The sequence below is a fragment of the Hydractinia symbiolongicarpus genome, chromosome 4, assembly GCF_029227915.1.
Source record: "Hydractinia symbiolongicarpus strain clone_291-10 chromosome 4, HSymV2.1, whole genome shotgun sequence".
NCBI classification, from domain to species: domain Eukaryota; kingdom Metazoa; phylum Cnidaria; class Hydrozoa; order Anthoathecata; family Hydractiniidae; genus Hydractinia; species Hydractinia symbiolongicarpus.
In genome coordinates, this window is record NC_079878.1 from 21,201,562 (window position 1) to 21,331,689 (window position 130,128).

General features: G+C 33.1%; 9 protein-coding genes across 18 annotated transcripts; 5 read left to right on the forward strand and 4 right to left on the reverse strand.

Moving 5' to 3' along the window:
* The first annotated feature begins 264 nt into the window (after positions 1-264).
* Positions 265-38,309, forward strand: LOC130641794 (phospholipid-transporting ATPase ABCA3-like). Of its 5 annotated transcripts, none has more exons than XM_057448751.1 (46): positions 265-796; positions 7,466-7,522; positions 11,308-11,443; positions 15,820-15,912; positions 16,025-16,098; positions 16,645-16,676; positions 17,012-17,122; positions 18,540-18,674; positions 18,804-18,957; positions 19,030-19,126; positions 19,387-19,497; positions 20,026-20,169; positions 20,541-20,635; positions 20,767-20,880; positions 21,029-21,229; positions 22,885-23,104; positions 23,248-23,338; positions 24,749-24,939; positions 25,054-25,172; positions 25,440-25,586; positions 25,739-25,828; positions 26,363-26,547; positions 26,720-26,822; positions 27,314-27,390; positions 27,801-28,084; positions 28,464-28,664; positions 28,821-28,912; positions 28,995-29,175; positions 29,616-29,741; positions 29,906-30,022; positions 30,316-30,486; positions 30,992-31,102; positions 31,528-31,622; positions 31,710-31,778; positions 31,866-32,004; positions 32,237-32,305; positions 32,604-32,696; positions 32,989-33,076; positions 33,402-33,535; positions 33,982-34,139; positions 34,902-34,968; positions 35,039-35,142; positions 35,949-36,127; positions 36,401-36,570; positions 36,914-37,039; positions 37,261-38,309. In XM_057448751.1, exons 4-46 carry the CDS (start codon positions 15,856-15,858, stop codon positions 37,339-37,341), a joined length of 5,403 nt encoding a protein of 1,800 aa, XP_057304734.1. In that variant the 5' UTR covers positions 265-796; positions 7,466-7,522; positions 11,308-11,443; positions 15,820-15,855; the 3' UTR covers positions 37,342-38,309. The 5 variants fall into 5 exon arrangements, with proteins under 5 accessions (XP_057304734.1, XP_057304736.1, XP_057304735.1 ...); XM_057448752.1 differs by lacking the exon at positions 265-796 and adding an exon at positions 6,826-6,963; XM_057448753.1 differs by lacking the exon at positions 11,308-11,443.
* Positions 38,310-40,309: 2,000 nt separating this feature from the next.
* Positions 40,310-41,661, forward strand: LOC130642316 (uncharacterized). The gene is made up of 3 exons (XM_057449404.1): positions 40,310-40,531; positions 40,605-40,973; positions 41,053-41,661. The coding sequence occupies exons 1-3, from the start codon at positions 40,310-40,312 to the stop codon at positions 41,659-41,661; spliced, it is 1,200 nt and encodes a 399-aa protein (XP_057305387.1).
* A 569-nt stretch (positions 41,662-42,230) lies between these two features.
* LOC130641799 (phospholipid-transporting ATPase ABCA3-like) lies at positions 42,231-77,635 on the forward strand. 3 transcript variants are annotated; one of them, XM_057448762.1, is made up of 45 exons: positions 42,231-42,942; positions 50,395-50,485; positions 50,782-50,898; positions 51,714-51,787; positions 52,238-52,269; positions 52,381-52,506; positions 53,431-53,565; positions 54,021-54,186; positions 54,911-55,010; positions 55,086-55,196; positions 55,269-55,412; positions 55,533-55,627; positions 55,710-55,823; positions 56,899-57,099; positions 57,213-57,429; positions 58,903-58,993; positions 59,277-59,467; positions 59,605-59,723; positions 59,859-60,005; positions 60,336-60,425; positions 60,498-60,682; positions 61,357-61,459; positions 62,041-62,120; positions 63,016-63,290; positions 63,367-63,573; positions 63,736-63,821; positions 64,026-64,200; positions 64,700-64,822; positions 65,436-65,552; positions 65,839-66,009; positions 66,861-66,971; positions 67,318-67,412; positions 67,533-67,601; positions 68,057-68,195; positions 68,666-68,734; positions 70,090-70,182; positions 70,438-70,525; positions 71,425-71,558; positions 72,106-72,263; positions 73,038-73,104; positions 73,176-73,279; positions 73,992-74,146; positions 74,375-74,547; positions 74,949-75,074; positions 75,894-77,635. In XM_057448762.1, exons 3-45 carry the CDS (start codon positions 50,842-50,844, stop codon positions 75,972-75,974), a joined length of 5,394 nt encoding a protein of 1,797 aa, XP_057304745.1. In that variant the 5' UTR covers positions 42,231-42,942; positions 50,395-50,485; positions 50,782-50,841; the 3' UTR covers positions 75,975-77,635. The 3 variants fall into 3 exon arrangements, with proteins under 3 accessions (XP_057304745.1, XP_057304748.1, XP_057304746.1); XM_057448765.1 differs by having other exon boundaries at positions 50,395-50,479; XM_057448763.1 differs by lacking the exons at positions 42,231-42,942; positions 50,395-50,485 and having other exon boundaries at positions 50,539-50,898.
* Positions 77,636-80,785: 3,150 nt separating this feature from the next.
* On the reverse strand, positions 80,786-98,954 carry LOC130641800 (pre-mRNA-splicing factor CWC22 homolog). The gene is made up of 27 exons (XM_057448766.1): positions 98,810-98,954; positions 91,992-92,049; positions 91,605-91,648; positions 91,096-91,514; positions 90,533-90,596; positions 90,284-90,347; positions 89,689-89,753; positions 87,875-87,968; positions 87,715-87,789; positions 87,265-87,318; positions 86,585-86,659; positions 86,454-86,514; positions 86,253-86,356; positions 85,726-85,828; positions 85,536-85,598; positions 85,276-85,374; positions 85,109-85,190; positions 84,939-84,999; positions 84,446-84,523; positions 84,098-84,157; positions 83,921-84,013; positions 83,370-83,416; positions 82,806-82,886; positions 82,194-82,295; positions 81,963-82,099; positions 81,492-81,558; positions 80,786-81,140 (listed from the first exon to the last, which is right to left on the reverse strand). The coding sequence occupies exons 1-27, from the start codon at positions 98,818-98,820 to the stop codon at positions 80,972-80,974; spliced, it is 2,430 nt and encodes an 809-aa protein (XP_057304749.1). The 5' UTR covers positions 98,821-98,954; the 3' UTR covers positions 80,786-80,971.
* Positions 98,955-99,832: 878 nt separating this feature from the next.
* LOC130641801 (pleckstrin homology domain-containing family A member 8-like) lies at positions 99,833-112,277 on the forward strand. 2 transcript variants are annotated; one of them, XM_057448768.1, is made up of 15 exons: positions 99,833-99,974; positions 105,316-105,432; positions 105,507-105,668; positions 105,913-106,028; positions 106,123-106,216; positions 106,645-106,679; positions 106,768-106,811; positions 106,880-106,944; positions 107,151-107,520; positions 108,201-108,286; positions 108,365-108,423; positions 109,086-109,216; positions 109,708-109,778; positions 110,017-110,078; positions 110,806-112,277. In XM_057448768.1, the coding sequence occupies exons 2-15, from the start codon at positions 105,381-105,383 to the stop codon at positions 110,995-110,997; spliced, it is 1,539 nt and encodes a 512-aa protein (XP_057304751.1). In that variant the 5' UTR covers positions 99,833-99,974; positions 105,316-105,380; the 3' UTR covers positions 110,998-112,277. The 2 variants fall into 2 exon arrangements, with proteins under 2 accessions (XP_057304751.1, XP_057304750.1); XM_057448767.1 differs by lacking the exon at positions 99,833-99,974 and adding an exon at positions 104,398-105,024.
* A 1,248-nt stretch (positions 112,278-113,525) lies between these two features.
* Positions 113,526-115,289, forward strand: LOC130641803 (uncharacterized). 3 transcript variants are annotated; one of them, XM_057448771.1, is made up of 2 exons: positions 113,526-113,637; positions 114,076-115,289. In XM_057448771.1, the coding sequence occupies exon 2, from the start codon at positions 114,109-114,111 to the stop codon at positions 115,003-115,005; it is 897 nt and encodes a 298-aa protein (XP_057304754.1). In that variant the 5' UTR covers positions 113,526-113,637; positions 114,076-114,108; the 3' UTR covers positions 115,006-115,289. The 3 variants fall into 3 exon arrangements, with proteins under 3 accessions (XP_057304754.1, XP_057304753.1, XP_057304755.1); XM_057448770.1 differs by lacking the exon at positions 113,526-113,637 and adding an exon at positions 113,654-113,803; XM_057448772.1 differs by lacking the exon at positions 113,526-113,637 and adding an exon at positions 113,658-113,798.
* On the reverse strand, positions 115,120-118,410 carry LOC130641805 (cancer-related nucleoside-triphosphatase homolog). The gene is made up of 5 exons (XM_057448773.1): positions 118,293-118,410; positions 117,573-117,738; positions 117,307-117,406; positions 116,128-116,316; positions 115,120-115,510 (listed from the first exon to the last, which is right to left on the reverse strand). The coding sequence occupies exons 1-5, from the start codon at positions 118,339-118,341 to the stop codon at positions 115,445-115,447; spliced, it is 570 nt and encodes a 189-aa protein (XP_057304756.1). The 5' UTR covers positions 118,342-118,410; the 3' UTR covers positions 115,120-115,444.
* Positions 118,411-121,678: 3,268 nt separating this feature from the next.
* Positions 121,679-122,890, reverse strand: LOC130641806 (uncharacterized). Its single transcript, XM_057448774.1, has 3 exons — positions 122,559-122,890; positions 122,399-122,470; positions 121,679-122,174 (listed from the first exon to the last, which is right to left on the reverse strand). Exons 1-3 carry the CDS (start codon positions 122,593-122,595, stop codon positions 121,777-121,779), a joined length of 507 nt encoding a protein of 168 aa, XP_057304757.1. The 5' UTR covers positions 122,596-122,890; the 3' UTR covers positions 121,679-121,776.
* Positions 122,637-124,880, reverse strand: LOC130641807 (uncharacterized). The gene is made up of 3 exons (XM_057448775.1): positions 123,168-124,880; positions 122,952-123,086; positions 122,637-122,774 (listed from the first exon to the last, which is right to left on the reverse strand). The coding sequence occupies exons 1-3, from the start codon at positions 123,414-123,416 to the stop codon at positions 122,667-122,669; spliced, it is 492 nt and encodes a 163-aa protein (XP_057304758.1). The 5' UTR covers positions 123,417-124,880; the 3' UTR covers positions 122,637-122,666.
* Positions 124,881-130,128: the final 5,248 nt, after the last annotated feature.

Genomic DNA, 130,128 nt, shown 5'->3' on the forward strand with positions numbered 1-130,128 from the left:
ATCAATAAAGTTAAATCACAAGTCACTTGGTCTGCAAGATTATTTAAAGCTCTTCATGTAGACCATAACGAAAACAAATTTGTTGTTCTTTTGCATGGGTTTTCCCAGGTCATAGTTAACCTCGGCACAAAAAAACACAGGAGAACTACGTTGAATGTTAAATCAAAAATATCTTACCTGCGTTTAAAAAAGTTCCCTGTTACTTTTTTTGCGAAAATGGCAGGTATCGTTGATCTACGTCGATCTTAGTTGCAGCAGGCGAACGAGACAGTTGTTTCGATTTCGAAGAAATTCGCATTGCATTATGGTTTACGAAAATAATTAAATATAGCAAGTGCAACCAAGATCAACAACTTTAATGACCAAAAACAGCTTTTAAATTAATTTCTTGATTAAAGATTTTTATGCTGCATTTTTATTCGACACAATTAAACTGCAAAGTTATTAAAAAACAGAATTTTTTTCTTTTTCAATACCACGGTCGCGTATTCTTCATTGAGGCTCAAAAAGGAGAACAATCTTTCACCTCCGGCGACTGTGACTTTCGTTTTGGCAAATAAATCTTTTCTGGATATTCAAGTAAAAATTTTGTTGCATTTAAACGAAACGAAAAAACGAAAACAAACGAAAACGTAATATTCTCAGTGCATATACCAGCTAACTATAGCTACACTCTGACTGTGGATAAGTAGCCAATATTAGTAAAGCTATAGAGTATATACGCGCACATGACTGACGTCGGTCGTCCATTACAGGCGTGAAGCTACAACTTTAAAAGTTAACATAAGTAACATAAGTAAGTAACATCCTAAAAGGCAAGAAAAAATCGACCACAAACAAGTAAATATATAGCAAAAGTAAACAAATTTGTATCATTTAGATAAGTTAGATATGCTCTCCTTCTTGCCCATTTATAAATAGATAATGATGATTTCATAGATGCTAGCTAGCTAAAGTTTGGTGTATAAAGTATGCTGCATCTGTTTTTTCTAATAATTTTTTCTTTGAGTTTAAACACATTTGACCAATCGAAAGCTGATTCCAACTAGCGCTGATTGCGACACTATGTGAATCTTATTGTACTATTAACCTATTTTGCGTATGCCACCTTCATTCAAATTGAATATATAAACTATGACTTTAATTTATTTGTTCTATGTAACATTTTTTTACCGGATCTCTTAGTTATTTTAAATGAAATAATGCTTGTTTCACTTGCAAGTGCAACTATGCAGACTTGTTTCATATGTGTCTCATTAGCGTTTGCCTCTGCACCAGTGAAGGATCGCATGGCTAGGTAAGGGGCTGTGTTGATGATATCTTCGGATACATAATTCTTTATCGAGGTCAGGAGACGGTGGATTAGCTAGGATGTACAGGTTGACTTTGGATATGTTTTCGTTAGTTAATTTTTTCACAATAAAACGAAATTGATTATTAGACGCCGTAGTTTAGTGGTTATAACTCTCGCACTCTGTGCGGGAGATCAGATGTTTGATTCCCCCTGGTGGGGATTCAATATAGTAAGTAAATGAGTAAATGTTACCATAGCAGGCTTTTTCAGGAGAGGCGTGCCATTGCACGCGCACGCCTTGGCACACAACTAAATCGTTTCAGGTGTGTTATTAATCGCACACCTGAAAAGTAAATACTGAGTTTTGAAAATCAACCTATAAAATCAATTTTGTAGCGTGCGATGGAAGCCCTCGAAATAATGTTTGGAGACTCGTCACGCAAAATGTCCACCACATTTCTAGTTCGGTCGGACATGTTTGTAGCTCATTTTGAACTTTTGTCGGACACTTTTAAATCTCATAATTATTGAATAGTCCTGGTCCTTTTAATCCACGAGCAAGCCTATCTATAGCCAACCTGACTATCCTAGCTAATTCACCGACTCCTGACTTAGTTAAAAGAACTACGTAGACATAAATCTTTTTTGCCTGGCCCCTTCATCATTGGTAATCAGGTTTTACACAAGAAATCCAGCCATGCGGCTCTTAACTAATGTGGAGGTGAACGCTGACAGAGCAGGGATAAAGCAAGTCTGCAAAACTGCACTTACAGGCGGAACAGACATTTTATCATGGATTTAATTGTAATCTTCATTTGACAAAAAAATTGAAAACCATAGCAGGTCCGAATTTAATTGAGTTTTTTCCTTATGCCGCAAGTGTTATTTTTATTCAAACAAGTTTAAAATGAAACCCAAACGAAGTATATTTTTGCCTATTTGCTTGTGATGACCTGAAAAATAAACACTAAATTTCTGAAAATGACAATAATGTCATGCATACTATTTCGGACATGTAGAAAAGGAAGTAAGATTGAGAGTGTCGCTATATGTAGATGCTCGATCATCGTGTTTGGGGTTACGATTCAAAACGTCCCCTACTTTTTTACCGTAAAATGAATGCTCAACTAAGATTGACCTTGGAGCACGTATCGAACGTGTAACATCCTTTGCACGTGCGTTTCACATTGCACGTGTTGCTTTCTTTACACGTGCGAATCATCGCACACCTACTCAAATATTCCTGAAAAAGCCTGAGACTTGTTTCCATTACAATGTTGTACATGAAATGAAGATGTAGATTCTGTTTAATTGCTGTAGTTCCCAATAAAAACACAAACTTGGAGTAGAAAATTTATTTCAATTTTGTAAGAATAAACTGAGGATAATTTGGCGGAATCGGGTGAGGATGCTAGGCTGAAGAGAAGATATTGTCTCAAGCTCACGTGCGTGTTCCCAATAAATTTGCTCTTCTCCACATCTACATCTGGAGCTCTTCTCCTAGTAGTGTTCGCTCTTATCCACTACATCCGGAGCTCTTCTCCTAGTAGTGTTTTCTGGCTTAACTAATCTCTCAATCACATCCGGAGCTCCTCTCCTGTGATTCCATTTCCTCTATCATACCTCACAAGAACCTACTCTTTATGAGCTCTAGCTTCCTTTGCATTTCACACCTGTTATTAACCTCTTGGTGCACCACCTTTGACTGTCAGCGCCGCATCCCCCTGCTGTTATTTTCCCAGTCATCTGTACTGCTCGCGTGGTGCACCGTCGTTCATCTCCTCGCACCTGTACTTAATTCACCATACTCTTCCAGGGGTACACGCACATCTCTACACTTTGTGGCTGCCCAGGGCAGCCCAGCACCCCAACCAGTTAAATTTAACACATTGACATAATTGAGTAAAGTTGCCAATTGCTTCCACTACTGGACTAAAACCTTGTTGGTTTTAGTCCAGTAGTGGAAGCAATGCCTATAGTGCTCTGCCTATTGTGTGGAACTTGAAATCTGAGAAAGAAGCTTTTGACAAATAGTTAAAGAGATGTTAGGATTTTTTATAATGTCATCAACCCGTCTCTGAGTTATTTAGCCTCAAAGTCATTGACATCACCAGCATCGAACAAAAGTGAACATGTCCACTTTGGGTGTTACAGACTTGGCAGATTACTATCAGAAATTAAGGATTAATTTTCAAAATTTTAAGAATATGTTTGAAGAATGATACTTATGCACTAGAAGCTCAAATTGTTGAAGTCATCAATGCATAACTGAAAACAAAATTAATCTTGATTTGAGAATTGTATATAAGATATAGTAATTATATACAGTAATTTTCTAATGATATACGTTAAAAAATGTGTTCAAACACTGACGTGTTATTCAAAATAAAAAGTCAAGGTTTGTTTTTACCTCTTATCATAAATACTCCAATATTTTAAAACATTACCAACAAACACACCCTACAATTCTTTGGCCTTTGTGACATCAATTATGCAACCATAGTGAATTTAAATGTTAAAGAAAAAGCATGGGCATGAAGTTGCTGTACTAAACATCATCATCATCATCATTCTCGGCTTAACGTCCGTTTTCCATGCTAGCATGGGTTGGACGGGGTATATTAATGACCCTCTTCCAATCTGATCTAGACTGTGTTAGATCTAAACTCAACTTCCTCTCTATCAAGTCTGTCCTTATAACCTCCTGCCAAGTCTTTCTCGGTCTGCCTCTGGGCTTTGCCCCAGGAACTATCAAGTCTCTACACTTTCTTACCCAATTATCCTCCTCCATTCTTTCCAAGTGCCCCAGCCAATTCAATCTTCTTATCTGGATAACATCTTTAATTCTACGGAGACTTAGCCTGCTTCTTAGCTCATCTGAACTCTTTCTGTCTCTCAGACTGGCATTACACATCCACCTAACCATTCTCATATCATTCCTTTCTAAACGGTCAAGATCTTCCTGCCTCACTGCCCATGTCTCACTACCGTACAACATAACACTTCTTACACAGGCCTCATACAACCTACCTTTTACCTCAATTGACAGGACTCTGCTAGTCAATAAAGGAAGTAACTCTCTAAACTTTTTCCAAGCAGAACCTATCCTGCAAGTAACACTTCTTCCAACACCCCCTTCACTGCCCAACATATCACCTAAGTAACAGAAGTTCTTAACTATCTCTAACGAGCCACTGTTGTACATCATTAAAGCTGGAAATACTTCATTCTCTATAATCTCACCTTTGCAACGCTTGCATACAAACTGTATGCCAGCTCTTAACCTTCCACTAATACTACTGCACTTCTTATGTACCCAATGCTTGCAAGTCTGACAAAAAATTGAGTTACTACCAACCCCTTTCCTGCAAACTCCACAAGGCCAATTTCCAACTACAAGGTCACACTTGGCTGCAATGCTACTTATCATGACTTTAGACTTTGCCGTGTTTACCTTCAGCCCTTTCTCTTCTAGTCCTTTCTTCCACTTCTCAAACTTTTCAACTAATTCTTCCATCGACTCTGCTATGAGAACCAAATCATCTGCATACAATAACTCCCATGGACAACCTGTTCTGAACTCCATCGACAGCGCTTCTAAGACTAGAATAAACAACAAAGGACTAAGTACAGAACCCTGATGTACACCAACATTCACACTAAATTCATCACTAAGTGAATCGTTAATCCTGACACGACTTCTAGCATTGCTGTACATAGACTGAACCATCGTAACTAGCCACTCATCCACACCTAATTTTCTCATAGCCCACCAAATAACTTTACGTGGCACTCTATCAAAAGCTTTCTCTAAATCTACAAAGGCAAAATAGAGATTCTTTCTCTTTTCTAAATACTTTTCCTGAAGCTGTCTGAGTAAAAATATTGCATCTGGAGTGCCACGCCCTGGAACAAAACCAAATTGCATCTTATCTATATCAATTCTTTCTCTAAGTAACTTATCAATCACTCTTTCAATAACTTTCATTACTTGATCAACCAACTTTAAACCTCTATAGTTACCCCTTTCTAATGCATCACCCTTGCCCTTGAAACAATTCACTATTACACTCGACTGCCACTCACTCGGAATAGCACCATCCTTTATAATCTGGTTAGCAAGACTTGTAATAAGCTCAACTCCAATATATCCAGATGCTTTTACCATCTCTGCAACAATACCTGATACTCCTGCAGCCTTGCCAATCTTCAATTTCCTAATAGCCTCCACTACCCATTCTGTCTTGATCTGCATAGCTGGCCCTTCTACGACATCATCATCAGACAAATTATCCTCGTCCCAATCAAACTCAGTGTTAAGCAACCTCTGATAATGATTCTTCCAAGCTACCCTTTTCTCCTCCTCTGTGCTAGCCAAAACACCTTCATCATTACGTATACACTTCTCACCTACAATATCTTGATTAGTCTTCTTCATTTGCTTTGCTATCTTGAATACCTCATTGCGCTGGTCTTCCCTTCTTAACACATCTGCAAATCTGTTTCTCTCTGCTTCTGATTTTGCCTTATACACTGCTGTACGAGCGCGACGCTTAGCTTCTAAGTAAATATTTTTACTACCACCTGACTTCCACTCTTTCCAAAGTTTCCTCTTTTCCTTTATACACTGGTCAACCTCATTATTCCACCACCAGGTCTGTCTATGGCTAGCTGGTCCTTTCGTCCACCCACAGGTATCATCAGAAGCTTCTAGAAGACAATTCTTCAAAGTAGTCCAAGTACTTTCAACATTGTCACTATCACATTGACTATTGTAGGCTAACTGCTGAACTTTTGCACTAAATTGTCTTGCTACAATCTCTTCCTTCAGCTTCCAGACTTTTCGACGGGGCCTGTACTTTCCCTTGGCTTCTTTGACACTCTTCAAGATAATATCACAAACCAGCAACTTATGCTGGGAAACACACTCTTCCCCCGATATAACTTTCACGTCCTTCACCACTTTCTTGTCTGACTTTCTAACCAAAAAGTAATCTATCTGTGTCTTACAACCACCTGACTCATATGTTATCAGCCTACTCTGTCTCTTACTGAATGATGTGTTGCAAACCACCATGTCCATTGCCATTCCAAACTCCAGCAATCTCTCCCCTTCCTTATTTCTGCTCCCAAATCCATAGCCTCCATGCACACCTCTATAACCTTCAGATGACTTCCCAACATGACCATTAAAGTCGCCGCCCACCATGACAAGTTCAGTGTCTCCAAACTTTGATGTGACTGCTATTAACTCATCATAAAACTTATCTTTATCTTCCTCACTGAGTCCACACTGTGGAGCATAAACTGACAGAAAAGTGACAATCCTATTACCTATCAAAAACTTTATCACTATAATACGACTATTAACACGCATAATATCTATTACTTTTTCTACCCACTTCTCCGCAACGAATATGCCAACTCCTCCATATCCATCACTATTACCAATCCAAAAAAGCTTATACCTTGCCCTCCTACCTTCCACAAATCTCACTGAAGCTCCTCTCCACCTAACTTCCTGAACACAACACATATCAACAGATCTACGTTCTGTAAAAAACAGATTTTTCCAGAATATAAGAAAAAAATTGTTTTAGTCATTTCAGAAGGACAAGATTCATACCAACTGCATTTGCATCATTTACAAACAAAATAAAGTTTTCTGGGTAAGCTTGTATAAGCCCTATATGTTTACTTACAAAATCTGATTGCGTACTGACATATAGGGTTGTCAGCAAAAAATTAAGAGTCATTTTAGCAAAAAAAATTATGTTAATCAACTCACCTTTAAAATATCTACACATTGATAAAGTTTGAATGCACATCTCTTAACATGTACGAAATTACTGATGACAGAAAATGTCAAAAATTACTATTCCTTAAATATGACATTGTAAATACAGTATAATTAAATGTGACAGTTTTTGAATGTGAATATCTTAAAACGAAAAGAGCTTTTCAAAAAATTTAAAAAGGCTTGTTAGCCAACCTTTTAAACTCTATAATATAAGGCCAGTCTTTTTATACTGCAAGTTCCGTTTAACCAAATCTTGATTACAACTAAAATTTGATCAAAATCTCCTGGAATATGAGATGTCATTTAAATTACCATAAAAACCATGACAAATTTATAAGATATATTTTTTTTGGAATTCAATTTGTTTTTAGGTGTGGTTTTGATCTATGTGTTACAGATGTTAGAGAATCTACATTGCTTTAAAATGGGTAAGTGCTTACAAACTTTTATTGACAGTTTGATTATATTTATTTACGAAAACAAAAACACTTGGATATGTACTTACAGTTATGATTTGGTTCAAACTAAAAATGTTATGTTTGTTATGTAATGTTACTGTTCTATATCAATCAGATGAAAACTGTGTAAAAAAAGTAAAAACATAATTTTATTACTTTATACAACTTTAGGTTTAAAGAAATAAGTATTATGGAAAACAACTTTCGTGGTATCTCATGATAACTTATAATAACTTATCTATATAATAATACGCTAGGTGTGTCTGTCTGTGTGTCTGTGACAGGCAAAGTGGATGTGTTCGTTTTTCTTTGATGTAGCCGAAAAATGCATGTCTTATTTGTTAAATTTTATGACGTTACAGCGTGACGTCAATAACACTACTTTAACGTCAATATCAAAACTTTTGGGTTTTGACAGGATATTGCTGATGTCAGCAAAATGTTTAAACCCTTATATCTCATTAACCGCTCATCAAAAGCACATGATCATATACATTTTCTTGATCAGCAGTTTAAGCTCTACACAATAGAGGCAACGTGGAAACAAGGTTCTAATTTTTTTGTGGATGGATTGCTGACGTCATCAAAATTCAAATGACGCTTCCTTTTTATTTTTATCATGCCTCAGTGGATTTTTCCACGGGCTTTATCGACTAGTAATAAATAATTCATATACCAGTTGAAAAGGCCTTTGGAAAAATCTACTTATTCTGGTGATGTTTAGCAAATACCCATATAATAGCAGAAGCAATTTTTTAGGAATGTGTTTAGCTGTCACTTTTATTGTGTGATCAAAAAATTATATAGATGATATGTTTGCTTTTGATAAATAGTTGCAGAGATTTTGAGGTTTTAAAGGTTTCTGATGATGTTATAAACCTGTCAGTTCAGAATCAGATAAGTTGGCCTGACTAGGGCAAAGTGGATGCATTTATTGTTGTACTCAATAATCAACCATGTAATGTAATGCCAAAGATGGTTAATCCTTAACGATAATGATAATGGTGATGGTAATGTAATAGAGTGATAGAGACACGGAAATGATTTTAATGAGGATGGTGATAGTGATGGCATCGTTGTTGGTGAGGATGGTTATAGTGAAGTTGATCATGGTGATGGGGTGATGGTGGTGACAGCAATGGTGATACTGATGGTAAAAATGAAAATCGTACTGGTAATGTAATGAGGTTAAGGGTGATGGTGATGACTATGGCAGTGGCAATGGTATAGGTCATTGTTGCAAAAAATTGTTGATTGATTTCGTTTTTGGACGAATAAAACTTTATTTATTGAGTTGCAAGCATAGTTGGCAGAGGGATCAGAACCCGCTTCTCCCCCCACTATTTTTAAAACATCCCTCCTTAGGAACCCCACCCTTCTTATTTTAAGAGTTACCTGTGAACGGATCTTTTTCTTAGTTATGGCATTAGTGGTACATCTAAACCTAAAAGATATAATAAACACAATGACAATCTTGTCACTGCATTCTCTCTCAATAAAACAAAATCATAAAATATTTTCAACAAAAGAAACTGCAAAAAGCAGAAACACAATGTAAGAATGTTTTTAAAGACAATGTCGTCAAACATTTGAAAGTGTCATTTGGCATACTGTTATATTTGTTCTAATTAGCCAAAACTCAACAGTACTTCAACTGTTCTCTACCAGATAGTATACGAAGCAATTTTTCAGCTGAAGCAGTGCCTTTCGTAAGGCAGTCAGCAATCTGATCATTTGGTTTCGTAAGAATGAGTTCCCTGATTTCTCCTTTTTCGACCATCTCACAAAGTGCACAAATATCAATATACAATCGTTTATCTTCTATGGCGTTGGTATTTTTAACTGCTTCGACAAGCGATTTTTTGTCTGATATACAAATAATAGGTATATCAACTGAAAAAATCTCTTAAATTAGGGATCTATAAACATAGCACCCGTGGCGCTTTTAACTGCACGTTTTAACTTTGAGATTTCCAAATAAGTGGGGCAATTTTGATTTCACCATGAAGTAGCAGAACAAAACCACTTTGTGAGCCACCATTAATTAAATTTCCATGTGATGCATCACTGAAAAGTATGAGCGATGATACTTTAACATCTCCAGTGATTGAAATAACAATCTTTACTACAGTTTGCTGCAGATGTTTGAGCTGCTTGTTATCTCTACGAGTGTCAGCAACTGTTCCATGTTATATGCGAGTGCTTTAATCACAGGCAACATGAGCAGCATCAGGTCTAGTTTGTTTTGCTGCCCATTGAATTTGACTAACTAAGGCTTCATTTTTGTAGACCTAATATTGATAAAATTAATTGGTGGAAAGTTACTAATGTAATTATGTTGATTCATAATTACTGCACCACGCTCTTGTTCAATTTCTAATGCCAATAGGTTAAACGACTTGGAGTTCTCTTTACTAAGTGAGAATGTTTTATCTAAATGTGCAATGACAGTGTCATGAAACAAATCACTTCCAACGAAGAAGCAATCGTCAACATGACAGCAAATTGTACCTTCAGGTGAAGTTTCTTTTCTCCAGAGAATTAATGCATTGTTATAAATGCTTCTTGTACGTAGCTCCAACTTTATTGAATCTGTTGGATTATGTCTCATACCAAGCGCAAGAAGTGTCACACAAACCATAAACAAGTGTTTTTAGTTTCCACAACTTGTCTGTGTTAGCTTCTGGTGGCGGAAGAAGATGTACAGCTCTATCAATCTTGGCACCTTGAGAAACGCAGCTTTAACATCAAGAGTGTTAATTCTCCATCCATGGGTTGCACCAATATCACACTCAAGACGAAAGTTCTTCTTATTTACAGTTGAGGAGTCGGTTTGTTTACCAAGTGTCCTTATCAAAACCTTAAGCCACTAATTGTGCTTTAATTTCTGTTTTACAATCATGTCTTTTCTCAGTTATCACCCAACGTGTTGTGATTATGTCTTGCCCTTTGTCTTCAACTTCATAAACATTGTAATCACGCCATTTATTTAGTTATTTATGTTGAGCTTCACTAACATCACATGATGTTTCTACAATATATACTGACTCTGTGTTTACCTTTTCCAAAATGATTTCAAAGTCAATTGATTTCATTGCTTTGGTTTTAACATCTTTGAGGTTCAACCAATTCTTATATGTCCCAACTCCAAATTTTCCTACTTTACCAGCACAACTAACAACTATAAATTCAGAGAGTTTATTAGTATCAGGATCAATAAACCTAACTTTGTCCCTGATTTTTCAAAAGGTCACTGTCAATGACTGTTCATTGCAAGGTGTTCACCAACTTCTTGCTCAATGCTTGATTTATGTGTTGTTTCAACCTGAGCATGGGAAGTAACAGGGGTCTCATTTGTATTTATGGCATGATCACTAGGCATGTCATCAAGTACAACTTCTGATGATGTGTTGATATCAAAATCGTTTACGCTTTCGAGCAACCCATTCGCTACACTGTTTGGAATCTCATCAACCCAAATCTTCTTTTTCGGTTGTAGTTTTCTTCACCTGAGTGCTTTCATTTGTGCTTTCCTGCCAACTATGGTGCCCCTTTACTGATTGCAACTGACAAGTACTTACTCAAACATAAGTTCCTCTACGTTTAACAAGGACCTGCTTTTCATCAATGCCAAGGACTACACCAGGTCCTCTCCACTTTTTTTCTCCATGTCGCTTAAAGTATACAAATTCACCATTGTAAAAATATTTGCTAGTAGATGTTCGTGTTTATGACCGAGTCCTGTTTTAATTCAGGGCATTCATATGATTTGCAATTAATTGACTGGGTGTAACTGTGTGAAGAGCAGGAAGCTTGGCTGTAAGCACAGATGGGAGATTGGGACTGAATCCACGGTTATTATGCAACACATTCTTAGCACAAGTGGCCCATGTAAGTGCATTTTTAACAGAACAACTAGTATTGTCGAAAATTTTTCAAAATCATATCTTTCAGGATGGCATTATGAAGCTCACATACATCATTTGACCATGGAGCTGCTTCTGCTGCTGTTGTATAAACTCTTGTGTTTAACAGTTCTGCTACATCTCTTAAGAGCTCATTGTTGAACTCCCCTCCATTGTCTGAAAAAATCGAGTTTGATGTTCCAAAAATAGCAACCCAGTGTTTGAAAATTGTGTCTATGATAATTTCCTTATTCTTGGATTTGATAGTTGTTGATGCACTGTATCTAGAGAACACATCAATCATATGAAGTATGGTTAACTTTTTATGATTAACTGTCAGGAATTTTAGGTCTATGGCAAGACATTCATGGACATCTGCGGCTAATGGTAGTGAGAAAATTGGCCTTGATCGAGCCTTTATATATCTACTACATGTGTTACAAGAGTTTGTAACATTGTCAATTTGCTGAAATAATTCTTTATCTTTAACATTTGTATCTTGGAGAAGAGTTTTCGGTTTGCTGCTGTCTATGGGATATCCAAACTGCTTGTGAAGCTTTGCAGCTATTTTACATTTTTCTTCAGGTGATTTTACTAACTCTGGTGGAATTTTCATGAAATGTCTCTGTCAAACATTGTAACTTTATCATTAACAAAATCAAGTTGGTTATTGGCTGCTTTCAGACTCTGTTTTAATAATAATAATGGTAGTTCGCAATCAACAACATCAGTAAGAATATGGGCTTGCATTCCAGCCATATTAACAGGGATATTAACTTGTTTAACTGAGGGGAAGCTTCCACCTGGCCCAAATTTAAAGGACTTGTTACTCTTACTTTCAGCTAAAGCTGTCCCTTCTGGCAAAGTGTCTATGTAACAGTCAAGCCAATTTTTACCACAAACTGTTCATGAACATCCTGAGTCTAGTAAAGCACAATTCAAAGACTCAGGCACGACTTGCTCCATAAAGCATTGTTCCAAACCCTTTGCAAAAAACTGCACATGTACTTCATCCTGTCCTTTGCTTTCTTTATTCTTATCAGTCATTCATGAAATGCATTATAGATTTGCAATGGTGACCTTGCAATGGATGTCCATTAGGACCATTAGGATTGTACTGGCTTCTTCTAGCACTGAAATATTATCCACCTCTGCCACGTCCACAAGTGTTCCAATTGTTAAAACGTTGTCTGTCAAACTTTTGACCATCTCACTCAACACCAATCAATACTGTCTGTGCTACTTTTACTTTGAGCACATTGATCCTAAATGGCTTTTATCTGTTTTTTTCATAAAATCATATGTAATCTATTCGTGTTGACGTGATTGTTTCAGTTGCCATCTTTTTAACTACAATCTGCTACCAGTACGTGAATAGATTTGTATTCTTTATTTTGGAATGAAGCTGTAAATCTAAATCTAAAAGATATAATAAACATAATGACATTACCCCCTATTATTTTGAGGTCTAACCCATCTTGTAATGGGCATGTAACACAAATGCCCTTGTTGTTGTTAAAAAAATATATGGAACATAGCAAAAAGTGATTTTAAATAGTTACAAAAAAAAAAGAAAAAGTTCTGGGAACTTAATTGTACTCTTGCCCATTCCTGCAGGATTTTTCTACTTTGTCTGTCTTTTATAGTCACCAAATGTGAATAAAAATACCTGATATTTTTAGAATTTTTACCAAGATCTCTAGTAGATAAGTCTCTTTAATTTTCTAAGGTTGACAAAATTCCAATAACCTCTAGTTCGCTGAGTTTAATAAATCTTCTCACAATTGCAACCCCAAATGATTTTTTTTAATCGGTTTTGACAGTCAGACATTAATTTAGATATATTGATGAATTAACAATTAACAGGATGTAGCTTTTAAAAATTAAAAGAAATAGGAACAGACTGTAAACTTAAACAATACAAAAAATGAGCAATTGCTGTTTCAAGGCTAAATTAAATGATCTGTCTTACTTAAAGTAGGTAATCTAAGAAGTAATAATTTACTCTGGAATATAGAGTAACCCAACCCCTGTTTACAGCACCCCCTCTGCCTATTTCAAAATTTTAGGAAGCTGAACCCCTCCCTTCCCTTTGTAAAGGAAGGAGGAGTCTAAGTATGGCAAGTATATAAAAAGATTTAAGTGTTACAACTTCCTCCCTCTGATAGACTTTTTCAAATAAAATCAACTTTGTCATAAAAGTAATAAAATATTAAAATATTAGGAATAAATTTTTGCTCATGTCAGCACTTTTCTGCATTCTATTTAAGGTGGCAGTAATCCTTTTTCAACATTCAAAGGGAAACAGTTACATATTTATTTACTTAAAGGTTATTTCTGACACTTGTCAAGATTTTGTAGCTAATTATCTTTCACCAAAAAAAATTTAATTTAATTCTATCACAGCATTTAGCGGCAAAAAAATGCTGTTGTCAAAGTTACTATAGCCATGGGAAAACTATACATATCTATTTACCATGGTAGCTTTAAAATTTATGTAGGAGAACAAAGTAGTATAAAGTAACAACATAACGTGGAATAAAAACCAAAAATTGCTTATACACATTTGAACACAACAGCGTTGTCACTAAAGGACTTCCCAGCCGCGTTTCGTGAGTCTGTATACATGAAACGGAAGGGTGTATGAATACCTTCACCATTCCCTTTATCCCTTTGTAGTAAAGACTCTACCCTTGTGCACATTTTATCGACTGTTTGCACTGTACATACACGCTAGCTCAGTCGTTAGCTTAGTTTTATATTCACCCAGATTACCTCTGGGCGCGCGTGTTCCACTTCTCCAGTACGGCCCCTCTGCCTTGTTTTACATTATAAGATATAACAGTATAAGAAACAAGGCTTGTGCGTCTGATAAAGCCCTTGTTTCTGGGTCATCGCTTTATCCACACAACATCCTTTCTCTACATACGATACTTCAAATCCTTCACTGGAAAGTAGGGACACCCAACCAAAAAACATTTTTTCCTAATACTGTATTTTTATAATAAAGTTAATATCATTAGAACACGCATTAATTCCTTATAATACGAAACTATCAAGTGTAAATTGCGCCTTACTTTACAAAATCAATTTTCATCTTTTGCTGTTCAATCTAAAAATAGATCTTTAATTAATGATACATACATTTGAAAGATTAAATAAAGATCATGAATGGTTTTTACGAAGAGAACATTAACACGAAAGTTCAAGTTTTTTTACCGTGCATGGATGATATATCTATTTTTATTGTGTGATGTGGGTGATTTATTGCATACAAGGAATATATTTACCAGAACCAATAATAGGCCTTTTTTCACATAAAAAAGTTGTAACAGCAAAATTTTTCAACCGTAAATTTAAAATATGATGGCTCCTCAAGGGCGGAAGCCTAACGTCGTCCTTAATTGAGAGGGACTGCTACAGTTATGCAAATTGAGATATTATGTCAAAATCATATTCATAAAGCTCTATTTTCAAGAAATTAGTAAAGAAATTTAATACATGTGTGTCAAAACGTTGTATTTTTTTGAGGTAGTTTTGTGTGACAGCCAATATCTGGGAGGTATGGTACTTGAAAGAAATGTATTATATGGCCTAATAGATGGTTATAGTTAGGGTTATAAAAGACCTATAGAGGCGGATCTTTTCATAATATAATATTGATAACTTTGCATAATCTATGCAAATCTAACTTATCAAAAACTTTTAAAAAACATAAATATTTAATATTATCTATTTTGTTTATTTCTTTATGTAGCTATGGAAGTTTTGCATATGTATTATTTATTATGTCTTTAAGGTTTTTCTACAAAATAGCTAGGGTAAAAAAAACACATCAAAATATAAGGTCATGTGTACCTTTGTTTTTCCTTGCAGGTGTGTCCAACTATTTTTTGCTTACTTTGCGTAGAAAACCAACTAAATTTAAAGGTTAAAAGATTGATTTCAGGCAAACTTAGTCTTTGAATTCACAGTAGGATTGCTCATCCTTTATTCTTCATTTGTTTAAAACCACAGCTCTGTTTTACTATATTTTTATCTATACTCTTTTTAGTATATTCAAATCTGCGCATTTATTATTAGAATATGGAGAATGTTAATATTGTATGAATTAAAGTTGTAAAAGAGCTTAATGCAGCAAATAAAATACATATGGGTCATTGATAACTGAAATTGTATTGCGTTGGTAATATATTTTGATGTAAAAATTTTTGTATTAAAAAAGACAGAAAAATTGTCAGTTGTTTTATATATCGTTTTGTTTTGGTTAGCCATGTCAATAGTTCTCTACATTGTTTTGACTTGTAATAATAATAATAATAATAATAACGAAAGTAACTGCTATTTTATTTTATTTCTTAGAGCGTTTTAAGCCAGGAAATAAACAAGTTGACAACAATGGCAAATGCTTTCCGAAAGCTAACCTTATTATTGTGGAAAAACTTTATTCTCCAGGTAAATTTCATAGATTCCCAAAGAATTTTAAATTTTCTATGTCCAGTTTTTCTACTGATAATATGCTGAATTACTATGAGTTTGTTTTTTAAGCATTAATATTATTTTTTAGATCAGAAGACCAATTGGCACAGCTGTAGAAATCTTATTGCCTTTTGGATTACTCGCTTTGTTGATACTAGGAAGGTCTGATCGCATTTTTAATAATCATGTTTTTTTAAAAAATGGGTGTTGACTGATTTTGATATTGCACTGAGAAATACAAAGCGCCAGGTCAAAAGCACAGATTGAACTTGCAAAGTGTGTGCCCATAAAAACTTGTTCGATTTTGATACTTTTCGAATTAGGTACCGTTCCATTTTTAACTTAAACAAGTTTACAAAACCAATTAAATTATTTATAAAAATAAAAATTTATTATTTATTAAAACAAAAATATGGCTTTACATAACTAACCATTGTACCAATGAGACAAAAAACCTTCAGGCTGACATTTTTCAAAATGAATAAAAATATGTGATCAACAAATTGATATAGAATTTACAAAACTTAAACCTGTACCCAAATTCTTAATTTTGTATTACATACCAACAAATTTAGTCACCAGTTTCAAGAGGGTTTAAAAACTAAATGTCTGAAATGTTAAGTGTCTGAATGAAGTAGGAATATTTGAACTTTTTTAAAGAATTACACGGTGTAGTTAGTTGGTGTAAGTTTCTGGTTTTATTTTTAGAAAAAATATTCATGAAAGCGAGGAGTGTTTTCGTAAGTAAACTAATTGTGAGCAATATAGAGAAATACACTTTTCAGCTGCATTATGTTTGATGAGACATTTAACAATAGTGATGCTTTGAACTAACAAGAATTTTTCTATAAGAATTGTTAAGGCAATCCTATTATTTTTAAAAACAAGAATTTATATTATATTTCCTGCAATAGTAGCTGCAAGCAATGACAGGGAAATTTTTGTATATTTTTCCATTCGCTAACAACTAATTTCAATTAGTTATGTTGTTATATTGTTGTCAGATTAAAGTCTGCACATGTTATGACAAATTTAAATCTTTTTCTTTTATGTATTTTTGTTTTGTTATTTTTAGGAGCATTCGATTTGAATGATGTTCGTAAATTTGATCCAATAACTATCCAGTTTCCTGATGGAAAGGCTTCTGATGTAGATAAGATCGCATACTATCCAATAAATACAAAGAGTGAGTTATTTTTTAGGTTAAGCGCACTAAGGATTGCTACAGGGTTTGGCAATCGCTTTTATGTAATTTTCCATACACATATCTTTTATTGTACTATCTTGATGACAACTTACGCAAATAAAGAACTTCTTGGAACATTGTTTGCACTAATTTTTCATGAGAAACTTTACCAATGTTTTGGGGTTCACAGACAGCCTAGAAATCAAGAAGAACAGGGAATTATCAGAGGATTTTTAATTTGGCATTTGCCAAAAACAGTCAGGAAATTTTCTGGAAACATTGAAATAACATCAGGGGAAATCAAATGAAAAAGTAAAGAGGGGAAAATAAATGAAATCTCTTGATTTTACACTGTTACTACTTTAATTGGACAAACTTTCGCGAAGGAACTTACGAGAATTTGCAATTTTTCGCCATTTTCGCGAAAGTTTATCTGGCGAAAATGTGCGAGTTTCTCCATTGGCGAAACTTTATCTCGCGAAATTTCCGAATTTCTTCATTCGCGAAAGTTTATCCAGTAAGCTATTTTATCATTTTTCACCAAAAACGCACAAAATACTTAGAAATCTTATTTCAAGAAAGAAAATTTATAACATTTTCAATTATGCTAAGAATTTTGAAGTTTTTCTAACTGAAAAATTATTGTTCGCGAAAGTTTATCTCGCAAAAATTTGCGGGTTTCTTCATTCGCGAAAGTTAATCTCGCGAAATTTTCCGAATTTCTTCATTCGCGAAAGTTTACCCAAAAAATTTCGCTCCAATTAAAGTAGTTTTACAGGTTTGTGTTACATACATACTTTTGTATGAAAAATGATTAAATATCAAGTGTTTTGGTAAATGGTAGCATTGGTAGCTTTCAAGACATAACATTTTCTTTGTTTAATGTTGTATTTGTGAATGATATAAAATTTAGTTTTGTATGAAACGTTTTTTAAAGGTTAAAATACAAAAAATTTTCATTTTCTTTAAATTCAGGAGCATAATTAGTTTCTTATTTAACTGAATTAATAATGCAGCTTGTAGCCTGTGGAGGTTTTTTTAAAATTATAAAGTCATGAAGTCATTGAGTTAACATATAAAAGAAAGTAGGAATAAAATGTAAAGTTTTGACGGTTCACATTAGTCAGCTATTGGTGTCTTGAGAGAGAAAAAAGAATTAACAAATACTTAAAATAATTCATTGAGTATAAAAGTTTGTTTTGATTATTATTTTGTGACAGTATTTCTGACAGCAAGAGATTGTTATGTCTAAAAACTTTTCATTGTTGTATTTTTTATTTTTGATAGAAAATAATGTTTTCTCGTTGTTTCTTTTTTCTTTTTTAGTTTTTTAAATTATTAGTCAAAGAAAAATAGTCATAGAGAAAACCTTGTTAGCATTAATTATCTTTTTCTTCTAATACTTCCTTTTCTTAAGCTACGGAAATCTTACAATATGCTGCCGATTCACTCAGTCTTAACCTGGCAAATAAAAGTCAAGATGGAAAGCGTTTCACTTCTGAAAAAGAGGTTTTAGATGAAGCAAAAGAGCTGGAATTAGAATACCTTTGTGGTGAGTCTAATTCTCTACAGTAGAATTACGGTTGTGTTGCATTTACAGCAATTTAAGTTCAATCATTTGTTTAAAAACTGATAGGAGTTTTTAGTCAAGAAGTTATTATTGCTCTACCTTTTATTTCAGCAATAATTTTTAAAAATGTGGAAGAATCTAAGAGCCTTCCAAAAAATGTTGAATATTCCATCAGATTTCGCCATTCTGCAAATACAAGATCGACATGGCGCACCCATTGGGTGTACCCGTTCTTTCAAGCAGCAGGACCTAGAAAAGAAACGAGGTATGGGTATTAAAAAAATGAATTGATAATCACCATGAATGTTAATTATTTAAACATTATACTTTTCTGCAGCTCTTATTTCAAGTTCATTGGCTTACAGCATTTAGTCGATACTGGCATTATTCAGATGCAAACAGGGAAAAATTATACAGCACCTCGCCACATACAGGTACCACTTGTTGTTTATTTGTCTGTCCGTCCGTTCGTCTGTCTGTTATGCAAAATGGTAGCTTAGCTGCACAGGTAGCGAGACGCACGCAATGCGGTATAAAAAGGACGGGCAAACCCATGGGTTTTTCCACGGGCTAACGACTGGTATTTACTATATTTTTAGCACACTAAACAGAAATTTTTACCACCCATCTTTTTTTTCTTTTTACCCTGTTAGCTAACAAAAAAATATGTAATGCCAGGTTGCTTTTTTTTCAGCAATTTCCATATCCTGATTATGTTGTGGATAATTTCATACTGCTGATACAAGGTGTCATGGCACTTATATTTGTACTTGCTTATATGTACACTGCTGTTATGATTGTAAAAGTATGTAATTTTGTTTACCCAGCTCTGTTTACAGGTAACAAAAACAAATTTATTGAAACAACACTATTTGACTGCTAATTACAACACTTCAAATCAAGTACTTAAGATATTAACAAAATTAAATCTTCCTAAATATTAAATTAGGAAAAAATAACTTAACAAAACAAAATAACTTGAAATAATTAAAAGTGTGGTATCCATAAATTAGTTGATCTAAGCACTTATTTTGCCATTAAATCCATCCTTCTGATGGTTGTACTTACAAGCTCTTTTGATCTAGCTAGCTATTTTTCAGCTATATTGCATGTAGGGCCCAACGGAGGCAGCAACAAATATTTGAAATTATCTTTAGATGTATTTTTTACCTTCTTAAAGCACTCCATGTTTTTTACTTCATCATCAAAACAGTCTTTCAATTTTACAACCCTCTTAGTGAAGTAAAGAATGTTTGCATTTAACATTTTAAGGTATCCCAAACTTTTCGCTGTGTTATGAAGTTATGAGTACTATGATGAGATCTTTATGTAGGAGCTTGTAGCAGAGAAGCAGTTCCGCTTGAAGGAAAGTATGAAAATGATGGGGCTTGCAAATTGGATTCATTGGACAGCCTGGTTTTTGAAGACATTGGCTTTCCTTTTAATTAGTGTTATTCTTCAAACAATTTTACTAAAGGTATAGCAGTTTACTAATTCGAGGAAATATGAAGTAGATTATAATTCATTCCTTTGATTTTAATATAGTTTCTTAAAATGTCTGCCTGAAAATCATCTAAGAGGTGCACATGAAATTTAGTTACAGCTTTGGATAAGTTTAAAATCTTATTTTTGTTTCTGGTGTGAAGCTGGATCAATTTTTGACAGAAATATTTATTAATCAAAGCTGGGCATGTTTAATATGACTATGTGCAATAATTTTATTTTTTTTAGCTGTGATTCATAGAAAAAGAATAAATACGACTATGAATCAAACAAGTTTTAGGTTTTTTTTGCAATTTTGAGGTTCAAAGGTTTTACAGTATATTATTTTGACACTTTTATTTATAGGGCGGCGACATTCTGACTTATACAACGGGAGGCATTGTGTTTTTCTTTTTATTTCTATACATACTGGCATCAATATTCTTTTTGTTCTTCATCAGGTTAGTTGTGTGCATGCTTTTTAAAAGCAATGATGAATTTGTTTTGAAGAATAAATAGCTTAAATGATACATCCCTAGTAGATTATTTACCCTCCTTTTCTTTTGTTACATTTTTATCCTACTTCCTTTAGTGTTTTATTCTCCAATGCTGTTCGTGGAATGTTGTTTGCTGCTGTTATTTGGTTTGGTTCTTTGGGTCCGTACTTATCATTCCAGGATCCTGAAAAATTTGAGGAACTATCTGGGTAACATTTTTTATTTGTTATTTTTTATTTAAGCTAAGTAGATCTGTGTGTTTGCCTAAACACACAAACGTTTGAAGGCACAGGAATGGGTAAATATAGGGTCAATAATACAAAGTATTAATATAAAATATTATTTTTTATGTTTTAGTGGTATGAAAGCAGCATCCTGTCTCTTACCAAATTCCTGTCTTGGTATTATGATTCATATAATATCTCAACGCGAATCTTCACAGGTCGGAGTAACATGGGATAATCTTTCTGAAAATACATCTGTTGATGATAACTATACACTTGGTCAAGCATTTGGCATGCTTATCTTTGACTGTATTCTGTATGGCATATTAACTTGGTAAGTGTGACCAATCTGTTCTTGCACCTTAAGGCATTAATTTTTTTGAGTATAAAATTTTAAAATATAAAATTTATGTATGTATGTAATATCAGAACTAAGTTATTTAGAAGCGTTTTTGTGATTTTAATTTTTGGCTTAATTTAATTTTTTCCTAATTTAATTAACTTAATTTAGTTAATAAGTCAAAATTAAGTCACATGACCAATTAATTGATGAGTCTGATTAATTAATTAATCTGAATCTGATGGATCTGGTGAATTCATTACACATGTCAAACATTTAAGATGACAGTATACCTTTTGAGCATGGTTTTTTAAATCGCTTTTTTCCAGTGATAGTTAATCAAAGTTTATTCATTCATAGACCACTAAAAAGCATTTTCAACCACCTATTAAATGGTATAAAAATAATTTGAAACTTTTTAGCTCGTAAAAAGTACAGAGACATTTTTGGAACACACCCTGCCTTCAAAAAAGTTACTTTATTTACAAAACTACTTCGTTTCCAAATCTCATTCAATTCTATAGAATCGTGATAGATGTATGTAAAAACGATTTTTTAATTATTTTCCACGAAGTCCCCGTTTTTGATTTATGTTACCTTTTCTAAAAAAGCCATTTTTTAACTTCAACTTTCGTCTTTAAGATGTAATATCTAGAGAATCTTGATTTTTTACAAAAAAAAAATTGTTCTTAGATAAACACGTTGGCTACAGCACAGTAGCACTCTCCCTTGTAGATCTTCTGTAATTTTGTAAAAGAGATTTGAAATGTAATAGATGGTATACGAAAAAAACAACACTACGAAAAAGTGTTTTAAAAATTTTTTAAAAATCACACCTTTCAAGCATACTCATAATGATGGTGATACTTTTACACTTCGGAGGCGATGAATATTTAGAAGGTTGTCCTTTTAAATGTTATTATTCGCAAAGACGTGACTGAGAAATAGAACTTTCTAAGTGGTTTAATATTTTCTATGACTTGCAGAAACAGAACAGGATGGCATACATTTTTAGAAATGAAAGTGTTTTATATATAATTTATTTTTAAAAGTTATACTCAAGAGAATGATAAGTGTTAAAACATTCAGTCTTATTCGATTTAAGGTGTGAAAGACTGATTAGAAAAAAAGGTAATTATTTGGATAAAGTCAATATTTCCCTTTTAAAAATAAATAAATAGTTTCACCATTGGGTATTGGGTAGTATAAATGGCTAAAAACCTCTTTCGTTGATGCTTTTTTAAAACTTTTTGCTCTAAAGTTACGATGAAATTCGTCGCATGGTCTATGAGAATCGAACAAAACAGATTCGTTTCTTCGAAATTCCAGTTTCTATTGTTTTTCTTCTTCATCTTTATCTTCAGATGCAGTTTACGTTGAAATATATTAATTCTCAAAGTGTGTTAACGTGTGTTATGAAAATTTAAATAGATTCATCAGATGAAAATTAATTATTTGAAAAATATGATCACACTGTAGATTAATTAATTGAACACATTAATTAACAGAACTTGATCAATTAATTCCGTGTGACTTAGGCTATTATATACATAAAACACAGAGTAAATAATGCAGCTGTTTGGACAGCTGAAAAGGGTAAATGCCACCTTAATTGAGTATTTACGGTAATCCATTTATTGCTTTTCTAGGTATATTGAAAATGTTTTTCCTGGAGAGTTTGGCATACCTCAGCCTTTCTACTTCCCTTTCCTACCATCATACTGGTGTGGAGCAAAAAAAGAGTCACGTGTTAACAGTAATAGTGATATTAATGGAAGTAATAAGTACGCTGGAAATCTTAATTTTGAACCGGAACCTCAAAATGTTAAAATTGGAGTACAGATCGAAGACTTGAGAAAAGTCTTCAAGGTAACTCTGACTGTTGTTATTTAGTTATTTCATTAAAATAAACCCCAATTTTCAGAGGAAAATTGACTTTGAATATTATAGGAAAAAAAGAGACATTTTTGAAGATCAGATTTATAACTAACTTTTCTGCTTTTATAAATTAGGGGGCTGCTGGTAAAAAAGTTGCCGTTGATGGTTTAAACTTGAATATGTATAAAGGACAAATCACAGCCTTGCTTGGTCACAATGGAGCTGGTAGGTTTCTTGTTTTTTGTTTTTTTGCGTTTCTAAATCTACTAAGATTTTCTTATTAGCTAATGAATGTTCTATATCAAGTAATTTGCTTCTTTTTGGTCTCTCTCTTAGCATCGATCTTCTAAAATAGCTTCACTATCAAGCTTTCAAAATTCTGAACTCCTATTGTCAATTAAACCTTGCTGGGTCAATATTTTTGAATCCATTGTTTTTATTTTTTTTAAATTAGAAGTGAATTGTCCCAATTGAGAGGATTTTTGGACGTTGAGCTTTAGATTTACCTTTTGGGGGCATATCATGAAACAATCAAATATTTAAAAACAAAATCAAACAATCATATATTTAAACCAAAATCAATAACTGAACACATTACCATACTTGTTTATCACTTTATAGCTTACTTCCATAACTTTTTTTTTTGGAACTAACTTTATACAACAATTTCGAATCAGAGACAACAATGTCCCCACTCATGCCATTTTTTAAATCTTTATGAAAATTTTCTGACACAACAAGTGAACTCAATTTGCTCAAATGAAACTTAAATGCACCAAGATGATCAAACGTAATTTTAACTTCCTTTATAATGTTATTTTTATCCCTTTTCACGTCTATCACCCAACCATATGATGTTTTGTTGCCTTTAATGGCTTTGTATATTTTTAAAAAGACAGCTGGTAAAATTCGTTCTGATATTGTAATTCTGTACGAATTTTTTAAAGTCGAAAAGAAGCACACTGTCTACGTGAAATTTTATAATTTCCATATGAAAATATTTTTCTTCTGTAGTGCTACATACGAATTAAAATCACCAGGTCTCATTGAAAGTTTGTATAGAATTCTAATTTATTTTATAACACCTAAAAGAGACAACAACCGTTGAACAAAAATGGCAGCAAAGACACACCGAGAGGGTGAAATAACCCAATATTGTTAGCTCTAAAAAGAGAATAATTTTAGAAAAACAAAAATCTAAACCAACAGAAAGTTGATACAACTACCGTAGTTTAATAAAACCAAAAACTTAGAGGCAGAAAAGCGACCTTAGTAGCGGTCTATACTCAATCTTTATGAAATACCAACACAGAAGATAGAAAAGTTCAAAGTTCAAAAAGGAGCTTGCTGATTTTTAAGATTTACCTACGCTGAAGCATCAGGTGTATATATTCTGCGAAAAGCTTGTGCTTCGCCGTGTTTGAACTAACCAATTTTATCGCGCTTCATAGCGTCTAAAACGCATACCAACGCATTTTAAAGTTGCCCACTAATCTTTCACATTACACAGACTGTAAATGCGCTGATTCAAAATCTCCGGGCCGATTTTAATGGACGATTTAATTAAGCATTTTTTTGGCTGTTTTGGCCCACCATGTAAAAGTTCTTAAAATGCATACTTTGTTCTACTTTAAGGTAAAACAACAACAATGTCAATTTTGACTGGCTTATTTCCACCATCAAGTGGAAAAGCTTACATAAATGGCCAAAGTATAGAGTCTGACATGGCTGGCATAAGAGAAAGCCTGGGATTATGTCCACAACATAATGTTCTCTTCGATCGTTTAACTGTTAAAGAGCATTTAGAGTTCTTTTCTGCATTAAAGGTAAAATTTACTTTTAGTAACGTTGTTTTGACTAACAAAATTAACAGAATGAAAGTTATTAAGAATGCTACTTAATTCTATCATATAGTAATTAACTAATGTGTTTCTTGTTAGGGCGTCCCTAAAAAAAATGCTCAAGATGAGATCAAACAAATGATTACTGACATTCAGCTTGAAGATAAAGCACAACAACAATCTTCAACACTTTCTGGTGGAATGAAACGAAAACTAAAGTAATAACCTATTTGGTGAAAAATTTGTTTGACGCACTGAAAACGAACTGGGTTACAAACTTTGACGTTATGACATTATAACAAAGACATTACAACGGATTGGCCATTATAATGACATGGCACAATAATTTTCTGAGTACGGCGTTAGGAATCTCAACATTAAGACGATTGAGGAAAGTTAAGCATTGAATGTGGAAATATTCCCATTGAATAAAAGAGTGACAGTGGAAAAAATTTGTGGAATCTTATTTTGGAATCTTATTTTAGCTGTGCAATTGCTTTAATTGGTGGTTCGGAAACTGTTTTCCTTGATGAACCGACATCTGGAATGGATCCGTATGCAAGACGTGCAACTTGGGATTTGCTACAGAAATATCGTGGAAATAAGACAATAGTATTAACAACTCATTTTATGTTAGTTCAGTATTCTTTTTCTGTTAACATATCCCACATTTTTAACAAATGTTAACTATATGTAATAGAGGTATCAAGGAGCCTATTTTTATAAATGAAAGGCATGTCAAAGTAACACTGACTGAAAAAAAGCGCTGTGTTATATATTTTAGGGATGAAGCTGATTTTCTAGGTGATCGTATAGCTATAATGGCGGATGGTGAACTACGCTGTTGTGGGTCTTCTTTATATTTAAAGAAAAGGTTAGAAATAGTTATACATCTCTGATCATAACGAATGTGTGACACCATTTCTTTCTTTTTCTTAGATTAGTTTTTTTCAAAAAAGCTGCAATGATAAAAGTCTTTATTAATGCCAAATGTTTATTTGGAAAAATGTTGCTTCATGGTTGACGAAGTTGGATAGTGCCAAAATAAAATAAATTATTTCTCCTTTATATGGAGGATTTGTCCCGTTTTTCACTTTGTAGGCTTACTATAACCTATGCATTAAATAAGCAAATTTTTGGCAGTGTTTTGTTTTGAGTAAGTTTTTTTGGAAAAATATATTTTGCTCTTTTTTACTATGTGTCAGTTTGCAGAACGACGACTCCACTTAGAAGTTATTGCACAGCTGAAAAAAGTGTATTTTACTCTTAGAGGATTATCAATTGTTGACCACAACAAACTCTAATAGAGTTCTTAAAGTTTAAAGAGGATTTTTGATTCAATAAAACTAACTGTATATCCTTACTGTAAAATTGAACTTTCTTTTCTTACTTTTCACAAAATTTTTAGATATGGGGTTGGGTACCATATGACTTTGGTGAAAGGCCAAAACTTTCAAGAAAACAAAACTAGATCTTTAATATCTGAAGCAATCCCATCCGCGAAACTGGTTGGAAATGTTGGCTTAGAAATGAGCTATATTTTAGAAGAGGAAAGTACTGGCTTGTTTAAAGGGCTTTTTGAGGAATTGGAAGGTATGTTTTCATGTTCGGTGTGTCATGCTTGAGTTCATTTGTGTAGTATGATTTCAACAGATAGCAGCTGTGTGTAATTTTAACTGGGCCATTATAATCATGGTATTTTGATTTTTACTCAAAGCGTTATTTATAAATATGAAAATAAAATATTTACCTTTATATTTTGTAGAAAAGAAGGATGATTATGGCATCAGTAGTTTTGGTATATCTGTCACAACATTAGAAGAAGTTTTTTTGAAAGTAGGAGAAGGGGAGACAATCAGTGTGGAAAAGTAAGTAAAACAAAGAAAGGTTACACTAGTGCAATTATGTGTTTGTTTTGTTTTAATTTCTGCTACGTATAATATTTTTTTTGCAAACTCAATTAAGTGCATACACATTCACATTAAAGCTTGCTCAGAATTACCTTTTCGTATACATTTTACAGTAAATAATTACCAATGTCCTTTTGTAAAGCAAAGGAGATTTTGTAGAAAGTGTACCACCAGGTTTAATTGTTATAATTTTTTTTTTTTTACTTTTTTTTAATTGTATTTTTTATTTGTATAAGCTTCCCACTGAACCAATTATTAATTCAATCTCACCATTTTAAACTTCGTTAAAGAAATAAATCTCAACGAATAGATTTAGTCAACTTTCTTTCAAGTCTTTTTCAAGTAAACCAAATGCGAATAATATCAAAATATGACGTCTTATCTACCTTTTAAATTTTATACGAGCCGGGTAGTTTTAAAGTTATTACATCATATTTTTTAATTTACAGATTGGAAGAGAATAATAATGACAAAGAACAATTACATGTAACTGTAGATGATACCCAACATCAAATAAGTCGAGAAAGTAAGTCAGTTGTCCAAATTTAGTTTCAAATTTCGTCAGTCAAATCGCCAAATCAAATTTATGACATGTGCTTTATGTAAAAAAGATATGCCAAAAATTATTTTTAGAAACTTTAATTTGGTAACATTAAAAAAAAGTTATTCCGTGTGGTAAAAATGTCAGTAAACATTCTTTATATGTACTCCGGTTTTAAACTTTTTAAATTATATATGCTAGTACTTCTTATTTCAAAAACTGTCTTTTAATTTATCATGTATTTTGTTTATCACCTGTTGGAATTCACAAGATATATTTTGCAGAAATAGCAGATACAATACATTTTTCAATGATTCACGTGGATTTTGTAAAAGTTAAAGACTACTATTCTATTACAGGAATAAACTAAGAAAACCGGTGCACTGTTTTTATAGGTCTTCTAACTGGTTGTGCTTTAAAGGCGACTCAATTCAAAGCTATGTTTATAAAGCGTTTTCTCAACTCAAAGCGAGAGAAGAAAGCAGTGTTAACGCAAATTGTTTTGCCGTTGTTATTGGTTATTTGTGGACTGGTATTATCGAAATCTTCAAATAGTCAAGAAGATGATATATCGAGACAGATGAGTTTGTCAATGCTGAAAGGCAAAAGCGATGTCTTAACTGGATATTATTCGGATTTTAGTTCTTCTCCACAAAGCTTGAAAAACAGAATGAAAAATGTATGTAGTAAAGGTTGTACTACCTTGCTTTTTGTAAACAATAGAATTTTAAGAAATATGTCATGTATTCAGCTGTGGGAATGATACCGGTAATAAAGCAGCATGGAGCCGTAAATTTGTTATAACTATGTTTAAGGATTATAGGTTTTGGATGTTGAGATGTAGTGGATAGAAAAACGTTTGGAATAGAATTTTTCACTACAAAAGCTTTCAGAATATTCCGATTATTCTGAATATTTATACAGAATAGCCACTTCAGTGTTGAAAGCACTGTTTGCAGTGTGGAAAGCACTGTTTTCAGTGTGGATTTGGTGTTCTGACAGTTTTTTTGTACAAAAAAGATAAAATTAACTTCCATTAAAATTATTGTTTTCTTTAGATGGCATCGAACTACTTGAAATCAGTTCAAGTTGAAATTGCTGATCGAACATCTGAAATGACAAAAATTAAACATGAAAATAATGGAAGTAATGTGAATTTACTATACGTGGAAAATCCTCTGTATAAGGTCGTCGGTACAGATAAAAAAGAATGCTGTGACTATAAATATTTCGTTCTAAACAAAGAGTGTCGAAAAGCTGTAAGTATATGCAATTCTTAGTGAGGCGTTTTTTAGACTAGTGCAATCGCTTCCAGGTCTGATGTCTGTATTGTTTAGATATCTTAAACCTATCTGCTTTTTGAGTTGCATGATAAAACGAGGTCTGTTTTATTTAAAAAAGGGACTTTTTTATAGCTGAGAGATGAATATGCTATGGAAGCCTTGTGTGGTACTACTTCAAAATCATTTGGTTATAGCAAGTGTGCAAAGTCAGCTTTCGAACAAAAGTAATAACCATATATTATTTATTATTATAATTGTTTACTCCTTGTATTCTTATATTCATTCATTTGCCTATCTTTCTTAAAGCAGTGGAAAATCTTTTAATAACACTGATCTGACTGATTGGAGAACGTATTTTCAAGAATATGTTATTGAAGACAGTGGAAAAGAAATAAAGAATTATTTCAACGAGAAGGTAGTTGGTATTAGTGTTGAGGGTGGCAATAAAATGGGAGATGTCCCAGTGACGATTTGGTATAGTAGCCAGGTTGGTTTTTCTTTCTATTTTTTTATTTCTCATGAACATGCCTGTTTTGGTTTATATGTGTTTTCATATTAGGCGCCTCGCAAACATTTTTTGTGTTTGCTACTTCGCAAACATTTCCGTGTTAGCCACTTTAGACACACATTTTTGTGTTAGTTACTTCGTATATATTTTCATGTTAGGCACTTGACACACACATACACACATCATATTAGGTACCTCACACACCAATCAGTCATTTCACACACACATTTTCATGTTTGACACTTTACACACACATTTTCATGTTGGGCACTTTACACACACACATTTTCATGTTAGACACTTTACACATACCTATTAACCTTTTCTTGTTAGGCAATTTATATACACATATTTTCATGTTATTAACTTCACTTATGCATATTCTTATGTGAGCTCTTTAACACACGTTTTCATGTTAGGCATTACACACAACATCAAGTGCATACAGTGCTGGTAGCAACATTGTGCTGAAGTATTACATGAACGACACTGGTTATGGTATCACAACAAATAATTATCCGTTGCCAAGAAATAGTAGAGAAAAGGTATATCTCTTTGATAGAATAGTATTTTAAATTATTGAAAATGCAAGTGCCCTAAACGCAAATCTAGAGGTGCTAAATGTAGAGTGACAATTCATGTGCAACAGCTTTGGCTGTTCGTCTGGATATTTTGATGTGTTTATTTAATGTGTCTGTTTATTTTTTAGAGTGAATTGAACGACATTAATGGCAGCAATCTTGTGTTAGTGATGTTTGCAACCATGGCAGCCTCGTTCGTAGCAGCTAGCTTTGTGCCCTTTATTGTGACAGAGAAAGCTTCCAAAGTGAGTGTAAATTAAAGTTGTGTTTTACAAAGGTAGTCCAAGATATTTCTCAGTTACAAGAACGAGAAATGCAAGAGATGTTTGTACATCTGAAGTAATTTAGAGTGTTTGCAATATATTTTAATTTTCTGTTTAAAAGGAATACCAACTTAACATTCTATGTGAACATCTTTTTGTGCCACAGAACAGGATTAATTTGTATCCAAGCTTTCGCTACTTCTAAATGTTTTTAAAATTAAAAAGTGTTATGATGTCAGTATCATCTACGCTTTGAGTTTGACCTTTTCCTTCAGGCTAAACACATTCAGTTCGTGAGTGGAGTTGATTCGGTCTCATACTGGGGTGCATCATACTGTTGGGACTTCATCAACTTTTTAATACCTGGAATTGGAATGGTCATCCTTTTTGCTGCTTTTAATCTGGACGATTACAAAGAAGCTATTGGGGAAGTGTTTTTGATTATTGTAAGATTTTTAATATTTTTGATTCACCTTATTATCTATTTTGTAGAAGTCTACAAAGCTAAGAAAGTGTTAACTATGTTGTGGAGTTAAAAATTTAAAAAATCCGTGAAAATCAGTGTTTGTCTTTTAAGGTTTTGCATGATAATGGTGTCTCACAAGCCTTGGAATTTTAGACACCTTAAGGGAATGTATTCACTCCTTATCAATGTATAGATATTTAAAAGTTGAATTGATTAACATAAAAAACATTATGTCAAGAGAAATTTAGCTCGTTTCCTCCAGATATATGGCATCCCCAGCCTACACAAGCTTTCTAGAACACTTCGTGTCCCCCCTATGTAGCATTTGCCTATACGAGAACGCCAGGAAGTTTCATAGCATACTAAATTTTTTTGTGCCATACAAGAAAATTGTAATATTCCAATCTAGAACTCTTGTCTTAATTGGGAGCTAATGTTTATTATTTTTTAATTATTTATCAAATCTTCAACATTTGTTATTTCAGTTACTTTTTGGTTTGTCAGCGTTGCCATTCATCTATCTGATCAGTTTCTTGTTTCAAAGTGCTTTGATTGCGTATGCTGTTATCTCCTTGCTACTCGTGGTAGCTAGCATTGTAAGTATGCATTTGAAGGTTTGTATTGCTTTGGACACTTTTTTGAAAGCAGCACTTTACTAATTGGTGGACAAAGTGAACACGTATGGTACTGTTAATGCTTGCAAAAACAATGTTTTTAATACCTGCGTGTAAAGACATTATTTTTATTACGTACATAGAAAGAATCCATTCAACATCATCTTTTAAAACAAAGAGCATTAAAACTTTATTTCAACACTGCTTTTTAAGGGAAGAGTTTTTAAACTTTCAAAATTCTTGATCTTATATGCTCCCTACATCAAAGTTCAATCCATACATTACCTGCATTTTAATCAAGAACATTAAAGTGAAGCTTGGGAGCAATAAGATTGCAACAATTACCTCCAGTACCCTAATACAATTGTTTTTTCAAGTTGGCAATAAACTTTGTGTTTCACTTCTAGGCAATGGTGTTGGCCGTGTTCATATGTCGTGTTGTGGACGAGAAAGATGTGGCAGATATATTACATTACGTGTTCTTACTAGTACCAACTTATGCGTAAGTGTAACCTCGGCTTTGTATTGTTTGTTTCAGAAATTTTGACAAAGCAACGAAAATTAAATTAATTTTTTGTGTATGTTCTAGATTTCCACAAGCCCTTCGCGATATATCCTTAAACGAAGCAGCGCAAAGGGACTGCACAGCATCTGAAGTGTAAGTCATTCCTCATTTGGTTATACGTAACCATTGAAATTTTAAACTTAAAACTAAGGTATTACTTATTTTGAAAATGATTTTTAGTACTAAGATGGCGTGTGCAAAGAATGGAGATGTTTATTACGACAATATTTTGGAATGGTCACACCCTGGGGTTGGAGTTCATTGTTTTTACATGTTTCTTGAAGCATTGATATATTTCGTCTTAGTTTTGTTAATTGAGGTTAGTTGGTTACTTCTTTGTTTTTGTTGTTGTTGTTATTTTTGTTGGTGCTGTTGTTGTGATTGTCGTCGTCGTTGTTGTTATAGTTGTTGTCGTTGTCGTTCTCGTTGTTGTTATCCTTCCTGCGATCGTTGTTGTTGCTTTCGATGTCGGTGCGGTCATTGTCGTTTGTACTTTGTCGTCGTTGCGTTATATATCTTTCTAGGTATTTGTTGCAATTTTAATTTTTTAGGAAGGCTTCTTTCTGGGGGCGGTTTTTGGTGCCGGAACTTCAACACACTTTCAACCAAAAGCAGATGAGGTAAGCTACGATTGACTTTGGTTTGTTCATGTTAGTGGTCACTGTCATGTCAATTTTTGTATATTCATTTTTTGTATTCAAACTCGAATTTTTATGTCTGTGGTCAATCTTTTAGAATCGTACACAACTGCGCTTCTTTTAATGCCATGTCTCAAAAGTAAATGAGTCAAAAAAAAGTTCATTGACTCGTTTTACAAAGGAATGTGATGGATGGAGTAGACTGTCTGTAAATCATTTTGACTGATTTTATTTATTTGTCATTAATGGTAACTGATTTTAAAATACATTAAAAATGCAGGATTCAGATGTAAGGGAAGAACGAGAAATGGTGTACAATTTATCAGATGAATTGTTGAAAGAATCAGCTGTGGTGGTGAAAGACTTGACTAAGGTGATTAATTGAAAACATTTATCCAATAAAAATCCCCCCTTGTTTTGATAAACGTGTTATTAATCTTCTTAAGGCGCTCTTAGAAATAATTTTGGTACCATATAATGTCTCGGATCTGTTTACTTTTTTTTGTCGACATACGAAAGGCTTATAGTTGCGTATAATTTAGTTTTATATGGAGAAAACAACAATAGTCTGTCTAAATGTGCTTGGAAATTTATACAAACATCCAGACGTAACCAGCTCACCCATTATTTTTTCAATATTATTTTTTATCACTGTGTAATTTTAGGTTTACAGGACAACTGGAATGACTGCTGTTGATCACTTAAGCGTTCGGATTCCTAAAGCGGAATGTTTTGGTCTTCTTGGAGTAAATGGTAGAGTTTCATTGTTTCTAATGCGAATAGATCTTTAGTTGTCAGTATTCTTGGAGTAAATGATAAGGTTTTTAAGGTACCTGGTAAAACTCCAGTTGTCATCATTTCTGTCCAGCCTCGACAATACAGCGCATATTAAAGCACTATGACATCAAGACACCCTTAAAAAAGTTTGGTATCTGCAATAAGTTCCTATTAATGTTATAACCAAGTGGTAGCTAGTATAAGTCAGCGGATAACGATGTTGACATTCTGTAACCACTCTGTATGGTTATTGTAGTTCATTTTGTTTCACTCTAACGATTTCTATCTTTTTTTGATGCAGGTGCTGGTAAAACTACTTCGTTTGGTATGTTAACAGGCGAGCTGGCAATTTCAGATGGAACTGCTTTTCTTCATGGATACAACATTAAAACACAGCTTAAGCAAGTCCAACAAAGAATTGGTTACTGTCCTCAGGTATTACTTAATAGCATTAAGAAAAACTTTTTCAATGCTTTTTACCATGATAAGCGCTGATCACATTATAATTATTCTTGTTTGTTTTTTAATGAAAGTTTTAAAACGAGATGAAAAATTATTAAGAGTATGGATAGTAAATATGACATTAATATTATGTTTTCTGTGTTTTTATCTGAATATATCGTAAAATCTGACATTAAAATTGACGATAATTGGGCATTTAGTTTTCGATACAGTTATTGCTTAATTATAAGGATTATGATAATTATGATAATTATGTTACTACAATTGTACATGGAGATTTTAATGGTTACTCACTCCACAATATAATTTGTTTCTTAATTTAACAGAAGAATTGAGGTAATATGAAAATCATGTTTTGTTTCTCTTCCTCGTTTGCCTCAGTTGAACATCATATAAACTAGCTTGTTTACTTCGTTTAGTTCGACGCTTTAGTTGAAAGGCTGACTGGTCGTGAAATGTTGACAATGTTTGCACGCTTGCGTGGAATTCCATCTCATCTTATTGAGGATGTTGTCAAGTCTGCTATCGAGCAATTAAATCTTGGTAAATGGGCAGACAAATTGTGTGGAGACTACAGGTATACCACATTTGTTGCTTTGTGTGAGAAGTAAATGAGGCAAACTTATGGAAGAAGTAAGTAAGGCAAAGGTATATAGGGTAGTTCTATCTATGGCATAACTGACTTTGACCCGGAGACTCTTCGCACATTTTTTGGTTTGTGTGAGGAGTAAAAACGTTATTTACAGATTACCCATCTTCTATATGAATTTAGATAAATGTTAAGTTGTTAAATGTTAATCTTTTAGTTCTTAAAGTTCATTGATGTCTTCTTCTAGTAATTTAAAACGAGAATCACCTTAGCTTCTTATTTACTCAATGTTCTTTTCTTCAGTCCATTATTGTATACTAAGCTACCTCTAAATTAGTATCATTGAAAAAATGTTTATATCGCGTTTGGAAGCTTTTCTTATGATCTATGTGGGTAGCTGTGTACTTTAAAAAACTAAAAATTAAGACCGGCCTAACGAGGAAAGCAAATACGAGTTTTAAAAAAAGTCAACAAGTTTACTAAGATTACTAAGCGCCAGTTGAGCTTGGAATAGAAAGAAACTTTGGTAGTATTGAGCCTTAGCCAAAATCTTGTGTTGCTTATAAAAAAACAGATTTCAAGTAGAGAGGCGTAGGGAGACAAGATGGAAATTAAGAAAACTATGATCATGAAAAACACATCGCATCAACACAGTGCTTCTCGAAATTCTATTAGCAAATTCACAGTTCCACTATTTAGCCATACTAAATTTAGCTATAATAAATCGCATTTATTTAATCTTTTTTTTAGTGGTGGTAACAAACGTAAACTGAGCACTGCAATGGCTTTAGTTGGTGATCCTTCTGTTGTGTTTTTGGTAAGTTCTCTTATATGGAATTATAAACATAAAAACAAAAGCATTTAACTTGAATGTATTTTTTTATTAGGACGAGCCTACGTCAGGTATGGATCCTGCTTCTAGAAGATTCTTGTGGGACACTTTGACGTCGGTGGTAAATTCAGGACGGTCCATTGTCCTTACGTCTCACAGGTGCATATTTGGTGATGTATATTTTGTTGCATCATTTGTTAAACCATATTTAAATGTCTTTTTTCACCGACGATATGGAGCATAGAGGACCTGCAATGTATAAGTATGTCTTGTACATGGCCTTTTGAACAAAAATACACGTTTGTTGGCAAGGGACACTTTTTCACGAACCTACTGATTTACGGTGAAAATCTTATATAATAACTTTTACATGGCGGACACTGTATGTGTAGTGACCGCACCTAACGATAACTTCACCGGTTTGTAGTAAACAGAAAATAGAATTAAGAGGGAAACATAATTTACATGATAATATTGAATTATAAAATATAATCCTTCATTAATTCATACACTGTCTTTCACTCCTTCAACTTTTTTTGAATTAACACGCAGCTTTCTAATTCTAATAATTTTATGTGAACAAAAAATTGCCAGTGACATGTCATTTGCCCCGGTAATTGCAGAGTGCCGACGTTAAGCAGGCTTCACAATTACGAAAACGGATAACTTATGTATTCGGTCAAAAAAACAACGTAAAGAGGGGGTTATTACATATTTCCAGAAAACCTTTTTTTCATTTTGAGTAGCTGGAATAAAATAAAAGTTTGACTTGAATGTATATTTAGTATTTTTGTAATGTGTGTTCATACCGTGATCGTGCAACCGAAAAACGCGTTTTCACGTTTTGTTTGCTTAGACATTGTTTTTGTATGGTCTTGAAAATTAAACTTAAGATTTACTTTGTTGTTGTGAAGCCTGTCTTATCAAAGTCAAAGATTTTCTTCATTTCTTTTATTTGTTTTTAGTATGGAAGAGTGCGAGGCTCTTTGTACACGTCTTGTTATCATGGTGAATGGACAATTTAAATGTATTGGAAGTATACAGCACCTGAAAAGTAGATTTGGGCAAGGATATACACTTATGATGAAAATAACGGGTAACCCGATAAAACCGGAAACCATATATGATCAACCTAATCAAAACGGTAAGTGTATGCAAGGAGCCTGCAGACAAACTAAGCTAAATCACCACCATATGAATTGCTATGGTTGTTACGAAGTTGTATATGTTCATTCAAGGGAACTTTTGTAAATAAATGCCTTGAAGGCTTAAATAAATAAACGCCCATGCTCACAAGTAATCGCCCATGCTCACAAGTGAACGCCCCCAACCTCAAAAACTGTTGATTTAATAATAGGAACAGTTTTTGTTGTGTAAAAATGTTTTCAATTTGTGGCCTACAATTTGCTGTTTTTAGAAGTAGGAGTAGCAAATGCTGCCTATGAGCAGGGCGAACAACAACAGCAGCAGCAGCAACATCCGTCAAGCCACGATTGGTATAATCATGATATCGCTTATAACGTAAAGCAGGCGAAAAATTTCATACAAGAAAAATTTCCAGGCTCTCACCTCATCGAAGAGAGACAGGTATCCACTCTTTAAGCGTAATGTGTACACAAACGATACAAATATGCAGACAATAAACTTACACTAATGTAAAAGATTTCAAAATGTAAACAAAATACAACAATGTAAACAAAAAAATAAAGTTTTACGCTGCCAACTATTCATTAAAGCTTTGCATAGCAGAAGACGTTTCAAATTGGATGTGTTTTTAAATTATTTTAGACTGTTAAGCTTTGTTAAGAAATCCTGTGACTTGCTTAAGAAGCCTCGTTTTTAAGAAGAGGTCAAACAAGATGGTAGGAATACGTGCAAGCGGTATATTGTAACTAACTTCGATGTAAAATTCTATTTTTTTTTTATTTAGACCCTGTTACAATATCAAATTATCAATCCAGATTTGCGCTGGTCGCAAATGTTTGGAACTTTGGAAGAACATGCGGAACAGCTTGGTATAATAGACTACAGTGTGAGTCAGACATCACTAGAACAAGTAGGTGGTTATACTGCTGTTTTTTGTTATTGTCGCAATGTGCACTCTCTCACTGAGTCAAATAATGAATTTGTTAGAAAAACTATAATTCTTGTAAACTATCAAGTCAGGTTTTGTCAGAAGTAAATCGTTACTGCCATGAATGGTAATGCCATGAATCGAGAGTAGAGAAGAAGAGATACATGCCAAGGTTATCCTAAATGATTGTTTGCTTTTTTCAGGTGTTTATAAATTTCGCCAAAGCTCAACATTCGGAAGAACGTGTCTTTAAAAAGTCATGTTGTTCGTGCAGTTGTTTCTAGTATTTGTGCGTTGGCTACACCGAGTCGTACTACTTCAAAGGGGCAATATTTTGGAGAGTATTGACGTGTAAGACCTGACAATATAAAGAGTTTAAGAAGAGTTTATATGTAAATTTTTTACGTTTACATAGACATTTTTTATTTTTTACTGGGTTATCGTAGGGACGAAGTGCTTGCCACACGTTAATAACTTTGAAATCAGACTAGCCTACCATACTCTGGAATAAAAGAATTTTCTTTAGCTATGGAATATTCTTTCGCAGTAGCTGGTTTGCAACCCTTTAAGTACTACCCGTCTCATAAGTTTTAATGTTTGGCAATACTATTTTTGTGTCTATCTCTGTTGATTGTGCCTGAAGAATTTACTTGTTAAGAAGCTTGACGTACGAAAATTAAAATTACGAAAAAACCTTAACCGTGAAAGTGTTAAAAACAGCTAGAAACTTTGTGGATGGTGGGTTATTTTAAAAAATGATAAAGGAATACTGTAAGGGAAGAAAGGCATGGTCGAAAAAATCGTAAATTGTGGAACTAATGATTGCGAATTGGCGATACAGTCATGGAATTTGAAATTGCGAATTAAAGATTGAGATTTGTTCTTTTGAAAATTTCTTTTGATGTAAATAATTGAAGAGATTCTCCTGTAAACCTTCATATAGCAATACAACGAGAGAAGTAACTCGTCTTTTTCACAATAATTTCTTCTCTTAAGTTAACCCCTTTCTCTTTTTTTTTTAAATTCTAACCCGACTAACGTTTTTTTACTCGAATATTGTTATAAGAATTTTTGAAATCCGCCTTTACTTTGTCGAACAAATTTTTTTGCCGCGCAATCTTATTTGCGAACACTTTGTTCGCGCGAATTTTTAAAAATTTCGTTTTTAAAATATTTGTATATATTTGCACCATTATTATTTATTTGTATATTTTCACATTATTTTGCTGTAAATATCAAAATTTTGGGAAAATTTTTTCACTTTTTTTAACCAATCTTAGTGAAGATTTTTTTCTACGTCCATAATTGTTCCGTTCGTTCGGATGGTGTGTTTTTCATGTTGAATTCTCATCTAACCTCGTCTTTAAAGGGGATTTTCATTGAGCGAATTGTGAATGGCGAATTCGGCGGCGAATTAGCTGCGAAATATCTTTTAGATTTTTACACGGAACGAAAAATACGTGGCGAATTTAAAATACTGAATGTACCCACTCTTTGGTGTTAAAAACCAGACCGTTATTTTGAATTCTTTCCAGTAATGAGTTTTCCTATGACTAAACACTGAATATTTAGCTAATATTTCGCCGCTAAAATGTAGGAACTGTTTCTACTTTTCGGCGAAGCGAATTTTTTAAAGCAAAATGAAAACAAATAAAACTTACATGCTCAGATACATTTCGCCGGCAAATGTGCCGTCCAATTCGTTTTGTGAAAATCCCCTTTATGTGGTTTTTGAACCTATTATATGCCAACCGTTGCGTACTCTGGGTACAAGGTTGGTAAGTCTAAACAGAAACCATTGTTACAGCCCTGATTAACTTGATGATTACACCCTAAGTTTGGGATTTATAAACAATTTAAAAGAAGACTATCAAATATTATCAAATATTTATCGAATATCTAATATATTTATCGAATTTCGAATTATAAAGATCTAACAAAATCACTTTTTTCAACAAAAAAAATTAATGCAGTGGATAGTTTTTTACGAATCAAAGGGGGTATTTTTAAAATGTTTACGCGCAAGAATTTGATGTGTGGTTCAAATCTCGCACGCAGGTAATCTTTCAAGTTTTCTATTGTTTCCAAAAAATCGTCGTCGCACGCATAGGCAATTGACTTGGGTGATTCAAATGGCACTGCAGTAACACGTCATGTTCCGGCCCTGCCATGATCATCCTAGGCAAACTTGCTGCGACTCGTATTTTTTAGTGCTGATTTGGTGCGAACCTCGTCCCAAAAGACTTGTTAGGCTATTTATATTTGAAAACGGCTGTCCAAATATAAAAAGGCTAACAAGTCCTGTGGACGAGGTCCGCACCAAATCAGCACTAATATATTATACCACCTACCAACTTTTCCAGTGTTGGCTAGTCAGGGGAACTTGTGTTTACTTTTGGTGAGCTCATCTACTGATCAGCTTCTTTATGGGTGTTATGCAATGTTCAAGGGTTATGTCTTTTTTTCATGTTGGGTGGAGCCTGTGTTCCAGAAGAATAAATCTAATTAACTATGGGAATGAGGTTGGTTTACTACAAGGTGTGTTAAGGCCGTTTCACATTACAGCAATATATAGAAAAATATTGACAGCAATATATTTATGAATAATGATATCAATTGAAAACAAGACGTATGATATACGCAAACAACCTCGCGAATAAAGTTTACAAAAAGCTGTCTATCAAATTGGGATTTTTGTTACGAAGTTAGACACGACATATTTTACTATTCAGATACGCAATAATATTTGTTACACACTTATTTTTCAAAATTGATTTGTGAGACCTTACTGAACGGAAAATTCCTCGAACTTTTAATTTTCGATGGGTCTGTCTTGGGTGAACCGACTGACAGGAAGAAGAAAGACCACAAACCCACAAGCCCCAAAATTTGCGAAATTCATTAATTCAGGTAATTCTGCCTACATACACTTTTAAAAAGTTTGGTGGAAACACCTTTATTTACTAGTTAGTTAAACAAGTGTTTTGAACACTTGTCTTATCTTTTTAAAAAAGAAAAAAGAAAAAAAAAGTAAAAATAGTTACCAAGATGAGATTCGAACACACGACGACTCCCGTGTCGGTGCTCAGAGAGGCAAAAATTTCCATTCTTGTAGGACACATTTGCGTTTTAATACAAGCTCACGAGCTTGTAATTATTGAATTCATTATATTGGAAAATATTTCGAATTATTGCAAATTGTCTCTTTAAATGTCTCTTTAAATGTCCATTTAAATTTTGTTGTAATTCAAAATGTCTGAGGAACAGAGAAAAGCGGTTGCTGCGATTATTATTGCTACAACTTTACTTCCGACAAACTTTTCCAAACCTAAGGTTACGCGTAGAATTTGGGTGAAGGAGTGGATGAAAAAACGAAAATCGATCGGTGTTTACGATAACTTAGTGCAAGAACTACGTTTGTATGACGAAGAGAGTTTCCGCAAATACCTGCGAATGAGCCCAGACATATATGAGGTGAATATAATTTTTAACTTGATATTCTTGTGAAATAATTCTGAGTTTGATCTAAAACAATCCTTTTGTTTAGCTTTTACTTGAGAAAGTCAGAAGTAAATTTACGAAGAAGACAACGCATTTACGGAAACCTTTGGAGCCGGAGTTGAAGCTGACAATAACTTTGCGCTTTCTCGCTACTGGGGAGAATTTTACTAGCTTACATCATCACTATTCTGTTGGTATTTCAACCATTGCCACATTTATTCCTCAGGTTTGTCAAGCATTATATGATACACTAAAAGATGATTTCCTCAAGTTCCCCGAAAACAAAGACGACTGGCTTGAAATTGCATCTGAATTTGAAACGATGTGGCAATTTTCAAATTGCATTGGGGCAATGGATGGAAAACATATTGCTCTGTACCATCCTAAGCTTAGCGGTTCAACATACTACAACTACGTAAGGTTTTTTCAGTTTAGTTTTACTAGGTATCATTGATGCGCGTTATCGATTTATTTTTGTCAATATTGGCTGCCAGGGACGTCTGAGCGATGGTGGAGTTTTCAGGCGGTGTGAATTTTTCAGAGGATTATCTACAAACAGCATAGATTTACCAGAAAGGAGAAAACTGCCAAACATATCTGGAATTGATGATTCCTTCCTTAACCCTGAGTGTGACCAGCCACTCTTGCCATACGTTCTAGTTGCTGATGATGCTTTTCCCTTAACTGAGTATTGCATGAAACCTTACGCACAGAAAGGACTTACTGAGTCAAAGCGCATATTCAACTATCGTTTATCACGTGCAAGAAGAACAAGTGAAAACGCTTTTGGAATACTTGTAAATCGGTTTCGCTGCCTCACTGCAAAATTAAATGTTTTGCCCGAATCTGCTGTAAAAGTAACGTTAGCTACTTGTGCGCTACATAATATGCTGTGTACTATGTCTATGCAAACGTATACAAACGCGGAGGGACCGGAAATCAAAGATAATATTTTTAACAACCTATCAAGTCTGTCCCCGATGGAAGGAACAAAATCAAGAAACTTTAGCACACGCGCAGAAAATATTCGAAATTCTTTCAGTGATTATTTTCAAGGTATAGGTCAGGTGCATTGGCAATGGAATCAAGTATACGGACAATAGAACTTTATTCACCAAAACAACAAATACAAACAATGACGAATCTAAGGGTTCTAGAAAAGCTGTATTCTTCGTTTTGGGGTCACATAGAAAGATTCGTGAGACTCTAAATCGTCAATCTCCGATGAAGCCTCGTTTTGTCTCATGTTGGAATATGTGCGCTTGGAAGTCAAGTTATCGTTCAAAAATTCCATAAGTGCATACCAAGGCCAATTAGGCTTCTTCAAATCAGCTCTCCCGCTTCCACTTTTCCTCTTCGATTCCTCATAATTCTGACGTAATGTCCCATAATAAGTCTTCATGCTGTGCATCTTCTTTTGTACTTCACTCTCGCTACAATTTAGCTCGGCTGCAATCGCTACAAGTGCCAGTTGTTTTTTGTTTTTGTCCATATATCCTGGGCAACTAACTTTGTATAGAACTTCGTGTTGTGACCACAAATTTATCAAATGTTCAGTTTCACCACTACTCCAAACTTTCTCATGTTTCAAGCCTTTTCTTCCTCGCTTCTGAGGTTTCGCAGAAGTTTCATCTTCTGGATTTTATAATACGGGGGCTGAGTGAAGGTTGAAGTTGCTGTGGCACGCTCTGACCGAATATTTGTGTGTTTTGGCTCAAGATTGACGAGGTTGGTTTTGGTGAGCTCTGAGTGAAGACATGTGCGGCATGTTGCTGTTGCGTCGTAGCTTGAGGAAATAGTATTTGATCATTCGTAGCAAAATCGTGTGGCTGACTTTCAAAATAATAAATGTTATTTTGCTCCATCTTTTATCTTCGATCGTATGTTTCATTTACTGTTTATTTCAGACAGACAAATTTCGAATACTTTGCTGATTCGATTTTTCTATTGTTCGGAGAACAATTGAGTCTTCTCACAACAAAAGAATTTCCCTTGCAATATTTTTTAATTCAAACCGTGTTTGAATTAAAAAGTCTTGACAAGTATTGAAAGCGATTGCGTAATGTTTTTTCGAACGTGTCTCAAAAGTTGGTTTCACATTATGTCAATTAATTGAGGCAATATTTTTCAATAGTTATCAATAATTTCCAATATATTGGATTCAATATATTTCTGTAATGTGAAACGGCCTTTACGCTTGCCGTTGAAAAAAAAATGCCTTAGGTCTCTAGCCTGTATATATAAACCAGCGTAATCGCAGGCTAATGAAAGTAGTGCGTATAATTTTTGAAAACAAATATAATCCCCCAGTGGAAAAAGTAGAAGCAGCCTAAAGAATCATATATCACGCATTCGTTTTAGAACGTTGGTGTCTATGTTTCATGGTAAATTTGTGAATTAATTTTAAAAGCAAGCTCTTAGCTAACCCTTCCGTCCACATAGTATTTTGATTCAGCACAGGTCCTATCTTTTGTTGGTCTATTGAAATTTTCTAATATTGTAGTTAACTACATTTATATATAAAGTCTTTTTTCCTCAAATAGGGATCATGATAGATGGGTATAGGTGTGTATATTAAAGCATTTAATGCTAATTTTAACCTACGCAGACCCAATTAGGGTCCGCACTCTACCAGTCAACTCCCTACAACATCCAACACAGTCCCCAATTTCCCCCACATGGCTTGGGTTAACCAGGAAGTATATGGTAACATTTACTTGCCCATATTGACTCACGCCAAGGGGAATCAAACCCTAGTCTTCCACAGAAAGTGCATGAATATTAACTACTAAGGTATGGTGCCATTAGTCATCAATAGCCCCAAAGGATTCTGAGTTTAATCCTAAATTAAAGCTGTTATTCAGTTAAGCAGAAATTTCAAAGATTTTTGTACCTCAAATGGGAGCTATAAACTCTGTACCTAAAACTACCCTTGTGGTCTCCTCCCCTGGAATGATTGTCATGGTATATCCCTTAAAATTAGTGACGCAAACTAAATGTAATATAATCACTACAAAAACTAGAACAAACCTACATTTTATAAAGGTCATCATAATTTTTTTGTCTTGGCATAAATTTTGGTGTTTTGACGACCAAATTCAGCTTCCACTTCCAGAGAGAATTTCAGTCCACGCAAAATGCAGCAATATCAATTATATATATAGATATCTAATGATAATGTCCATGAAAAAATAAAGCCTGGGTGGTAAAGCCTTTGTTTCTTTGTTCCTCCAAAACCACATTCTTATAATACTCTGACCACTTACAAGAAAATGAGCAAAAACGAACACAAACAAACAAAAATCTGAAAAAACCTGGACTCTCTCTATGGCCATGTATGCCCTGAGGTATATTTAAAATGGAAAGCGAGCAAAAACAAGCAGAAAATCATCAAAAAGCACCAGATTCAACTAACATACAATAGCATTTTACTATGTAACAGGCAAAACAGATTACCATAGATGCTTTATGTGCCCAAGGGTTCACTGCTTTCCATCCCTGATCAAATTTTTACATGAAACAATTGGAGTTCACATGTTTAATATCACTTATCAAACTTTAATCTGTTCAGTTTTTCATGGGATTTTGAAAACACATGTCAAAATACCACAGAATTAACAGCATTTCACCCGCGGTTTTGACAAAACTTTCAAACCCGTTGTTCGTACATGATGATTTTCAACCCCACCCCAAGTATACCTAAAATTGTAGATAAAATGTAGGTTTGCACCAGATAAAAGAAACTTTTAATGTTGTTTATATCTGCATTAACATTTTTGTTTGCATTTTTTCATTGCGCATATCGAATTAATAAACTTCTTTTACCTTATCATTTTTGGTATTCTTTAATTAAACCTGATTTTACTTGTCTATTCAGGGTGCCCACCCTCATACGAAATCACACAATCTCATACAAAATGAAAAATCTTCTATAATCTCCTACAATCACATACAAAACTACCTGAAATTATAATTTCTCATACAAACTCCTACTTTTTTAGATTTTTATTCAACTAAAATTTTGTACTTACTTTTTTTTATCAATTTGACCACCTAATCTTATACAAATAAACGAAAAATTTACCTACAAATGAGAGATAAAAATATGGTGGGCACCTTGCTATTGTTTTTATTATTATATTAAGAATTGTCATTGCCCTTACCTTACCTTTATTAGTAATAAGCATAAAAATTGTATGTGGACAAGTTCATAAATATCAGACCATATTTTGATGATTTTTGGACATTGGTATCAGTTGTTTTAAGTTTATCAGAAAATGTTTATGAAGAATAAGTTAAAAAAACAATTTGATTTTAGACTTAGCATTATAGTCGAAAGTTCCTGAATATGAAATCCCTGTTTCATAACAGCAAATATTAACATAGTTATTAACGTTTGTTTCAGGAACAATAAATTGATAAAAAATTAACAATCGCAGAATTTTGAAATTGATAAAATAATGCTCTAAACTCCTTATTTTTATGAGTTATGTATTTTGCTATGAATATGATGTGTTCAGGAACTCTCTGAGCAATTTGGCATATATTTTTTTCCAGGACACAAAATTGATAAAATTATAACACTTTAAAGCTACAAAATTGTTAAGTTTTATCTGCTTGTGACCCCAAAACAAAAAGAGACAGATAACTTTTTGTTTTGGGGTCACTATCGCAATATCGCAATATCGCAATAATTACAAAAAACATTTTTTTGTAATTATTTTATATGAAAATACAGTTAACTGGAACAGTACTGAATATATATCTTATGTAGAGCAAAAATGTGATAATTTCTTAACAAATCTGAATCAGGATATTTGTCTTTGGAAATACTCCACTTTTAGTTATTTTGTTATCAAATCCTGTCCAGAAGCATTTCAACAGTTTCCTATTATGTTAAAAAACAAACTGCATTCTACCTCTGACATAATAAGTATTAACAAATAAAACTGACTAATCTTAACAGGACACAAAATTGATAATTTTTTTAACATCTCTACTAATCTAAAGGAAAAACAACTAGTATTTACTTTATATTGCTAACTGATTAAATAAAAATCTGTAAAAATTGAAAATCCGTTCTGTATTCCTAATCACAACTATAGTGTGTAACTGCTGCACACATACCATACTGACTAATGAATGAACTATAAAATAGTATTTAAAAATAAGAAACCATTGTATTTTCACTATGAAGGAAAAAGAAGAAAAAGAAGAAAATAAAAATGAATAAACAGAAATGAATGAACACACAATTCATTCATACATAGTAAACATTCATACATGGTGAACACACATATAGTAAACATTGTCAACCATATGTGGCAGTAACCGTTTATACACTCAATACTCAATGAGTCTAACATAACAGTCTAAAAAAAATTAAAAAGGCAATAATAAAGTAGAGTTTAGTTTTGTAAATTGTTTATATTTTATCATTTTATTACCCCTAAAATTGTTTTTAGGCATTATTAAATAAGACTTGATATGATTTTAATGCTCTTTACAAAATACCGGACATTTATCTAATTGAAAAATGAGTATCATTATGACATTTTCATTTGTTAACACTTTATCAGTATGTTGTTCAAATACTCTGATAAATTTGTGTCCTGAAATTTGTTTTAGTAAATATACCATTAAAGAGTGCTTTAAATAGGATAAGGAGATTGAAAACACAAGGATAACCAAAGAAATGATAAATTACTAACAATGTTACTTTTTTATCAAAATCATGTACCACAACAGTTTTTTTGTTGGTATTTTGACCAACTTAGCTTTTGAAGGAGCAGCATATGCAGCATCCCTAAAAATTTAGGCAAACCAGGCGGATTTATATACAAATTATGAGAAAATTTTGCTTTTTTGCTTTTTAACAATGTCCAAATCAGTGTCTGATATTTATGAACTTGTCCATGTAAGCAAAAAATAAAAAAATTGTGAGTTGATTTTTTAAAGTTATTAATGAGTCAAGCAAATGACTCAACAACTTAATTCTAATTAAATCTGCAATTATAATTTTTAAAACGATTACCATTGGATATCATTGTGTTTTTGTCATTTTAGATTAAATTGTTTTCTTAGCTAGAATTTCAGTAATTTCAAGCAACTGTTTGAGCAACTGTGTTCAGAAAGATAAGCTTGCTCATTTGGGAAAATTTCATCTTGAAATCAAAGTTCATGGTTATGTTTTTTTGGTTGATTTGAAAAGTGCATAAAGTATAAGGATTCTATATGGCAACCTTGTTCCTACGACTTTGTTGTCTTTTTCTGGCAATCTTAGACCTAAAATTTTAGAAAGTGAAAGTATTATAATCTGCTCAATTTTTTCCTGTTTTAAACTTGGATGAAAAATTAGCTTGCTCAACTTGGAAAAATTTCATCTTGCAATCAAGATTCAATGTTATATATATATGTATGTATGTCTGTCTGTCTGTCTGTCTGTCTGTCTGTCTGTCTGTCTGTCTGTCTGTCTGTCTGTCTGTCTGTCTGTCTGTCTGTCTGTCTGTCTGTCTGTCTGTCTGTCTGTCTGTCTGTCTGTCTGTCTGTCTGTCCGTCTGTCTGTCTGTCTGTCTGTCTGTCTGTCTGTCTGTCTGTCTGTCTGTCTGTATTTATTTATTTTTGACAAACTTACCTTTTTATAAAATTTTAATTCACAATTTTTGCTGCCTTTATATATTCTTTTAAACATTTCAAGACAAGACTATGTATTCTAAAAGTGTAAGGGTGAAAACATATTCTTTTAAAGGACAACAGCAATAGCAAATTGCACACTATATACTTAGTCCATTTGTTAATCAGGAGAGACACCTGTTTTTTTACAAAGTATAAACCTAATAGTTAGGGAGAATTGTAACCTTAAAGTTGGACATGAGAGCTGCTTAGTAATTCTCTTCAAAACGTCTTTCTACAGCACCCATTAATATTTTCTTCTATTCTTCAATCATGATAATGTTTAAATGTGCTGTCCTGTGAAATATGGAGGAATTTAATTTGTTAATATAAATAACTAATTCGGTCAATGGAAAAGATTATTTCAGGGACAATATTTAACTTCTCAAAATTTTGCTACATAATTTAGGAAGGAAAAAGGGCAATAGACTGTACACATTTTGCTTAATAACTTGAGTTATAACATAATAGTTATTAAAGCCAGGGCTCGTCATATAAGGCACATAATAGGGTTTGAATTTGATGGTCGCAATTTGCTATTTGCTAATCAAAATAATGTCTTAGCGAATCATTGTACAAAGCAAATGTTAAAACTGCAAATCCTATTTTTTCATCAATCATTTGTTTCACCTATTTTTATAACGGTTGCTGCAATAAAACTACTATTATCAAGGGATTAATGGGAAGTGGCCTACAGCGTACCAAGACAATTGCAAAGAGCTTTTTTTCTCTACAGTCAGCAAATTTTCGTAAACTGACTGTATATTTCTAATTTAAACCCTTTGTTATAATACGTCCATGCCTTTTTACCCTTCTGCTACAACCTAGATGTGTGACGAACTGTGCACCTTCCAAAATTAAATGTGCTATAGCAAACTTCATGTTTTATTCTGCCTGTTATTTTCAAGATAAAACATTTCAAAGATTTTTATGAGAGCTGAAGACTTAAGTGGGTGCAAACATTCTAGAAAAAAGATGAACACTGTAGTCATCAATAATGTATGTAGCATAATTCTTTCGTATACACATGTTGCAACAATTTAAAAGATGGAAAATTGTTTTGATGATTGTGTTCATGTCAATATACCTTGGGTACCCATTGATTTATTTGCAGGTGGATTACCTTTAGTTTGTGTCCCTTTACCTTTAAATACAAATTCAGAAAGAAGTTTCATTTAGGTATTACTTGCAACTTGTATCAAAAGTACCCCTTTCTCAAGTTGCTGTTTAATTCTCTTTGACATTCATATCAAAACCTATAAAGTTCAATCTTTTCTGTAAGGCACTCTTGTTGTGATAAAGATGCATTTGATCTCCTTTTATGATCCAAAGGATCTACGCCAAAGTTATCAATAAACCTAAAATGTTTTTGGTGTATTCAAGTATATGTTACTCACGATCCACTTGATTAATTTGAAATCTTTTATTTGGCTTACGCAAGCTCACACTATATTCTTGTGTCCAGTCATGAATCCATTTAATGGAAGATTTTCTTTTTCTCTTGAACTTCTGTTTCTTGCTGCAATAACCATTCGTTGTACAATAGCTTACACTGTGCTTTAATTGTAGCTTTCAGCAGCCTTGCTTTCAAACTTGATCAGATATCTATAAATCGTTTATACATTGCATCTCAAACATCTGGGAAACTTTTTTTTCTGCCTCCACCTAGCTGACGAAATCTAACTTTTATTGCAGGTGCATTAATTTCATCCTTAATTAAATTGGCAAAACATTGTTTTCCAAGTTTTACAGCTTTCCCCAAGGTTGGATCACCGTGTTTATCATTTTTAAGATCGGGATAGAGTTCTCTAACTGCCGCTGCCACATATCCATCTCTTGGTATTTTCTGTGTATGTTTTATAACTTTGTCATTATAATTTGTCTTATCTTTGTTTTTCTTAACTTCGTCATTCACTTTTTTACTTTTTGATAAGCTTTCAAAGTTCTTGCTTTTCCTTCAAAATGTATTTATTGCGTTCTCTTAAAAACTTTTGCTTCTCTTGCTTTTTTTCACTCACCTTCACTACAACTTCAAAATAAAATTACTCACCTATTTGTTTGACAACACTATATAGTTATAAAATCTATGAAAAAACAAAATCAAAAGAATTAATAACAATAGCTTGAGTCTCGAATAAATGAATTAATATTTATTAGGACAGGAAAATAGTCAAAAAAATTAGCTAACAGGTGGGGAGGGGTGACTTGCACCTAAGAGTAGGCATTTTGGGACTTTTCTTTATTGTGCAAGTTTGAGTGCAACTTAACTCTCCTTCAGAATAACAAAAACGAGGTGAAAATGAGCCACAAAACTTGTTTGCAAATAATAATAATTTAAATTTTTTTTGTTCTCATTTTAATACACATTAAAGAATATTACCTTTCCCATAATGGTTCAACAAGATTGATTGATCTGTATACCAAAACAAATACGTCCATAGTTATAATGCCAATGTTTATTATATGTTACCTGAGAAAGGATTGTCTATCGAACATGTGCATATTTTGAACCAAAGTATAAAAGTGACCTTATTCTCTTCTTTTCCTGCCTAACCCACATTTTTTCCTTTTGCGTTTTTTACATCTTTTTTAAAACTAGCGATCCCTAAGCTGCTTTTTTTAAAGGATTATTTAACTGGCACAAACATGAACTTTTTGGCATAACAGGTGTTTGAAAAATTAGCTCACTGAATGCATTAAGCTGCGTTAAGGCTTTAGCGACTGGTATGTAACTCAGTTGGCACACTCCATGGCACAGTTGAAGTTTTTAAATCTTTTCTGTCTCAGAAATAAATAAATAGGTTATTTTTTGGCTGAGGGCAGCAAATTAGAAAGTAATAATGAAACATCTTTTAGCATATCATTTGTGGTATTCTTTAATTAAACATGATTTTATTGTCTCTTGTATTTTGAGTCATTAATTTTTTTATGCTATATATAAGCATAAAAAATTACATATGTAAGCAAAAAAATATAGAATAAAAATGGTGCAACTAATGTACAATGTTTCTGAAGGTGGTAGGTTATTTTTTTTGTTACATATATTCACAGATGTTTATTGAAGGTTGTTATCGCTTTTAACAGTTATGTAATATTAATTTAAAAAATATGCATAAAATAAATATTTTGGAAACACAACACTGTATGTTTGTTTCTCTCCATAGAAACGAAATTGTTTACTCCACCATCTTGTTATTTAATTTTTTTAAAGTTTACACAAAAGATTAATTATCAGCGAGAAAATGAAAGGTTAAGGTTTGTACTATCTATACATATATATGTATGAAGCAAAATAAAATGTTAAAATAAGCTTGTGCTCAGGTGTGATGAATGTTTTCTGATAAATGTTTTAACAGTTGTGTTTGTCTGTTAGTATTTTAATCGTAACTTCTAATGAGACACCTTTCTGTTTTGTTGTTAATGGAAATTATTTTGTCTATTTTGTTAATTGTTTTTTTTTATATATTTTTAAACATGAAGAGTAGTTAAAGTTTTCTTGTATCTAATTAAATCCACAAATTGATGTTTGAAATGACTATCATTTAATTTAGGTTGAAAAAACTGCTATTCTAAGCTAGAATTTAATTAATGTCAAGCAACTGTGCCTAATCATGGCTGGTGTGTTCAGAAAGTTACGCTTGCTCATTTGGAAAAATTTCATCTTGCAGGTAAAATTCATGATTTTTTTCTGGTTTTGAAAAGTGCATAACTTACTGTAAACTCTATCGAACTCTTCCCCAAGATATGTTGCACTCATTTTCAACCTAGTTTAAAATCATTTGCTCAAGTTGTACCCCAGATAATTCAGACCAATAACTAGGACTTTTGACTTAAATTTGTAAGAATGTTACGCAAAACACTGTTACCTTTTATTGTCTTTAATACACTAAATAAATACATTATTGATTGTACATATTCTATTGTCATATCCAAAATAAGTAGAAATATATATTTTTCTTGTCTGAGTAAGTTAAGTCCTTAATAAGGCAATTAACGAGATGTATTGTGGTGGCTATTTGTCTGTTGTAGAAAGGTTCCTTTCAAGGTTTAGCAGAAACTTAATAAGAGAAATGTTGTTATCATCATTACAAAAAAAATTGATAAGATTTGTTAGATGTTTTATGAATTTTATGACTTTGAAGTGCAAATGTTAAAGACGTTTAAATGCTATTCCATATTGAACAATGCACCAGAAGCCAAGAATCCAAAATCTTTTAACCTGCAATTCTGTTTAACCTGCATTCTGTTAAATATACAACTAAGCTAATTACTAGTGTTTCAATTGTGGATTCACCTTAAAACACTTTTTCAAAACCATTGTAAATGTTCAAGACAAATAAAGTTGAACAATATTTTTGCAACACGACATATACTAATATGGTTTAAAATTGCACTACATGATAATTTTAAATTAATTAATCTATCAGCCTGGATTTGAAGTTTTACATCATCATTACATTAAAATTATTTTTCTTAACTTTAGATCAGGCGTCCAATCGGCACTGCAGTTGAAATTCTGTTACCTATTGCATTTTTATCACTGCTTATTTTAGCCAGGTAATCTTATATGTTAATTAAAGAATTATAAAAAAGTTGTTGTAAATTGTAATGGTGTAGTGTTGTAATTTCCCAGTTGTGTTCTTAGTTGTCCTTGTCGATATTTAAACATATTTTTGAATAAGGTTTCACTCTATCTCTTCATTAAGCTATTACGATTTTAAAAAAAAGCGTTAGAGGCGTTGTGTTCTTATAAGATGCAATAGTGATGACCATCAAAAAGGGGGGAAACAGGATATTTTCAGGACATGTATAAAAATGTTTTCAAATTTAAAATTAAACCAAAACTTTGTTTTACATTTTGCATCTGACAAATTAGAACCAAAACTTTCTTGTCTTGACACCAAAATGTTAACCACAAAACCTTTCATAAAATCCTTAATTAAGCCTCGCAGACCCTAAATATTTAAATTTCTGAATTACATCCTAATCAATATTATGTACTTTCAGGCAACTTATTAAGAACAACGAAAAATGTTTTTGTAAGTATATGATAACTATTCAGAGTTTAAAAAACCTTTTGCTCTATTTTTAATACTGGATTTATTTTTTTATAAAGTTTCATTCATATATTTTTTATTTCACACTTTTAGCTACTTTTAATCATCTGAACATTCCAAGCCAAGACTATATTAATGATTATGTAAAAAGGCTGAAGGGTGAAAAGATATTGGTGACGGGGCGGTTGACGATAGCATATTATCCGCACACTGAAATTAGTAAGTTTAGTACCAGAACAGTCTTGATTTGTTAATCAGGTGACACGCCTGTTTTTCATAGACAAGGAAATTGAGTACCTTAAAGTCGTGCATGAAAGATGCAATGTAATTTTCTGAAAATATGATGAAATTAAATTTACAAATATTTATGAATAACGAATTTATTTTTTACTTAGAGAAATTTATCCAAGTAAAATTTGGCAATCTGGCTGGTGAAATCCAAAATGCTGAGCTTGACAATGAAACAATTTTTAAATATAGACACTCTTGTGTAGCATTCACATTGAAACAATGCTGCATTATCAATAAATTTAGGGGGACCAGCGATCTGAGAATTCCAAAAAGTCAAGAAATAAAGTTTTTATCCTGTTTATTAAACTCAACCATGAACTATCTAAGTGCAAATAGAATTATGTTTAAAAAATGTTAATTTTGTAATAAGCAATTTCATGTTGGGAAATTGATATTTAAGTCATGGAAAAGTATATATAAAGATGGTACAATAACTATCTGTACACATAATTGTATGGGTAAAAGCATTATGACAGACCACTTCTACGGCAGGTTTTTGAGGTTCTCTTTTCCATTTTTCTACAAAACTGTAACTTTTACTTGTCTGTGCATTGTTAAAAAGATTGGAAAAAAGTTACTAGTCAAACTTCTGTTGTAATGTTTTGCGTAGTTTAAGCTGACGTAATAGCCTGAAACAAATTAGAAAACTGTAAATATTATTCCAATATTATAAAATTAAAATTTATTAAAAAAAACCTCTATTATTTAGTACTAGCATAGAGTTTTGTTAGAACTAAATACATATATTTCTTTTTTTCTCGAACTACTAGACTTTTAACTGTTCTCAAATACTTGTTTTATATGTAAATAAAATATAGTATTTTGATAATTTAATGCTTTCATATTTTTTAGCCACAAAATTGATTGAGAAAGTTGCAAGGGGAGTTAACGTGGGCGTGGCATATAATGATTCAAATGGAATTTCGTTTGCATCAAAAGACGATCTCTTGAATGAAGTGAAAGAGTTTACAGATAAATATTTGGGAGGTAAATTTTATTTTTCTGCACATGCCAAAACTAATGCACAAGTAAGTATAAGCAAAAAAGTGTGTAAAAAGGTTTTTGAAAGCTGTTTTTATCTGTTGAATGATATGACAGATCACTGTGTAGGTACCGTGGATAGTTAAGTTGTTTATTTTACAGGATTTTTAGTGTCTTAATAGCTTGTAGGTGTGTGCCTGTAAAATAATTTAAAAAAATTATCTGTCTTTATACTCTTATAAGTAAAAAAACATTTTAGTTATTGTGTGTTTTTTAAATTCTATACAACCTTTAGCATTTCTTAAAAAACAGGTATTGTTCTCTGGTCTGGTGTAAACCATTTAAATTGTTCTAAAACATTTAAAATTGTTTTTTTGTATCTCTTCCTCTATGTTGTATTTGGGAGAAGTAAAGATGGTTGAATTTATCAACAAGTTATAATTTAAATAAATTTTTCCTAGCAATCATATTCGAAAATGTTGAAGCCAACAAGCCGTTTCCAAAAACTGTGGAGTACTCAATACGGCTACATCATTCAACAGGAGAGTTGTATGATTCAAGTGTAAAATCTTGGATGACACGATGGGTTTATCCATTTTTTCAACAAGCTTCGCCACGCAAAAGCAGGTATATAATTAAAGTTTTTTCATTTGAAATAGTCTTTTGCACATATCATATTAAAAAAATATTGCAATGGCCAGAAGGCTTAAATAAGGTTTATTTCTTTTTGAAATCAGTATTTTACAAACCTCAAATTTGACAATCTAGCTTTTACAAGAATATGTACAGGAAATGTTTTTACGGAAATCAGCTTGGTCTTTAAACAAGCAGGATCAGTACGTGGGGCTGATAATTTGGGAACAAATTTAAATATATATGATAATCAAATAGGGATCCTCCTTCATGATTACAGTTACAGTTTATTCATCAGGTAGTCAAAAATAGCATTTTATTAACATTTTGCTTTTTACTTTTTCACATCATTTCTTAACAAATGTAAGTACAGGTTAAGGTGAGACTAAGTTGCAATAAAAATCTTAGCAGGAAATTAATACTATATATAACACAAATGGTAAGTGAGCAATCCCTATAAACAGCCTCATATGAACACCCTCTTCTTGTTCTTGGTTTGTATACCCTAAGCCAAAAAGCTTTTTTTAATGTTCTTTAATAAATAACCACTAAATGATAGTATAATGCAATAAAGACCCAGTTATTTACATATTTTTTTGTGCAAATCTTTCCTGGCTTGTTTTTGAAGCAGATTTGACTCTTAATATTTTTGTATCACTTTGCGTTTCCTCTTACTTTTCCTGCAATAATACATGTCAAATTTATTTCCTCTTTTTAGTTTTTATCTAAGCCCTTTCTTGAGTCTTCAGTATTTCATGGATTCTGCTATTTTGCAACATTACACAAGTGCTAACTACACAGTTGCAGAAGACATCCAGGTACATTGTAACAATTTTTAAAATTATTTAGTATGGAAAGAATTGATCTCTGACAATACTATGTCTTTTTTGCAGCAATTTCCATATCCTGATTATATTGAAGATACCTTTATCCAAATCATTCAAGGCACCATGCCTCTTGTCTTTGTTTTGGCATACGTATACAGTGCTGTTATGATTGTTAAGGTAATTTTATAAGCACATCTCTTGTACGTCTTATTAAAACTTTAGACTGTATTATATATTATTTTTGTGTAGGAACTGGTAGCAGAGAAGCAATGTCGGTTAAAAGAGAGTATGAAGATGATGGGACTGGCCAATTGGGTTCACTGGACAGCCTGGTTTATTAAAATATTCTTGTTTTTGTTCTTGAGCATTATTATCCAAACTGCAATACTGAAGGTTCCTATTTTGTTAGTTTGTGTAGTTGAAAATCTTCTATAGTAGATGTTATTTATAACATCTCAATGAAACAGTTAAATGACATAATTTATGACTAAAGTGTAAATTCATTATATTTAGGGTGGTAAAATCTTTGAGTTTGCAGATACTGGCGTTGTGTTTGTTTTCCTTCTGTTGTACTTTCTTTCCACCATATTCTACCTGTTCTTCTGCAGGTAAAAAATGATTTATTATAGGACTATAACTACAACATTTAAGGAAAAGCTCACTTATAAATTTTGTAAAATACATTTATAGTGTATTTTTCTCCAATGCAATTCGAGGAATGTTATTTGCTGCAGTTTTGTGGTTTGCTACATATGCGCCATTCTCAACATTTGCACAACCAGAAAAGTTTGAGGAACTAAGCAGGTACTATTCGTTTCACTTCTTTTCTAAATTCTGTTACATTAAAAAGAAACTCGTTTTTATTATTAGTTGAATATCACTATTTTAAAGATGACCTTTTATTTAATATTTTTACAACTAAAACAAGACAATCTAGCGATTATCACAAATTTTGCTTGCCATCTAAATAATGGAAACTTCTGCAAGTTTATTAAAGTACAAGGGAATGGTCGAGCTACTTCATCAAGTATTATTCATTGAGATTTATTGAAAGTATTATCCAACCTAAAAAGTGTAAATATCTTTTAATTTTTTTAATTTGTGGTCAAAAAATATGATACAAAAGAGAAGCTAATTATTAATAATTAAAGAAGAAGAAAGTAAAATAATTGTTTACAAGGTTAAAGTTAAAATTATTTTGGCTTTATGACACACACATTAGCCATCCAAGAAGTAATATATGTCCACAGAAGATTTTTGAAAATTCATTTTTTTACTTCAGCTCCTTGACCATAATGTTAGGTAGGGTAATTCAAGATGTATAAAAGTATATACTTCTTAGTTTATATAACTGAGTATCTAAAGCTTGTATAAAGGTAAAAAAAGTGAAAAAGATGCAAACCGGAACTAAACCTTGATGCATAAATAAATCTAATTGGCTATATAAAATCAATTCATCCTCCTGGTCTCCTAGTTATGTACTCTGGTGATCTCGTGAACATCCCTGGTTAAAAATAAACACTGGAATGTATAGGCACATGAAAAGTATAAGGTTTTTAATTGGTTAGTAGAGGTAAAGTCCAGCGCAAAGGTGTGGAAATAAAAACACTGACCAGGTAAAAAATCAATATTAAAACATGGATATTTATCGGCGCTGGCTTGGTTGAAAATTTATATTTGTTTTGGCAGGCAAAGATTGAGATACAAGGCAGGTATAATCTATACTAAAGCGTTTGCAAGGCGATGAAAAATAATAATAATAATTTTTTAGTCTGTTTGGCCATTGTTTAAGGCCAGCTAAGCTACTATTTTTAAAACAATTGATTATTCACTCCACTGCGAGAATCATATTATTATGGAAAATCATTATTTTTTGCAGTGAAAAGAAGTTTGCGTCTTGTCTTCTTCCAAACACTTGCCTGGGTATCATGGTTCAAATTATATCACGTCGCGAATCATCTAAAGTTGGTGTGACATGGGATAATATTAACAAGAAAACATCTGTTGATGATAATTTCACTCTTGCTACAGCCTTTGGTGTACTAATTCTCGACTGTGTGATCTATGGAATTTTAACATGGTTAGTTTTAGAATTTTCTGATGTACCAAAATATCAAGCCACTAATAAGGTACAGCCATTTTCATTTATTTTTTATTTTTTTTCATTTTATGCAACACTTATTATTGACTTAGGTACATAGAAAATGTCTTTCCTGGAGAATATGGAGTGCCACGGCCACTTTATTTTCCATTCCAACCATCTTATTGGTGTGGTTCCAGAAGTACTTCCCAGTTTGGAAGCTTAGAAGAACTAAAAGGAAACAAGGTTCACCCAAATGCTGACTTTGAAGACGAACCTGAAGATTTAAATATTGGTGTATCTATTAAAGAATTGCGGAAAGTTTTTGACGTATGTTGTTTCTGAGATTTATTCACTTTATTTTTATGTTTTAAGACCAATTTTTGTTGTAACAAGCACCTTAAGTGTACAAATTTTTACGAGGATTTATTTTCGCGAGCTAAAAAAAATTGCATTTCGCTAGGATTTATTTTTGCAAATCAATGGTTTTCGAGAATTCCCTATATATTTGGTTACATTTTGCGAGGATTTAATTTAATAGGTAAAACTTTGTGAATATTATTTGTGCATATCTATGTTTTAATATATATAACCAAAAATTCACCTCTTTTGAATTTGGCTATATGCCCTACCTCATAGTGTTTTCTGCATGCAACTTTTAATTAGTGGGAAATGTGCAAAACCTATATTTTTTTCTTAATCACAATGGTTGGCAACTTTAGGTATATTAAAAATAAAATTTATTTATTATATCTTGAACTTTTCTTACAGAGGCTCCATGTTGTGTATTGTTTTGTTTAAGGGGATCTTAACATACAAAGTTTGGGCCTTTTAATCATGTATGGAAAGTGCAATTTGCAACAAACAATGATATTGCATTTTTTCAAAGTTATGCGGACAGCAGCACATGATTATCTGACCAAACATGCAAAAGAGGCTTTTATATTCATTGTGATGGGTGCTATATCTAGCAAGTACTTTTAAAAATACAACAGCATTTCAACAGTTACACCAATGGGACATTTTTTGTGTGTTTCCCCTGCCGGAAAAGGATTGCTTATGTAAACATTATCATACTTCTTAATTCCCCACCCCACTCTTAATTAGTCAACCTAATATCTTGACAATTAATAAGCAGCCATGTACATAATCATTGTATTATGCTAATAATGCTAAAAATTGTTTACTAACCCTAGAGCTACCTCTTTTGAGCAAGCCTTAAAGTGGGTTTCCACTCAAACGAAAGCAGTCGAATCAATCTACCTCGATCAAAACGTTCAATGGTGTTTTTATGAAAATTGGTTTTCACTTACATTTGACCATGCCACGATCAATGGTGAATTATTCAAATTTATTTCAAAACAAACAATAACACAAATTTGAGATAAAATAATGGTATTAAACACGCACTTAGAGTTTCATGACATAAATTTCATAAATATGATAACCGAAATATACTCATATACTGACTAAGTACTCATTTCTTTGTTGATTTGCTTACATTACTGGGTATAAATCAATCTTATTGGATAAATTTAGTCGATTCAAGTAGAAAGCAATTCTTCTTTTAAACCGCCAGGTCAACGTTGATCGACAAAGATTATGCAATGTTTTGCATTCATTTGAGTGGAAACATGCCTTAAGCCTAGTTTTTCAAGATACAACTTTCTTGCACATTAAGAATTTGTTGATTTGGCACTAATTCTTTTGGTAATATTAATGTTGCAAAAACACCCAGTTAATGGGTATTTTCACTATATCACATTGTTAAAAAATTCACCACGTCTTTACATATATGTTTAGAGTGCAGCTGGTAAGAAAGTAGCAGTTGATGGGCTAAGTTTAAACATTTATAAAGGACAAATCACAGCTTTGCTGGGTCACAATGGAGCTGGTTAGTATAACTCCGTGTTTACACACAAATGTATGTTGAACAATATAAAATTTCAGTCTCACTATTGAAGTCACAGAGAATCAATGTTAGTCTTCAATAAATGTTAAAAAACAGACCTTGCAAAATAGACTGCCAGGAATTACGATAGAAGTGGTCAAAATTGGAGATTAGTGTTATTTAATTTAAAAAAAAAACCATAAGCCTGTTTCAACCGAATACCAATTACTTATGTTTTTATTTTTTCTTAAGTCACATGTTTTGGTACATATTGATGACTTTTTAGGAAAAACAACAACAATGTCTATTCTAACTGGTTTGTTTTCACCAACTTCTGGTGAAGCAACAATCAATGGTAGAAGTATTTACACAGACATGGATGGCATACGAGAAAGCCTTGGATTATGTCCACAACATAACGTTCTCTTTGATCGATTAACTGTTAAAGAGCATTTAGAGTTCTTTTCTGCTTTAAAGGTAATCCTAGTGTAATATCCTTGTTTTACTAGATTTGTCTATTGCATATCTATAAATGTAACAATAATGTTTAAATTGAAAAAAGTGAATGAATAAAAGGATGAATAAATGAATAAATGAATGAATGGTGTATTTAGAATGTTCCAAAAGCACAAGGTAAAATTGAAATAGATCAAATGATCAATGACATACAACTTAAAGATAAGGCCAATCAAATGTCATCTACTCTGTCTGGTGGTATGAAAAGAAAATTATGGTATGTTTCTTGCTTTGTTATTTACGAAATTTGTTTTGTCAACCAATTCTTTCCAATGCTTATACTATTTGTGTTAATTAATATTCTTCAATTTAATATTTTTCAATTGTTTTCTGACACGTGGATTTTTATTAGCTGTGCTATTGCTTTGCTTGGTGGTTCAGAAACTGTTTTCCTTGATGAGCCGACATCTGGGATGGATCCATATGCGAGACGTGCAACTTGGGATTTACTGCAGAAATACAGAGCTAACAAAACAATTATCTTAACAACTCATTTTATGTAAGTATGTACTTAGAATTAACTATTAATATAACATCCATATACATCTGTCGTCATGCAAAATGGTAACTGCAGTAGTAAGGCACATTAAATTCGCTAAATAAAGGACAAGCGAACTTGTGAATTTATCTATGGGCCATTGATTAGTTTCCAAGTGTTCTTAAACATGCATAATTAAATAGTAAGTATTTTTGGTTATGGACAACTACCTGGTAAATTTCTAGCTTTAACTGACCTTTTGTATTACATTTTATTTTTTTATTACATTACCATTATTGAGAGAAATTACCATGCTTTTAACCATGTTACATTCATGTCTGAATTTTCTAGGGACGAAGCAGATCATTTAGGTGATCGAATTGCAATCATGGCCGATGGTCAACTTCGTTGTTGTGGATCTTCTTTATTTCTAAAGAAAAGGTAAGTACAGAGTTTAAGCTAACACAATTATTCAAAATGCATGGTTGTAATGTTACATAACAATTTATTTAGATATGGAGTCGGCTATCATATGACATTAGTTAAAGGAGATAACTTTCAGGAGACAAAAACAAGATCTCTAATTTCTCAGCATGTCCCCACATCTAAGATGGTTGGGAATGTTGGAATGGAAATAAGTTACATTTTGGATGAGGATAGCACAAAACAATTTAAAGGGTTATTCGAAGTCCTAGAAGGTTTTATTTTTATATAATATTATATATACTTTTATTTGATACTCTATCTATCTGAATTAGCAACCCAGATAGGTTATCAGTGTGGTGGCTGACTATAAAAAATTGGGTGTATTTTTTGCAACATAGAAAAATTAAACTACAAAGTAAGAATTTGTTGCTACGCCGTATGACATTTTTATACAGCGTATAAAGAATATATACTGCATATTAAAAAATGTTTAATTATAGCATTGAACTAATGCTTCAAGATTTAAAAATATGTAATGTATAAATTTTAACAAGTATCTCAAATGGCAGAAGCATGTCACATTTGGTAGGAAAAATTGATGAGATAATCAGCTGTAATTTTCAATTACCCATAGTATAGTATCATATAAACAACATTTGAGCAAAATCTGGAAGATTTTTTGTGACGTTGGCATAGATAAAAAAGTCAAATTAAGCTTGTTAAATTAATGTAATTGACATTGTGACACAGACTTGTGTATTATAATAGATGTAGAAAAACTGAAACCCAGTAAAATTCTTCTTCCAGATTTTTTCTTTTAACAATAGAATTTTAAAAAACGGCCTGTTTGCTAATGCAGAAAAATACGGTATATTCTATATTCACAAAGCGAACAAAAAAATTATTATGTATTTCATTATTTTAAAACGTAACTTGTACTTTGTAGAAAAAAAGGATGAATTTGGTATCAGTAGTTTTGGTATATCTGTCACAACATTAGAAGAAGTTTTTTTAAAAGTAGGAGAAGGAGAGACACTTGGAATTGAAAAGTAAGTAACTTAATAAGCATCATTAAGGCACGCAATACCATAGTATTAGAAATCTGTGATTAGGAAATTGACTAAAGGCTAATTCTAACCGTAACTCTAACCCTGTAATGGTCAATTAACTCTCAGCCTTCGTCTGATAATGTGCAAAGTATAAGACAATGTACTCTTTGGCAGTGAATTGTAAGGGGACGAGGAGGGGGGGTGTAATAGCAAGGAAGGGCCGATATTTTTGGAAAAGATTATAAAAGGGGGGGGGGGGTGTTAATAAATGGGACGAGGTGGATTTTTGTAGAAATCCATAAAATGGGGGGGGGGGGGGGGTGTCATTACTGAAGGGGGGGGATTTTGGTTAGTTTTGTTTTTCTTACGCTAATTTCAAACAGTTATCTCAAGTGATAAATGTGTTCGAAATGGTTTAAATATGATACCCTTGCATTGCAATAATAATCAAAAGAACATAACAGTTTCCCCCCTCCCCCCCCCCTTACACAACCAATCAAAATTAGCATTATGCAACTAATTATTTGATTAAATTCACTGTAATACTTTTAATGTGTTTACATACAACTTTTTCAATTTAGTGAAGCAACAGATAATGATGGTGATGATGTTGTGAAGCTGCATAATATAGATCGCACTGAGTCCATGATTGCTCGTGATAGTATGTTATAGTATATATGTTATTATAATTTTTTTGTGATTTTCTACGTGCGTTTGATAATTTGACTAATTAAAAAAACAAAGTGTGGCTTTTAAAATTACATTTTTTTATTTTGTTACAGTAGACTAGTTATAGAGAAATGTATTCGTTTAGTTGTTTTTTTCTGTGTTGTGTTCTGTCTGAAAAATGCATTTTTTGGTCTCCTGTGATTTTAAAAGTAAAAAAAAAATCAGAAATTTTGTAGCGTAATGTTTTGAGCACATTTTTTGAATGTTTTTTCCCTCTAAAAAGTTATGGATTTTTGTTGCTGTTTATTAATCAAATCAAAGTTGTTTGGTGTTCTTATAACAGTAACTTTTATTTCCAAACTTGTGTATATGATCCTATGACAAAGTTATCAATTAAGCTAGTTAATTTTTGTATATATACAAGAAAAATGAATTTATAATATGTTCTCAAACATGAGTGATGTAGGACCTGTTTCTTTGCTTAAATATTTATTATTTTTGCACTAACAGCTTGCAGGTAAAATAAAACCAGGACCTATATATGTTAGATTTTTTAATGTTCTTAAATTCAACAATGCCTTATATAATTATTGCCATTGAAAGATCCTATCTGCTGTGATCTAAACAAAACATATCCCACAGATCTTTAACGCCAGAATGTTTGAAAGATTTTTCTTGGAGTTAAGAAAGTGCGGAATTTTAGATGTGAGGATTCTAAAAAAACTGTCAAACATTTACTTATTCAAATCCTACTTAGTACAAATGTTAAAACTACAAAGGTATTCTTCCTTTGTAATGGATTCATCATTTCATTGTACATCAAAACGTGCTTCTTTTTTTCTTTCAGGCAGAATATCAGCAATTTTTATACCTACTTTTTATTTTAGCTTTACTAACTGGTTTTGCGTTAAAGACTACTCAGTTCAAAGCCATGTTTATTAAACGATTTTTAAATTCAAAACGAGAAAAGAAGGCTTTGATTACGCAAATCGTACTTCCCTTGTTGCTGGTTCTCGTTGGTCTACTATTATCAATGTCAGGAAATTCTCAAGATGATGACCCAAAAAGATTTTTAAATTTAAACATGCTTAATGTGGAGTCAGAATCATTAAGTGCGTTTTTTGCTGATACATCAGCAAATGAAAACTCATCGTTGGCCTCAGTAAGACATTTATGTTTTTGTATTTTATCACTTCTTTATTGTATCCTTTTTATATTTACACAATATTCTACTGTAGATGGCAAGTAAAGTATATGATGCTGCAGGCGTTTCATTGTTTCGTGATATATCTAGTAATGTGAAATATATCAAAGAAGGGAATAGTGGAAATAACATTGCCTTGTTTATTAATTCATCGAATGAGTATAGCCAGAAGATTTCTGCTGACAAAAAGGAATGTTGCAACTACAAATACTTGTTATTAAATAAGCAATGCCAAAACTATGTAAGTCTAATTTTAATCAGAATTTAAAAAGTAGTATTGAAAAGAAAGGTTGCTTACATTTTTATATAAACTACAGTTTGAATTGCAGATCTCACCTATAACTATTAAGGGATATCATAACACAGTATGTTCAGTTTTAATTTTAATATTTTTTTTTTTCAGGGTGATAAATATAGTTCATTGTGTGGGACAGAGCCAAAAACATTTGCTTATAAAAATTGTATGAAATGTATTGATGATAAATTAGAGTAAGTATCTGTCATTTTGTTTTTGATTAAAATGCCATTCCAAAATGTTTCAACCAAATTGCCTTTTTTCTCTGTAATTTCTATATTTTTAAAAAAGTCTAAGGGCTTGATTGTTAGCCAAGATAGGCGTTCAATAATTTATTTTACAGTCAGACTTTTAATTCTCTTCTTTTTTAAATAAATTAACTAATGTTTTTCTATTAGCTGCGAAGAAACACCAACGTTAGATAAAATAAAAAGCACAAGCGATACAAGGCTATATTTTCAGGAATATGTTCTAGAAGATAGTGGCAAAAATTTGAAAAGTTATTTTAACGACAAAGTGGCTGGATTAACTCTGGAGAATAATAACCAATACACAGTTTGGTACAGTAACCAGGTAAGTGTTCTCCATTACAAGTTAAGTACAAAGTGAAAATTAACACGCGGTTATTTATTAGCCTTGTTATGATAAAGGAAGGTCACTTTGCAATTAAGCCGTGTAATTAGACCATACAAATTATTTTGAAAAGACTTAATCTGAAAAAGTTTATTCTAGTAAAGTACGTGAAAATGGGCTTTTCCCAAATAGGTTTTTTTTGTTTTACTCTGTTTTGGTAATAAGAAAAAAAATTTTTTATTACTCTCATCCTTATTGTTTTGCATCAGAAGTTTATGTAAACAGTGAAAATATAAGACAGTGTTGTTACTTTTTATGGGTTGTTTGCCTCAATTAAACTGGTATAATATTCATCTCCTATATTCGAGTTTTTATAGTTTTTCTAGTTTATTTTTCGCAACAAGATGTGTTAAAAGGTGTGCTTGTTAGCACACTAACAATGTTTATGAACCCAGACTAATTAAAAGTTGTATGGTTTAATGCTTTTCTTTGCTTACAGGCTTGGCACACGATTGTTGCTGCATTTAGTGCAGCCAGCAATGTTATTGTGAAATTTCATAAGAATGAAACATATGGCATTAAGACTAACAATTTCCCTTTACCTAAAAACACTAAAGAAAAGGTATGTACTTTATTGCCCTGTACATAACAAGTGTCAATGTGAACTGCTTGTAGTAAAATTTAAAAAGAAATTAATACAATACATTAGGGTGTAATTTAACCCAGACTTTAGGATAAGTGTACTATAGCATGTTCGCAGCCCTACAAACATTTATAGCATATGTAAATTGCCAGTGTTTATAATAAGTTTTGTGATGCAGCACATCTGAAAGCATACCTAAAACACTTGGTGGGAGCTTTTTGCTGCACATGTACCAAAATTCCCTTGTAGAAGCCTGCTAGCCCGATTGACCAACTGGTAGACTGCCTCTTTTTAAGTAAAATTATGTATTTTATTTTTAGTTGAGATTTGAAAAAAATAAATCAATTATTTGAATGTGTTATGTTGATAATTCTCTTTGTTGTTTTTGAAGAAGGAAAAATCCAATATGAGTAGCAAAATGAATTAAGAATTGATTTGTCTTTTGAAAAGAAAGAAAGTAACTATTTGTTAAGGTGTTTTAGAACTATGAACTAAAAAAATCATTCTCCGTAACAGAACTGCCTGTCAAGCATTAAAATGTGTACCAGTATCTTTTATTCTTGCTGACTTTTTTGTTGTTACTATTTTCCAGGGTGAAAGCATTTCAGCTAATAGTAGCAACCTGACTTTAGTCATTTTTGTTACTATGGCAGCGTGTTTTGTCGCGGCAAGTTTTGTAACGTTCATTGTAACAGAAAAAACTTCGAAGGTAAACTGTTCAGTTATATTTTTTTATAGTTTTCTACACTTTATGTAATGAATTATGATTTCATGTTGATAATAATTTTGGACCTGTAAAAAGGATGCTCCAAACATTGCCAGTATATAAATGTAAAAAAAATGAAAAATTAAAAATCTAAAGAATATTGGTAAATGGCAGTAAGAGAGTTTCTCCATTCCGAAGAAATAAAATATTGATCAGTTTGAATAAAATCTGATGACGATACCGGGCATTATGTGAATGTTTCAACTAAGCTGTATTTGATTTTTTTCAGGCTAAACACATTCAGTTCGTGAGTGGAGTGGATTCGATCTCATATTGGGGTGCATCATACTGTTGGGACTTCATTAACTTTTTGATACCTGGAATTGGAATTATCATCCTTTTTGCTGCTTTTAATCTGGATGAATATGAGGGAGCTCTAGGGGAAGTTTTTTTGATCATAGTGAGTTAATGTCTTTGTTCATTCCTTTCATTCATTTGTGTCCTATTGTCTTTGAATATAACATATAGCAATGTTCATTAAATGACATCACCATTTAATGAATATCGTTATACAGTCCTCAAATTTTGCTCATCGTAGGTTTGCTAATTCGGGCATTTTTTAGCGTGACATCACACAGTCTGACAGACAGTATACTAATATTGTTAGAAGACTAGCTGGAAAACCCAGCATCAAAACGCCAGGTTAAACCACCGGTAATTAAGCATTGAACACTAGGTTAGGCGTTTAAGTCCATGCTGTACCTCTGATGTGTTATAAACCTAGTGGAGCACTTACAGCAATAAAGCTCTATCAACGTGGAAAGTTAGTGCCCAAACCACCTGTCACATCCAGGTTGAGCGCGTTAGTATACTTTATGTTGAAAATCTAGTAAATTGCTCACAGCAATACTACATTTTGGGTGCCAGTATTTTTTATTTGTTTTGCAGAATGAACTTTTTAAAAATATCAAAAATTAATCATGACTGTCACTGGGGTTAGAGGTAAACCATTTCCCACATCTGTATGCAGTGCTTACGTCATTATTCCATGTGCTTAATATGGTACAACGATGTAATATATCATTTTCAAGATATCCCAATTTTACTTTAAAAAACAGTCAACAGACCGTCCGTTACCCTGTCTGGTTAAAACAATCACTTAACAATTTTATTTTGTGGAACAACTCTTTGTGAAATCGGCAAAAGAGTTTGAAAATATATTTTAATAATAAATATTGACATACACTCATTAAAAAAGATTTGATATACACATTGATTCATCTAAAGTATCACAAACCATTTATCTTTTAGATTATGTTTGGTGTATCCGTTCTACCATTCGTCTACGTCATTAGTTTTTTATTTTCAAGTGCTTTGATTGGTTATGCTGTCATAGCTTTGTTGCTGATGGTGATAAGCTTGGTGAGTGTAATCTTAATGTGATCTATTTAAAAGCATATTGCTGGTCGGTTACATGTTATTTAAACTGACACTGAGAAGTTTCTTCTTTTTTGGAGATATAGAGGCGGAAATTGTTATGTTTGTAACTAAGTGATAAGTTTTTGAAAATATTATTTTGGTTTGTCAACATATTTCTGCTTTTTAAGTTAAGTTCTAAAAAAAAAGTGTATTTGAAAAGAACAGATGAACACCGTTTAGGGAGACATTAATCTCATATCATTATTGTTATTGGTACTTCCTTCTTTTTTATCACCTTTGATTTTAACTCCATCCTTCAACAAAACCTATTATTCAAATTCTTTTTCAGGCTATGGTTCTTGCTGTGTTTATCCTGAAAAGTACTGGTGAAGAAAATGTAGCTGATACCTTAAACTACATGTTTCTAATTCTACCAACCTATGCGTGAGTTGTTTTATTCTTACAATGTTTTTTTTTCATACAGGCATATTTCTGTTGATTAAGTATTTATAGGAATGTAATTATTTACACAAACAATTAAAGGAAACCCTCAAATATTTTTAGGTTCCCACAAGCGCTTACTGATCTAGCAACCAATGTTGGATTAAACAGAGCATGCACAGTAAACCCAAAGTATGGTGAACTCTGCTTATTTTTTGTAAGAATAGAGGCTGAAACTGTTCTCTACCCTAATTTTAGTCTTAACAATTTCCTAATGGGTTTCTCAAATACATTATTTTCATTGCAAATATGGTATATGTGAAAACTGAGCATGCATTTGATGCGAGGAAAGAAATTGTGTTAAATTGCCACAACTTCGTCCCCAGAGCTTTTTTCTACCATGATTGTCAGTAAGAGAAAACATTATTGAAATTTCTATTCTTTTACTTCATTTAAAATGATATTATACAGAACACTAAAAAATTGTAGCATCTATTAATTGCAAGATCTCTCCTTTGCTAATCTGTATAATATCTTAGTTTCTTACTCCCCAAAAATTATTTCTGTGTATGTGTCAAATCGATTGTAAGCCACCATATTGTTTTTCAAAATCACCAAATTGTGAATGTAATGTCGAATTTTTTTAGAGCTATAATTGGCTGCCAGGTTACTGGTCGAAATTATGAAGAAAATTTGCTAGCATGGAAATATCCTGGCATCGGTGTTCATTTGTTGTACATGTTTGTCGAAGCTCTGTTTTTTTTCTTTCTCACTCTGCTTATCGAGGCATGTTTCTTTCACATTTTTTATTTTAATTTTAAAGAAATCATAAAAACGTCCCACAATTATGTTGACAAACTTGATTAAAAAAAATCGAAGATCATCCCCAGAAGTGATCATTTACTCTCGTTCCATATTAGACACAAACTTTTCAATGTAGACAAACTAACTTAGGACGGTTAGAGTTATTTGGTTTAATCCAAAAAATGAAGCAATACCAATAACCGTTGACGTCAACAAGGCCCATTTTCCCTATTTGCTGGAACCTTATGGGCTGTTGCATTTTTTTGCTACGTAATGAGGACATCTGCCAAAGTAGAGCTGTTGCAACCTGTTTATTTTTATAAATTACAAATAGGGTTGTAGTTTTGACATATATACCGTTGATTTAAAAACGCAGCTAAAAAACTTATTTGTCATTATATTAAGTTTTTTGTGAATTGTCTAATACTAATATCAGTTTCTGAATGTTTTAGGAACGATTCTTTTTGGGGTCATGTTGTGGTTCAAATAATGCAAAAGGTTTTTCAAAACGAGAAGGGGAGGTAAAGTTTCTTTTACACCAAGGTCTCGACATTCATACTTACACTCAGCCATGTGGACCTGTGTGTATTGAAATATACTTCAAAATTTTTGCTGAAACGAGAAAAGTTAACGTCTACTATTACTTTGTGTAACCAATAGGCTTTGTATACAATTTTCAAGGTAAAATAGTGCGTCATGGCTGTCATAAAAATTTCATAGCTTTTGCAAAATGGAAACATCTGATATCATTGAAAACTTGATATTAATGATTTGTTGATGCCTGATAAATAACCCTTAGGCAGCAAGGATATCAAAATTTGAAAATAATGGCCACTTAGCTTAACTTCGATGCTTGTTGCATTCAAGTTAAAAACCTAATAGCTTCAGTAAAGTTTAAAATAATACCAAATAGCTAAAAGGATTCCATTATAATCATAGTTTCCAAATTACTGGATTTCGTCGTTTTCAGAAACACCGATTAGTCGTTTCCAACGAAATAATAATTTTGATAAAGATGCATGTGCTAAAAATTTTAAAAGCTATATCCAACTAAAAGAAATTTGAAATGTGTTTTTAAAGTGAGGCGCTAAAATATTTAACTTAAATAATTATGATGGTAAGTGAAAAGATCTTTTTTGTCAAAAATAGTTTAGTCACAACACATAATTTTCTTCAAAAAGAAAATAACTTTTCTTAAAAACAGTAGAAAATTTAAAACTTAGAAAGTGTAGATAATACAAAAATTATTTTTAAGACTGACAAAAAAGTTTTAATTGATCTTTATAAAATGGGCCGTGGAAGTAAATCTGTGTCTAAATTAACCAATAATCTTTCCCCAATCTGTTGAATGTTTACTACTTTACTTAGATGTAAGTAGACATGGAATAGTATGTTCAATATAGAAAATACAGCAACTCTTCAAGTGTTAAATGTACTAAATAATAAAGAAAATAATATAAAAAGTGTTAAAGTATGCGTTATTGTAATTTTAAACATTTCTACAAAAAATGCCATCTTGGTGACACTTATTTCGTGGAAAAGGCAATTAAACACTAAAAAGCAATATATTTATTGTGGTACACCTCACGTGTGATAATGAGCCATCCGACTTTAGTGTTGTTTCATCGACAATGTTCAGGAATAGCATATGTGACACTTTTGTACATGTATGTACAAGAAATATGTTATGATAAATACACAAACGTAAAACTTGCCACTTACGTTATTGGTTTAACTGCAGAATTAATGTTGCTAAGGCTTTTCTTGTTTTCATTTTAACTTATTTCTTTTGGAACTCCCTTTTTTACAAGGCCACCTGGAAGCCTTAATTAGTTTGACCAAAATTAGTTACGGAATTTTCGTTTTGCATTCCTAGGATATTGATGTCCAAGCTGAGAGAGAAAGAGTGTTCAAAATGTCGCAAGAGGAAATAGAAAAGTCTGCTGTAGTGCTCCAAGATCTCACGAAGGTAAGTACCGGAAGAAAGATTGGACTAAAAAAAGTGTGAAATTTTTTTTAATTATTTTGAATTCAATTATGCGAACGAAAAACACAATGTAAAGGTGTAATAGGCATTTTGATTGGATAGTTTTAATCATAACAACTTTCGATTATAGAGGTTTATAGAATAAATATACTGCGAAGTGATATAATACAAAAATACAATTTGGCTTTAGTTGTTTAAGCTTCTTTTAAAACAGTTTTGTTGTATATGTTATTTCAGGTGTACAGAACAACTGGAATGACTGCTGTTGATCATTTAAATTGTGCCATACCTAAAGCTGAATGTTTTGGTCTGCTGGGGGTTAATGGTATGAGAAAAATAGAGTTTAACTGTGTAGCCTAAGTATTCTCTATTGGTTACTTGTTGCATATATTATAGTGCGATAACGGTTGCCGTTTTAGAAATTTAAGCCAATTTTTGGAAATTTGAGCCAATTTTTAGAAATTTAAGCCAATTTTTGGAAATTTGAGCCAATTTTTAGAAATTTAAGCCAATTTTTAGAAATTTAAGCCAATTTTTAGAAATTTAAGCCAATTTTTTTAAAAGGTGTTTCTTTTCACAGCCTTCTTTTTAAAAGAGCTTTAAAAATAGGATGTTGGGTTTTGGATTCCATGAATTACTCGAAATTCATGGGATACGGTGGTGATGTATGCTAGCACTGCACTAAGTAGCTATAACCCTTTCAAGTCTGAAATATTTTTGTGCATATTTAATTCTAAAATATTGATCCTAAAATTTATTCTGGACATTATATCACTCCTTTGAAGGTTTTACACCTTTTGTGCTGTTATCTTTTACCAAAAATATTTGGTTTCAACAATTCATCTTTGGTAGACAGGTTTGGTATAGTCATACAGCTGTGATGTGTTTTTCAGAAAATGCTACCAAAGAATCATTCAAAATATACAAAAGCCTATTGTTAAAAATATGAATGAGTTAAACAACGAAAAAATCATGGTTAACCCAAAAGGTTACGTTGTGTTTATTATTGTACTTTTTTAAATGTAGTTTTCGGTTTTAGACTTAGATAATATTTTTTATATGTTTTAAGAAAATAAAATCTGCTTACCTAAAATTATGAAAAAATAATGGCTGGTTTGGACAGCTACAAAAGGGTTACTGCCACCTTTGACATGCACAGATTGAGAAAAGTATGCATGTAAAATATCGTAACCCTTCGAAGTTGATTTGTTTTTAATTTATCAGGCGCTGGAAAGACAACCACATTCGGCATGTTGACAGGAGAATTGGGTATCACGGACGGTACTGCTTTCATGCATGGTTATAACATTCAGACACAGTTAAATGACGTTCAACAAAGAATTGGATACTGTCCACAGGTCAGTTCAGCTGCTTTTTTTGTAGAGGAATAAAGAGTTTGCGGTAGAATTTGTGCATTTTACGGAAATACACTTTTGCGATTCGTAAAAATGAATCCTTTTTGCTGTAAAAAACATTTTTTCTTACCAAATGTGGTCATTATTTTTTCGGGGTGACTTAATGGACCTGATGAGCGGTTCAAAGATTCAAACAATTGTCTTGACATTCTGTATTGTAAAAGAAGTAAAATAAAGAATGAATCTTTGTAGCTTCTAGATTTTCTTAAGAAATACCATGGGTCAACTTTTGCGGAAGCAACTTTTACTACTGGGATAATTTTAAATATTTTGCGGGAATAAACCTTTTTCGTGAAAACCGAAAAAAACTTTCTCCCGCAAACACTTCTTTCCTTTAAAGTATTTACATTTGTTTCTTTAATAAAATTAACATGGATCTGATTTCAGAAACGTCCTGGTTACCTATCGTATGTTTTTTAAATGAGAATTCCTCTTGAACTCACGTACTTAGGGTCCATTATTTTAAATCTACCTTGTTTGCTTCGTTTAGTTCGACGCTTTAGTTGAAAGATTGACTGGTCGTGAAATGTTGACAATGTTTGCACGCTTGCGTGGAATTCCATCTCATCTTATTGAGGATGTTGTAAAGTCTGCTATCGAGCAATTAAATCTTGGTAAATGGGCAGACAAGTTGTGTGGAGACTACAGGTATACCACATTTGTTGCTTTGTATAAGAAGTAAGTAAGGCAAACTTATAAGGCGAAGTTAAATATGGTAGTTCAATTTATGGCATAACTAAGTTTAGCCTGGTTGGCTTATTTAAAAGCATGGTATAACGAAAGCAAATGCGAGTTATTTGTGCTTTTTTTTAGCTAATCATAATATCCTATCTACATTCGTATTTTTCAGGATTCTTCTCTTTAATAATAACCGTATTTTGTCTGTCTCTGCGCGGACCCTCCGCTGAGTTAGAAAATCATGCTACGGAAGCACGAATATCACATGCGATATATTTTTATTCACTTTGTTGTAACGGGTGAATTTAAAGGACGGGCGACCCCGTGAATTTTCCACGGGTTAACGACTAGTCTCTTTAATAATAGCCTTCGTCTTTCTGTCTCCGCGCGGACTCCCCGCTGAGTTAGAAAATCATGCTACGGAAACACGAATATCAAATGCGATATATTTTTATCCACTTTGTTGCGACGGGTAAATTTAAAGGACGGGCGAACCCGTGGATTTTACCACGGGCTAACGACTAGTCTCTAATAATAGTATTCTGTCTGGTTCTGCCTAATTGCTGCCTAAGTCGCGAGACACAAGAAATGCGGTATATAAAGGGCGGGCGAACCCTTGGTTTTATCCACGGGCCAATGACTTGTCTTTTATATTACTTGCTAACACTATATCATACAGTTTATGCATTTGTTAAGTTTGGAAGATATTGAACAGTTACGGCATTTATCTTTTTAAATTCTTAGTGGTGGTAACAAACGTAAACTGAGCACTGCAATGGCTTTAGTTGGTGATCCTTCTGTTGTGTTTTTGGTGAGTCCTCTTATATAGAATTATAAACATGGAAACCTAAAGCAGTATTTAATTTAAATGTATTTTTTTAGGACGAGCCTACGTCAGGTATGGATCCTGCTTCCAGAAGATTCTTGTGGGACACTTTGACATCTGTAATCAATACGGGACGATCGATTGTCCTTACATCACACAGGTAATGTGACAGTTGTTTTTCACAGACTTTGGGTATTTATTTGAAATTAATAACTTTTCTGTTTTGACTATACATCACTGAAAATAAAAGTTTTCCGCGTTATGCCTACCATGTGAAATTAGAATTTAAACTCCCCTAATTCGTTGGACTGGTGGTACCCGCACAACCTGTAGATCTTCGTATCGAAAGCGTTTGGATATTTCTGATAAGAGCTTTTTAAATGTAAATAACCCCAGGAAAAAAATCACTTATCCACAAAAAAAACTGTTTAAAGATCAAAATAAAATTTACAAAAAAAGTTTTAAATTTCGTAAATACAAAGTTTTTTAATTCCTTGCTGATTTTAACATGAAGGCGGGAATGAATAAAGCGAACAATAAAAGTCATCACTTTTCGGTGTCTGTTTCGTTTAAAACACGCTTTGCCTTCGCGTATTAGTATTTAAGACTAGTTGTGAAAACCGCGGAGGAATATACTTAAAAATTTAGTATTTGTTGTCCTTCTCATTACAACTGCCTTTTCACGTACAATAATTTATAAGAAAGCAATTACATTCCCTGTGGGTAAAACCCTTCGCGATAAATTTGTCATATATATAAACAGTCCAGTTAATAAAATAATTAAATTTTACCACACGAGTTAAAAATGTATGCAGGCGATTTTGTAGAAATTGTAGAAAATAATGTTCTACATGTCGTTGTTTTGTTTTTAGTATGGAAGAGTGCGAGGCTCTATGTACACGTCTTGTTATCATGGTGAATGGACAATTTAAATGTATTGGAAGTATACAGCATCTGAAAAGTAGATTTGGGCAAGGATATACAATCATGTTAAAAATATCTAAAAATAAACCAGGAGACCCCCAGAGTAAGTAAATTACTATATATCATTTTCCTTTATACATTTTGGCACTTTTATGTACGAGAGTGCATCGCTATGCCACACTACTGCAATGCCTTTATAGAATATAAACAATATAAAACAGAATTTTTAACTTTACTTTTTCGTTTAATAACAACGAACCTATTTTTATAATTTTCTACCTTCTTAATTTTCCTACATGTAATATTACAAATATGTTTCTTTATTTTTTAGTGGGGAGTGCGAACAATCCAATGTACAACGACGATTCGTCTACCTTGCAAGTACCGCCACAAGGGGCATTAGCACAATCGTCATCATCACAAAATATTGCTATAAACTCTGAAAGAGTTAAAACATTCGTTCATGAATCGTTTCCTGGTGCTGTACTTGTAGAGGATAGACAGGTATTGTGTGTTTCATATTACGGGGTGCCCTGTCACTGTCAGGAATAGTAAGAGATTTTTAAAATATGTAAACATGTCAGGAAAAGACAAGAATATCAAATGTCCAAAAAAGGTTGGAAATTTTAGGTTTAAATGGTCAATCAAAATTGTTTTAATGTTTTTTCAAACTTTCGTGTAAGAGAATTTACATTATAGGGTAATTGAAGGTTCTAATAAGTTTAACATTTCGACCCAAAATGGCTCGAAAAATAAGGAAAATTGCTGAAATTTTGCATAAAAATTTCAAGAAAGTATCAGAAATGCCAGGAAAATACGGGAATTGTGATGTAGTCCACACCCTGAATCATTCCCAACAATCTCACCACAATGTGGTTACTGTCTGTGGTACTTGATTTTTTTAGAGTCTTCTGCAGTATCAAATTATCAATCCAAATTTGCGTTGGTCTCATCTATTTGGCACTCTGGAAAAACACGCTGAAGAACTTGGTATAATAGACTACAGTGTGAGCCAGACATCGTTAGAACAAGTAAGAGACTCTTAAAACGTGATTTTTTTTGTAACAGGTAATTTGAATGTAGGGTATCTTGAAGGGATAATTTAAAAACTGTAACATTTCGGTGAAAAGTTTGCTGGAATAGTAAGTTCGCGAAACACCTGGAAAGCTATTCACAAGTTTCGGTACGGTTTAGGACCAGAATCATTGTAAACATTTATTTTAAAGTTGTTAATGCCTCGTGGATGTTGAATGTCGTTTTGTTTCGGAAATAATTCCATAGATAAAATTTTTTTCGGAATTGTAGAAATGTGAATTATTTTGTGCGAAAAAAAAACGCTTTTGAGGATTCGCAAAAGCATAAGTTTGTGCAAAAAGATTCGAAAGATCCGGGACACTTTGTGTTTCCAAAGCTTAGTGTTACGTTAAAGTTTAACCAGTTATTCGCTGAAATACATTCTTACAAAACGGGTTGAAATAACTGACGTCATCTTCTGTGTGGGTAACTGGAGACCACCTGGGACCAAATTAAGACCAATTTCCTAAAGCTGGGTCAACCAACCTGTTTCGGAAAAGACGACTCGATGACGTCTTCAAAAAACTTTTAAATCCTCATATATTTTTAACCGTTCATCAAAACAGTTTAGTATTTCAAGCTCTACACAATAGAGGCAACGGATAAACAGTTTTGTTAAAAAAAGTTATTTACTATTTTGAGACTTGCTGATGTCAGCAAAATATTTAAACTCTCATATCTTCGCTGATCAAACTGGTCGATCCTATTTTTTTTTTTGCATAAGTGAATCTTTCCAGGGGTTTTGTCGACTAGTTCAGTATAATTTTGTTCTTTAGGTCTTCATCAACTTCGCGAAAAATCAACATTCTGAAGATCGAATCTTTAATAAAAAATTTTGTTCGTGCATGTGTTTCTAAGAGGGAGATGTAATGGTGAAAATGTTGTATATGTACGTTTTTAATTTTTATCATCCAGCCATTTTTTTTTTTAGTTTTTCTTTAACTAAACACCGACACCAAAACTGCATTTTACTTCAACTACTAAGTATATTTTTTGGTCAATAACTTCACTCTTACACTTGAATTATTTAACACTGAAATCAAGCTATTTCAGGGAAATTGTTTGCGAAAAAAACATTGCAGTTCTACAAGAAAAACAAAACAAATAATTCCTAATATACTTGTTATTGACACTTATTTTCAGTTCCAACTAGTTTTTTTATGATTTTGTCTCCTCAGAGCGAAATTTTCAGAGACCATTTCTAATTGGAAAATGTTGCGGGAATAAACTTTTGCGGTTCAGCGAAATTTGAACGTTTTGCGGGTGAAAAAATGCCGGTTCACGATTGATTGTACTTACTAAGAAATAAACTTTTGCGAATTTTCCAAAAACCGAGAAAGTTTCTTCCGCAAACACTTCCCTTATAGTAATAAAAACGTTTCCTTCCATCCTCATAGCTTGGACGTTTGCGCTGATATACATAATTGTAAATTTGCATTGTATATGCTCTTTAGTTTATATTTGTTATATACTTTAATTTTTTTAGAAAGTAGTTTTTAATTGGCACGTTTTATTAATCTTATTTGGCCTGGGGTTTTGCGAGCATTTAAGTGGATAAATAAAAGTTCTTTAAAATATCTTGAATAATCTTGGATCGGATGTCATGAACTTTTATTTCGTTGCAGAATTATTGAACCGTATTTGTATAGGTTTTTGGGGGTCCTCGGGCGGAAAATGCCCGCAGTCCATAACTTTTCAACAGGTTATACTTATGGCATAAAACTTTGCAAACTTTCGGGGACAACTTCTTTCAATTTCATTCAAAGGTTGTGTATTGACGTTAAACCCTGTTCGAGCGAGAGGACTGAAATTAAGGTCTTTCTAACCCCCAAAAAGCTTTGGTTAAAACAGGGTTAAAATATTTATTTGGTCCCCAAAATGTTACGTATAATAAAGCTGCTGAAATTACCAGCACATAAATACCTGACAAGGTGTCCACTCTCCAGAAATTTTTAAAATATTAAGATTTTTTAGTGTGTTCCTGGGTTCATAAAATATCAATGGAGGGAAATGTCATAAATTTTTATCAAATACCGTAATGCTTTAAATAAACGCCCCCTTCTATTAAACGCCCCCTCTAATAGACGCCCCTCCCTCATAAGGGACGTTTATTTGAGGCGATAGTAAAAGTATACTTACTTTTCTCCTAAATCTTAGGTTTAAGGTTGGAAATTTAGTTTTTCGCTTTTGAAATTCATTCTCAAAAACATGTGAATATCTCCTATTTTCTGTTGTGAAGATATATATTATAGGTATCCTTAAAAACTGCAAAAGAGACGAAGTGTAAAAAATTTAATACATGGCCCCTTCTTTTAAACGCCCCCCCCCCCTGAATAAAGACCCCGGGCGTTTATTCGAAGGAGTTAATGTTGAGTGGATACCCTGATATGGTTTTCTATTGCACTGAAATAACACTACTTTGGAACTTGTATTGTTTTATTTATATTGTTGATTTTTTGTAGCAGTCGGATGGCATAAATTTACGGTGATTTAGAGGAAAGAATATTCCTTAGTAGTTCTCGCGTTGCTCTAAATCCAAGTTTGTGTCCCTTATAGAGAGGTTTCGCTGCACTTCTATGTGAAACAAAAGATAATTTTATCTTAAATTTCTCGTGGATAAATTTTCGCGACGAAAGGATAACAGAAAGAGGAAACAAAAAAAAAACTACAGTAAACTATTCGTTTATAACGCCGATAGTCTTTCCAACACGCATAATTTTGTAAAATATTCACGAATGATGAAATTCGGAAAATTTCGCGCGGATTAATTTTCGCAAAAGTTTAAGGTAGTTTTTCTTCTATTATTTTTTAATTCGCCTTGCTCAACCGAAAATAACCTTATTTATTTTCTAAACTCCATGTGGGACAAAATAACGCGGTATTAGTAGTGTAGTAGATGGTGTCGTCTTAGTTTTCAGAAGAGTTGTACAAGTTCGTAAAGTGTAAAAATACGAATGTAAATCATATCTGGCCTAATTGTCGTTAGCAATATGCCCATTGGCTTCTCTGCTAAGGTCTGTGTTAACGATATTGAATTTTTAACTCATCCTCCTGCTTAGCAATAAGCTTTCGTGGATCCTCTACTAAGCTACTACTTTGACTTAGCTAACAGTCAGCATTATTTTCATCGTAATACCATTTCATCGTAATCTTTATTACACAGTAATATCGGTTTTTCTAGACTTTTTCAGAATCGTTGCAATTTTTTACGTCGTTAAAAAAAATATATGTACATAATATAAAATAAACAACCAGCAATTAGAAGGTATTCGCCTTTTTTCTACTGATTTAAGTGCAAGTTTTACTTAGAGATTTGCCATTTCCAGGATAAAAACTCTCCGGTACCTCGCAGCCACATGAGTTTGGTTTCATTTACTTATTTTCCGAAAAGATAGAAACAGCATATTTCTAAGCTTAATGTAAGGCAACTACCTTATCATTTTTACAGCGTGTTAGGGGGTGGGTGTGTAACGGCACACGAATATTACGTAACGAAAATAAATACGATTTTTAAAGTCTCATCGTCCTTGGTATACATACCAATATCGCTAAATTCGTGGTTATGAGTCCTGATTTTAAAGTTGCTGTTTTTGAGTTTTTAAACTGGTACTCGGAGTGCTTATTCAGGCTGGACGTATATTTGGTTATTGAGTGCTTAGTTAAAAATTTGAGAATAAGTATTCTCGCACCCTGAGCTCTTTGAAATAAAGCTTGATTTTCAAAACGAAAGAAATATAAGAAATCGGTAACAAACAAACAAAAGCTCACATCACACAGTCGCGCCTTGCCTGACACCCGTTTTTCAAGAGGTAGAATTGCAAAGTTTAGCTGAAAAAAAGAAAATTAAGTTTGTAATTTTCGTCGGAATTAGTGTACGATAATATATTTTTTTATTTACTTGAAAAGGTTGAAGCAGATCGTTACAAACCTGAATCCATCTCTCTTTTTCTTCTCTTCTTTTTCTTTTCTATAAAATTCTTTCAAAAACCATCTAAACACGCAATAATGATAAACTTTATAAAACTCTTTTCGTTTCTCTCGGTCTAATGATTGTTGTTGTTGATTTCATTCGAATGACATCGAATATTCCCGCCACAAAAGACAAACTTGGACCCAGTGTATAGCCATAGCAGACGAATGATCGTAAAATTAACCTTGTTCCCAGGGCATTGTGCCTTATTGATGAGTTTGATAGCAATGGCGAAAAGGGTCTATCAAAGTGTGGTCACATGATTGCTTATAATTTTTTTAAATTATGTCTAAAATTTGCAAAAAATTAAATCAACTCTGCGCGGAAGTATTTTTGTAAACAAGAAACAATAATGGTGGACGATTTATAGGTCAGCTAAAATTTTGCATCAACGTTGGGAAGGCTCATATGTTGAAAAAAGATAGCATTTTTAGTTTCGGTACACAAATACATCAAGATAGGTAATTGACTACCATATTCGAGGTGTTTGTCCTTCTCCTAGCTGACCGGCCATATTTATATCGATTGTTGTTGAATTTACTATTCTACTTCTTGGGAACACAACCGTAATGTCGCAAGTAAATCTTTGAGTTTGTTTTCATCAAGATCTTGGTTGTGTTGTGTAATACACTGGCTAATTAAATATAAAACATACCTTATAATTTAAAGGAAAAATTCTTGACCTTAAACTTGTTATGGTGTATCTGCACCAATGAGCATAACATATATCCATATAACCTATATACTTGTGAATTTCAGGATGTAGGCCTGGAAGAACCAGCGTTGTGTAGTCGATGTAGCACTTCCGATGGCCTTTTTTCATGTGTCATTTGCGTTTCCCACAAAATGTCTGAAACGTTATTTACAGAAATGCTTTGATTCTCCACACCGCATACTTTAACATGCGCTCAACTCGCTTTCCTCGCTAGCTTAGCGCTGCAAAAAAAATTAGCGAGTTTTTAAAACGGTAACATGCTTAAAAAGCAAGAAAAAAAGAAATTTTAGACAAATCTGTTTGCTGAAATGAAAAAATGCAACTTTTCCATCTTTAATTGAAATTCTAACATATATGTATTCAAAATTGCTGCAACAAAACTGCTGCGCCAAAACAGTCAAAGAAGTGAAAATAGTACAGATGCGGAAATAATAGAGTAAATCCATGATTTTTTTACGCACCCTTTACTGTCAAATGGGCTTCTCTTGCGCTGAACTCTTTCGTGAACTCAGTTGTTTCAAAAGTTGTATTGCTTGAGCTAGAAGAGTTCTGACCGAAGCAATTTCCGCGAGATTCAATTTTCGTAAATTTTGCGATTTCGTAAATCAAAATTCGATTTTTTAGTAAGAATTTAGTTTTGCGAATAGATAGTTTCAATATATATCGGGAGAATTTTTTTTTCACGAAGGGAAAATCAGTCTTAAATATTTTTCTACTAAAATCCATCATTGGTTTAAGGGGCCTTAGGACCTGTGTAGAAATTCACCGACTGTTGACAACACTCTCCATTTCTACGGTTGCAATTTACATGTCAGCGAAAGAAAAAATTATTTCGGTTAAATAACAAATGCATAATATCCTTAAATTTTTGGAAAAACAAGGTTTTAAAAAAAAAAAAATTCAAGAGAATTTAAAAGAAGTTGACAAAAATGTTCGCGAAAATTTTCTTATAAGGAGCGTAATCTTAAAAAAAACAAGAGAGCAAAAGTTAAAAATTAACATATTAAAAGTTAGTTTAATAATACAGTTTGAGTTTGTTTATGTTATTTTCTTCTTTAGGATAGAAGTTTCTTTTCGCGAGCTTTCAGTACACAGTTTGGCTCTCACGCCACATTCTATGTAACAAATTTGCGCACGATCGTGCTTTGTGAAAGAACAAGCTTATGATGTCATCTTTTTCTTCTCTCTTTCGATCTACCATTTTCCCTGTCCTCACGTGATCTTCTTTCATGTGACCTTGTCTCGCCACGTGACCTATCTTTACTTGAGGAATGCTCTCTTTTAGGACTTCTCTTTCGTTTTTCTCGGTTACGTTCTGGTGTTGAGTCACGTCGTCGCCTAAAAAACAAACAACGTGAAGTTTAGCAACAACTGAAGAAGAACGGGATAACCTATAAACATTTATTATATCGTCGCTTGTTGTCTATGGTCAATGATATTCGAATTGCCATTTGTGAAGGCGTTGCAACGTTATACACGTCATATATATTCTTATTTATCACCACAAAAATGACGTTAGAGGCAAGGAAAGGCGCTCTAGGAAAAAATGCTTTATACATTAAAAAAAACATTGTGAAGTGTTATATCCACAGGAATAATTTCACAAATTTTTAAATATAAAAAACAACAACGAAATTTTTCTTCTGACAGTAGATCAAGTAACGAAGACGCGCAAAAAAAAAAGTTTACCTTGTCGGTTGCGTTTTCTCTTTTTTTCGTTGATGAGATTCATCTTCTGATTCTGAATCCGAAGAGTCTAAAAACGTAAAAATAAATAACCTAGATACTAGATTCTTTCTAAGAAAACATTTTGAAACATAAACTAGTATAGCCAACCTATAATTTGAATCACTCTAAACAATTACAAATTTCTCAGTAAATAGGTTTAATGGTAGAACGTGTACAGAATTTCCAAAAAAAAAAAAGACTGCTTTATCAAAGTAGTGAACTTAGCTCTTCATTTAATTATTCATCTTGAAAATGCCAATTTAACAGCACAATAATAGCACAAATATAATTCCAAAAATGATAGACTAAAAAAGTCTGGAAACTTCTTTATTTTACAAGAAAACACTTGCGTAAGAAAATTCAAATTGAATACTATTAGTCAACCACACAAATACTCACACAAGAATCAAAGTAACAATAGTACAGTTGTACCTGAACTCGAACTGGAATCAGAAGAACTACTATCTGATGATGATGATGATGATGACGATTCTTCTGCCGCAGCAGCGACTTGTTGAGCAAGAGCGTTCACTTTAGGCATATTTTTTAAATGCTGTCGTAACTCATCACTGAAATGCAATCGTAATGAAGAGTTAATTTGAGTTAAACTACATGTTGAAGTACCACACGTGAAGAAGAAAAACAACAAGAAATACTACTCACGTTAGACCGCCTAAACCGATTGCTGTGAAGAAGTTAATCGAAAATCGTGTGTCACGCGGATTGTCACGTGGGAAAATACCTTCCAAATAAGGAGCGACAATACTAAAAAGCAAAGACGACATATATACTATGCATTATTTAGTTAGAACTACTAGCTGACAAGATATATTTTAGTATCTTAAAGTCGGTTTCTATCAACATAAAAAATTTTCTGAGCAGCTGTTGTAAACCAGTCACTATAACGATTTTATTGGAAACCCATTGTGTACAATAAGGTGACGCAAGAGATGTTGTAGAGATTTTTCCATTGTTACAACGGTTTCACAACAAATATGCATTTTAATCAACCTTAAAAAACAAGAACTCCAAACAGAAAGAGATATAAACTACCCAATATTTGTTAAATTAAAAACTTTAACATTTGTGCATGCCGCTGAGCGCAAGCATTGCGCTTTTTTAGCAAAACACGAACAAGCTACATAAACATGATATATTTACTGGGTGTGGTACAAGACATATGATGGCCTATGTACCACTGTAAAAAATATCAGACAACTTTTATTAATTTAATATTTCAGCAAAATAAACTTAAAAAAAAACCGATTTACATACGGATCGTTGAGTCGTTTCTTAAATTTCGGAATACCAAGATACTCTGCTAACTCTTGAAACAAAATCTTGATGAAAATTCGACTAAAAAGAAATATTTATTTAATTTGAAAAAATAACAATAACTAGCTTTTGCAATGTAACTGCACCGTAATCTAAAAACTTTAACGTAAATTGTTTACCCTTGGATGCGGATCCAACCAAAAGTCCCCACATTTAAACGAAAACATAATAGTTTAAAAAATAGTTTTTATTCGTTTTTATTTGTTTACTTTTATATCCTATTACATATAAAATTTAAAAATTATCACTTTCGTATTATACCAAAATTATACAGATTTATTAAGCTTACATAATTTATACGAATTCGAAAAATTGTCATGAATTTAAAGGAATCCGGAAAACACTTTTTCAGAAGCTTTTCCGTTTTTTTTATTGTTTTTATGCTAAATCTGGATAAATTTACGTAATCTAGTGTAATTGCAAAACGTATAATTTCTATTTTTACTGGACTCATAAATTTAGATAAATTTACTTTAGTGTAAACGCAGTATTAGTAATGCATACCTTGAACTGGTTGTATCGTCTTCGTTTAGCTTGATACATTCCATTACCTATACCAAGAAATAAAATGTTAATAGAACAAGTAATAACACATGTGTAATAAAAATTCATTTATTACAGAAAGCTTGCGTAACTTGAGTTTAAGCTATAGTTTCATGCAGGTACTATTTTAGTTCAAATCTATTTCATCGCGTATTTACAACTGATAACTATAAGTAACAGCTTTATCGTCCCCAGGGCAGAGCTTTGACAGGTTGGGGAAGCTTTAACTTCTTTGAGGACTCTATTCTTATGGTTGGCTCTTCCATCCCTCCGTCGGTAGCTAAGTTACATTACCCGCTAGAGGTACGTAGCTATATCATTGCTCTAACTTGCTTGCCTGCCACGCACGCCAATTGGCGGTCAGTAGATGCCACCAAATTGTGCTGAAAGCACTAAATCCAAAGGGCGTAGGGTTTGAGACTCGAACCTGCAACCTAATGCTTACAAATCGAATGCTCTACCACGACACTATCTTCGCTTGAGATAAAAACGATAAGAAAAAGAGAACATACTGTCCATGATATAGCATCACTGTGTAGAAGATGTGCGAAGAATTTAGCTGTGTTTCTTAACTTGTTCGTTTCCAGGTGATGACATGACTCATACTACATAAAAAAATATAAATAAAAACTTCAGTTTAAAAACACCTACACTGTATAGAGAAGCTAGAAAAACTGATGACATCATACCTGCTCGGCAAATATAATCACATATTGTTCCATGAATTCTTTTTTCAACAAACAAAACCTCTATTGTGAAGAAATAAATAAAAATAAAAACAAATACTTTTTTTGCTATCTCGCAGAAAAACGTTTTTTTCTTAATTTTTGCCAAAATTTTAGCGTCTGAAGTAATTGTCTTATCTTAAGATAATTGCTTGTTACTGCAGTAGGAAACATTGATATATTGACTAAGAACTAATCGTTGATCCTTATCCAGAGAAACTCCCTACTCTGTCATTTTAACTTTGTTGTAATAGGATTACAAAAGGTTTTACTTAGACATTATTAGAGAATATGCGTTTGTTATTGACATACCTGACCAAGTAAACCAAAAAATTTTTCATATGATCTTTGTTGAGCACAACATTCGACAACCATTGCACAAAATTCATGCTGCAATGAAACAACAAACAAATTATACACCCAAAAGCAGCTCTAACAACAGGCTGAAAAAAATCTATTTTATTTATCAGATTTGCAGATTAATTTTATCATTAATTGACTATTAATCAAGATATTCCAGGTTTTTCACTGTTTTTGTGAGTGTGTTTTCAAAATTTTACATTTATTCATATTTTAAGGTTCACAAATACACAAGAAAAAATACCTAGGTCCAATCAAGAAGAAGGAAAAAATCTAAACTGTAAAACAAGTATTTGGAAAAAATTACATCCACAGTAACAAGAGACAACTTTATCGGAGAAAAAACAGTGAGAAGAAAAATAATCAAATAGATTTGAATTTGCATTGATTTGATTTTTTATTTGGTTACTGTTAACAACTACAATAACAAAAACGAAAAGAATACCTCTTGGCCTGGTTTTATATTCAGTTTCATCATTTTATGCGCACACTCTTCAAAGTCCAAACTAAAGACAATACACACAAAATAAGAAAAATAGTTACTGCCATATATCTGTTGTTTTATTCGTCATTACTGCAAGGCGGTCAATTACCAATAATGTTAAATATGTTCACCTAGATTGAATCGTAAGATAAATTAGTCTTCTTAACGCCACGAGATTTGTTTCTGTCATATCGACAATTTCCATAGTTTCACCTTAAAAATAAACAGTATTAAAAATTGCATCATAAACGGCTTAGCTACTTGTTAAATAATGAGTGAATGAATTATTGTATTTTACCTTCTTTTGTCTCTCCTTCTTCTTCCTCATTTTCCTCTTCATCATCATCATCTTCATCATCTTCATCACCAGAAGAGTCGCTATCCTCACCAAGTATGTCTATAAAAATAAAGTTCAAATTGTTAGCATGCAGTTTCAGCTTAGACTTCATATTTTTACTTATGTTCATTATTTAAATTTTTTTTTCCTATATAAATTCTAAGAAATAAAAAACAGTAAACAAAAAATAGATGAATAATTTCGCAAAATAACAGGCATACCTTTCTTAATTTGATTATACTTTTCTTCATTTTCTGCATAATCAGGGTCAAGCTTGAATACATCTAGAGAAAAATTCTAGTAGTTACAAAGAAGAAAAATCTCATCTCGCAAAGCTGTAACAATCACAAATGCAGGTACAAGTGCAGGTACAAATGCAGGTGCAATTGTAAGTACAAAAAATGTTCTCACTGAGAGTATCTTCTGCTGATCCTGCATCTTCCAATCGTAGCAGATGTGTGATTTGATCGTCTTCTTCCACAAGATCAAGTCCTTCAACTACTGCTGGATAATCCTAAAAAAAATACACGTTTGTCAATGACGCCAAACATCAAAGTCACACTGACAGTAATTTTATTATCATGTGATAACAAGAAAAGATCGATTTATCGTTGCTGCCATAATACTGTCATGATTGAAAACTAATAAAATAGACTATTTATGTGCCTGGAGTAAGCAATCTGCCTCAAATCTGCCTTGAAACATGCAGGTGTATATCTCAAGGCAGATAGATATCTATCTGCCTTGAAATATACACCTGCATGTAGAAAGACATATCTAACACAAATTTTAATAAAAACATTTTGCAACACAAGAGTCAGCAAAAAAATTATGTCAGAAAGGTCAAAATCCATCATCACATGCGTACATCACCAGGTCGAAACAAACATTTTTAGTTAATAACAAGTAATTCGTTAATTCATTGAAATGCAGCATACCTTAAAACCATCCTTACGAATAGCAAACATCACTTCAACCATATACTGGACTCTTTTTTCTGTTGCCGAATCATGAAGAATATTTCTAAGTCTTTCGAAAACAGCTAAAGTAAAATTAATAGAATAAAATAATACATGTAAAGGCAAAACAGACGTTCCAGTGATCAACTTTAAAAAACACAGGTATAACTTAATCCATACCATTTATACCCCTAGCTGATACTTCTGTTAATTTTTGTCCAATATCTTTCAAGAAACTGATCTAAAGAAACGTGAACATTGAAACACAAACATTCTCTCATGGATAGTACATGGGTGTTACTCATACATACTGCTACTTCAACGCTGTCACCAGTTGGATTCTGTAGAAGAAGTGTAAGAATTTCGAGAGAGAGCAGCTCATGTGCCTGGAAGATAAGAAAAGCAAATATGTTTGATAATTGTACAATATTCAAACTGTAATTTTAGAAGATTTTGCCAATTTTCTCACTAAAATGGGCATTACCATACTCTTGGAATTTGTTTTGATTCAAAGATTTTTTTCAACTTTTTCTGTTAAAGAAATATTTCATGTGAAAAAATATGTTATCAAAATATTGACTATTCAACATTTTTGTCCTCTTCTGAATAATTGCATACTTTTAAATAAAATTAAGCACAGGAATGCTGACATCAGCATAAAAATGTCAAATTTAGGCTGTTTTTAACCATTTAACAGACCGTGACTATATGACATATTTTTAACTCTCTTCACTGATGTTCAAGCTCTATCCTGTTATACAAATAGGTTTTTAACAGAGTTTGGAAGTTTTATTTATAAATAAATACGTTAAGTACATAAAGTTGGTCAAATACACAAGGGCCACCTAGTTGGCTTGAAAACCTTATGAATTTATAAATTCTATCTACATTTACGCCTAAAACCCATGAGAATTTTTAGTCTAAGGTATTGCTTTTTCTTCATTTTGCTTCGACTATAAAGCAATTTTACTTTAAAGAAGAAAAGACTTACTACTTGCTGATTGACAAGATGGGCTATGAATTTGACTGAATTGATACAAACATTCTAAAATGTAAAAATTAAACACCATAAATACAAAACTACCAGTATCATTTATACTCAAATAAAGCCCCTTTACTAAAGGGTGACCTTCGAGTAAGTAAATCCATATTAATAACAAATTCTAATGAATGCCTCAAAGGAGCTTCTTCTTTTTTTTTAGTTTGATAAAAAACGTGCTTCCAGAACATGCTCATTTGGGAGGATGATGTTTTTCAATGAAGCAAAACAATACACCTAAATTAGTTTGTATAACAGTTTTTTTTTCTTCAATTTGTGTGAACTATTTTGCCACCCTTTTAATGTATTTGAAATGAGTTGTTTCCATGCACCCACAAGTGCTCCCGCTTAAATGCCAGGGCGGTCACAGCAGCAAATACCAGACCATAATAAGATGCATACCTTGTCATTTCTTTTGAACGATCTTCTGAATTGTATGATTAAACGTCGCAGAATTAACTCACCAACTTTTGGAAACTATAGAGATGTGAGATATTTTTTCTGCAAAAAACAAAACAAAAAAAACTGTAAGCTAGAAACAAAAATCTTTTATTTCACTCACCTTGGTATTAATGATAGAAACCAATGCAGCATAAACATTTGAAAAAGTCGGTGATGCTACTTGTGCACGAATAATTGACTGGGATAATAACCCTCTAAGATTAAGAATACAACGACACTTTTAACTAATAGTAAAATTCATTTTAGTAGGGAGGCTAACAATAACAGAGATATATTTTCATGTCGTCGTAATTGACCGGTACATATACAGAAATCCTTTTTAAAAAATTCATTAAGCTGTTCCTTTCGCTGTGTAGAACCTTAAACTCTGATCAAAATAATGTATAGAAACATGTGATTTCCAAAACAGGTGATTTGGCCTAATATTGCTCTCAGGTGGTTATTTACCCAAGCAAAAAAGGATGTCAGTCATTTCTACTCCTATTTAAGTTTTGTAGCTTTAATGTGCAATATAAAAGCTCCATTAGTTTAATTGACATTGACATTGATGTCAATCTGCTTTATTGAATTGATATCAATCCAGTATGTCTTATTTGAATACATCCCCTTTGCATTAAAGGCGCGTAATCACCCTTATTGAAAAAAATTAACATATACATTTTATTTATTTATTTTAAAGTTCAGACGGAGTTATGACTTTCCTGAAAATATGAGGATGTAAAACGTACTAGAAATGGAGATAATGGTACTTTAATATCTTGAATTTATTGTTGTTTTCTTCCAGCCGCCATATTTAACGATCTTGTTGTTCTCTTATTCTTGTCTAATAAGCAGGCCGTCGCAAAATGTTTGTGTGAAACTGTAGGTGAACAAACGGCCTTAACTTTAAATGAGCTCTGTATATACATCAGTATCACTTTCTTTTTGTTTTTGGACAAATCAAAACAGAAAGAAGAAATCACAGCATTGCCTCGTGGTTATTAATTATGATAATTAATGCTTATCACGCTCTTTATTTTTTATTAGCATGAACGGGATTACTGCATATTATAAGCCAAAATACCCAACCAGGGAGAATGCTCATTGTGATAGTTGAAGATAGTTGAAGCACTATGGAGATAACTAAATTTAGAGCATGAAGGGGGAAATTCTAAAAATTTAGATATTCTAATTGTCTAGACCTGATACTGTCACCATAAGGAAATGACTAACTGTTTGAACAAAGGAAAATAATCAAAAAGTAAGACAGCTAGCGAGGTGAAGCTATCTTCTGAAACAACAACAAGAAGAGGTCGTTGTTGCAAAGAAGTCTGATATCAGTAAGTTTAAACGTTTAAATAATAAAGAGTAACACAGAAACTTCGATTGATTTATCTGATTTTTCATGTTCGGAACTTTGTGGATACATTTATAAAAGCATTACAATGGAAACACAGCTACGGATACTCTCCCTCTCATTTATTATTTTTTCTGTAATGGCATGAATTCAGCAACCATTTGATCGATTTTGTCGTGCGTTTATTATCGCATGATTCGTGCAATGAAATGCAATGGCGGTTCTGTAGGCGAAGAGAAATTTGGGTGAGTTTGTTATTTCTATGAAACATTTGAACATTTTCTGGTTGTCAGTTTTCAATAAAATTTTTGGGATAATGTTTTCTTATGTTATCTTTCAATTTTTACAATAAAAAAGGTACCTCTAAAAAAAGTTGCCTACAGGGTGATTACGAGCCTTTGAAGAAAGACACAGCACATATTATAAAGGATCATTTGCTGAAAAAATATTTCCAGATAGTTTTAAATTGTAAATTAAATTGAAAAAAATAATACAAATATAGAAAATTATAGAAAAAAATGTTTTAAAATATGCTAAAATTGACTAATAAGACAACAAAAAAGAAGATAAATGTGTACCTTCCTCGTACAATATTTTCTTGTAAGAGTTCTTCTACTATATGCCCAATGTTTGACACATTCACCTGAAGAACGCAACAAAAGTAAAACAATACACAAATCAAAATGGTAGCTAAATATTGATCAAGCATTCCATTGCTCGATCACCATCAGCCAGTAATTGAGATTGTAAATTTTATTTTCCTTCCCTGTCTTAAAACTGATCTGTCCTGTCTACTATTAAAATTTAGAATTAACTAAAATGATTTTTTTGTAAACACGTACAAAGCTAATAGCGCATGTGCAGTTAGCACAATTCTGATTAAAAACATCATGTAAACACATTGCTATTTAACTACAGTTCGAAATTTCATGCAGAGTACTCAGTTTTTTATATTATGTCATTTGGTCATAAGATACAAGTGCAACAACAGCACTGACATTAAATTAATGCATTCAGCCTGTTGTCTCAGCATTAATACAATGTTTAGTTAATAAGAATATGCTCGTCTCGCACACATGCAGCCACACAAAGAGAGAAAAAATTTAAGGGTTTATTCTTGTTTACTTCACTGTTTAAAGTGGCGTTTTCTTAGGACAATAGAAAACAAATTACCTTGTTCACTAAACCGTTTATACTCTTTTTTAAAGCTTCCCAAGCCATTCTTTGATAAGCAAAACTAAAATAAAGATATTTTACTAAGGACCAGGAAGTGTAGCCAGAAAAAACATTAAGTTTTCTTGTTTTGAAGAATTTAAGCCTCACACTTCATCACTCAAACTTCACTTTTTTTTCCTTATAAAATTTTCTCCCTGTTAAAATTGATAATTCTAAATCAATGGTCATTTAAAAAGATCAACAAACCTGGTCTTGTCTGTCAGACCTTCAGCCAACATTTTAAGTTTTGCTGGTGGTATATAAGCACCTCCTAATAAAGACAAGAAAAGTAGCAAGCCTTAACTAAGCTAGAAGTCAGTATTTATACACCAAAAATACTGTCAACTACTTCAAGTTGTAATGTCATCAACTACATGTAGACTATTTTCCTTTTTTATTATTCAAGAATAGTTTTTCACAAATCAAAGATAACAAAAAAAAAATGATGCCTTATTGTGCCAATACAAGGTATAAATACACTAGGCGTAAGTTCAAAATTATTGAACTACATCTTCAAGGCTAAAGAAAAATGCAATGATTGATGAAAAAAACCGTCTACTTTATTGTCAGAATTTTTTGTTGAAAGAAAAGTTTTTATTTAAAGAAAAGTTTTGCTGAAAGAAAAGTTCCGTTGGAAAAAGATTGTTGCTGCTTGCAAAAAAACCCCCAAATGTTTTTACCTAATTTTCCCTCAAAAATTTCGCACAATAAAATACTACAGAACTAACTAAACCCAATATTAATTTTAAAATTAAGGATACTATTCAAACCTGTTTTTGTGAAAATGTCTTCAATGGTTTTCTTCTTTCTCTCTTGTTTTACTTCTTTTGTGTCGTTCTGATCTTTATTTTTTACTTCCTCATCTTCGTCAGATTTTTCACCTCTTCTTTTTCTTCTTCGTTTATAATTCTCAGAACGTTCAAACTCTACATCATCTTCAGAAGCAGGGCGATCTAGGTCTTGATATTTGTAAGACCTTGACCTTATATTGTCATTTTTATTATACTTGCTGTATCTTTTACTTCGTCTATTTAAATCGCTATTTTCATTATCACTATAGGAATCACTTCTACGGGAATATTTCTGTCTTGGTGATTGATCTCGATCATATTTCTTTTTTAAGGATCCTGTATCCTTGCGTTTTCGCCAATTACGTTCACTATTTTCTTTATTATTATCACTCTCATCACTATAAACAAAACGAAGAATTACAATACAAGCGCAGTATCAACACAGGATGACACTATTATGGAAATATTAAAACCAAACAATACCACACCTTAACCTTGAAATATCAACATATTCTTCAATAGGCTCTGTTGCCTAGAAGTTAAAAAACATAATACTTTATATTACTTTACAAACTTTTGCTATAAGAGAAAGTACTACTGCAGCCCTTCTAATTCAAGTTGGCACTCAGCAATTACTGAGGCAAAAACAGCATGTTAAAAAAATTCTTGATTCACCATGATTTGGATGCAACTTAAACTTTCAAAAAATTTGCTCATATTTTCTCTCCTAATTTAAATGTAGTTCCTATATATGGCAATGTGTGATCACAAAAAAAAAATTAAAAATTGCTAAAGCAAATGAAATGTCACTTCAGCAATTTTTTGCTAACAGGAAATAAATTCAATTAGATGGGGTGTACTTTAATTTTTCAAACCTTAATCACACTTTTCAGATGACTTTTCCCTTCAGATGAATCCACACTGCCACTTTCACTAAAAGAAATAAACATTATATCTTTTAAAAACAAAGTATGAATAACAACATGTCCTGTGTATACTTTTTTTTCATTGGTTGACAAATTATTCGGCCCTGAAATATTAAGATGCATGCAATGCTGTTTGTAATTCAAAGGCAATGGATGGTTATGATGGATGAATCTGAGGAATCTTCGGATAGTGACGGGACCATCTACCTCTCTGATTCTGATTCCGAAGGGAGCAGCACGGATGGAGTGCATTTCTCTGTTATTTTTTGTAAAGGCTTTCATTAAAAAAACTATTCATTTTATTTCCAGAAACTTGATTACCAGGCCTCCCTTGTTAAATGAATCTATATTATAATAACCGTATACGTCTGTCCGTCTGTCACGCAAAATGGTAGCTTAGCTGCTTAAGTAGCAAGACGCACGCAATGCAGTATAAAAGGACGGCGAACCCGTGGATTTTTCCATGGGCTAACGGCTAGTAAAATATATTACACCATTACGATCAAGAGATTAACACCTTTTATCTATATTTAAATCATGTATTTCTTCGCACATACAGATTGACTTCAGAACCCTATATTGTTAATCATTTCCTATTTTGTTGTTTCTGCTGCACTCACTAAGTTCAACTGAAAAGTTAAACACAGAAGTTACTTTGGTCATGTTACGCCACTATTACTAATCTAAAGTAGATTGAGATATCTTTGAATACGAAAAAGGATGACCCCCCTGTTCTATTGAATACAAAAGTGAAGCAGTAGTTCATAATACCATTACATCGAGTATTTTAAAACAGGGTATATATTTCTTTGAAAACAAATGGTTTATCATGCTGTATACAACACTAAAAAAAATCGCATTTCGTAAGATTTTAGGCAGGCGTGCGGTAGATCATACCTCATACATTCTGCGCGTGCGATGCGCATGCTATCAAAAAAAAATTTTTTACAAAAACATTTCCTTTACCCCTGTACACCGCACAGGGGCTGCTGTTTTAGCGTAAGGAACAAACAAAGTGCAAGTTCCAACAATGTACGGTAAGGAATTTCAACCCATATACGAAGAAGTCGTAAGCAGACTCGTTAATTAAACTTTGTTAATAATAATATTTAATAAACCTTATGTTTGATGAATCAGAAAAATTATTATCTAAAAGAATAATTCGTTATTAAAGAAGTTTTTTTTCTTATTAGTTATATTATCTTTTAGTTATTTCAACTTAAATAATGCTGAATTTCTTTTAAATTCTCTAAAAGGTGACCTTACAAAGATTAAAATATTGTTGCATTTTTTTATAAAATCAATTAAAATATTAGAAAAAATAAAAATAAAACAAAACAACCTTTTACTGTTAAAATCTCTCACCTGGTATTTTGTTACCACATTTGTACCGTTTATAACGCTAACGCAGCTGTGTTCGCATTTCCTTTTAATCGAGAAGTAATTTCCGTTTTTAACTTTACACCAAACATAGTTCACCAATACCTTTCCATCTTTTTCCTCTGTCTTCCCACCAAGAATATCTGATTTACCCCAACTTTCAAAAGTTTTTAATTCAACTTTATTTCCTTTCGTTCTTTTTTTCAGACATTTTTTAAAAAAAATTTATAGCGCTGATATAATCTCCCCATTAAGGCCACACACTAGGTCGTTAGCAACCTATATCTGTTCTGCATAATACCCCTTGGTCGGCAAAAAGAAAGAATGAAAGCAAATGGTAGCAATTAAATTCACATTATCAACATTTGGTAAAGACTGCTCACATGCGATCTATTGTTAGTTCAGTAAAAGAATGATCGTTTATTTTTAGAGTTCAGTAAAAGAATGATCGTTTACTTTTAAGGCTTATTTAATAAATTTTCTTTGTTATAAATACAATAATTTTTAATTACAGCAACATTTTGCGCGTGCGATGAATCGCACGCCTAAACAAATCTGCATGTGTGTGGGGGCGTGCGATCGCACGCCTCTCACGAAATGGCCTGTTAAGATCACCAAAATGCATACAGTTTGAAATTTGTCTTCGTTCAGCCAATGGTTATGTTTCTGTAAAGCATAATACACCTTTACGATAATTCAATTGTACATGTTTTCCAACGACTCTTTCACATATCAGAAGAAATATTTGTTAGAGATTAAAGCTTTAAGCTTTAAATTTAAAGCTTTTCTACAGTTTTTAACTTCCTTCGTATCATTTTCTTTCAAATTTTCAGGAAACGTTAATAATAATGAGATCAACTTATGTGTATTTTTCATTAAAAACAAAACACACAAGAAAAGTTATCATGAAAGAACGTGTTTTCTCCTTATAAAAGTGTGATGTTTACCTCTATCGGATGAGCTTGTTCTGCCTGGATAATAAACACTACCCTGAATATGTAAGGCAGCTTGCCCCAGTTAAAAACAGGGCAGAAAATAAGAGTGTGGGCCCTACTAATTGGGTCTGCATAGCTCAAAATGAGCATTAAATACTCTAGGACTCTCCATCTAAGCCATGTCCCCTCCTGGAAATAATAGACAGGGTATATCCCTCGATATTTGTGAGGGTAGCCATGTAAAATATGCACATCTATCTATCTATCTATCTAACATAATCAGAAAAGGCCATCTTATTATGTATGGCAGTTAAAAATATTACTTTGCACTTATAAAAGGAACATAATCATGGCAGGCCAGTTATATAGGACAATCTAATATCAGTTGTGGCATAAAAAAAACATGATTGGGGCAGGCAGACTTAACACATACTATTTGAGACTTACAGAACTAACATAACCGGGGTGGGCCGGCTATGTACAACATTTTTATATTATTTCTCACTTACTATAGGCTTTTATATTAGGATTCGTGACAAGCAAAAAGCCCTGGTGACAAAGTTGTTGTTGTATGAAACAAAATTTCGTAGAACTAAATTTTAGGATTCGCCAGTTTACTAACTTTTCACTGAACTTAATCGATGGAGTGTTAGTTTTCCTAAATTATATATTGTAAATTAGACTTTAATATTCAAATTAAATTCTAATAAATACTGCTCCTAATGCTAATTAGAGGAGTAGTATTTGGGTGTTATAATAATAATAATAATAATAAATATTTAAAGTGGCTAGCCCAGAAAATCACAAAAAACCTATAGTTAGTGGATTGTTTCCACTGGGGGCCACTAGAACAAAAAAGAAACAAAAAATGATAAACCTTAGACTGCCTCAGCTCAATCAAACATAGTAACATTTATAATCTGTGAAAATTTAAAAGAAAAAGAATAAAAAACAAAAATTAAAAAATTAAAAAGTGATCTCCATTAGAATTTGCCAAATACATTAGAGATGGAAGTCTTAAACGAAAGCAGACTTCCATTACAGGTCACTTGGTCTGGAAGATTATTCCACACTTTTGCAGCTCTAAATGGGAAGGCTTTTTTGCCAAATTCCGTGTTGACCAAGGGAAGTGTGAACCTGTTTTTTGAAGCTCCTCTTGTTTGATGATTATGACAGTTTTTTGTCAAAAGGAATTTTGAGCGCATGTAATCAGGAGCAATGTGATTCATGGCTTTGAAAACTAATATGGCATCGTTTTTGATGAGTAAATTATTCATTGAATATTCCCTCTCTTTCCCAAGAAAGGTACGGACACATTTTAATCGTTTTTCTAGTTTTCCCAATCTACCTTGGGTGGCACAAGCCCATGCCGAGGAGCAGTAGTTGAAATATGGCATGACAAGTGCATTAATTAAAAGGTTTTTTGTGTGAGGTGTTAAACAGGATGCAATGGTTCTAATTTTAGAATATTTAATTAGTATTTTTCTATTTATGTCATTAATGTGCTTTTCCCATTGCATTTTTTGATCAAATGTTACCCCAAGATATTTAACTTTTTCGCTCCTCTTCAAAGGAATACCCATATAGTTGATAGTTTTGTTCTCAACTTTTTTTAACTGGCTGTGGTTGCCGAAAAAGATTGTTTCAGTTTTGTCCGTATTAATAGTCATTTTGTTATTATTCAGCCAGAGATCGACTTGCGAAAGTTCTAACTCGACCTGGGAGACAAGGGTATCCAAGTTTTTATGAGACGAAATAATTATTGTATCATCCGCATATAGATGGTGGTAGTTTGAATTGATGACAGATTTTAAGTCATCAATATACAAAAGAAAGAGCAGGGGCCCCAACACAGATCCCTGCGGCACCCCAAAAGCGTCTTCATGAAGCAGATCTGATCCTGTGACGTTTACAAGAGTCAGCTGCATTCGGTCCGTTAAGTAGGACTCAAACCAGTCAAAGGCAGCATCTCTGATGCCAAAACACCATAGTTTTTTTAACAAAATTTTATGATCAACAGTGTCAAAAGCTTTTTTAAGGTCAATGAGCACAGCACAAACAAAGTTATGTTGGTCGAGCTCAGTAAGAATAAAATCAGAGACATCGACTACTGCAGTTTCTGTGGAAAAGAGTTTTCGAAATCCGGACTGTCTGTCATTCAGGAAGTTGTGCTCAGAAATAAAATGAGACATTTGCTCATGCACTAACTTTTCAAAAATTTTCATAGGAATTGGCAAAATGGAGATAGGCCGATAATTAGTAGGATCTGTTTTATTGCCACTTTTAAAAATAGGCGAGACCCTTTTAGTCTTCCAACATTTAGGTACATAAACAGTAAATAAAGATTTGTTGAAAAGACTTGATAAATAAATACTTAAAACTGACGAACCTGCTTTTAGCAGTCGTGAACCAATTCCGTCCAAGCCTGTAGCTTTATTAAGTTTTAGTGATCTAATTATTTTTTCGACACTTTTGGTCTCAATACGAGCCCACCGAAAATCGTGTCCGCTAACAGGTGGATTACCATTAGTAGTGTCAGAAGAAAATTTAGAGGCTAGTTTGGCACCAACACTGACAAAAAATGAATTGAATGTGTTGGAAATTTCTTTTGGGTGAGAAGTTTCTGTACCATCGTTTTGGACTACTCGTTTTATCGAGGTAGTATTGCCTGACTTATCAGGAACCAGTTTTTTTAGGGTTTTCCAAAGTTGTTTTGGCCGTTTTTCTGCAAAACGTCATTATAGTACTCGTTTTTGAGTCGATTTTTGAGACCTATTACCTGGTTCCTTTTTTGTTTGAAAGCTTCCCAGTCTATGATGGATTTTGTTTTTGATGCTTTCCGTTTCAAGAAGTCTCTTTCTTTGATGGCTATTATTAATTCATCAGTGACCCATGCCTCAACACGGCCAGAAAATCTATGTGTTTTGAAAGGGGCATGTTTGTCAGCCACTGTTTTAACATTTTCATTCAGTTTCTCACATGCTTTATCAAGGTCATCATAATTATTAAAATATGACCAGTCTAAATTCCTGAGATCCTTCAGAAAAGCCTCTTCACTGAAGTTCTTGTAGCTACGAACCTTGCATGTTTTAGGTTCAAATTTTGGCCTTTTGAATTTTCTGATCACATAAACTAAATTGTGATCACTGATGCCTAAATCCATGACACCAGTTTTAGAAATACAAGAACTGTTAGAAAGTATCAAGTCTATAAGAGTGCTACTATTTTCAGTAACACGAGTTGGCTCCGTAATATGTTGTTTTAGGAAAAGAGTGGAGCATAATTCCTTTATTTTGGAGGAAAGAGCATATTTTGAAAGCATGTTACAGTTAAAATCTCCCAAGATAAAAACTTCTTTTTCTTTTGGGAGCTTGTTAAAACACTGTTTAAAATGAGTACACAGGTTTTCGGTACTCTGCAAATCACTACCTCCTGGTGGCCTGTAAACCCCACACACGTAAATAGGTTTAGTTTTTTTCAGGCACACTTTCACCCATAGTGATTCAACATTTTCGAAGTAGAGGTGTTTCAAAAGGTGGCTATCCAAGTTTTCATTAACAAAAATTAGAACACCCCCACCTCGTCTATTCCGATCATTCCTATAACAAACATAGCCATCAATTTTAACGTCATTGTCAGTGATGGTGTCATCAATTTTGGTTTCACAGATGGAGAATACATCAAGTTTTATTTGATGTAGCAGAAGTTTAACATAGTCTAGTTTGGATGACAGACCATTAATGTTGAGATGGGCCATTTTTAAGCCCTTCCCATTTCTGATTGCCTCAAAATCAAAGTTTTCATCAATAGTAATATTGATGTTGTCCGGAATTTCGTCACCAAATGACTCCTCATTAGCAAAGGGCAAATTACGAGAAAGACAGGGACTGCAAACGAAAAACAGTTTATCTTCAGGAGTCTTCATAAATTGTTGATGTTTTTTATCAGAAATACGCTCACATTTTTTATGAGCCCATAATCCACACTTGTCACAAGAAAGTGCTTTGTGTGTTTTTGCCACAGGTTTTAAGCATGAAGAACAGGGATACTTAACAGGACCTGGGTTGAGGCAGATGTCCCCTGACAAGAGGATTAAAAAATAGAAATACTTGTGCCTGCTTGGCTTAAGTTTTGATAAAGCCATTAATTTTAATTGGAGAGTGAGCTGGCTTTCAGAAACTCTATTGCAGGCATCAAGTGAAGCGATAGAAAAGAAACTCCTATCTAGTCGACTCATTTCGTTGTTGTTGGGTGAGCTACTTTTGAACGAAGGTTTTGTATGTTTGTTTTGTTTTGTTTCAAGTATGTTTGTTTTGTTAGCTGGCAGTTTTTTAACAGTGTGTTCAGTTTGTCAGTGTCTGCCAAACCAAATTGTAGGATTAATTCTATTTTCAGCTACATCTATGGATTTCTACTTATTCAAGTCATTTTTCATTCAAAAAAGAAAATTACCTGGAAGGCATTGTCTTTTATAAATCTTGCTAGATAATGTCAGCGTGAAGGCAAAACGTTTTGTTCTTCGTTCGCTTCTGTTCTGTTTTTATGTGACTGTTACTTCAGGTATAGTATCATGAACAAGTCCATAAAAAGCATCCTCGTTCCCAGGGTAGTGTCGAGAAGCGGCTGCTTTACACGAATGAGGAGCCAGGTGTGCGATTCCCGCTCATCACTTCTCGACACGAATATGATAAATTGCTGAAAGATTGCCTAGCAAGCAGAAAATTGAAAAGTTACCAGTGTTTCGCCTATAAATTAATATATTATTTGGGTCAAAAAAAGTTAAAGAAAGGATGTTCCATAATAAGAAGTATAAACTATATTCCTATCGAACACGAAAATAAAATAAATTTTTTCAAAATCAATGTGAATCCTGTTAGACATTTTCAACAGCAGGTCAAACAATAATTTTTAAATGTATCCGAGATTGCTTAGAAATCTTGCAGATTTCAGTACAGTTGGCTTATTATCTTGGAAGGATGGTGAAAGAGAGTTTACATAAAGCGGTTTCCTATATTTAAAAAAATACGTGTTGTATACCTACTCCGTCACCAGGGCTCTTTCCTGGGGCATCTTGTATCTTTTTGCTGACATTTGAGACGGCGATATAAACATGACCCTAGGGCAGGCCTCTCGGTTTTGTGCTGTGATTGGACGAAGTTTCATCACTAACTTATGCATTATTAACGCACTTGTCTTACAAATCGCACAACGCGGAAATTTCTTCCTGCGAAAGTTTATGCCATTAAAGAGTCGTAAAATATGTATCTGAAAAAAATTGGATTTAGTTAAAAGCTAATTTGCAAAACTAAACTTGTGGGCGAGCCTTCTGTAAGGGCCTCTTGGATAGTTTTTTTTTCCGGCGCGTCTTTTATGAAAGATACATGCAGATTCCTTCAAATCTTGATCATCTATCAGTGCTACGGGGCCGAAGACACTACTACACTTTCAAGCCAAATAAAAGTTTCAAAACAAATTTGTGAATCCGCCGTAATATTAACCCCCAAAATTTGGCAACATGGTGGCGGAGTAATGTGATACAGCACAAGGAAGTATTTTGCTTTTCGATAGACGCTTCTCTGTTTTATATAACTTGCGTATAACTAGCATATAGTCACAAGTAAGTGCTTTCTCAGCTGTCATGAAGGAGTTGAACAACTGGAAAAGTCAGAAGCTCAAAACAGTTAGCTAAAACGACTGACCAACAAGCCCATTTGAAATTTGAGGTCTCACAAAACGACTATATAACAGCAGATATTATTGCAAGAATTTAGCTAGTACGCTGTTTAAATTTATTATGTTACATAAAAAAAAATAGATGTGTTGTCCAATGATTGTTCCGTGCTTGCATTTGGATGGGATATAACAAACCAGGGTGCCAACAACCCAGCCTCTTCTCAATAATATCGGAAAGAAATATTATTAACTAGTTGATAAGACACGTGGAAAAATCCACTTAGGCAGAAGGCGATAAAAAATAGGTTGTTTTAGATCTTCAACCAAGCCGAAAAAAACCTGTGTAATCGTTGATTCGGTTCAGCTTTGTTGCTGTAGAAATGATTAACATTTGGCTTGATTGACGAATTTGCATTTGTGCTATCTCTGCCATTTTTGAAGTTTTGCTAGGTGAAAACAAATCTAGTTCGTGGGGGAAGATTCCTAAGAAATGTTGAAATGGAAGAGTAATTAGCTAATGAAAGCTAATCAAAATAAAAATCTGTCTGAAAATGATCCTTAGTTATATATCTAGATTGTGTGACTTTTTCAAAAATATGTGTTTTCATCTTATAACTCCGACACTCACCTAAACTATTCCCACTTTAAATTTTGTTGACTCTTATTTGAAGTATTACAGAATTGTGTGAATTTATTAACTATTAAACAGTCTGGGATAAGGTGCGAATATGGAAACAGTTTTGATATAATGAAACTCTCAAAAAAAGAAACAGAAATCAGATTTTTTTTCTTTTTTTGTAAAACAGAAATTGTTTCCAACTTTGAAAACTGTTTCTTGGTTTTGATTGGGGTAAACTGGATTAGAGCTCCAGTAGTAAAAAACCCCTTTATTCTTAAAGGGGGACTCCAGTAAAAATTACTTTTTTCTTTTTCTTTTATACTACTTAGAAAAGCATAAGAAATAAAAAAAAACTTATTAATTTAGGACTGGACCCGATTAAAAATAATGACATCACATAGTGCAAAAAATTTTAGCGGACATTAAATCGCTTTTTGGATGTAATTTACGTTTAAATCTTTAAAAAATGGTTAGTTGCTTTGCGTTTCGATGTACCAATCGACCAGAGAAGTGTGAAGAAGTAAATTTTTACAGAATCCCATCTGTGAAAAAGAAAGAACTTAAACAAAAATGGCTAAACAAAATACATCGTGCAGATCAAAGTTTTTATATTTGGTTGGAGCACTTCACAGATAATTCTTTTAAAAAAGAACTACAAGAAATAAACTTCCATATTAAACTATATTGCCACTTTGTAAAAATGCCAATTTAGCTAGTAAACAAAATCAAGTTTCTCATTTCTTCTCATTTCATTATTTGTAGTTATATCCACAGAACACAACCAAATAACGTTTTGTACATTTTTTTATTAAATAAAAGAACATACCAATTTCCAATACAATCCCTGACAAAAAAGTTTTCTAGTTACACATATATCTTTCGTAGACTTGATAGTTCCTGGGGCAAAGCCCAGAGGCAGACCGAGAAAAACTTGGCAGGAGGTTATAAGGACAGACTTGATACAGAGGAAGTTGAGTTTAGATCTAACACAGTCTAGATCAGATGATGAGCGCTCAAGTTTCTATTCTTTGTTTTTTTTTAAAAAAAACTTTTTTGATGGAAGGACATGCCGAATATTTTCAGGGGGTAAATGTACCCATTTTCTTCAATCTTTGTAACTGTTTAAGGCTGCATGTAATGCTGATAATGCAGTTTTTAAAACAGTTTTATCAAAACAATCACTTATAAGTCAGTAGCTTCTGCAACGCATTTATGACCTACCATAATCATAAGAATGATTTTTATTTTTACAATATTAGAGTCCTGGTCATATGAATTTTAGCAGCCGAGTGATACTTCACTCGCCTTGATTGTCGTAGGTGCGTGATGATTTTCACGCGTCTCGCCTTAAATGAGGAGAGTGATTATTCAGTAATAATCAGTCATAATTAGTTATTCAGTAGTCATAATTTGAGGTGCCTGATAACACATATGAAAAGTGTGGTCGTCTGGATGTATTTGCATCTGTATTAAAGGACCGTCCCAAATTATTCCGTACCTAATTCGTATAATTCGTATCAAAACTTTGTATCAATGATCAGCCCTTAAAATTAGTGTCAGCATTTGGCACTGCCAACGTAATTGGCGACATAAATTACGAAGATACCGTAGTTTCGTCGGCAAAAACAGTCGGCGTTATTATGAAGAACGTAGGGTATAGAGAACATTAAAGTCGGCCCCTTTCCTTCATGCTGACACTCTTATGCTCGGCTGATGCATTACACTGAGACTCGAACGAAAGACGGAAGACCATTTGGAACCATGCCACAAGTCAGTCCGACCTTCATCGTCACAGAGAATACTGCGAGAAGAGTGCGCACCCATGCAAGTTAAATATAACCAGAACAGGGGGGAGGTTAGGTGTCCTGTACCTTAATACAGCTTTCGGAAGAATGTTCTCGTGATGTAATACCAAAGAAATAACATGTTGAATAAAGTTTAAAAATCTTTTTAAAAGGGGAAAGAGAAATCAAATATTTTTAGTAATAATAATTAAAAAAATTGTATATCGTATTAAAAAGAAATCCAGCCTGCTGTATCGTGTGGGAGAACTCCCACACGATACATTAGGCAATAAGTCAGCCCTGCCGTCGGTTTTGTGAGATGTTCTGCGAAGACTCTAACAATTGAGTCTCCTGTCAGTTTTGCTTCATGTTAAGCTGTGCCAGTGACAAGCATTTTCGAAGCATGCCACAGGCGACTTCTGCGATATACAACCTAATGATGCACTAACCTAATGAATTCATACCGAAACATAACATACATGTTTTTCATTCAAATTCCAAACTTTAAGTCATTTTTTTCTTTGATTATTAGTATAGTAAATAATTACTTTATACAAAAGACATTTCAGGCGCGCATTATTGAAGTGACTAAAGTGTTTTTGGTGCGTGATTGAAGACGCTGCCCCATTATTGCAGGAACGTGTAGAGGTGCGGGGGCGCGATCGCGCACCTCACAAGACGAGGACTGTATTAATACCCCCATTTTACCAGCATATCACAACCCGAACATTATTCGATCTTTACGTTACCTAAAATTTGTTTGCATTTGTGCGCAAAAAAGCGTGCGCGAAGGAAAAATATTGCTGAACTATGAAATAAAAGTAAATTGGCTTGTAAAGTAAGAAAGAATTTTTACTGAAGCAAATGATAAAGTTTTTTGACGAAAAGAATGTTAAAAAAGTGATTAAATATATTTCTTTAAAAAGAAAAGATTTTGCTTAGTACGTTGCTTATAGTCAGTTAAAGACAGCTCGTCACTTTGCATCATTATTAATTTCTCCCTTGTGAGACACACATGTGGCTGTAGCTTTGTAACGTCTTTTTCCGATTCTATGTTTTCTAAGTTATAATCTTCGTCATTATTACAAGACATCTTATCAACGTACAATGCAAACAGTAAGTAAACAAACTTTTACAAGGTGTACTGGTAAGCTCACAGACTTTCTGCACGATGTATGCTCATTTATTTGGACCTAGTCCACTCGACTTTACGTGACCTTGCGAATTTATTTAAAATTGAAGATGTTTACAGACTCGATTAAGGTATAAATAAAGATTTTTAACGATTGTAAAAGGTTTATTCTATTTATGTATTGTCTCACCAAAATAACATTTTTTTCAAATATTTTTTTTTCACTGGAGTGCCCCTTTATGTTTATAATAATCTTAAGTTTATTTGTAGGGCTTTCTATTGGTCAAAAAATTATAATGCAGAGACCCAGAGTAGGTTGTGGAAAATGGAAAACTAAAATTGGTTTCCGTATTTAGAAACTTTTTAGACAGAAAGTTTTTTTGTTTTTTTTTAATTTTTAAAACAGATAAGGGACTTTTTTAGGGTGAAATTTAATTATTTATTTTAAACACTGAACTTGCTTGAAAGGCCACAAGCTTTTTTATAATAGCAGCTGCAATAACAAATCTGTCTATACCCCTTACCCCTGCCCTTAAAAATAATTTTTGTTTTTTTTTTTTGCTCTGGCATCTGTGTAGCAGAAAAAAGGATGTTGGCTAGAGTTTGCTGAAAGAGAAGTCTGAAAATAAATGTTTCTTTTTTAATATTTTGGAAACTTAATATTGAAAAAGAAATAAGTAACATACGTAATAAAATGCTTACAAGACAACCTAATACTGATAACCAAATTATTCTACGCTACATATGCAACTTTACTTTTTGATATCACAGCTCTGTGACTCAAGGCCTAGGAGGGAAGTATCAAGAGTCAATGGCAAGGATCTAGTTTGGTATCCGTGTGCATGCTTTGCAGGCAGACTTTTTAATTTTAGTTATTTTAAAGATGCTAGCAACATTTTATGAAGACAAGCAGGAAAGTTAATGGGTTTAATATCTTGCTATAATATTTCAGGATTTTTTCATATTTTTAACAGTCGGTCAGAGGATGCAAGCTAAGGATAATTTACAAGAATGACCCAGCTAAATGACCCACTAAAGATAAATATTTTATTCTTGGTGGTATACAATGAAATAGTAAAGAGGGTTGGCAGATAAGAATCATCTTTGCGGCAGGCACAAGATGATGCATCCATCAAGGTGCAGATTAATACTTTCTAAATTTTGCTCAAAGTTTTATAAGGATGTCGCTTTACTCAGTGTCTCCATAGTTTTGTTTGCAATGCAGACAGCTTATCGAGGATGTCATAAACATTCCTAAAGCTAAAAATATTATTGCTATAATTCTTGCCCTAAATTTGAAGATTTTAGAAAAGTAGCACAAAGTTAGGGGATAAATTACTCTGTTTATTTTTAGTTCTATATAATAATTTCTATATATCCAATTTAAAAAGAGAATAAACATAAGTAAAGATGGTGATGATGGAAGGCATTTTATATAAATGGACCAATTACCTTAGTGGTAGGAATTAAATTTCAAATTCTGATGTATATATTTTCCTAAAAAGACCAACATTTACTTAATGAGGTAATCGCAGTGACTTAGCAGCTTTTCAAGAAGCACAGGGCTTCCACTCTTGTACAATATCATAATGTCATGCTTAATTCTGACGATTCTCACTGAGTCACTCTTTATTTTTGTTTTAACATTTAAATGTTTATAAATGTGTTTGTTAGAGGAAGTATGGTAACTAAACTAAGTGGATGTTTTTATATAAAAAATTTAAAAATTAATGGTTGTATTTTTTCCCAGGTTGGCAGCCAAGATGGTTTGTATTAGATTATGGTGTCTTGGCCTATTATCGATCTCAAGATGAAATGAATTTAGGGAGCCGTGGTTCTGTAAAATTGTCTTGCTGTGAAATATTAAGTATGGTTCTTTCTTTACTAGCAAATATGAATAAATATCATTATATTGGAAATTGTTTTTATTCATCATTTCAGTAAACAATGCTGATCCGGTGCGTATAGACTTGAAGATTCCTCCTGAAAATTACATGTATCTAAAAGCTTCCACTGCAGCTGAGCGACAGAAATGGCTTGTTGCCTTAGGAACAGCAAAAGCCTGTCTTGTTGACTCAAATGCTGAAGAGCAACAACAAAAAAGTATTCATTTTTTTATTTCTTTGTATCTGTGTTTTCGTCACTCATAACATTTAGCAAAAGATTAAATTTCCAATTTGTAAGTAAAATTATGTTTAGTTATCCATTTTGTGAAAGAATTGGTAATTTATTTTCGCTTATTTTATCTTATTTGAAATGGTTTCGTCAAAACATTGCCTATTGCTCTAAATTGCAAATAAATCGACTTATTTAAGTTCCTATTCTAAATCCCAAATACTATTTTTAGTGAACTCTATGGTGTACCTTAAAGATAAAATGAAGGAGCTTGACTTATGTCGTGGTATCATGCTTGAGCAAATTCATCAAATTAAATTAATTGCAGTTAATGCAGATGAACACAAGGTAACTATGTTAATTATTTTGCTAAGATTTATCTCAGGTATTTTCTCTTACATTTATATCATGTTTGTTTCTTACTACGTGTATTTTGTTTCAGCCTGTGATAGAATCAGTGACTTTGCTTTCTGCTACCTGTGATACTTTTGCAACAAATTTAAATGAAATCATGGAAATCATTGAAGACAATTTAAGTGAGTTTCGTAATGATTTTAAACTTAGTGATTTGCACAGGGAAGTTTCATTTAAAACAAAGTAATAGATTCACACAATTTAAATTTGTCAAATGTTTTGCTCAAACCAGACTTCAGATCTTGTGTTATTTAATTGAACTCTTGCTTATGATATATTCAAAATTGTTGTTAATGCCAGCACAACCATTTTCCCGGAATTTTAAAGAACTCTGTGCAGCTTGATTCTACTTCTTTGTGTGCCACACTGGAGAATGCCACTTAGTCTGCATATGCACAACATGAGCTATTTTGCAGTCTGCCTGCTTCAGAGTATTGACTATTTGACCCTTCTTTCTGAATTTTAAAAATTATAAAAACACTGCCTTTGTTTTAATAATTTTGTCCACGATTGTAGTTTTATAAAATATTTTCCTTGGTTATGTTTTTAGGTACAATGTCAGGTTCTCCAGTGTCAACTCCACGGGTAAGTTATCTTCCCATAACGTATAAGAACTATGATAAACTAGGACCCTCTGATTTATTTATGTACACTAAGTGAATCACATTTTTAGCTTCAAAAGCCACCTACCCATCATCATTCACATCGACACAAAAAGTAAGTTTGGCTGTTTGTCTTTTTATTTGTTCAGTCATGAATATAAAATAAGGTTGTATTTACTATAGAAATCAATCACCTCCTTCTACTCCTTCATCTCACACTGGATCAATGTCAGACACACAAGACAAACGTAAGCTGTTTTTATGTCACATTTCTTTTATTTGATAAATAAGCTTAAAAAAATTGATAGTTTTGATTTAATAAACTGCTTGTGTTGGCTGATTAAGATCAGCTATATTTAAAGGTTTTTTTTATCTTCAAGAACGGCATTCGGGATGTTGTCATTGATATTTCCCCCAATATAATTGAATGTGACCATGCTATGCTTTTGTTTAGAAAAAGGTTTATTACATTCAAGTTCATCTGAATATTCAAATTCTAAAAACAGTGACAGAGCTTTGCTTTCTCCTGGAACTCCTAATCAAAACCAACAGCAGATTTTTGAACTCCATGGTGTGTCGCCAGACGCATACAAGGTTAGAAATCTACCTTTACAAGAAATAATTAACGATCAGATGCATGGACCAATGTCACCAACTATTGACTCGTCAGTTTCTTCAGTTTCTTCCCTTCTGTCATCCTCTGATGGAGGAAATGTTCCAGTACCACCATTAATACTGGAGGATGAATTGCCACGGGGCACACCTAAATCTCCTGAAAAAGTAGAATTTGTTGGAAAATCATTTTTTGGAAAAGCACCAGCAAGGTAACTGAAAGGAATGAATTTCTGTGAGAATTGAATTTTGCTATTTTGCAAATTTTCCCTAAATTCGTGTAATGTTTAAAACTAATAAAGGTTATCCCGGAAATTTAGTTCTTAGAATTTTCATTTTTCAATTTGAGAAATTAATTTCTAACAAAATCAAAACTTTTAGATCATGTTTTCCACATATTGTTTTACAGTTTTTTTGTACAAAAGGTAGGGCTTAAAGATACAATAATAACTCGTTTTACTTTTTAAGCAACTTTTTTTAAAAATATAGCATTTACAATTTAAATAACATTTGATTAATGTTTACAATGAATAAGTAACTCAGAAAGAAAGAAAATTCTCTATGATCAATATTTTGTCTTTTTTATTCATTTGCAAAATTTCTTTAGTTTTTAATTTTATTCAATTTTCACAAAATCAAAAAAGCGGCTGATTTTTTAATTCGTAAAATTGCAAAAATTACTTCTCGCCAAAATTTATATATGTAGTGGATATGGATTTTTTATAAACAGAAAATCTGATCTGATTATTTTATGTTACCTACAGTATTTTTTAAACACAGATAATAGCTCTTTTATATGAATTATAAGTGACAAAGGATACGAACTAGTACTCTTAACTGATTCGTTTGTTTATTGGTGGTTTTATACATGTGAAATGTATTTATCTTTTAGATTTGAAGATGTGCAACTGAACAGTGATGGACTTATACCAACCAGTTCGTTCCTGGCTGCATGCTCATCTATTGTTCCCGTATTTGGTAATACTATACATATGCATGTCTTTCACAATAACATAAAACCTGTAAGTACTTCCTACAGTAAAACTTTTTGTTTAGATTCTCTTGGTTCAACCACATTTGCTCCTGTGAAAATGGATATCCAAGGGAATATCCAAGTAAGTTGTTTTCATAAAGTCGTGCTTTTTGCTGCTTCTGCAATCCAATTCATCCAAGGCTTCGCTGGCCGCCTCACCTAGGCATTGTATAGCTTCCTTTTGATATGAAATTGGTATTGTAATGAAACTTCGCATGCCTATATATATTTTTATTTAATTACTAGTCGATAAAGACCTTGAAAAAATCTACTCAATACACCAAAAATCTTTTTTTGGAAATTTATTTACCTGTTGCCTCTATTGTGTAAAGAATTTGACATAATCATGATGACGTTGTCTGGACTCAAATATTGAACTTATTTCGGTTGATCAGTTAATTAATTCTTGAGCATAATGAATGCAATATTTGTAATCTCCAAGTGATTTGCAACCCAACAATATATGTATATATATAAACATAATACACATATGTCTAGTGGAGATGTGAAATTGATAAAACGTTTCATCCTACTACAAACCACCTGTCAACAATTTACTCCCAGGACCCAAAATTTATCCTATTAATAAAACAATGAAATTTTTTTTATTATTATTGCTTTAGTGTTTCTTAGGAAAAGTTTAAAAAATTCAAACACATTGATGAACTTAAACACGGTCACAAACATATAACTGTATACAACTATTAGTACTAGTGACATGTGTTAATTTTATTTTATTTTTAGAAAATTAAGTTGAAATACGAAACTGATGTTATGGCATTTGAGTTTTTACAAAATATAGTCTTTCAAGAGTTAAAAAGTAATGAACACAATGCAAAAAACTCAGCCACTGATGCCTTGCTCTGGTTGAAAAGGTATGAATGTCAGGATTACACGTGTTGTAAATAAATGCGGTCGTCGTTCGAAGAGGACGCCACAGGACTTGTTTTTTATAAACAACACATTTTCCTGAAGTTTCTGTATTTTATAAGCTCGACTACTGCTTTGTTGCTTGTTGAAAAGATCAAGTCTGCGTGTTTGATCACCTTATTCGTACTAATTTTGGCGAGCACTTTATTTGGCGATTTGGCGATTTTCGTCTAAAATTGCCAAATTAAGTGCCCACCAAATTCATTTATTTTCATCCATTGCTAAATTAAAAGCTCGCCAAATTTAATTTTTTTCATCCATTGTCAATTAAGTGCTCGCCAAATTTTTTTTATCTTTCGCCAAATTTAGTGCAATGATTTTAGCCTTGTATTGCTTTGTTGCTTTTAAAAAATCGTGTATGCAGACACTCGATTTTTGCGTCTGCTTGCAGACTGTCATCTTGCATTGAACGTCTTTGTTATATTGTGTTTTGTAGAGCACTGGAGTTCATTCTGGTTTTCCTGTCGGAGGTTAGCAAAGGCCAACGTGATTTAGCAAATGCAGCAGGTGTGTTGATTTTAGTTTGTGATTATTTTACTAATTCTTGTGATACTTCAGGGGGGAGCTTTCGCGAGGACAACACAGCTTTCTCAATTTTAATTTTACAATCTGTTGCGTGTTTTTGTTTCCAAAAGGCATAGAAATAACAGCAATAATTTTTCTTCACTTTTGGCATCACTTTTAAAAACTCCTCAAAAATTCACTTAGGTGGGGAGTATAATTTGTTAATGCTATTTTCTTTTAGGTATTGCGTATGAGAGATCGTTAAAAAAATATCATGGTTGGATTGTACGTGGTGTGTTTGCGGTAATTACTTTCTAATTTAATTGAACTACGTTGTGCACCACTGACATTCTAACTGGCGGTGAGAGGGGTTCGATCCGCGTTCCCCAGAACTGGAAGCCGCAGACGAACCCACTGCACTACTTGCGGCTATATATTAGTGGCGCACACACGTAATTTATCCGGTAGCGTGTGTATGAAAGTTCTTTACTAAGATTGTTTTACCTCGATTGGACACCCGATCATGACGGGCGAGTATAATCGGTTTCTCAGAACAGAATGCACACACGGCTGGCAATGATAAAGCCTTTACCTACAAACTTTGGAATTCTTGTGTACTCACACGATTCATAGTTTAGTTTCTACATTGCTATTCTGAAATTATATTGGACGTATAATTTTTGTATTAAACCAGGCGTTGTAGCGTACCTGCCTGGAAAACCTTTAAATTTTTGTCAAGCATAGGGAGAACAAGGAAGAACACCTTTTTTTATTCCAAATACCATATTTTATTTGTTCAAAAATCTTTAGAGTGCGAAAATTTAAACGTTGCCAAACCATGCTTCTATCTTGCACAATTAATACAAACATACCATCTTGTATCTTTAAATATTTTAACATAAGGATATTTTGAGGCCAAATTAAGGATTTTGTTGAGGCTAAATAAATTTTCTAAAAAAGAGTGTACTTATAAACGTAGGCTAACTTTATGTTTGAAAAAATGATAACCGGATTTGTTTTATTTTTTTAGCTTGCTGTCAAAAGCTGTCCATATTACAAGGATTTCATAAAAGCATTGTCCACTACTGGAACAGGTGTTGCTGCTAGCGAAGGTGAAGCATTAGCTGAAATGGCTTCGTGTGTTGAGGCCCTTAACAGAATTGTTTCAAAGCTAAACAGTTACTACCGAAAAAATAAGTTAGACTCGGATGCTGTTGTGTAGTTCAAGTTTGATGTCTTCGAACTGAATGTAATATTGAACAGAAAGACGTTACACTTGGATGCTGTAGTATAGTGCAAGTTCGCAGTCTGAATGTGTTCAACCTGATAACGCAATACCTCACAGATAACACTGCTACCAGAGATGTTTGCAAGAAACCTAAATTTTGTAGATTTCGGAATGAACGAAAAAAGGCTGTTAATACTGGATTCCGATGGTTTTATAAACCTTTCGTTTTCTAAGTAGAAATGGTTGCAACGAGAAGTTTTCAAACAAAAAATAATTTAGCAGAACCAATCAAAATGCGATGGTTTTGTATTTTTAGATTCATCCGCCTGTTTTTTTTAGGGTGGAAACTCGTAAGAATGGAAGAACACTTGAAAAGTTCCAAATATTAGTAAATAATCCTGGAAAATCATTTTTCTGAATCTATATTTTGTTTTTTGGTCGGCAGGTTATGAGAACTGTTTTTCTGTTTTTGCCGCAAAATTACTCCTGGAAGAAGGTCTACAAATTCCTGGAAAAGTCCGGAAATTTATTTCTGAGAGAATTAATAGCTTCCCTGTTTTTGAGTGAAAATGTATATTAAGGAACCTTCTAAAAGAGGAAAATGTCTTACAGATAATTCGTATACTTCCTTTTGCCAAGATTACCGAGGGACGGAAATTAGATTTTCTGAAATTTGGTTGATGGATCAGGTTTACATCCAAAACAAAAGTTGAGACAAGAAAACCAAAAGTCTAATTCATTACGACTTGAACCCTTTGTCTCGATTTCTTGTAAAAAGGGTACATAAGAAAATATTTATCCTATTGCATGCACATCACAAGGATTTATTTTGTCCAATACTTCCAGTAAATGCATCACATATATATTTATTGTTAATAACTTTTTATGTTGTATTTAGTATTATTTATTTTACATATAGGTCTTTTTAAGAATTGCTATAAGTCGCCACAGTCGTCGAAATAGTCAGCTCGTCCATATATTCGATGACGTTAAAAATCCGTTCTCATTAAACTAATTTTTCCCATTTTGATTGGCTAGTAAAAACTTCAAAGATTTTAACTTTTCCAACGCAGAATTTTCGCCGACCAATGGGGTCCCTCGATGTTCCCGCTTTGCACGCAATGTGGGAAAATGGTGTTATGTTAAATTAAATCATTTTCGGTTGATGTATAAAATTATGATAATTTAAGATAATTTATGACAATTTATGATGTATTTGAGTTCTTTTGGATGTACGGTATTTTTATACATGGGAATTAAACTTTTAAACTAAATATTTATTAACTTTTAATACATTTTGCGTGAAATCTAGAAGGGCGGTGGTTCTCTTTCTGCATAAATTTTTGTGAGTTCGACATTAAGTACCAGTGAGTTTTGTTCAAGCGCATGCGTAGATTATGTTTACGCTCCAAAAAAAACCTTTACTAATGTTTTGTACATCTGAAGAAGAAATCATCGCCTTGAAGGTACAAATCATTTGTGGAAGAAAATTTTGCCCAAATTTTGCATATCGGTCATCCGCACAATTTTATTCCGCAAAATCTTCATCTCTTCGTACCTTGATTTCGGACGACCTAAGTCATCGAGATCGTTAAACATTTAAAAATAGCGTTATTTCTAACGCAAAAATTAATTTCACAAATTTAGAAAAATTGTAGTCATCCGCAAAATCCTAAAATAAGTAATTTTTATCTGGTTCGAATAAGGTAAACCCGCTTGTATCCTTGTTAGTTGTTCTTCCATTGACTTACTGACATTTTTTTACACCGAATTTCCCTTTCTTCAAATCGTCCTTCGTTTCTAGCATCTTGTCTCTTTTTCTCTTTTTTATACTGGGACGGCGAGTATAAAAAAGAGACAAGGAGCCCTGGGATCGAGGCTGGGGTGTAGAAATTTGTCTGATATTCCTAATGGAAACTATTTTTAGTTTTCATAAGTCGAGGCCGCGAGAAATAAGTTGCGGTGGCGAGTGTTTGTTGCAATTTTGTCGTGTTTTCATTCTTCTTTGGCGCTACAAACATTTCTCGGATACCCCGATTTCCTGAAAAGGTAATGGATGCAAACTTTTGATTACTAATGATAACAGAAAAGAAGAAGGAAAAAAGAGAATTATTGCCATTCGCGAAATTTTTGTTTTTCGCGGAATTCGTTCTAAAGTTTCAATTCGCGAAATTAAACGTTTCTGTCGCGAAATTAAAACGTTTTTTTTTTTACCTTGCGAATATTTCTGCCCCTGAAGTAAATATATATCCGGCAGGTGGAAAATTTTTGTCGAATCGGCGCGATTAAAACACCAAATAACATTTTTACTACGCAAACAGTCTTAAACATTACAACTGATTCTCCCCCGTTGTGGTTATACATTTTGTAAATAATATATCATGCACATGCGATAAAGCATTTCTCAATAATTCAGGAAAACAATTCGTATAATACAGTAGGTCATTTATCTCCGCGGGTGAGTTTTAATCAATACATTGTTCTATAAATAAATGACGACTCTCCTCCCAACGTTCTAATCTATATGTTACAAAAGAACACTCAAAAGTAATTTAAAACCGCTAGGAGAAGCGTTGAAATTAAAACGCTGAGCTTGTGGAAAGCTTTTTTCCAGCAAAAAAGGAATCAATTATTGTAAGTAGGTTTTGTTCGTCTTTTACTTTAATAATTTCTTTCAGTTTAAGAAACGGCGGAAAGGCTCTTGTTGAAATTTATTTGTGGAAACAAATTTCCCAGTTCTTTTATTATTGAAAGATATTTTTTTATAATAAAAGAAAAAAGGCACTGGGACCCAGGTTAGGTAAAAAGTTTCACTTTTTTTCACAGACTTTTTAAAATTTAAAAATTTAAAACTGCAAGCAATCTTGGCTTCGACTTACTCTTCGTTTAACAACTTTGATTATTAGAGAAAAAGTAAAAAAAGTAAACTTTCACTCTCCAGAAATTTGATCCAAAAAGACTGGATCTGGCATGGGTTTGCAAAGCCGTTGCGACATGGTGTAGGATGTCATAAATTGGAAAGATGGTAGATTGTTGCCATTGTAAAGTGTTTTTTTTTCTTGTATTTAATAGGTAATAAAGTCAGGACCTAGAATCTTTCTCAAAATGCTTTGTGAATTGGATTTCATCAGTCAATCTTTCTTTGTGACATGGATTCTGGTCAGTTTACTCGCACTATCGCTCGTCACGGTTATGTCTGGAGTAATGTTCTATTTGTACTATTGGCCGACAAATGTAACATACGAAAAATGGCAATACAAATCCAATCCGAAATTCCCAAGTCCTAAAAAGGTACGTGACGAAATTATCACAATGTGCAAGGGTATCATCTGCGCAGCATTTTGTCCCACCCTTGCATTAGTTTTAATTCGAAAAGGTTACGGAAGAGCATTTTGCGGATGGAACGACTATTCCTTTGCCTATCACGCCATGACATTTTTTATCATTTTAATCATATCGGATTTCTACGAATTTCTCTACCATCGCATGGGACATGTTGATTTTCGGTTTTGGAAGCAACACAAGCATCATCATCAGTTTTACAATCCATCTCCCTTCTCCGTCGTTGCTGACGAATGGTTTGATCAGTTTATGCGATCTCTCCCTCTCCTCGTCATCCCTTTACTAGCACCAATCAATATGGACATGCTATTCTTCCAATACGGCCTCTTCTTTTACGTTTATGGTGTGTACCTGCATATGGGGTACGAATGGGAGTTGCTGAGCGCGCATAACAAATACATCAACACATCCTTTCAGCACTACTGCCATCATGCAAAGAGTTTAATGAATTCACCATACCATTGCGGCTTCTTCATCAAGCTTTGGGATCAACTCTTCGATTGCTGCTATCCTGAAGAAAAGTGTTTCTGTGCTGAGTGTGCACGAAAAAAAGGCGAACGCACGGAGGAGAAATACAAAGAAATTCAAGTGCCAGATTATGCGCAGTTGTTAAAGCCTGCTATTTGGTTGGAATACTTCACCGCAGGTAAAGCACTTTAAACAAGCAAACAAAAACAGACAAGAATACATAGGATTATTTTTTAGTGAATATAATTTAGCTGTTTAAATATCTTCTGTTAAAATATCCCTGGTAAAACAAATCGACATTTTGCAATCCAGATTTCTTGCTGCTCTGATTAAATCCGATTTGCTGTTGACGGAGTTAAATAAATTTTTTCGTGTCGTAGTAGTCAGTTATGTACTTTAAAACGAATTAAAAACTAAACTGTTTTTACGTAGTAAATACTTTATTAGAAAAAAAATAAAAATAAACAGTCACTCTATTATGTTTTATATTCAATGTAAATGTGGCTTGTAAGTTCCAGACACAAGCCTAAACTAACTTTGAAACAAAGATAGATTGAATGACAGTTGTAAAAATATGATGTAATAAAACATTTGGTCGTATAAAGTTCTTGCAACAGTGTGTCAACAAAAATTAAATCGGTGCTAAAATTTGCTCTGCTATTTCCGATACCAGCTTGTCTCGATTATCCCTTGAAACCTGAAATGTAAAATGCGCTTTTTAGTCCCTACACACTTTTTGTAAAATATTAAAAAAATAAAAAAAATTAAAAAGTGAATTTAAAATCGATAGTCATGCTGGAAAGCATTTTAGGAAAATGAGACAGGGATGATGCTTTAAAAATTTTTAGAAATTCTTATTTAAGTTTTAAGAAAATCCAAAAAACGCTAACTTTAAAAACCACACACGAAGAAGTAAAAAAACGAGACAAAGAGGGTACTCTGGAAAACCGAATATTCTCCCCCTCCTGAATTTATCGAGATAAGCAGAGTATTTACTTATATGAGACATCTAAATAAATCCTCCAATGTCATCTTACTATGTTAAATAGTCAATTAACTTTCGCTTGTAAAACATTTAAAACAGTAAATCAAAGTGTAAGTACCCTAAACACAAGAATCAAGAACAAGGGCACATTGCAGTAAAATTTGCAGTTAAAAAGTTGCAGTAAAAACAAACAAAAAGGCTTTTTTTAAAATACCCATGCTATTTTCCCTGCGTTCCATTCCCTCCCCCCTAATTTAAAAACTTCAATTCATCCTCCACCCCTCCCCTGTTTCTTTAAAATACATTGAATTCTAACTATTAGAACGCACCGTTATGATTTGGACATCTCCTCTAGAGCTTATTTCTTCCACAACAGCCAAAGTTTTTCCTTTGGAAATAGGAATGGTTGCTAAAATCGGGGATTTCGATTCATTAAATATTCGACGAACAGCTGATGAAAATTTTTGACTAAATACTTCCATTTTGCCAATTTCATCGATAACTATTACACTGTTGATCTAAAAACAAAAAAATCAATTTTATCGTTAAGATCGATTTTATAAAACAGATTTCTTTATTAACATCACTAACTAGTTAGACAGTGGATAAACTAAGAAAACAAAAAAATCAATTTTATCGTTAAGATCGATTTTATAAAACAGATTTCTTTAATAACATCACTAACTAGTTAGACAGTGGATAAACTAAGCCTTATACTTTCGAGTTAACCAAACTATTTTATAATAAGTATTAACGAAAGTTCAAGACGTAATAAAAATTCGAATTATCCAGTGTTCGAGTTACCGAGAGCTAACTGCGTTTTTACGGTAGCTCCCGGAAACGTGATAGGAGGCCCCTGCCGTTTAATATCTTGCTCAGACAACTATGCTACCACTATACGGCAAGAATTCACATATTATATTATGAACAACGGCAAACACTCTACCTTTTTTCAGTCTTTTTATATAAAGAAAGCAAAAACCATATCCTGAATGTCAACATTCTTAAAATGGTCGTATGGGTGATTTTAATTGGTTAATAGAAAATAGTTTGCAAAAATGTGTTTGGCAACCTGCAAAGGGTGGCGATACAATTAAACATATCTGTCCCTGCAACAAAACAGAGTGAATCAATTTTTCTTGTCCTTATGGACCTTTTGATATGTTGCAAAAAATTTTTGGTTATGGAACACAATTAGACTTGTTGCATAACACTCGCTCGAAAAGTGCCTCATGACACCCTAGCTTAAAGCATCGTTTCGAGAGGAACAACATCTCCTTTGAAATTGCTACTCATATGTAATTACATCTTTTATGTATTGTCACCAGGATATAGATTAACTGAAGAGAGATGATGATAAAAATCTTAACATTGTTGCAGAGATAATAAGAAAAGCCTAACAATCATTGCTTAATTTGAAAAAATGTCTTGGCTATCAACGTTGTATCCTGTAATACTACATTTCCATTTCAGTCAACCTCATAATCATTGAAATACAACCATCTCACCTCTTCTTTCATACTTTGCAAGGCTAGACTTTCAAATGATTGAATATCAACATAATATTGTCCAACGGAAGGAAAACTCTTTCTCTTTAACGTAGCTTCGCTAGAAAATATTTTTAGACTATAAACAACACACAGAAACATTAATAATGTTAACAAAGTTTGTATTAAGGTAAAAACATCAGTAGGAACTGAAGGGGCATGGTGATGAGTGCAAAGTAATCTCAATCAATATGATAAGAAAGTAACAAGACAAGTATCAAAACCACCTCTTTCTAGCCAATACACAGCGATTTCCATCTAAGGTAACAACATCAAAACCTCTTCGTTGACCATTCTCGCGGACTTCTTCAGTGTAGAAACCACAAACAGTTATTCTATTGTCTGTCCTCAACTTTTCACACACTTTCTTAATGACTGTTGTCTTTCCAATTCCTACAAGATAACAAAATTAGGATATTTTTCACACAAAGAGAATAAAAAAATTCATTGTAGGATGTGGAAGTCGGAATTAGACTGCATTTTTTTTATTAAATGCACTATTTTACTCCAAATAAACAAATAAAGGTTAAATTAAGAGTTTTAATTAGAACAGGCAAAATTGGTTCATAAAAATTGCTTTTCTTTGTCTATTTCCGGTATCTCAGCAGTGAAGGCTATACTTTATCTCCCTTAGGGAAAAAAGAGCTTGAGTGACTGAAATTCAAAGTGGCAATTGAGTAATGTATGTACAAAGCTAACTATTCTAGCTCAGCTCACGTATATATTTCCACCTGTATCTCTATAAACATAGAGAAACGTAAAAGAGAATTTGTCAACTGATTAATTATATCATAATTTCAGGTCTATATCAAAGTTTTAAAGTGAGTCTGAAGTATATACTTGGAGAAATTTGCTCTGAATCAGTGCACAAAAACTACAAAAAGGTTTTAAGAAGGACCAGATATAAACAAAGAAATCTTAACAAACCTTAGAATTCTTTCATATACCTGGAGCACCAGTCAACAAAATTTTGCAACCAGAATGCGAGCCAGCCATTTTGATATTGATTTATTTAATTATTGACTAACATACTTAGAATTAAAAAAAAAAAAAAAAAAAAAAACATTTTATAGCTGTTACAGGTTCATACATTCTCCAAAAAAAGACGGTTATAAATATAAATAAACAATACAAAATAAAAATACAAAAGCCACCCAAATTTTTCTCTTCATTTTATCTGACTGAAACAAAAATTTGCTATGTCTCCATTTATCTTTATGACAGATGTAATCTGGAAACGACCATTTTTTAATCTTCTTTGATAAAATTCAACAGCATGAAAAAAACATACCAACCAGCCTAAATATTTGTGTCAGTGTTAGGCTTGTTTAAGTCAAAATATATCAATAACATCTAGAAAAATCTTCTTACCAGTCTATAGATTAAACTGTTCTGATTTGACAGGGTTTTCCAGATTTAAGACACATTAACTGGGTCAGTGTAGGCAGAAAATCCTTTTTTTAATATGCTTATTTACACAATTCGAAGTGTTAGCATCAAGTTCAACCAATAACTTAAAGGCATATTATCGAATTGAATAATATTAATAAATTAATTAATTAATATTTAACTGTCCCTACACTAACTGAAGACCAAATATTTTATAAGTCAATTTTTGTTAATTTCACATGAATAGCACGTTTTATTATGACATGCCATAACCTTGTTTTAAGCATTCTTTCCCCTATGAGCTGTTTTTTTTATCCCCAGTCTCATTTAAAAAATGGTGGTTGTACTACAAATACAATTAGTCATGACACGTCAATCGTCACAACAATCAATTTTCTGATTTTCTTGCTGGCGAACACATACTAAATTTTGTATTGGGATATAAGCTTTGTAAAGACACAGTAATTGAGGTTGATTTATTTCAAGTCATCATGTGGGCTTATTTTCACAAAAAAAGAAAGGATGTTTGAAACAAGGCTATGTTTCACTCTGGGAAGGCAACCAATTCATTAAGGCACTCAACGAGGCCATGGAATTTAAAGGCCCTTGGAGGCCGACATACAAACAAGAAAAAATTAATATTTTATAGATCGTCTGGAGTTCAAAAGTGCATGTAGAAAAAAATGCACGTATATATATATGGGGTGAGCTCAGGATTTTTTAAATAAAATTTGTGATTTTTGCCAAAAGCTAACAAACTTACCTGATTATTCGCAAACTGGCCCAAATTAATATGTGTTTTTTAATTTAAATAAATACAAAAATGCAGGCTTCCTGGGCTAATATTAAAGCTTTTCTGGCGTTTTTACAACGAGTGGGCACACATTTTTGTCTGTAACCACCCAGAAAATCCCAGACCAGTTGCGCCTGAAATGCATCGCAGGCGAGCTCATTGTTCTCATATAAATTTTGTCGAGAAGAAAGAAGGTGCTATTTTGTCGTCGTACTCTAAGTTTATTATTTGTAGGATTTTATTATTAGCTATGTATGGAATAAATGATATAAAAACCAGTTTTTTTTAGAAGTCTTCCACTACCCCACTACTTAACATTAAAAGAATAAATTATACATGGCAATAAATGTTTAAAAAAAAATGTTGTTTCAGGTTGGATTCGGGTTTCTCAGGTCGATATTTTAAGTTTTTTTAAAACACCGGAAGTCGTCCGACAGCCCCCGTGGTTTTTGCGGCGTTTCAGGCGAGTCGGCACCCTCGTTCCAGGCTAGCTGATCTTAAATTATACAACAATTATTTTAGAATTTACTTTAATGTGCCGACAAGAGCAAAAACCTCAATATCCCTGGCTTGGGGAAGCCAATCCATGATTCAAGTGACACAATGCTAGAAATTGGAAGGATATGATAGCTTAAAGCCAAATCCCCCTTGTCTGGATATCTGGCCCTGATTTTATACTTTGAGCTTTTTTAACACCACTGTCGTCCTTTGCAACTGACTCCACTTCACATTGCGATTAAAGTTGTTTTAAATTCATGATTTTTTTATATTTTATGAATAACACTGATATTGGGAATACATTACATAGTAGGAGTAGGTTGGCATTGTTCTGCCCAGATTGCGAAAACGGCCCGTTTACAACCGGGACAGCCGGATTATGTACGCATGGTCCGATTATGTTTTTTTAGCCCTAATTATGTCGTGGTGACCGGTTTATGAACGCTGATATAATGGCAGGCAGGCTGTGATTGGCATTTCCTTCCGACTTTTGTAAATGAAACATTGACGAATCTTTATGTACGTGGGTAAGTTTATTATATTGTTTTAAACACCTGTTATTCCAAAGAACTAATTTCAAAGCTGTGAACGTGGTAATCTGATAAAAATGAAGGTTTTGAATCTGATAAAAAATCTTCTAGAAGATGTTTAATATAGCTAAGTTTTTCGCGCAAATTAGGTATGGGGTAATGTAGCTAGCATGAAACATTATTCAAAGATACATTTCTTCTCGATATAAAGCAGTATTTACAATAAAAATATGAACTAACAAAGGGTTTCACACTCGTTATTTTATGTTAATTCTTCGTTGTTCTGATAAAATGTTTTCTTATAAAAAGAGTGTATAGTACGATAATTTTCTCTGCTTCACCTTTTTGATAAATGATAAAACCATGTTAAAGAACATAATATGAATATAAACAAAGGTCTGGGGTAGCCAAGCTAGATTCAGCCTTAGCATATTGAAAAAATCTATGTCTAAACTGAACATAAAACGTGCTGTATATATTCACAATATCAGCCAGAATATATTCTAACAAAGCAATGAAAAAAGTTTAACTTTAATGTATTGCAGCATGTCAGCATATGCACGTCCAAATTTGCTCTGTGAACACTTCAGAGGGAATCCAATCAGTTTCTTTGTAATTTTGGAAATCAACAGCAGGAAATTCAGTGTGAATTAATGTTTTGTTCGGTGCAGGACAATTTGGACTATTGCAATTTGATGTTATGCAATGTTTCATCACAGGTCCCAAGTAAGTATTGATAAAGATATGCTCATCACCATAAAAATTAAGTATATCATTTTTTTCAGGTAAAGAATGTGCTATTGCTACATGATGCTTGGCAGCATCATATTTTGCATGATTTAGTAAACAGAGCATTACACAATGAATCTAGGATATTCGTTGAAAGTGACTTTCAATATTGAAAACCATGTGTCCAATGTACAAGTGTTGTTGAATGTAATGTTTCGTCCGTTTAGGTTCACAGTTCCACCAAACATTGGGAGCTTAATGCAAAATTGGTCTATGTTTTCTGAAGAAAAAAAAGATCTGTTTTAGAAGCCTATTCAGAATAGCAATAATGAAATGAAGTATCAGCAAAAGTGGAGCACAACTAAACAATACAATTTCGACACCTATTACTTACCAGGTTTTTGATTTCCACATTTTACGCCAGAATGGCATTTCAAATTGCATGTGACGTTTTCTTTGATGCATTTGTATATGTTTGTTTTGCATCCTGACTTACAACCACATCGACTCTGTTACATTTTGAAGGCGATTTGCTTCCCTCAAGCTGACGAACTTATCAGAATTTTTAAGGTCCATGTTGAAATTTCCCCTGAAAAATTCTAGATCCCCAGATCTGTATTTATTGTGCAATACGCCATGTTGTGTAAGCAGTTGATAATATCTCTCTTTGTCACCAGAAACACTGATAACCACACATGGCATGCGTGAAGCATGAGTGTTGCTGCAGTCTTTTTTAGGGACTCGAACAGAGACATTATCCCCAACTTCATAAGCATTGACTTTGCTGCAATGGTTTTTCTCAAACCGTTGAACCATCTCCTCCCTCGTTTTTTTTATCTTTTCAGAAGCTGTTGTTCGTGGAGTCCAATGTCGTTGGAGTGTTGACAATGCTGTAATATATGCAAGAACTATTAATATAAATATAAAAAAACTGAGTATGGACGTTACTATTTCTTATTGTCTTGTGAATGGAAAAGCACCATGTTGATGGTTTTCATGGTAAATATTTTTATGTACTATATGTTTCTTCTTTGAAAATTGATTATTTTTTATTAATATGAAGGTCCACTTGTAAGTTTTTATATATTTTTTTTAAAAACGTGTCAGTACTTACAACCAGTTTCGCAATCGTCTTCAATAACATATGCTTCATTTGTGACGTTCTTCGAATTCGTATTCTCTGCGCCTACACAATTGATTCACAACAAAGATTAAACACAGAATTCATAATAAATCAATTTTAATTTCAGTTCAGTTGAAGAAAAAGTACATACCATCGTGTGGCTGTTCAGCATGACATTTGTAATTCATTTGTTCTTTAACAGGTATGGAGAAAAAGTCGATGTCTTCATCGTTATCAAAGTTCGAATCAGTGATAACCTTCAACTGTTTTGAAACAGTCGGTATGATTGTGGTTGATGGTGGCTGTCCAAATACCAGCTCGTACGGAGTAAATCCTGTAGCGCTGTGTTGTTGTGTGTTGATGGCATCTATTGAAAAAATGAAAAATAAGTAACGACAATTCGATCTGCATTTCGGAACTATTGTTATCAACCTACAACATATTTGTGGCAACCACGAGCTCCAAGGTTTAGTTTCACTGGCACACTCAGCTATCATGACTGATGTAAATATAGTTATTAATTCTGATAAGAAAACACTAATACCTTTTTGAATGTCTTTTTCACACCAGCGTGTTTTAATTCATTACAGTGAATTAAGCGTATGATGTCAAAGAATTCATCTACGTATGCCACTCTTAAGTAACCTTTAGGTATCGATTGATTACTTGTATGGTTTTTCTGAAAAAAGTAACGGTTATAATAATTACTTACATTGCTGAACATCGAATTAAAAATTTGAAATCACGATTTTTCACTTACAGCTTCTTGTGAAGGCACAATCAAAATATCCACCATTCCCAGCTCTTCGCAGTTCATCAGCTTAAACTTCTGAGTCAATAATCTGAAGCGACGTGCTTCTGTAACCTTTTTACTGTCTGACCCATTGCTTTTTAAGTTCTGGGAAATTTTCTTCCCGAACTCTCTTGTTATTGTGCCACTCGTTGGTCTTTTACCAGTGCCTGTGTAACGCTGGGCAAATTGTTCAAATTTTTGGCGATGAACTTCCATGGCTTAACTAAAACTAGTGTAGCTCCGACGATTGAAAAATTTAAATGAAAGTTTTTTCGAACGTTTTCTTCGAATTTGTAAGAAACTAGACATCCTGTCTGGCGAAAGAAAAAAAGGCTCCACGTAAATTGCGAATTTCGTTTCATTTGCGATACTTTCCTATTTGCTTGTCACGAATGATATAAAAGCCGGTCGGCCCCGATTACGTTCGTTCTATAAGTCTCGAATAATATTTCACTGTCGTATATAAACTGGCCTGCCCTGATTACGTTCGTTCTATAAGTCTCGAATAATATTTCACTGTCATACATAAGCCGGTCGGCCCCGATTACGTTCGTTCTATAAGTGTCGAATAATATTTGACTGTCATACATAAGTCGGCCTGCCCCGATTATGTTCGTTCTATAATAAGTGAGAAATAATAGAAAAATGTCATACATAAGCCGGTCGGCCCCGATTACGTTCGTTCTATAAGTGTCGAATAATATTTGACTGTCATACATAAGTCGGCCTGCCCCGATTATGTTCGTTCTATAATAAGTGAGAAATAATATTACACTGTCGTATATAAACTGGCCTGCCCTGATTACGTTCGTTCTATAAGTCTCGAATAATATTTCACTGTCATACATAAGCCGGTCGGCCCCGATTACGTTCGTTCTATAAGTGTCGAATAATATTTGACTGTCATACATAAGTCGGCCTGCCCCGATTATGTTCGTTCTATAATAAGTGAGAAATAATAGAAAAATGTCATACATAAGCCGGTCGGCCCCGATTACGTTCGTTCTATAAGTGTCGAATAATATTTGACTGTCATACATAAGTCGGCCTGCCCCGATTATGTTCGTTCTATAATAAGTGAGAAATAATATTACACTGTCGTATATAAACTGGCCTGCCCTGATTACGTTCGTTCTATAAGTCTCGAATAATATTTCACTGTCATACATAAGCCGGTCGGCCTCGATTACGTTCGTTCTATAAGTGTCGAATAATATTTGACTGTCATACATAAGTCGGCCTGCCCCGATTATGTTCGTTCTATAATAAGTGAGAAATAATATTACACTGTCGTATATAAACTGGCCTGCCCTGATTACGTTTGTTCTATAAGTCTCGAATAATATTTCACTGTCATACATAAGCCGGTCGGCCCCGATTACGTTCGTTCTATAAGAGTCGAATAATAATTGACTGTCATACATAAGTCGGCCTGCCCCGATTATGTTCGTTCTATAATAAGTGAGAAATAATATTACACTGTCGTATATAAACTGGCCTGCCCTGATTATGTTCCTTTTAAAAGTGCCAAATAATATTTTTTGAGTAATAAGCTGGCCTGTCCTGATTATGTTGCCCTGATTATGTTTTTTCTGCCCTGTTCTTAACCGGGGCAAGCTGCTGTACTTAATCAGGCCAATGTTCATTATCCGGGCAGAACAGCATGCCCTCCCCTCCATGGCAAGATTTCTGCAAATAAAAAATGTTAGCTATCAGTCTCCGTATGTTTTCATTCGTATAATAAATTACACCTGTACTAAGCATTCCACTCAGACGTGTGGCACAATGTACTTGTGCACCATATGGCATTTAACGCCTGCGCTTGTTATTTGAGGTCGCTGAATCTACCTTCTACTCCACATGCAACACGATTCCCAAGCCAAGTTTGTGGCGCCGTAGATTAGTGGTTATAGCTCTCGTACTCTGTGCGGGAGACCGGGGTTTGATTCCTCTTGACGGCGATTCAACATGGGCGAGTGAATGTTGATATAGCCCCAGGTTAACCCAAGCCATGTGAGGGAAATTGGGAAGATGGCACACTGTGTGGGCCGTTGGATGTTGCCGGGAGTTGTCTAGTAGAGCGCGGGCTCTAATTGGGTCTGCGTAGCTCAAAATGAGCATTAAATACTCTAGGACTCTCCATCTACGCCATGGCCCCTCCTGGAAATAATAGACAGGGTATATCCCTTTATATTTGTGAGGCTAGCCATGTAAAATATGCACATCTATCTATCTATCTAGCCATGTTTGTTTATCAAGGAAAACATTAGTTACAAGAGTCCATTGGTAGGTTTAAAATTGCAAAAAAAATTCCAAGTTCAGCCAGTATACTGCAGCAAAGCAATAACTCTTATCCAAATGAGCCAAAAATACCCAAAAATACGTTCACACTTCATTTCCAGGCTTTCTTTGCTTACCAAATGGCTACATAGCGATGCGTCTTCGTAATTCTGTTTCCTCTGATCTTTGCTGAAAGCAATACTTGTCGCAAATGCTATTGAAAGCCCGCCATCGACGTAATTGAGCTGCCGCTCAACCTGTTCGATCTCAACATTTAGCACATCATTTGGGATACTGCAAAGACATAAAAAGTAGTCGAATTTAGACTATCGTAGTGACACACACGCTGTTTGTATCACGAGGGTGTTTCACATTAGCTATGCATATCCAGTGCAGGGATCTTGTGTGACAATTTCGTTCCCAGAGCTTTCACTTTCTAGATATGGTGGTGGACCAACAGTTCACCACATGTTAATTGCGGTTCCTGAAGTAAGTACTTATACCTTGTTGAGAGGCTTGGCTTTGATTGCATTCAGTATTCAAGTGTCAACAAAGATGGCTACTAGCATCATTGAAGGATATACTTTAGAAACTCAATGTTATTCCAAATCTAGAATGGTAGACTAGTGAAAAGGGTGGTCACAAGGAATGAACACTAGGGGCCCTCAAGGTAACTAACCAATACTGTTGTAGATCCAGGCCCCTAAGATTGCCTTGCCTACCTATAAAATGGGAGCAGCTAAAGTCAACTAGTTTCCATCATCACATTTTGCTAATAGTTTGGTTTGCCCACCCACCCACCCTGTTATTATATATTTTTTATTTTTATTTTATGTACATCAATCACTTCATGTACTGGCATCAATGTCCACAACTGTCACCATATTAACTAATTCTACAATCAACCACGACCCTTATGTTAACCCGATAACCGGACCAATATCCGACACATGACGAGTGCATACGATACCAATTGATGTAGCCCCAGAGGGTCTTCTACAACGAACTATAACACGCAACGATACTACGAACTACAACACGCAACGATCTACAACGCAAGATGGAGGGATCAATTGGCATCAAAGACGCGCGCTCGCTTACACCAGTGCTCTTGCCTCAAGGTTTTCTTGGTGATCCAAATTTGGCTACTTGCGATTGCCAAGTTTTTTGTCCAGAGGTAGAAGCACTGTTGACCCGCGCTGGTGGGGATGTCGGGCTTCCTTCGTCAGCCAAATGGGATGAAGATGCGTTTGTTTCCCTAACAAATAAAGGTGCGTTTCCACGAGATACGCCATAGCAGGTAGTAGGCAATTTCCAAGCGAGTTGCTGAGGTGTAGCCGATTTCCAAGTGAGTCGGGGAGATGTAGGCAATTTCCAAGCGAGTTGCTGAGGTGTAGGCGATTTCCAAGTGAGTCGCGGAGAGGTAGGCAATTTCCAAGCGAGTTGCTGAGGTGTAGGCGATTCCAAGTGAGTCGCTCAGATGTAGGCAATTTCCAAGCGAGTTGCTGAGGTGTAGGCGATTTCCAAGTGAGTCGCTCAGATATAGGCAATTTCCAAGCGAGTTGCTGAGTTAGAGTTTCCACGAGATACGCAGATGTTTCCACGAGATACGTCTTACTAGGGGTAAGGATGGAAACACACGCATCTGGTTTGGGCCCCCCTGATACCAAACCTGACATCCCCCCCCCTTTCCCCAAACTCAAGTGTTGTTATGACATGAAACAAGAGAAATATACTTCTAACATTATCTGTCATTGTTGTTGTTTGCTTTCGTGTTGTTGCTTCAGAACCATAGCAATTAAATGTATGTTTTGATTTTTTTAAAACCGTTAGCCAGCGCAAGCTTTGTATCATGGAATCTATCGAGTATTGGGAACTGTTTACGCAGTAGATTTTGTTCCATGTTGATGGATTCATCGGTGAGCTTTTTATTTCCCAATATGACGTCTTTCTCTTTAGGTGAAAAACAAATTTTCCTCTGGGTTCTTTTCGGTCCTTCCGTGGGGACTTTTTTGCTTATGATTTGTACTTCATCATTTTTCGAACAGTCCACATGTACATCACAATTTTTTGGCAATGATTTCCTCTACCCCTACAGCGTCTGTGTTTTCATCCTCTTCAAGATTCACATTTTTATTCTCACTTCATCATGTCCATTTCATTAATTAATTCATTTAGTTGGTAAAAAAACATTCAATCAGTGAATGGAAACCAGAACAAGTACTAACAATATGTTAAGTTTTCGCGGGATCACAAAAAACCCTGATAGAATTGTTTGGAACTTTTTGTTAAACAAGGTTCAAACTAAAACAAATACACAGAAAATATGAAATACAAAGAAAAACACAACGCCTAAATTTGAAATGAATAATAACTAAATAAATAACAAATATATACCAACTATTCTTAACAGACAGGATGAACGATGAACATTGTGAGTGTATAACTTTCTTGAATTTCTTTAACTGACGCAAATTTATTTGAAATTTGATGTAAACTTCTTACTTTGTCTTTTTGAGCGGGAAGAATAAAGAAACGTAAAAAAAATACATATATAAATTCTATCAATGAAAATAGCACACTTGAGACACGAACATAAAACACAAGTTAATTACGCAATACACCATAAAAGAACAATAAAACATGCACGTTACAAACATATTGAACACGAAACGAACGTATAGTATCATATAACACGAAATCAACACAAATCCAGTGTTAACTGTACACAATAACAGATAATAACAAAAACTGTACTTTCATTAAGTTTTATTATTCAGCCATATATCTTCTTCTTGTCCTTTCCCCAATCTGTCACGCCAAAATGAAGGCGAATCGATCGCGAAATGTTTTTAAATGAAATGATATAAATAAAATAAAAAAGCACGAGTTATCAATTTTATATAAATTGCAAATTTCACATTTTTCTACTAAATAGAAAAAACACATGCGCAAAATTTTATGTTAATGTGTTGCTTTGTTGGGTATTTTTCCAGTTTGCTCTATGTTCGGCATTTCTTCAGTGCAAGTACGACATGTTAAAAAAAATAAATACGACCTACCAATCGACTCTCGTAACTAATGTTTTCCCTTTATCAACTACGGAGTAACAGAAGAAAAGGGACTAAATTTGACCAAAATTTCCTTTCCTTTTTGTATAAACAGAGTTTATACAAAATTCGATATTTTGACTAAAATCCCCCCCCTCCCTGACCATCAATTCTTCCCGACTAACATTTACGTCTGAGAAGGTAGGTTAATACTTTCTTTCTTCAACTACTTACGACAAACAAAATAAGAAAATAAAAGATCTTCTCGTGCGCATGTTTCACAGAAAATGTTTCAGCGTGAAACCCTTATATATTTTGATCAGCGTTTCGAGCTCTACATATATTTATATAGCTTACTATCCATTGTATTTTCCACTCTTCTGTCAAAGCAGATTTTTTCTACGGTTGCCGCAGCTTATAAAAAACATTAGTAACTCATAGGAAAAGTTTTCTTTTATTATAGTTATTAGATGCGCTGTTTAATGTTCAAGAACCTCGTACACGCAATAAAGTGGATGAAATGATGAATGATGAAAAAGAAATCCTCGTTCTTATAAAACTTGAACTGTTAAGTTGCTCTTTCTTGCTATCATTTTCGAAACATGTGTATAAAATCGCATGCCTTCTCCACCATTGTGACGTTTGTCGCCACACAATTGATTACCATGAACAATCCGTTCTCCACAGCAACTCGTTTATTGTAAGGGACCATTTAATAATTACATAACGCCTTTGGAGAAGGGGGTATGATCATTTTTGTAAAGATTTATTACAAAAATATATGTACTACGGAAGGGATATTTTTAGTTATTTTAGTGTAGATTGCCTGATTATCTGTTACATGAAGGTTTTTGGCACTATAGGAAATGAATATACGAGGTCTTAAGATTAGAAATATTACGTAACAAGGGAGGTCGATGGTACTAGATATTTGTTATGATGCATTACGTACTTACTTACTTATTTACTTACTTACTATTTGGGTGCTACGTAATTATTGAATGGCCCCTAACGTCCGTTCTTTTTATCTTCATTTCTTTTAGAGCATTTACTGATTCTTAATCCACTCAACCATTTACGTGAAAAACGCGTCAAAGGACACTCGTTGTCCAAGGGTTTAAAATCCAGTAGCACTGATGTTATATTTATTTATTTATTTTTTTACAGCAACAATTATATATTTTAATAAACTACACACAATTTTACAATAACAACTAGACCATTATAGGACTACAGAAGAGTAAATTTCGACACAACACAACACATTCCTAACTGAAGATTTAACAGTTCAACTTTGAAATTTCATGATCAACCACAATATCATCTCCAACATCAAACTTTTTATACGAACTTCTCGAACCTCTTAAACATATTAAACCGAATCTGAACAGAGTGAAACAAATTTTTGTGCGTATATGTGTGCTGAAATGATTATGTTCTTCTTATCCGCTATCATTTCCGAAAGTCGACTGTAAAAAGTGATGCATTCGCGACCAATGCTTCCGTGAATTAAAAATATAAGCGGCGTGAAACTGCCATTATCAACACTCAAAACTCTGCGGTTGTAATTTCTTTTCTTCTCGTTGTTTGATATGAAA

Coding starts and splice junctions, on each gene's coding strand:
- LOC130641803 (XM_057448771.1), top strand. CDS start 114,109: ATGCTTTGTGAATTGGATTTCATCAGTCAATCTTTCTTTGTGACATGG.
- LOC130642316 (XM_057449404.1), top strand. CDS start 40,310: ATGTCTGAGGAACAGAGAAAAGCGGTTGCTGCGATTATTATTGCTACA. Junction 40,532..40,604: donor TGAGCCCAGACATATATGAG/GTGAATATAATT, acceptor CCTTTTGTTTAG/CTTTTACTTGAGAAAGTCAG. Junction 40,974..41,052: donor GTTCAACATACTACAACTAC/GTAAGGTTTTTT, acceptor ATTGGCTGCCAG/GGACGTCTGAGCGATGGTGG.
- LOC130641799 (XM_057448762.1), top strand. CDS start 50,842: ATGGCTGGTGTGTTCAGAAAGTTACGCTTGCTCATTTGGAAAAATTTC. Junction 72,264..73,037: donor AAGTTGTGTGGAGACTACAG/GTATACCACATT, acceptor TTAAATTCTTAG/TGGTGGTAACAAACGTAAAC. Junction 74,548..74,948: donor TACTTGTAGAGGATAGACAG/GTATTGTGTGTT, acceptor TGATTTTTTTAG/AGTCTTCTGCAGTATCAAAT.
- LOC130641807 (XM_057448775.1), bottom strand. CDS start 123,416: ATGGAAGTTCATCGCCAAAAATTTGAACAATTTGCCCAGCGTTACACA. Junction 123,087..123,167: donor TTGTGCCTTCACAAGAAGCT/GTAAGTGAAAAA, acceptor TACTTTTTTCAG/AAAAACCATACAAGTAATCA. Junction 122,775..122,951: donor TGAAAAAGACATTCAAAAAG/GTATTAGTGTTT, acceptor TTTTTTCAATAG/ATGCCATCAACACACAACAA.
- LOC130641801 (XM_057448767.1), top strand. CDS start 104,976: ATGGTGATGATGGAAGGCATTTTATATAAATGGACCAATTACCTTAGT. Junction 105,433..105,506: donor GTCTTGCTGTGAAATATTAA/GTATGGTTCTTT, acceptor TCATCATTTCAG/TAAACAATGCTGATCCGGTG. Junction 106,812..106,879: donor CATTCACATCGACACAAAAA/GTAAGTTTGGCT, acceptor TATTTACTATAG/AAATCAATCACCTCCTTCTA.
- LOC130641794 (XM_057448751.1), top strand. CDS start 15,856: ATGGCAAATGCTTTCCGAAAGCTAACCTTATTATTGTGGAAAAACTTT. Junction 20,881..21,028: donor AAATTTGAGGAACTATCTGG/GTAACATTTTTT, acceptor TTTATGTTTTAG/TGGTATGAAAGCAGCATCCT. Junction 34,969..35,038: donor ATCCTTCTGTTGTGTTTTTG/GTAAGTTCTCTT, acceptor TTTTTTTATTAG/GACGAGCCTACGTCAGGTAT.
- LOC130641806 (XM_057448774.1), bottom strand. CDS start 122,595: ATGAATTACAAATGTCATGCTGAACAGCCACACGATG. Junction 122,471..122,558: donor TGCTGAACAGCCACACGATG/GTATGTACTTTT, acceptor TCAATTGTGTAG/GCGCAGAGAATACGAATTCG. Junction 122,175..122,398: donor AGACGATTGCGAAACTGGTT/GTAAGTACTGAC, acceptor CATATATTACAG/CATTGTCAACACTCCAACGA.
- LOC130641800 (XM_057448766.1), bottom strand. Junction 89,754..90,283: donor TAAACGGTTTAGTGAACAAG/GTAATTTGTTTT, acceptor TGCGTTCTTCAG/GTGAATGTGTCAAACATTGG. Junction 84,524..84,938: donor ATATAAAACCAGGCCAAGAG/GTATTCTTTTCG, acceptor GTTTCATTGCAG/CATGAATTTTGTGCAATGGT.
- LOC130641805 (XM_057448773.1), bottom strand. CDS start 118,341: ATGGCTGGCTCGCATTCTGGTTGCAAAATTTTGTTGACTGGTGCTCCA. Junction 117,407..117,572: donor TGTGTATTGGCTAGAAAGAG/GTGGTTTTGATA, acceptor AATATTTTCTAG/CGAAGCTACGTTAAAGAGAA. Junction 115,511..116,127: donor GAGATGTCCAAATCATAACG/GTGCGTTCTAAT, acceptor TTTACATTTCAG/GTTTCAAGGGATAATCGAGA.